Raw genomic sequence first — 107240 nt, 5'->3', positions numbered from 1 at the left:
AGGTTTTTGGACATCAGTCATTTTGTCTTCCAACTACTGAAAATATGCTCCCTCGCACATTAACTGCAATTCATTACTGTATATCACGACAGGTCCATTACAATATAGTCATTAAAAATCGTGGTATAGGACTTTACTTGACAGATACACATTTGCAGTATATGCCTACGTATATACATTGCCCGTGATGTAATAATTACACACCACTTGAAGATGTTTTGGACACCATTTTGTCTCCAAACTAGGCCTACTGACAATTTGCTCACTCGCTTCGCTCGCTCGCATATTGATATTAACTGCCAATCACTACTTCATAGTCATTAAAAAAAAATCGTTATAGGCCTTTAACTGAAAGATGCTAGTATTATGTACATGCATGCTTATATACCCCCGTATACATAGCCCCTTGGTGTGGGGGTGTCCCAAAATTTTTGAGTGTTCATGTCAATATATGAAGAGTTAAGTTGCAAAAGGGCTTAGGTCCACTTTGGACCATTCTGAGAAAAACCATGTTTTTTATTCTCACTTACTGCAATATTCTTATGAGAAACTAAATTGTCATGATGTACTACCCTATCATGTGAATATAAAATTGGGTATAAAAGAAATCTACCTGTCTTCAATTTTTTTCTATAAATTCTTTTAAAAATTATCATTGTGGACCTAAGCCCTTTTGCAAGTAAACTTAGATGAATCCAATCTATTTTGATTAAAAAAGTGATTTTTCTTTGCCACTTTTTTTCACGTTTTCATGTAAATTTCAAATTGTCTTTGTTCTCATCAAAGCGACTAAAAATTTAGAGGTTTTGAGACAGAAAACAATAAAATTTAAGAACAATGGACCTAACCCCTTTTGACAAATTAGCTCTTCAGAAGAGTTTGTTTGCAAAAGGGGTTAGGTTCACTCCAAGAAAATCATTTTTTTTTATTCTCCTATATTGCATATTCTTATGCGAAACTAAATTTTCAAGATTCCCTACCATGACAACATAAAATTGGGTATAAAAGAAATCTACCTTTATTCATATTTTTTATAATATTCTTTTCCAAAAAAAATTCGGTGTGGACCTAATCCCTTTTGCAACTATACTGAAATGGACCTAACCCCTTTTGAAAAAAAGTGATTTTTCTTTGCCATTTTTGATCACTTTTAAATAGGAATTTCAACTTTTCTTTTGTATCATCTCATAGAGCTACTAAAAATCTATACATTGAGACCAAAAAATCAAATTTGATGAAAAATTGACCTAACCCCTTTTGCAAGTGAGCTCTTCATATTGATATCACCCCCTCCCCCTGCTCGGACCGGATTTACGTCAGTGGATATATGCATCCACCATCTAGCGCATCATTTTTCTTTGATAATCAGACTTACAGCCTAGTTGATGGAAACTGAAGGCCGGGTGATAATCTAAAATAGATTGATTTCCATGAGCACTTGAATGTCATGAATTTGATGGTTAAAATGAACCGCCAATTATTACAAAATTCACTTCGTCCTCGAACGCCACAATGTTGCATTTATTGCTGATTAACGTACTTTTTGTTTCTATTTTGATTTAAAGTTCTCTGCTGATAATGAAGATGAATTAACTGTTTTGAAATAACCATTTAGAAAATTAATACGACAAAATGAAAGAACATGAAACCGACGTAGACATTCTCATTTTTTAAAGCACTACACTTACGTTGACAGTATTCAAACGCGACATTTTGTATGACCTGAAATGAATGTCAGTTTTCATTTCATTTCATTTAATACCGAACAAACAAATATATTTTAAGTAACATAGTATGCATTTCAGAATAATATTAAGCGTTCCAAGTACTAGTAATTAAACATTAAGTTCATAATGCTTAATGCGCAATTGCAGTCCCCTGTAACTTAGATTTGAAAATACATGAAGTGCTTTTGATATATTTTTTAAAAGTTTAAAGCAAAAGAAAAGGGTAACACACAACATGGAATAAACATGTAAGTTTATTAAATTTTGTGATCTATTTTAATTTATTATAATAAAAACTGAAAAAACAAGAAAAAAAAAACATGTAAGTTTATAAGCTCAAAACAACAATAAAAATTCCCAAGAGCTGCTCAAATTAAAATAATGTTGTAAGGCATTGTGTATATGTAAATGTGTGTGGTTAAACTCGGCAAGAACTATTTGAAAATTGTGAATTCTAAAGAACGATGCTTTAAAACTATCTGAAAAGTCACGTGGAATTGCCCAATTACAATATGATACACTGTAAAAACTGTGGTGTTAAAACTAACACCAGTTGGTGTTAATAGAGGACCACACCCTGAGGTGTTAAAATTACACCATCGAGATTTACTAGAACACCAAATAGCGTCAATGTAACAACCAATGGTGTTGCAATAACACCTATAGGTGTTAAAATAACACTGTCAATTTAACACCGGTGTAAAATAACTGGTGTGGTCCTCTATGTATACCGGTTAACACCACAGTTTTTGCTGTGTATATTTTTATGCATTTTTCAAAAAATCTGATTTAATAGGCTCCTGTGGAATAACGATCCTTTTTGTAAGACCTAATTGTTACCCAATAATCGCATTTATTCGGAAATGTATCTACAATTAACCTTATATGTATGTGTGTAACTTTGTACCATTGAGAGGAAAGGAAAGTTAGTACGACCAATAATGGCGCGCTGTACGAGTTATTGCTCGTTACTCTTGAACAGTTGAAGTACTCGTGATCGCTCGCAAAAAGCTAACGCTTCTGTACGTATTTGCCGAGGTGATCATTTCAAACTACTCACAAGACTTATCAGCTGATAATGATATGCTGTGAGAAATGTCATCCATTCAAAAGTCATTTTGTATTTGGTTGAAGTCGGCAAGGTGAAAAGTTTACCCATCGACCAAAACATACAAAAAGGAAAAATTTCGTCGAGAAATCACGAAATCGTTTATTTACACTGGACTCGGATTTCCACTTTTATATTTGCCATTATTGTATCGTTGTGTAAATTATTTTTCAAGTAGGAATAACTATATCTTAAAGAAACCTTTGTGGATCTTGCAGTCAACTCTTAATTCATTTGAAGTATGTCATGTAGGCTTAAATGTGGATTTGACAAAACGTGAAGTGAAAATTTCATATCATGTATCTCATATTATTTGCATTATTTCGTCCCCCGATCATTATTACGTTTGCTCTTGAGAAGTTATATATATTTATATCTTTATCTAGCGCCAATTTGAGGTTCTATCGCACCAAGCAGCATTTTGTAGACTATTCAATAATTCATGACGAGCGAAATAGTTTCGCCTTAAATAAGGCTTGATGTAGTAAGATAAATATCTATGTTAAAACGTTTTCAATTTAATCACTTAAATGTCAAGTCCACCCCTGAAAATGTTGATTTGAAAAAATAGAGAAAAATCAAACTAGAATAACGCTGAAAATTTCATCAAAATCGGATCCAAGATAAGAGAGTTATGACATTTTTAAAGTTTCGCTTATTTTTCCCAAAACAGTGATATGCACAACTGAGTCAGTCGATGATGTCCCTCACTCACTATTTCTTTTGGTTTTTATTGTCTGAATTATACAATATTTTAATTTTTTTTTACAGATTTGACAATAATGACCAACTTGACTGACCATATAGTATCAAAACAATGCTAATTCCAATGTTCAAGGATGAATTAATCATTGATTCATTTGGCAAAGTGAAGAAAATTCATTTGGCAAAGAGAAGGAATTTTTCATATTTCATATAATAAAATACAAAAGAAATAATGAGTGGATGACGTCATCAGTCTCCCCATTTGCATACAGACCAGGATGTGCATATAACTGTTTTACGAAATTAAGCAGAATTTTAAAATGTAATAACTTTCTTATCTTACATCCGATTTTGATGAAATTTTCAGTGTTATGCTTGTTGGATTTTTCTCTTTTTATTCACATAAACTTTTTGCTGGGGTGGACTTGTCCTTTAACTTAAACCTTGAAAACCTGCATGATTTTATATCATTCGTCAACCTTTTTTTCCCCTTTCTTTTTCTTGTTGTCCCTCCTCCTCCTCCTCTTCTTCTTCTTCTTTTTCCCCTCTTCTCCTTAACCTTCTTCTTGTACTACTGCTACTACTACTACTTCTACTACGACTACTACTACTACTACTACTACTACTACTACGACTACTACTCTACTACTACTACTCTACTACTACTACTACTACTACTACTTGTTCTTCTTCTTTTTTTTCTTCTTCTTCTTCATCGTCTTCTCCTTCTACTTGTTCTATTTTCCATTTCCACATATTCGTTCCAATTGTCCATTATTGTCTTATCATTCCATCTGATTCATAATTATGTTTCCTTTTCTGTACTTTCCTTTTAGTTCGTTTTTTTTTAATTCATTTTTAGTAAAGATTTAAATTGTAGTTCGCTTCATGGTTCCCTTTCATTTTCTTTCTTTTAATCTTATCAAAACCACGTAGATAGGAACGTGTAGAAGTAGAAAAATTTGAAGATTTTTCGCAGGATTCTCGTTAACTTCCTGCTCGATCGAATGGGAACTCGAGAGCAAACACACTCCTCAAGTTTTTGAGACCGTCCATATAGCTATTATAGGTACCGCGTCTCAGACAAGAGTATCATCCACTTGGGGTTTGCACCGCTACGCCACGGTCCATTACCACCTACGATCCTAGGTAAATATTCCACGCATTTGCACTCATCTCACCTGTACATATGTTCTTCGAAACAATATCAAGTTTTGTTTGCTGTCAGCGGCGTCATGAATATTTAAAAAAAATCAAGGGGCAGAGCGTGGCATCCCGGCATGGCATAATAGGAAAACTTTAGAAACTCACACATCTTCAAATAAATTTTTTTTTAAGAATTATATTTTATTGATTTCAGTCACATATTAAGGAATGTAAATATTTACAGATATCAGCAATGCTCAACAAAAAATGAGTAATACATGTGGTGAAAAAATGCTAGTAAAATAATTTAAAATTAAAATTCAATTTAGTGATAAGAAAAACATGTAGAGAACCATTGTAAAAGAGCCAGACTATAGTATTAATGTGTAAATTTGATAAACATGATTATATGCTGCATGCAGGGACCCTTAATTTATTTTCCTTCATTTCGTTCTTAAAATATAGGCTTACATTGCCTACGTGACATGAGAGTCCGTCATAAATATCTATAAAGATTTACAACTTCACACGAATCACCCATCAATATCGGGGCAACAGTCGGTGCCTGTTGCCCGTTTATAAAATCTTATTTCATACTTCTGTGTTGATGATATCATTTCGCAAACTCTTGGTTGAAAAAAAAATCAAGTTCAATCACGCGAAGACCTAACACAATAAACATGCTACTTTATGATCAATGAGCTTTCACCTAAGCGTGACAAAAACATTATCTTGGCTGAGGAAAACTGGGATGTATGCATATGCCACCCAAGTTATCGGATAACATTCAAAACTCACTTAAAAGAGATTGATACATTAGCTGAATTTGGAACTGCTCTGCTCATTCAAAATGTGACTTAATTTTAAAAGAGCAACACATCAACAAATCTTCGTTCTTCTCTTTCTCTCCCTTTTTTGCGCTGAAGACATTTTTTATAGTGACGTTATGCGATATGCGCTATATATATAAATAACTAAAACATATATTTATCATTCTTATTATTTTAAGCTGTGTTTTATAAATTATATATTTCCAGAATTATCTATTTTCTGCCCCCTTCTCAACCCATCACACCCCTCCCCCTCTTCCTCTCCTCGCCCCCCCCCCCTCTCTCATATCTTCTATTTCTATTTCTCTCTACTTCATCTACGCTCTATACTATGAAACGAGGTCATATTCAGACAAAACTCACCCAAAATCAATAGGGCGTATCAAGATGAACAAAGGGGACACCAAAACATTCATATTACTGTGTTTGCCATTGCATTCGTTCTACCAATGTTTACAAAAGCGAGCGGTGGGGGTACTTTTTATGCACAATATTGTTCCTACCAATATAACCCCATGTCTGTGTGGATAGATCATAGAGATGTGTATAGACGCATGCGACAAGTAATAGGATCAAATAATTTTGATGCTCTTAATTCATGTTCTTTAACGTGTGGAGCCACGCTTTGATCAGGGAATTATCAATGTTTAGACGATCTGCATGGTAAGCTTTACTGCTATCACCGGGGCACTCTCCGTATTCCATGGAACACAAAACGGCGCCGCAGTAAAGAATCTAGGATCCTTATGCCCGGCAAAGTGCCAGCCTTTCCCGGATAGTTGTGGTGCATACAGTAAACCCTGAATGGACGTCCACCCATATTGCAAATCATATTTGCTTTCAACTCAATGCATGGTACGTGATACGCGTGTGAAATGTCATGAATATATGCATAATAAAAGAAAACCAATGTTGTGTAATCTATTTGAAGCATTGACGACCCATGTCTAGCAGGTGATCTGATCTGTACCATCTATGCATAAAGCATTTTATACGCATGATTTAACCAGGGAATGGTAACAATTCCCCATCCCTGGATGAAATTTCCCGTAATAAAAGTGTAACATCTAAATATGTTAAATTAACATCAATGATTCAATTCAATTCAATTCAATTAGACACTGGCCAGTGTCAAAATGCTTGGTGTATTCCTCTTGACAAATCGACTGGTGTGGTATTGAAACCAAAGTTGTTGGTAATTTCTGACAGGAAATCCGTATACCATGTATACTCTGGTCAGTAACGTTAATGATATTGTCGTGATAACTGCACTTCCCTGACCCCTTGAACTGATAATTAATGTAAAGGCGAAGCATATAATGATTGAACAAATGAAATTAAAATGTAAATTTCATTCCATCACAAACCATGATTCTGCTCATTTCTTTATCAAATATTATTTCAACGTCTTTGCAATAAAACACCAATTATTACAATCACTATAATAATAATAATAATAATATAGGGTATTTATATTGCGCACATATCCACCTTGTTAGGTGCTCAAGGCGCTCCTATATTACCCGGCTAAGCTAGGCGTTCATAGCGCACACAGCTTTTTAAGGAATTACTTCCTACCGGTACCCATTTACCTCACCTGGGTTGAGTGCAGCACATTGTGGATCAGTTTCTTGCCGAAGGAAATTACGCCATGGCTGGGATCCACAGGCTCTATCCACTCAGTATTGTGATGGTGACTTTCATTTCTTACTTCAATTTGTTTGATGAAAGTTTGCAATATATCAATTAGAAATAACAAACATGTACTACGTTTGATACATCGTGAGACAACTGGTTATTTCTTCTACTCAATCCTCCACCACGATGGGCGATGAACCTCTTCCACATCAACAAACATATACTCTAGTACTTCCTCGATAACACTTTATGCCTAATTCAGTAAGTAATTTTGAGCATATTTCACTATTACAGTAGATCCAAACGTATAACTTCAGTTTGTTTTCGAATTATTTCCCCTCTTTCCAGAATCTGAAGTAGAAAAAAATAAATAATGGGTTGTTGCTGTTCGGCTAACGACGAGGAGCCTACTTTAGGAGAACATTCGACTCTACCGACCGATGTCATCCCGTATAAAGGACCCATCTTACAGTATGCCTTCGTTGATATGAGGGTGATAGGGACGACTTATATGGGTAAGCACCACGCCCCACTCCGACAGGGCCTACAGTTACATACTCAATAATATTAAACATCCCCATTCACACCCAACCCCAATCTTTCAAACCACCAAATTATTTTCTCACTTCAAGATACAACACCCCACCCACCTTACCGTACAACAAATCAATCAGAGATGTTATTACACCGCATCGGGAGACAGCACAATGCCCCCCCCCCGAAATTTTGAAAAATAAGGAAGAAGAAAAAAAAATCACCCCACAAGGACCCTTTAGAACAGTTCTAACGGCGAGGCATAGCCGAGGGCATTAGACTTTTTCGAAAGCCATTATTCTAAAGTAATGTGTATTAGACGATTTATAAGACCGCGATTATAGTGATATGTGTTTCCTTGTTATTTGCCATTCTTATCTCAAAACCCTGACCGGTCTGTATGAAATAATACCACATTCCTAGTAAATTTGAATTTATTTGGCTTATTTCATTTCTATATCCAATTTTGTCAAAATTTTCCTATTATCTAAAAAATAAATCAATGGCTGCTCACGTGATAAGTTTCAGCCAATCATTTGGATCCATATCACCGGTTTCATAACAAACATTATTGGTTGTCTGAATTCACTGTGGTAGGACGCAACTTGAAAACAGACCTAGTACCTCATTACACCGCCTTCCAGGAGCCCTATACCCAGGGGTTCCGGCTCGTCTTGCTGAAGACCGTACCGGGTGTCTTTGAGAAGCTACGGGTCCAGTACGGCATGGAAAGACGGTATTACATCCCTCTACAAGCATCGTTTGTACGACCAGTGGGCAGGTATGTATGGTCATCAAGCATTCGAGCCGGGGGGGGGGGGGGGGGTTCGCATGGCCCTGGGAAGCGGGGGTGCTTCGGCACCCCCAAGAATTTCCGGGGGGGGGGGGGGTGCTGCGTGTATTTTCTCCATAGGCAGCACCCCCTGGACTTCTGAAGGTGTGACAACATGGAGAAATGTAACCAATATCCCCTTCGATCATTATGCAGTGATAATCTTTTTTTTTTCTTCTCAAATTCACACCAGCAGCACCCCCAGTAAAAAAAAATCGTTCCAGGGCAATAAGGGTTGGCGCCCCCAAAATAAATGGCTATAACTTCAAGAAGTCATCGTAGCGAAGTTCGAGAACGCCCGAAGCGCGGCAAACAAAATTCCAAGGGGGCAATTCACACCCAACCTCATTGATCAGGACCCAATAGTCATTCATTTCAGTTATCATGACCCAACATAAAATGTTTATTCCATGTGTTCGATGAGATCGAGCCAGACCCGAACAGCATATGTATTAAGGCAACTTATCAAAAGTCTGTATACTGCGTCCCTTAGCAGGAATCTAGCTGCTGCCCGGGGTGGGGGGGGCACTTCCATTGACGAGTGGATACCATGCGCGACCATGGGGTCTCAAAAAGCACCCTAAACAAGTAATTTCCATTTTCTGAAAATGCACCCCTAACAAGTATTGGCGCGTGAAACCCTACCCTTAACAAGTATAGGAAACAAAACGATACCCTTGGCAAGTATTCCCTGAATTGATCCCCTAAACAAGTACAGCGATTATTGTTATATGTCACGGATGCAGGTTTTACCCTTACCATGCCTTTACCGACATGTACATCGGGTTTAGTACGACCCCACCTCCCGCAAATCAGACTCTAATTTAGTCTAAACGCGTGTTGACTGTTATGGGGCAAAAAGTACACCCTTAAAACATTTGTCTTTTTTATACCCTCGCAAATTTGACCCTAAACACGTAGCTTTCCTAGCGAAATAGATATCCCTTTTTCCTTATTTTAGTGTTTTTGACACGCCTATCACGTTACGTACGTAACGTCCCCTATCTTGAAAAAGACATCCATTTACGTGTTTTTTGGTCGCGCATGGTATCCACTCGTCAATGTAAGTGCCCCCCCCCCCGGGCACACATCCTCAGGTTCTTTTCTGATTCTTTTCATTCCTTTCAAACTTTAATCTTTTGCAAATTCAGCCCTGCAACTCCGACTGGTCAAGTGAAGATTGTTCAAACAGCCATCGAGTTCAACGAGTCGGTGCTGTCAACAAACCAGGAAAATGTCCAAGCTGCGAGTGAGGTGGCTCGTCTCAGGGAATTCGACACTGTGGTATAATATAAATATACATTTCATTATTTCTCCGAGTTTGGGGTGACATCGTAGGTGGCTACGGATTAAGATATTTGCGTTTATATTTTCTTACGACCATCCTACGATTTCTTGAATAAGACATCGTCGAGAGGAAAAGACAAAAACCATACAAATGCACTACGGAGATCCTAAAATGCCCCTGTGCTAATTCTACGTTTTTTACAATACATACATACGTAAGGTCGTCGTACTCCACCATAAGGAGATCGTACGATTAGCAGGATACGATCTCCCTGGATGATCAAAAACCATTTATAAACGGAGCACTATAACACTGTAATTGTGGCATTTCATGTTAATATTTTGAATAATTTGTAATGTTATGATCAGTAGTGAGGGGAAAACACATTGTCCAAAATCATCTTTTAAGCTTAAAAAGCTTTGATCCCCAATTAATAAGGTTTATAGTTTAGCCTAAAACCTTTTAAAAGATAAGATAAGATTGATAAGATCAATTTTATTAATACACGGTTAAAAAGCCCAAACAGTTCACAGACTGATTTCCATTGGGGCCGTGTGGAACATAATATACAATAGACATAGTAAACATTTTAAAACCAGTGTTTAACGAACAATATATATGAAAAGAATATGTTAACCTAAACAGAAGCATCAATGAAATATATCAATATCGTTATTTTAGATTGAGGAGAACGGCCGCGAGGGTTATCAGCTCGTCTCCTTTGAACCCAGTGGTTATACCAAGAAAACAACAAATGTTAAAGAAACAGGTAAGGCCACCGATCAGAAATTGCGATCAATTCTGTTATTTGATTTTCACAAAATGTTGGTATGGATCATGGTGGCCGAAATCCACCACGTAACCAATTATCTATTATAACTTACTAACTAACTAAACTAACTAACTAAATAACTAACTAACTAAATAACTAAATAACTAACTAACTAATTAACTAACTAACAGTTAAATTTGCTAATGACTGGTGCTTAATGCTAATGACAAGTTCTACAGACCATGGTAATGGTATTGACATAAAGATAATTAGGCCCAACTAATAACAAGGATCCGCATATTAATTATTATACAATTTGAACGATATATAGCTATATTAATTATTTCTTTAAATTATCTTATATTCAGTGTCGCTCTGTAAAAGTAGTCGTTTCCCATACAAAGTCGAAATGTATCGGTCATGTGTAATCCTTAATCTGATACTTGAGTGAAATCATTGATTTTGGTCAATTTTCTCACATAAAATACAGTTTTGCAAATGGATTTGCTATTTCATCGGTCAAACCAATCAACTTCCGGGTCATTCATATATCAATCGGTCATCATACCTGTCTCATACACTGCTATTGGCTCATCGCCGGTGTCTCGCCGTCAGATCTACGAACTATCGACCGATGTGACGTCACGACTGGTTGATATTCTCCAGCAGGGATGGAAGATAGTAGATACTAACTACCTGAGTTCGCATCTCCAAGGACGTAAGTAGATGAGCCAAGCAAACACTACGTCATGTGACAGTCACACCCACGAAACCGACTCCGGATCGACCGAATTATTAGGTTATTATCTAATACATACCATCGGTCGGTTTGGAGTCAGGTTCGTATGTGTGACTGCGACATTACTCTATAAATTTATATCCCTCCGGGTCACTGATGTGGCCCAGCTCTATATATGCAGCCTACTTTGAGAGTAGCGAATTTTGACGCCATCTATTTTATTTATTTGTGTCTTTTGCTCTTCTTTTGCATTTCAGCATTTTATTATACCATATTTATTTAGCGCAATAGGGCCTATAAAATACAGCCATGCCCAAATTCGGTGATAATCGGTCCATGGGAGCCCAGGTGGCTGTTTCATAAAGCTGTTCGTAAGTTAAGGGTGACTTTCAGAACGGTTGTTGATCCTTTCTTATGGTAAATTATTTTCACCATTAAATGTTCATTGGTGATAATTTAGAGCGTAAGAAATGTTCACCAGTCGTTCTTAAAGTCACTCTTAACTTACGAACAGCTTTATGATACACCCACCTGGATATGACCTCATGGAGACATGATTCACACCCACTGTGACTGAAATTAATTATTGGACTGGTTCAGTAATTTGCGTTGAACGCGCGCGAAGCTTTCGGTCTAGTCATATTTAAAAGGTCTTTGGTTTATATGTATTCAATTCAATTCTTTTATTCCATTTCCATTCAAAACATAATACAAAATAATATAAATCAGATACAATTTTACAGATTCTTACATTCTTACATCGTAAAAAGTATAAAATTGAGCATAAATGGAAATGAGGGGGTCCACTAAGAGCAAAGCTTGTAAATTGTGGATCCTCTTGGAAATGAACAAAACCCAGTAAATTGTTAACTTAATCATACATAAGAAAAGAAATAAAAGAGAAGGAACAAAAAGGTGGAAACAGATTGATGTAAACATATTTTAAATAAGTGACAAAATGCAAAGCTATAGTCACACAAAAAGGTCTCCGCTATGAAGGATATATTGCGCATTAGACAGCAGAAAAAGAAGAGAGACGGAATGACAAGACACATGTGTAAATTATATTTCCAGAATTTCGGCCAACTGCCCGAACCTTGATCTTCAATACGATGTGGGTCTTTGAAAAGCCTTCTACAGCAGTGAATGATCTTCAGCCTCGCTGGGAATGTACCGTTATCAAGTATAAACATGTGGTGAAGGTTCGTATAGTTTTATTTGTACCTTTTTTTGCGAGAATGCGAAACACGCTGCCTTAGTTGCAATGACAGAATTATTTTTTAGGGGTACTGGGGAGGGGGAGTAAGAAATGAGAATGCCCGCATTTAAGGATAACATTTTTGGATCATCCGATTAAAGGGGTGGTCCGGGCTGAAAATATTTATATTTTAATACATAGAGTAGAACTCACTGAGCAAAATACCGAAAATTTCATCAAAATCGGATAAAAAATAATAAAGTTATTGAAGTTTAAAGTTTAGCAATATTTTGTGAAAACAGTCGTAATGAATATTCATTAGGTGGGCTGATGATGTCACATCTCCACTTTCCGTTTTCTTATGTTATTACATCAAATCATATTTTTTTCATTATTTCATACTTGTGTGAATAATATGTCTCCCTTATAGTGAAATAAGTTGCAGCAATAAATATCTAACGCACTACATCAGTTGTCAATCCAATTTTTCTAGCTCTTGGAGGAAAAAATTTGAATAAACCTAATTTCATATAATAAAATACAAAAGAACAAGTGGGGATGTGACATCATCAGCCCACCTAATGAATATTCATGACAACTGTTTTCACAAAATATTGATAAACTTTAAAATTCAATAACTTAATTATTTGTTATCCGATTTTGATGAAATTTTCGGCATTTTTCTCAGTGAATTCTACTCTATTTATTAAGCTATAAATGCTTTCAGCCCGGACCATCCCTTTAATGCCAATATCATTAACCCGAAATTAACTGCATCTGCGTAAAGCACCTTCCGAACGGCATCCTAAACATAAACATGGATTGAAATAAAAAGTAATAGTATGCCACACAATATTAAGGCCGAGCCAAGAGCTACTTTCATTACATTATAGTCTTCTTTCTCAATATGCGCACTAAATCAAGCGTAATCAATACTTGAAAATAAACCATGATGGGTTCAAACTATTTGAGCCACTAGAGTCAGACATGCAACTCGGTGGTCGAATAGCCAAAATTAAATGACATTTCGTGACATTAAAGTTAAAACGCCAGAGACAGACATCTTTATGATCTGTCTTGAAAATGGCTTTTCTTAATTAAATCTGGCCAATGTGTTCTTCATGGCAAATAACAAGTATATACCTTATTCAATGCTATTAAAAATAACGTCTTCAAAAGAGAGAGATTACTGTTTATTACCAACTGCTAATCATTCGTACTTTATTTTCCACACTCTTATCAGTTCGCATGCAACCGGATGAAAGCAACCACCACCTGGCAGCCTTTGGTCGTTGAGATGGGTCACCATGGATGGGAGCTCGCATGTATCCTTGACACGGCCGAAGCAACAAGGGAAGGTCGACTGGGATCAAAGCAAACCTTACTCATCGTGTTTCAGCGCCCTCTACGATAGGAATGGGATCAGCTGAGCCTATGAAATTGTATCATCGCCAATAGATAAAGAGCATCAACACGCGTTTTTGAGGCCACGGATACACTCAAAAGTATTCAAAAGCGCACCACCGGAAACACTTAAAAATACTCCAAAAACGCGCACAAAATTCCACTCATCTTTCTCTTTCGTGTGCCTGTTTTTTCTTACGTGGTGGTATGGTCCCATATAGTGTTATTTGTGTCATGGAGTAGGCCTACTTTTCCTGGAGGGGGTATGAAAATGTGTCTGCATATAACTGTCCTATAATGAAATTGCTTGTATCTTTTTTTTCTTTCAGAAAATAACATTTTTTACAATTTGGAACACACGACACATGGAGGAGCTGCTCGTCTGTGACGTCAACAAATCTAAACTTTAAAACCTCAAATTCTTTGACGAATTTTCATTAAAAAATATTTTTATCCCACCTTTTTGTTTTACTAAAACCAACCTTTCTTTATGATGAACTTCCAATTTAGATTCGTCATTGGGATAAAGGAATGTAATGCAAGATTTGAATATATATAAATATATATATATATATATATATACATAATGATTATTTTAAGAATGACTAGAGTTGAATAGTAATCATCATAACAATTAAAGAAATAAAACAAAATCAAGAAATTGTGTTCATTTTCAACCATGACGCCAATCAGTAATTACAATAAACCTCGAAATCATGCAATAACAAGTAGTAGAATATCAAGACTATATTTTATCTTTAGACGATTCTCGTGATACGACCCAACCATTTATTTATTGCTTTGTCACGTATGTACTTAATGTGCTTCAACGGGAATGTTCTCATGTCAATAAAGACTAAAGCTATATTTACTAATTCCTGCTCATAATGATCGTATAAGTTGCATACAATTGTGTCTCTGTTAACGCGGGTATTATGATCAACGTCTTCTCTCAGAACTCTGTTTTGTCCACCTCTCTCTCTCTCTCTCTCTCATTCTCTTACACACCCTCACGCATGTTATACAAATGCTTATATCTCACTCACTTCATACATGTATATATATATGTATATATATATATATATATAAAAGAGGCAAAGAGGTAATGTATTGTACTTCCAACAGAGTTTATTTCGAAGTACAAATTTTCGACGTAAATTTCACGTATTCTTCAGGGATACAATAAAGCTCACAGTGAGCTTTATATATATACAATGAGCTTTATATATTATATATATATATATATATATATATATATATATATATATATTTATTATATAAATAGTGTACAATCTATTGTACAATATACTGGATTTTATGTACGACAAATATACAATTATCCCGAGTGCAGGTGTATTTCCCCGAGGCCGAAGGCCGAGGACAAAATAGACATGCACGAGGGATAATTTTATATTTGGAGTTCATATTGTCCAGTAATATCGTATAATGGAATGTTCACTATTCATTATAGTAAATTGTACAACACCTACTACGCGAGCAAATGTGAGTCTGAATGTCAAACATTCGTACCGTTGCACACGTACCACCAAGCCCCCGAAGCTACCGCCATTTTGTTTAATCCATTAGAAGCTAAAATAAGCCCTCATTAATATTAATTTCGTACGATGCTCCCTCGTCAACTGTGGTTTTGTACGTGTATTAGACAATACGCACATCAGCGCAATGACAAAGGTCAACTTGGCAAATTCATTAATGTATTCATTTTGTTACGCGCTCGTGACGCGAAAGATTCAGCGAATCAAGCAAGCGCAAATCTGAGACGATACGTTGCGCTCTATAAAGTATCGATATCACTTATAAACAAATCATTGTTTGTATTGCGTCTTATAGGCCTTTGCTAATTCCAAAAGGGAAGATGAAAAGGGTAGATCGAGTCGTGATTAGGTAAAGAGGTCTCTAGTGCTTTTGCCATCCCTAAATCGTAATTACCATACTTGTAACTCATGATGAAACGGGCCCCAATTTATCATGTTTAATACGTTTCCTGTCCCCTTTATTCTCCAGCATTTCTTACTCTAATTTTTTTTCCATTTAATAATTTTCCCACTCAAAATTCTTTTGTGCCGCCTTTCTCCTACATATGTAGAGCTCATTTTCAAAAGGGGTTAGGTCCATTTTTCATCAAACTTGATTCTTATGTCTTAATGTAAAGATTTTTAGTAGGTATATAAGATGATACCTTAGAAAAGTTGAAATTCCTATTAAAAAGTGAACTAATATGGCAAAGAAAAATCACCTTTTTTCAAAAGGGGTTAGGTCCATTTCAGTTTAGTTGCAAAAGGGGTTAGGTCCACACATACTTTTTTTGGAAAATAATATCTTTAAAAATATGAAGACAAGTAAATATCTTTTATACCCAATTTCATGTTCTCATGGTAGGGTATCATGAAAATTCAGTTTCGCATAAGAATATTGCAATATGGGAGAATTAAAAAATAATTATTTTCTTGGAGTGGACCTAACCCCTTTTGCAACCAAAATTTTCTGAAGAACTCATTTGTCAAAAGGGGTTAGGTCCATTTTTCATATATTTTATTGTTTTCTGTCTCTAAACCTCTAAATTTTCAGTCACTCTGATGATACCAAAGAAAATTTGAAATTCAAATGAAAACGTGAATGGAAGTGGCAAAAAAAAATCACTTTTTTAATCAAAAGAGATTGGATTCACTTAAATTTACTTGCAAAAGGGGTTAGGTACACAATGATATTTTTTTTAAAGTATATAGAAAAAAATTGAAGACGGGTAGATTTCTTTTATACCCAATTTTATGTTCACATGATAGAGTAGTTCATCATGACAATTTAGTTTCTCATAAGAATATTGCAATAAGTGAGAATAAAAACATAGTTTTTTTTCTCGGAATGGTCCAAAGTGGCCCTAACCCCTTTTGCAACTAAACTCTTCATATATTTCCTTCTTCTTTTCCCACTTGTTAACTGTCTCCTGGTTTCCATAAATCTCGTCTTATTTCTCTTCCACCCCTTTTGTTCCTACTTCCCACATTCTAGCTCTCTTACCACCCCCCCCCCCTCTAAATTATCTCTTCATATGCAGGGGCCGCGGAACGGTTTTCAAAGTGGGGGGGGGGGGCTGACCATGCTAAAAATCACAATCATATGGTAATTTTTACGTTTTTGTACACGGTTTTGGAAAAAAGTGGGGGGGCTGAAGCCCCCCCAGCCCCCGCGGCCCCTGATATGTGCCCCTTCATTTCTTTCTCATCTCTTTTCAATCCACTTCTCATCACTCTTTCCCTCTCTCGATCTTCATCTCATTTTGAATTTTGCAAATTCCAAATCCCTTTCATTTTAGCTCTGTACAAATACTATATGAACACAAATGAAAGACATAAAGGAATTCTCTGGTTAGTGGTGAATTTTATTAATTAGCCATAAAAAAATATCACATTATCAGAGGATTAAGCTTTACCTTTTTCTTAAGCGTATGTTAATACTTTGAACCAAAAGAATATTTTTTTTGTATGCTGGGGCAGCGATCCTGGGGAGGGGGGGGGGGGCACAGTTCCCCCTACTTCTTTAAGCACTGAAAAGTGCCTTTTTATGCAAGAAAAATGCCCCCTCACGAACGTGTACTGTGTCCCTTTCACCTGACGAGAACCTGTTTTAGGTGTTACCAAGTGCTCTTCCTTGTATGCAATTTTTTAACCCCAAAATGCCCCCCCCCCCCTCCTGGAACGTGTTCTGTGCCCTTTCATCTGAGGGCTCGTTTAATGTCTTAAAGAGTGCCTCCTCGCCTTCTTGTAAGTGCCCTTTCTCGAATCACTGCCCCCTTTTACCCAAGAAAAGTGCTCCTAAAGAACTTGTTCTGTGCCCCTTTCACCTGAGAAGGACCCGTTTTATGGCCACCATGACGATTGCCCTTTGAAACAAGAAAACAATATTCTCATTTCGATAATATACTTATGAAGGAAATCCTTTGTGCATTAAGTTTAATAATTCATGAGTGGGGGTATATAAGCAGTTTCGTACAGATGGAGGGGGGGGGGGCTTGAAGGACTCTTGCCCCCCCCCAGAAAAAAAAAAAATAAAAAAATCACGACCAAGAAAAAAAAGAGAAAAGGGTGAAATATATCATTCTGAATATTTTAGATTTTCTTATTTTAAATGTCACAATTTTGCTCGCTCGCAACTTCTTAAAAATTTCACGTAATACAGCATTTTCCCTATGCCCCCCCCCCCCCACTTTCAACTTCACTCCGCCGCTCCTATTTGTATGTTTATAGCTTCTCCTTTTGCAACCAGTTTTAATGAAAATCAACAAGAAATTTCATACGTCATGAATTTGGGGTTGTGATAATAATTTTTTTGTTGTTGAAAAATTGGACTTGGAAAAAAAAAACTTGTCCATCTTCATCAAGTGGTTCCTAAGTCAGACTCTTGAATTGTTGGATTTCTTGAATGAAAACATCTGTTTAATACACCAGTCCTGCAGATTGAAAAAATAGAGAAAGAAAATCAATGAATTTAAATTAAAATTGTCGTGATTTATAAAACATAAATGTTTTAAGAAAAGTGAGACTATACATATATATGATTCTTCAACACATAACAGAAAATCTTACTTCTACTAATTATAAACTTGTACTTCCATAAAGCATATCACTTAAACCTGTTCTATACAGTTTACATACCACTCTACATTATAACTACATGTACTCTATGAAAAAATGTCAGAGATTTCTCATAAATATGAATATATGAATCAACATATGTAAATTATATAAATAGTCAGAATTAAAGTTGATATGTTTTGTTGCACAGAATATTTTGATCTGTGATTAAAAACGACACAAACTATAATCTAAAAACAAAATTGAAATGGGTTTTTCAAAGGCAGGTCTATTTGTTGCCAAAAAAATGTGAACAACCTCCATTATCAACAATATTCACTAATTAACTCACTCATATAACTGCTGTAGTTTGTATTTCTCTTTGTGGTCTAGTCGCTGTTCTATTAGGCCTACTTCACCAATTATTTATCATCATCAATCACCTCCATGGAAATTGTAAAACTGCATCATCCTATTGGACAAAATGTAAAATAACAAGATTTAAAAAAAAATCGTAAATCTACAAATATGAAATATGAATATCACACTAAAGAATGAATAAAATGATTTTTTTTTAAATATGGAAAATAGATATTGCGTTGTCTAAAACAGATAGGAAATAAAAAGGCCATTTAATTACTAGTACCTTACCGGTATTTTATAAATTTGCCCAAGGTACATACCTTTTGGCATTGGTTCTATTTTAGACTCGAGAGCCTGTATATTTAAGAAGTGTCTATATTCATTACAGATCCTACCTCTTTGTGGCTCGGATTATTTTTATTTAATGTAAACATGGTTAACATTCAATGCATGTAATGTATCTGTAATTTTGTATGGGTTAGTTCAAGTTTTATACCTGGATGAGAATCTGCAAAATGATGCATGCACTTATGATCATCATCTTGAACCATATAGGTAGACCTCTACTGTTTTTCTTGTTCTTCAAACTCAACCTGTTTGTGAAAGAAAAGAAAACAATAATAAGAAGTGATCTTTTTCATGGCCGTACGTATAGGGGGAGGGGTTTGGGTAAGAGCTGAAATGTGAAACCTTCATCAAAAAGAGAATTGCATGACATCCTTCAATTTTACTTTAGAAAATGCACAAAACGGCCCTAGGACTAGGTAATATTGGTCGCTTCTGGTCCTCGCTTTCTGAATTTTAGGTTTCTCTAAATTTTTTCACATGTCTGCCCCCCCCCAAAAAAAAAAAAAAAAATCTGGATCTTTTTATTTCCGAATCTTATTTCATTTGATTTTAACATAATTTCATAATCTCATGCACTAGGCTAGTAGTTCAAAGTAGGCCTAGATCTATTTAGTCTAGATCTAGTCCAACAAGACTCAGTGCTGTGCGACAGCATTCATGTATCTAAATTAGGTCTAGATGTAGACTAACGATGGACTCTCGATCTATCTAGACCTGGAAAGTAAAGCTTCGGTTCTAAACCGAGATCTAGACCCTATATCGGTTTATAAATTTTTGATGTCTGACTCTGACTTTTATTCCTGGCTAAGACTTCATTACCATTATTGACCAAGAGTAGATCTAGATCTAGTCCTTGGTCCACTGACAGTCATACTCGTGCATTTAAATGGAGTCGTTTAGGCCCAGACCTAGATCATAAGCCCTGAGGGTAAGTGTCGAGGGTTGGGAAAGTATAAGTTAGACTAGATTTGAATTAGGTAGGCCTAGCTCTTGTCTTGATAGCATCGATGAATAAATAATAATAAAGTAGCCTAGATCTAAGTATAATTTAGTATTTAAAGTAAGTATGGCCTAGCCCTAGGATTAAGAAGATCTAGGGCAGCCATTCTCAATTACTTTTTTTGAAGCGCCACATTTCATGTTGAGAATCTGTAATGCTCCACTGTCCATTGCGCAAACCAGCAATGTATCAGCGGATGGGGGGCCCAGAGGCCCCTGGTGGCGTGGGGGTCGAGGGGGCAGAGCCCCAAGAAGTTTTGGAATATGAGGCCTTTTAAATTGCCCAGGGGGGCTCTAATTAATATCAACAGAAGAAATACAAATGCCAACAAACTACACAATATCAATATTAAAAGAAAAATGACCAGTGACTTTTTCACAACATACCAATGATACCACTAGTTCAGACTGTTCTGCCCCAGATATATTGGCTGAAGCAAGTGGCGTAATGAGTAAAAAAAAATGAGGGGGCTAGATATGGCAGCTGAAGCAAAAATATTGAACTTTGCAATACAAATATCTATATTTTGACATAATATTAATAAAATAATACAATATTCCACTCTTTCCCTTTCCTTTTCCTTCCCTTTCTCCTTTTTTTTCTTGGCCATGAAACACTTGGGCCCCCCAATCGCCAGTACGCCAGTGGTTGAAGCTACGTTCCCCGATTTTGCAAGGGCTGAAAATTAGGCGTTGCACTGCACCAACGCCCCAACTGCCCCTCTCTCTCTATAACTCACGTGCAGTATCATTAATTCAGTTCATGTTAAGCAAGAGTGCATGCAGGCAATCACGGCAGACAATGCATCTGAGCATACATTTATTTCACTTTTAAAACATCGGATTTTAATCGGCTTCGGAAACAAAGTTTCTGCTTGTTATGTCCCAAATTCATAATCTTTTATGATCAGGATGTTCTTTGAATATCATATCATTTGATGTTTAACTCTTAACCAAAACGTATACTCTGGAAATGCAAAATTTCTCGCCGTTGAAATAGAAATCCTACAAACGGGGTTTTCAAATCACTTGTACGGCACAAAAACTTTGTACAGCATAGAATAAATAAAAAGGAGAACACCATCGATCCTCCATAATAGGGGTTATCGAGTGCTAAATTGGACAAAATTTGAGGAAATCAATTAGCAATTAAGTGTCAAGTAAAGAGTTTTTGTTTTCTCTTTGTATTAAAATGATCACCAAAACCTTATTGCCAGGTTACTGGTAGATACATTTTTTCTCCCTTATTTTTCCTTTATCTTTTATACCGGCTCCCAAGCGCCACTCCGCAAGGCTCGGTGCGCCACAAGTGGCGCGCGCGCCACCTATTGAGAACCCCTGATCTAGGGCCTAGGCCCTAGATCTATTGATAATAAGACAAACATGCAGAGCAGCATGTTATTTCTAAGACCGAGTCTAACTATATTTATAAATAACAATAACATGGGTGGGGGCTAAATGCAGAAGCCTGAAGTTATGAAAAATAAATTTGATATCTGAAACAAAGTGAGGACTGAGGATTGACACAATGACAGGCGTATCTTCATCCATACTCCGCTTCACAGTTTATTCCTGACTGAGTCTCGATCTACTGAAGATAGATGCAGATCTCCCTCTAGATCTAACGTTACAGTGTACAAAAAGAAGCCTCATTCTTCTTGTTTTAATCAATCGTGGGTTGGTCCTTGTTGGAGGTGAACCAAACCAGCCCGATTATCTCTCGATTCCCAGCCGGCTAGGAGCCCGTACAAAATACATGTGGTCAACACAGCGGCATAACGGCATAACCACAACATTGCAAGCAACATACAGGCTGCACTGGGCGACGATGACAATCTGACTTCAATTTCAAAGACCAAATTCTGCTTTCCTTTAACAGAAGATTAATAGCAAACTCTCTAATTTGTTAAACAAATAACCTAAATCACAAAATACAGTGTGAAATGTGTAAATAGTCCACTGAATTCATGTGGTTATATCAATTAATACGTACTCACCGGAGTGTTCGTAGGTCCATTTTGTGTGTGGAAAGAAAAGTTTCAGAATGAATAAATTAGATGACGTAATGAGGTCAAATGAATAATTAATTCTGTAACACGATACCACTAGTATCGATGACAAAGAATCGGGGAAATCGCGTATTAATGACGCTCTTAGCCAATGAAAAGGCCGGATTATGAATATCTTCATGCTCATGAATGTCAATGAGGGCTTATTTTTGTCTTCAAATGATCGCGGTAGGCGGAGCCTAATCTCATTTGTTTTGTGCTGAACGCGCACGCAGCTTTCGGTCTAGTAATATATTATAAGGTCTTTGCGTACCACTGTTGCACGGGTCAGGAAAAGGTGACGTCACTATAAAAATTAAGATTCAACGCATTGTACGCGTGTAGTTAATGCTGACGCGCATGGCTTACTGTCTAAATACGCATTGCCATTATTTTCCACATTCATTTAAGGACGTTCCACAGTTAAAGTGAAATCCATGTCATTTTCACCAAACTTTGCACATAAATACTTTAGAACCTTAATATTTGAAATATGCAAAAATTAACATAGGTCCATGTGCTTAATTTTTTGCTATAGAACTTCAAAGTTCACCCAAATTGATGTTCTTAAGAATTGCGCATTCAAAATAATTTGGCATTTTTAGACCGCCCAAGATTACTACAATGAGTGTAAACCTCTATTACTCAGTCAAAATACATGAAAAAGTAATCAAATTTCGCAAGAGAGTTAATAATTGTATCGTTAGAATGGAGAATATATTTATAGTGCTATTTGTTTGCAATTTTAAGTTTAACAGCACTGTCAGTTCTTAAAAATGGCGTAAAAGATAACAAAATCCCAATCTAAAAAATGTGAAATTTCAGTAACAAACTACATAAGTACAATAAATGATGCACTTTATTCAAAATCCATGTCATTTTCACCAAAATGTGTAGAGTTGTAGAGGAAGGTATACCTAAGAGGAACAAACATTAAAAAATAGGGGTTCATGTGCTTGTTTTTAAACTATCAGTATTTTTATTAGAGCAAATGTGCTTTTTAAAACACCAAAAATGCGCCGAATGCTTTGTATATATGTGAAGAAAAAATCAAAACCACTCTACCATTTATTCAAACTCGGGGTAATATTCGTGATTCTTGGCAGCACTGCAGAGTAAAGTATTTTGAAATTGTAGATAATCTTTTTTTGAATGGTCCATGGAATAATTCAATTTTTTAGCTTCATGAAATAACGCATCGGATCTGCAGTTAAAGTGCAGAAGATGAGAAAAATCAGCACATACCCGCAGCTAATTAATCACCTGTTCATCCATTGTGACGTCAGCGCGCAGAGTGTAAACTATGCGCAGATCATAATGCGCACAAACATAACTGTGGAACGTCCTTAACACGGGCTTTACCCTCAAATAATCCAAAGTTATATTGTACATATGTACAATATAACTTTTTGAAGGGAGGTCACGTGGTACCAATTTAGCCAATCACAGCTCGTATTTTATTACCACTGTTTACTATATATATATATACATTATACCTCTCGCTCACTTTCTTATAAATCTGTTTATACCCTCTCACTCCCTCACAAACGCACGCACACATGCACATTCATCCCTTCTCAAGTCTCTTTCATCTCCTTTCTCTCCATTCTCTCCCCCTCTCTCTCTTTATCTATTTAACTATTACCGTGTTTACACTTAATCGGCAATTGAATCGGCTGGCGGTTCAGAACCGGCAATTTGCACCACCAAAGTAGTAGGTTCTGAACCGCGAGCCGATGCAGAATCGGCTTTTTTACTACGTGTAAACAGAAAGCCGATTCTGCACCGGCAATTTGTGCGCATTTCAATTACTTTACCATTGTGACGTAATTGTTAGCGCACTGATCCAGCGTTGTCTTTATTATGACGTATATTGTAGGTATGCGTATCATTTCAAGTTTTTGCATCGGCTCGCGGTTCTGAACCGCGAGCTGTAATAACGTGTAAACGCAATCCAAATGCCGATTCTGCATCGGCAATTGGTTCAGAACCAAATGCCGATCAAGTGTAAACACGGTATATATCGCATACGCCCACGCAATTACGCACCCGCACACACTTTCTCCCTCCCCCACCGTCTTTCACATAAACGCCCACAAACACAAACAAATCTCAATCGAAAGTGTTTGCAAAACCCCAGAGGGGGGGGGGGGGAGACGCATAAAACTTTTCGAAGAGACTTGAAAACGAGGAGCGAAGCGCCCGAGCTTATCATTGGGGGCGCTTTTGCGTTTTCTAAAGTGAAAATGAAGGATTCTGTGCACAATATTAATGATTTTTTTTAAATTTTCAGTAAAAAATGTAGGTTTTCAAATTTCGGGGGGGGGGGGGCAATTGTTGTAAGGTTGTAGCACCAATGACATTAGTGATGAGTAATTGTAATGAGTCGGATTACACAATGTCAAATTATCTCTCTGCGCAAAATTCAATCAGCAGATATTAGATATATCTAAAATACAACATAAAATTCGACGTACCATGGTATTGAATATATGTTATTGGTTTATTGATATACGAGTATTCACTCATATCAAATATCGAAATTGAAAATTGGTAAAAAGTAAGAACAGTCAATTATCAAATTTATGAATTAAATATTTGTGTTGCAAATAGCTGAATCAATCTGCTTTGGGTCTAGCATCCTTCTGTTGCCGACAAAAACACAGCCCACAGCATTTTAAAAGAATCCATCGTATTGTCAATAGAAACACAACGAAAAGAGCTGCGAGGAATGCTATGACGTCGATGGATTCTCGCTGGATGAAGTTGAGTTCTAGAGCTCGAGTTCTGAGATGGTCACCCCCAAATTTCAAGATATGTTCGATGTAGTAGACGACCTTGTCTCGGACAGGCACGATTTGATCTTTCATTATAGCAGCAGCCTTCTTTGCATTAGCAGTGTACCTAAGAATGATGATAAAAATATTGAACAAAAATCAAGGGAATAGATTTGATAAAGATTAGATGTGTTGATATATAGGCTTGGGGATGGCATGGTTAACGGCATGTCAGGGGTAGTTGAGGGATGCCAGTCTGGCCTCTTTGAGATGGAAGCTATACCTGTTGTAGGAGACCCAAAACAAGCGGGACCCCTCAAGCCCCAACTCCATCCCCCCAATAATGGTGAGCATCCTTGCTCATGCTTTTGGCGCTTGTTGAGTCTTGCAGAAACGGTAGCTTCCTTCTCAAACTTGTCGAAGCAGAGGACAGACAGAGTGGACTTGGGGAATCATCTACTGAAAAGGGTGCATTATTATTCGAAGCGTTAGTGCGACCTTCAAGGGTATAGGTAGATGCAAGGGAGAGAGACCTTGCCCTAACTCGCATTTGAAGCTGACATTGCAGTAGAACCTTGATTAGCAGAGATATGAGCCAACCGGCATAATTCTATTTGGTGCCGGGAGTATGTAGTTCTCTCTCCTCTATCCGGCGCTAAACGCGAAAGTTTTGACACTCCAATAATTGTGTACACTTATAAAATCTCTCATTATTTCACTCAATGTGAATCTTTGTTGAAAGTAGCAATAGTAAGTACGGTACGCCAAGTTAAACGAAAGCGTTAGAAAACTCCCTTCTTACTTTGTTCTGACCTAATTTGGAGTGACTTGAGCAGAGACAGCGGGAAAGTGGACATTACAATGAATGTGTATATATTATCTAAACATGCTTATCCTGTATAAAGATTTTTAAATAAATAAATAATAAATAAATGAATCGAGTGGGCTTTAAAATAAATGGGTGATAGGCCTGTTATGGGTTTGATGGGTGTATGGCGCTAATGTAACCTGTTAGATGACGCAGGGATCCTTGAAGAAGAGCTAGAAAGTTGTGAGAGGCTTGTCTGACATGGTATTTAGACGTGCATTGTTCTGTGGTTACAGGTTTCCAGGGGGAAACGTTCATAAGTATTGATAGATGTTCCCATATCTCGCTGTAATATATGGTATATTCATTTATTATAATTACTAACTTTGGGTTGTTGAGCATCTCGTGAACTGCCTCTCTGAAGCTTTCTTCAGTGAGTGTATTCTTATCGATAGCGAACCCCATTCCTTTGGCCTGCACCCTGACTGCATTACCCATCTGGTCGCCAGCTAGAGGCATGAGCAGAACAGGAACGCCATGGGTGACGATCTCATTGATACCGTTGGCTCCTCCATGATAGATCATCAACTTTGTCTTGGGGTGACCTGGTGGTTCGTTACGAAACGAAAAAACAAAATAAACATGTTAAAGTATAGATGATGATCATGAGCCTTTAATCTGTTAATAGACAGAAGTTCTGTCCATTCATTTAACGTGTTCGCCGGGCCCACGTCTTAATTTGTCTTGTAATTTCTTGGGTTAGGTATCAAGCATAATAAAGACAGAGGACACAGGTTAGCTGGAGATAATGAGGATTGAGATTGGACGATTTAGTAAACCCTATCAGGATTTTGGGATGAAATAATAAAACAAAGGTTGAGTGGAGGAGGGGTAAGAGCCAGTCCTCTGTTATGGTGCACTTCATTAAACATGAATCGATCTTATATTGCGATCAGTTTATAACCACCTTTCCACATTTACTGTCACATCACCTGGGTTGAGAGTAGAAAAATATATATCGTCGCTGAATCCACGAAGTAGCACAACGTCTCAAAATCACGTGAAAAGTCCATTTTATGTATCTTTCGGTTTTAGTTTTCTCTGGCTATGGTCTATCATTCCACCGAAATTTAGAACCCAATTTAAAATGAAAAAAAAAAACCCGACTCTAGCCTAAAAAACGTTCAGGTGTTAGGCCCACAATTTTTTTTTGGGAAAAGAATATTTTTAAAAATATGAAGACAGGAAGATTTCTTTTATATCCAATTTTATATTCACATGGTAGGGTATCATGAAAATTTAGTTTTGCATAAGAATATTGCAATATGGGAGAATAAAAAAAAATGATTTTCTTTGAGTGGACCTAACCCCTTTTCCAACCAAACTCTTCTGAAGAGCTCATTTGTCAAAAGTGGTTAGGTACATTTTTCATAAATTTTCTTGTTTTTTGTCTCAAAACCTAAAGATATTTAGTCGCTCTGATGAGACCAAAGAAAATTTGAAATTCATATTAAAACGTGAATAAAAGTGGCTAAGAAAAATCATTTTTTTTATTCAGAAGAGATTGGATTAAAAAAAATTGAAGACAGGTAGATTTCTTTTATACCCAATTTTATGTTCACATGATAGGGTAGTACATCATGACAATTCAGTTTCTCATAAAAATATTGCAATAAGTGAGAATATATATATAAATGTGTGAAGTTATACATGTACAACAGCTATGGCAACTATTTTTTATTTAAATTTTGTAAAGAAATTGATGAAGAGAACAATGGTAGGCGTAGCTTGAATCAAGGTTCCCCAGAGCTATCTACCCTTTGGAAAAATTGGTGATGCCGAAAAAATGTCTCTGCCGGGAATCTTGCAGATTGGAGACAAAAGATTCCTTAAGTTCCTAACTACAGACTTACTGGCAAGATACGATAGGAAATATGTTTTTGTAATGATAGTTACTTTTCGCTGCCTCTGGTAGGATATTATGAGCAGACACATTGTTAACTTTTACGGGGAAAGCAAAAATAACTATAATATAACTATGCACAAAACGACACTTGTCATGCTTGTGTTTAAATCACTACTATGTCAAGATTTGATGTTCATTCTATAAATTTTTAATATGGAAGGCAAGAGTAGATACCTGGCTCTTGGTCTGTGCATTCTTCATTCCGTTAAACTTCACAATCATAAAGCAACGGGCAGTTGAAAATGTAAAAATCTTGATTCGCGTTTATCTCGAAAAGTGATTTCGCGCATCAACGGTCGCGTATGCCACTTCGTGGATTCGGCGACGATATGTTGCATGCAGTGGAAATTATTGTATGTGTTAATGCATATTCATATATCACATGCATATATCTTTGATTTAACTCAAACTGGATCTGCTTCATTCTTTGTCGATTAATACATGGAGGTAAAAGGGAAGGAGTGCCATTCAAGCCACGTTTGATATGTCAGGCATGTGTTTCATTGGCTTTTTCTTGCAGATTGGAGACAAAAGATTCCGTCCTAACTACAGACTTACTGGCCAGACATACTTGAGAGGAAATATGCTTTTGTAATAATAGTTACTTTTTCGCTGCCTCTAGTCGGATATTATGAGCAGGCAATTGTTAGCTTTTACGGGGGAAAGCAGAAATAGATGTTGTAATATTTATTGAAATATGATTTGAAATCACTAGACTGGGCGCTTGTGGGCGCAACTGTAACACATAAACATCACAAATGGGTGCATTCCCTGAAACTAATCTTAACTTTGTATAATGAGGAAGTGTGCGGAAATTTGTAAAATGTTGATTTAAAAATTGTCAAATTCTGAGGATTTTTCACATTTTGAAACTTATCGTAAAATATTTCGCCCAATTTCAGTAAAGGTTTTGAGATACATTTCGTCATATGTATATTACCAACATTTTGTGATCAAATAAAATTGGGAATATTCGCAATTATCAATTTTTAACACAAATCAGTTTCCAGTTTTCCCATGGAACTGGCGGTATCTTAAGTCTTAAGGCTATAGTGCACCTGTGTATTCTTTATTTTGTACTTGTTTAGAAACTACATGAATTAATTTCCATTTCGTTGTCACTCCATCCTTTTTACCTTCATGATTAACACCGATAAATAAACCCAGATCACTGTGATAATTTCTGTGATCATGATATGTATAACAATGAATAACAAAACAATGATCAAGTATAAGTATAACAATTCATTATTAACCATTGCTATGACTGAATTATTCATTAATATCATGTGTATTCACCAAGGAGGTCATTCTGTGGTAGCCAGTCCGAAACAAGCGTGTTGTTTCCAAGGTTACGTGGGCGTGTCCCCTTCAATCTCCACAGCACCCTCTGCGGCAGCTCGCTGAAAACTGTGGCCAGATTTTCATTGAGTTCGTCGTTCATTAATGATGAGACGACAGAACCCTGAGAAATAAAGATAAAATCACAAATTAATTAAAAAATGCTTTGTTACATAAGGGAATACGGAGAGGCAGAAAGAGGATTCTAGAGAACGTTAAGGAGGAGAATTAGAGGAAGAGGGTGGGTCGAGGAAGAGAGGGGGTGTGGTGGGAACTGGAAAGAGAAAGATCGAACTGGGAGGTGACTATCGATGGGGGATATATAAGGTGGGAGAGAGAATGGAAGGATGGGGGAGAGGATGTGGGATGTGAGAGGGGGGGGGGGAAGAGAAAGACTGGGAGACAGAGATATGTGGGGAGGTGACGAAGGTGTGGAAAGGGAGGGGGGGGGGGTAGTAGATGGAGAGAAAGACATAGAGTGGGAGATTAGGTGAGTTCCAGGGAAAGAGTCTAAATAGAAGACGGTGAGGAGGAGAAGGAGGGTGGCAGGAAGAGAGGATGTGGGTGTAAGAAGGGGAAAGAGAAAGATGGGATAGAGAGATCTCTGGGGAGGTGGCGAAGGCGTGGAAAGGGAGGGGGTAGTAGAGGGAGAGAAAGAAACAATGAGTGGGGACGTCATGGTCTAGTGGTTACGAATCTCGTCTCTCAATGAGAGGGGCGTGAGTTCGAATCTCAGCCTAGGCGTGTTTTCCTTCAGCAAGAAATTTATCCACATTGTGCTGCACTCAACCCAGGTGAGGTGAATGGGTACCCGGCAGGATTAATTACTTGAATGCACCAAGCGCCTTTAGCAGCTGGAGCTACAGCCGGGGTAATATATAGTGCGCCATTGAATAGGAAACTCGATAAATCGGCGCCTCATAAGTGCTATATATTATGAATGAGAGATGGGTTGAGTTCCAGGGAAAGAGTCTAAATAGAAGACGGTGAGGAGGAGAAGGAGGGTGGCAGGAAGAAAGGATGTGGGGTGCGACAAGAATATATTCAATTTCGATATGAATTGAATGATAATCTCACCAAAGTGAAGATGACGATCCCATGATTCCCAGAACCTTCCACAAAGTCGTTCATTTCCTATAAAAAAAATAAATGATAAGAAACGTCACGTGCTCGGAACGATTTACATGAAATGAATGTAAGTCAAACCTTCATAAGCAAAATTCTAAAGGTGCTCCCTCTGAAATTGATATTAGAATGTATGAATAAAACGTAACACGAAACAACTGAACATGTTAACGTAGTGAGTTATGCCTTTTTAGTATTCGTGTTATTTTAGGAAGAAGTTTTAACCATGTCATCAAAATGAGCGAGCTGATAATGTCACATTTCTTTCCTTTTTACTTCATGTTTAATAGCATCTCTTGCTTAGATCTATAAGCCCATCACTCTTGTTTGTAACGAAGTAAGGGATCTCAATCATAAGATTACTCATTAAATAAAAAAGCATATCTTTTGAGTTTTTACCCGAAAATGGTAAAAAAGGAAGAAATATCATGGAACAAAAGAGGTGGGGAGATCGATGTACAACATCAGCTCACTCATTTTTTTTTGTTACGCTTGTTTATTCGATTAAGTAAAATATTCAAAGTTTAAGAAGGACCATCCCTTTACATATCATACTCTGACTTTCTTTGAATAAACATGACTAAGTCAATCCTAATATTCTCTTCTTTTTGTCAACGGTTGCTTTTTCAACATGAAATAATGTAATTAAGGAAATCTTATTACATATACTTTTGGCTCCCAAAATTAAATTTCACCCATCACTGTGCATCTCTTCGGTCAAAGACTCAGGAATTCGATGTTAATAAACATCACCACTGATTACGATGCATCACAAAAGGGTTAACAAAATTAGTAAACCCCATCAGGACTTAACCGACTGCGGGATCCATATACCTTTGGTAATGGTTTGGCCGGTTTGACAGTGATCCCACCAATGGTGATGTAGTTAGGTGTGATTGGTTGAGCGAACTCAAAAGACCAGTCACCTTGAGTAAGCCAAAGCTGTGCTTTCCCAACAATTTGATCAATTGTCAGATCGGGCCTGATGTTGTGGTCTTTCTGTATTTGACTGATCCCCTTCTGAGTGAAGTACTTCAGTATCGGTTCGGTAACGTAACGGATAAGTATATTCGCAATTCTTTGGGAGAATGTCATCTGGTCGGAGAAGGTGGTCATCGCGTTGAAAGGAATATAGGAGGATGGAGCGGGGATGCCGAAGATATCTTCATTAAAAGAGGGCCCCCTTCTGAGAGGAGTCACCACTATGAAAGGTATGCCAAGGTATTCCGCAAGCAAGGCATCACAGCCACAGATGGGTAAAGTGATGATCAGATCAAACTGTTCCTCCTTGAGGCGATTTAAAGTCTCCTTGTCTTCGAAAAGTCGGAAGCAACCCTCTTTGGTCATGGGGAAGATCTTGCTTATCCTGCCGAGGATTTCCACAAAGGATTCCTGACTAAAACCAAGAGAGATCGATTGGAGGTTTGAAGCTATCTCATCCATCTCTTCCTTTGTTCTGGTTGTCTTAAAGAAGATCTTCCCGGTGACAGCTCCCTCGGTGAGACCCTTGGTGACCTTATGCTGGGGTGCCAGGAGAATGACTTCATGCCCTCGTTCGACCAGGGGTTCCGTGACAGCTGAAAACAGAATGTGCTGACTAACGGTGTTCATGACCATAGTCATGGCGAGCATGATCTTCGCTGCTGATGCGGATGTGGCCAGTCCAACGCATGTCAAGGCAACACAAAATAATCCAGTGACTTTCGCCATCTCTCGTTTTTGCAGGTTCTTTAAAATGAATACTTGGGATTTCTTTCAATGAAATGAATATGTATCCCGCAGAGCTCAATAGCACACTGGACATAAACCCGACCACGTACAATACAAGCGTGGATCTTCGCCCATTCACCATGTTCACACATCCCCTCGACGTGCAGGTTACGTAATTTAATCGCATTCACACACTTACACGGGAATAGCCTATTGACTGAAGGTTCGATTTCATATTTACGATTGGAATTAGACTATAATGACCTTCGTTCGATCATGCTTTTTGGATCATTGGTGTATTTCATGGAATATATAGTGATTTTCACTGACAAATCTAGTCTCAACGAATTAGATACACTGCAAAAACTCTGGTGTTGATTTAACACGGCCAGCCCGGAATCTATTATGTCCACACCAGATAAGTGTTAAACAACACCATGTCCTTTTGGTCTAACACCAGATAGGTGTTTATACAACACCGACTAGTATTAAAACAGCATCGGTTTGATTCCAAACTGGTGTTGTTTCAATACTTCTCTGGTGTGGACATAATAGATTCCGAGCTGGTGTTAAATCAACGCCGGAGTTTTTGAAGTGTAAAGGGACCGCGGTAGCTTAATGAGAATTATAATTTGTTTCATGAAATGCTTGATCTCCTTGTGAACCCGCGTGTGTGTGTAGTCTGCAGGCACAGACGCTGATTGAAACTTTGATCAACAAGTTTTGTCGATATCTCCACGCAAAGACTAGAACATACAAAACTTGCTGTTTCCAATTCAGCGAGAGGGCCTTCAGTACACAAAGCATGAGTAGGCTGCAATTCAGACCCTTTACTCGAGTGAAGGGTTTGCACAGCAGACTAGTGTGTGTGTGTGTGTGTGTGTGTGTGTGTGTGTATCAATCAGATATTGTTTTTTTCTCTCTCTCTGCATGGGACCAACCATGGGACCAACGCCACCATCCGAAAGACGTGACCAGGGCTCGAACCTCTGCATCAGTTTGTAACTTCCCCAGGTTCATTTTTCAAATTCATTTCTTTTCTTACGTCTACATAAATCAGTTTAGGCCTATTACAATGATATTGATATCATAAACTTATTAGTGCATATGGGGTGGATATACGGGATTTACTTTCTATTTTTGTATACATCGAAGGTGTTGTTTCTTCTGTACTTGGAGGAGAGGGCGTGAGGCTTAATTTGTTATTATTAAATTCATTTTCAATATTACGCCTATGATCATTTTCCCGGCCCATGTACATCACCTCTGACCCACAGATTACGCACATAGTCCTTAACACACCCACACACACACTCACATATACACGCCTATATACCCGTACACGAGCGCACGCACCAAGGCAAACGCACCCATATTTATGAACAGACATACGCAGCCTCCTTCGAGGTCTACTTTCGATGAATAGACAAAAATAACCCCACACAATACGCAGGGATAACATAAAATTTCCCCTGCTTGATATTGGACTATTGTGTACAATTTTTGTTGTTCGTTTGATATTAAATACTGAGTCAAGCTATAAAACATAAATAATAGGGAAGAAGACGAATAAAAAGGGGGAAAGGTGAACAGAGATGAAAAAAAAGAGGAAGAATTAGAGAAGAATAGGAATAAAATGGTGGGAGAGTGGACGAAAAAGGAATTAACGAAAACCAAAGAATTAAGGGACAGAGTTAGACAGATTAAGAACACGGCAAAAAAGTAAATGGAAGAAGGTCGAGAATCTCAATGACTTTATTCGAAGGGTCATGCTCATTATGGGCCTAAAATGTATTCACTAGTCTACAATTGTAGACCCACATCTGCAGTGTGTGTACCACAGCTGATTCAATGAGTCTGCATAGCAGACTAGGTCTACTGTGGCTCGCTTCGCTTGCCCTTTGAGGCTGGTTTGCCTCGCAAACCAGCAGCAGTGCGCTTCGTGCACTGAGATCCAACCTCACGAGCCATTCAGAGTCTGCATAACAGACTATGTATTCACTACCTCGATCAAGACCACTTCCTATTAATAGTAGACTTGTTAAGAGGTTGAACGCTGCATTTTTGAGTACAAATGTCCCACTTGGCACAAATGTTCCTTGAGTCAAAAGAAAAAGATTCATCCAAAGAGACACGCTGTATCTATGCAAATAAGCAAGTAATTTGCATAAATTTGCATATTATGTCGATATAGTAAAAACAAGTATTTCAGAATATATATTTAACCAGAACTGCCCTAAAATTGGAAATAAAGACTTAGGGTAAGAAAGGGAAGAAAATTGTCATAAAATAATTGGGACATCCTTGTTTATTATTACCTAATTTACATAAATTATGCAAATTATAATTTAAAACAAAGTATTTTTTCATGAATCCTGAACTGTTTTATAAATAACAGCAATTAATACACAATGTCAACATTCTACATGAAAGATAATATATTAGCGAAAACATCGATATGCTTCATGACAGTATTAGTGTCTTAATTTGCTTAGAAAGAGGGCAAATATGTCAAAATGTATGACGTGATATTGCGCTAAAACGATACCAAAACAACCTCTATTTCACAGTCACACTCACGAATCGGACAATAAAGCGATCAATGGTATGTCATTCGAGATAACACAATCTCAACACAATAGCTTCCATCGGCTTCTCGTATCGCTTTTGTTGGTGTGTCTGCCACACCGTAATCTATGGTATATACGGGCAAAATGCATTTCGGTATCGGTAAAACACTATTAATTTTGTTTTATTTGTTTCTAATTTGTTTCTCTTGGAAAATTTACAGGAGACATTGCTTTGCAGGTTACTGCTTTAATGAAACTCTGGCACATGAATTATGACGAATGTATCCTACCTCAATCCATATTGTAACTTTATTAAAATATATATCTTTTGGAGACCCCGAAGTGGCAAAACTGCATCCCCCTGCATTCCCGCCACTTTACAAAACCAGTTTGACTTGTATAATCGACTTGGAAAAGACGTGTCCTGAAGAAAGTTTTTTTTGTTTATTTAAGCCTACGCCCACGGGAGCCCTCCGAATTTACCCCATCCACTCTCCGTATTTCGACTTTAAATTAAAAAAACCATCGGCAAGGCAAATTGCGTTTTTTGGTATAATAAAGCAACTTTTATATCTATATTTTTATATTTACATTCATCATTATTGATATTATTATAATTATTATTAATATTATTATTATTAGTATTATTATTATTACTGTTATTATTATTATTATTATTATTATTGTTCTGCCATTTGTAATAGTGCTCTAGCACAGTAAAGGCTATAACCCAACATGAGCATGCCTAGGATACCCTCTCCCTTTTTGGTTTTATGTATTAAAAAATAGTTTATTGTCTTTAGAACTCTTAAAAGATTACTTTTGTTTGTATTGATATCTTGGAATAGATTGAGGAGAAAATACTCTACAACTGACATGTAGAGGAGCTGTGTTACATTGAAGAACAGCCACACAGCCCTTTATTGATTCCACTCTATGTTAAATTTAAATATTTTTTGAGCCCAATCGGAAGAAAGATGCATTTCTACTACACAAAGTAAAGCCTCTTTGCATTCTCCTCTTAAAAAAAAAAAAAAAAAACATAGAAGGCATTGTTTTATATCTCATAAAATAAGTTCGTGTACGTGACGGTGGCCTGTCGAAGTTGCCCAACCCTTTATTTTGTTTCGACAATATATATTTAGAATATCGTCTAAATGAAACCCTCATCTGGAAAAGGGCACTTATTAAAGGCAGCATCTACATTATATAGAGGCCCTGGCACTGGGAAGAGGAGGCTGAAGCTTGTTAAATTTCTTCGGACCAATATGTTACATTGAAACTTTTTTGCTTTTCAAATTTACATCAAGAAATTTAACAAGCAAATAAACAAAATTGATTGCACTACAAAATGAAGGTTTTTTTTTGGTAACGTTTTTTTTTTTTTCGTTTTGTCACATCTGCCGGAATTCCAGGGGGTGCTGTCTATGGAGAATAACACACGCAGCACAGCCCCCCCCCCTTAGAAAAATCTTGTGGGTGCTTCAGCCTCCGCTTCCAAGTACCAGGGCCTCCTCTATATAATGTAGATGCTGCCTTTAATAAGTGCCCTTTTCCAGATGAGGGCTTCATTTAGACGATATTCTAAATATATATTGTCAAAACAAAATAAAGGGTTGGGCAACTTCGACAGGCCACCGTCATGTACACGAACTTATTTTATGCGATATAAAACAATGCCTTCTATGGTTTTTTTTTTCAAGAGGAGAAAGCAAAGAGGCTTTACTGTGTGTAGTAGAAATGTATCTTTCTTCCGAATGGACTCTAAAAATATTTAAATTTAATATAGAGTGGAATCAATAAAGGGGTATTTTAGAACTTACGTGTGGCTTTTCTTCAATGTACCACAGCTCTTTTACATGTCAATTGTAGAGTATTTTCACCTCAATCTATTCCAAGATATGAGTTCTAAAGACAATAAACTATTTTTGAATACATAAAACTAAAAGGGGAAAGGGTATCCTAGGCATGCTCCTGTTGGGTTATAGCCTTTACTGTGCTAGAGCATTATTACAAACTGCAAAACAACAACAATAATAATGATAATATCAATAATAATAATAATAATAATATTAATGATAATAATAATATTAATATAGATAAATATGAAATATAGATATAAAAGTTGCTTTATTATACCAAAAACGCAATTTGCCTTGCCGGTGGCTTTAAAACACGATATTTTTTTTTATTTAGTGTCGAAATACAGAGAGGGGATGGGGTAAATTCGGAGGGCTCCCATGGACGTAGGCTTAAATTAAAAAAAAAAAACTATCTTCTGGAAACATGTTAACTGATGTCTCATACATCTGTCTTTTCCAAGTCGATAATACAAGTCAAACTGGTTTTGTAAAGTAGCGGAAATGCCGCGGGGAATGCAGTTTTGCCACTTCGGGGTCTCCAAAAGATATATATTTTAACAAAGTTAAAATATGGATTGAGGTGGGGTACATTTGTCATGATTCATGTGCCAGAGCTTCATTAAAGCAGTAACCTGCAAAGCAATGTCTCCTGTAAATTTTCCAAGAGAAACAAATTAGAAACAAATAAAACAAAATTAATAGTGTTTTACCGATACCGAAATGCATTTTGCCCGTATATACCATAGATTACGGTGTGGCAGACACACCAACAAAAGCGATACGAGAAGCCGATGGAAGCTATTGTGTTGAGATTGTGTTATCTCGAATGACATACCATTGATCGCTTTATTGTCCGATTCGTGAGTGTGACTGTGACATAGAGGTTGTTTTGGTCTCGTTTTAGCGCAATATCACGTCATACATTTTGACATATTTGCCCTCTTTCTAAGCAAATTAAGACACTAATACTGTCATGAAGCATATCGATGTTTTCGCTAATATATTATCTTTCATGTAGAATGTTGACATTGTGTATTAATTGCTGTTATTTATAAAACAGTTCAGGATTCATGAAAAAATACTTTGTTTTAAATTATAATTTGCATAATTTATGTAAATTAGGTAATAATAAACAAGGATATCCCAATTATTTGATGACAATTTTCTTCCCTTTCCTACCCTAAGTCTTTATGTCCAATTTTAGGGCAGTTCTGGTTAAAAATATATTCTGAAATACTTGTTTTTACTATATCGACATAATATGCAAATTTATGCAAATTACTTGCTTATTTGCATAGATACAGCGTGTCTCTTTGGATGAATCTTTTTCTTTTGACTCAAGGAACATTTGTGCCAAGTGGGACATTTGTACTCAAAAATGCAGCGTTCACCCCTTTTTTTGCAGTTAACAAGTCTACTATAACCGTTAGTTTCCTTCCTGGACGTGCTATAACCCAGCACAATGGAAGCAAATGGTCGACTCATTTAAACTATTTAAAATGTTACGTCAAAGTCTGATATCAGCACAATTACAATTTAACATTGTTTCTGAGAGCATGTACATGAAGTGATGCAAGTTTTGAATGTACGTGATTTGAGAACTTAGATCACAAAGATACTACAGATCTATAGAAATGTGCTTAAGGGTGAATCGTTCTTAAACAAATTGAAAAGTTTATTACATCACAGTTATCACAGTTACAAACATATATAGTCGAGAAAAAAACTTGAGTGATACTAATTGCAATTTTATTACGATGGATGTAATACCTCATACGTCTTGGGGGCCCAGACCTCCCTTTCTACTCCGACTCTACCCTACACATGACAGATTAAAGGGATGGTCCGGGCTGACAATATTTATATCTCAATTAATAGAGTAAAATTCACAAAGCAAAATGCTGAAAATTTGATCAAAATCGGATGACAAATAACAAAGTTATTGAATTTTAAACTTGCATTATTCCGGTGAAACATAGGTATATGTCTTTATGTATATTCATTAGGTGGGCTGATGATGCCATATCCCCACTTGTTCTTTTGTATTTTATTATATGAAATTAGGTTTATTCAAAAAAATTCTACCAAGACATAAAGCAATTGGATTGACAACTGATTAAGTGCATTAGTTATTTATTGCCGCAACTTATTTCATCATAATGGAGACACATAATTTACACATGTATGAAAAATTTAAACATTCATGATTTCATGCATAACATACGAAAAAAGGAAAGTGGGGATGTGATCAGCCCACCTAATGAATATTCATTACGATATGCATATATCTGTTTTCACAAAAATATTTATAAACTTTAAAATTCAATAACTTTGTTATTTGTTATCCGATTTTAATGAAATTTTCAGCATTCATTTTGCTCTGTGAATTTTACTCAATTTATTTAGATATAAATATTTCCAGCCCGGGCCACCCCTTTAAAGTCATAAACATAACTAACTGCAAGTGAGACTGCCTAAGGATTCTACACCAATAATACACATGTGTAAATTAATAATTGTCTTTATTGAAACATTAAGAAAAATTATTCCTCCCATTCCGTGGGTGCATTACAAATGATTACACTTAAATAATACACACATAAAAATACATTGTAAAATTAATGATAAACACACGAAAAAGGACCTGAACAGTACTGTTCCGACTAAGTAGTTCTCACTTATCTCCAGGCGCTATACAGTGCGTATCAAAAAAGAGTTTACACTTAGAAAAATCCTGTAAAATTATACATTTGTAATATCCTGAACATTTTCCACATTTTAACATTGGTACAGATCCATTTAAGCAAATGACGATATAACTGTCGAAAAATATTTCCGCTTGAGTGAGCACCACTTACTTTTGAAAAGTTAGTGAAAAATGATTTGCGCAGAACTTTGAAATGGTTTTGCGAATAAAAGTAGACCTTAATCATGAAGAACATGTTGAATTTAGCTAGTAAAATTGATTTGAAGATATATTTTACCTTTTTTTAACTTGTTTCCTTGCCCAAAACATTCCGAAGAGTGCATCGCGCCCCACCCCACTCCCCCACACACCGAGGCCATCGTGACACTGAGCTGTGATTTACATGAAATGGCTTAGGCTTGACTTTCATAATTGTTAATCATTGTCAAGCTTGGGAAAAGTGTGGAGAAACAAGTATCAATGAAAAATGAAATGTAACCCTACTTTAAATTATAAAAACTTTAATAGTGAAAAAAAATGCTGGAGATGTCTGATATAAACTTTTGTTCAGATTCAATTATGTCTTCAGATCCAGCTGGTACAAAAAGGGTAAGGGTTGTGCTTACTAAGTGTTGAAATTTCAATTTGGGTGGCAAAATTGTTACAAAATGCTTGAATGTATCCGTTTTATTTCAATAGACTAAAAGTGCAAGGGAAATGTATGAGAAATGTTTCGCAGGGTAAGTTTGATTTCGCCCTTTCCCCTTGACACAGCGTGAAAACAAGCATTTCTGCGCAAACAGATTTCTGCGAGCTTTACAAAAATGGACAGTACTCACTTAAGTGTAACATTCTGTCAAAACTTTTTCTTTCATTGGATAGATGAGACCCAAACCCAAGATTATATGTGAAAAATTACCCACATGTTGTATATTTTTTGATTCCCAGGACTTTTTCAAAGTGTAAACTTTTTTGATACGCACTGTAGATCCAGAGGAATATCATAGGGGCGTGTCCCCCTTAGTACCCACATGATAAACAATGCCATCCTCTATCATTCTAGCGCCCCATTTTTCAGAATGAGGATAAAAAAGGTTCCTGGTATTTTATCAGTGAAGACTCTGATTCTATATCTTGTTTATTTCCCATTTTTCTGTTTCTGTTTGTGGTAACTCCCGTAGGAACTCGGCAGGACAGCATTTTTTGCTGGTGAATATGCCAAGCTGGTATATAACCAATTACCTTGGAAACATTTTACGTCTAGGTTAATCAGTCATAGTGGCTGACGTAATAGACGACAGATATCACTCTTGGGCCTTTTTATCGAAGTGGAGACAATGGCAGAGTTGGGATTCGAACTCACAACCTTGCGATTATGAGTCCAATGCTCTAACCACTGGACCACACGACTGCAAGTCAATTACCCCCTCCCACCCTTAAAATCATAAATCATAGTTCTATTATCAAAATATAATTATATTTAGATTAATCAGATTTTGACTTTCTCGTCTCTGTATGTTTTCGTCGACAAAGTCCGCAGCATTTACAAACCAGCCATTTGACCGCCAAGAAAAACGATATGAAAACTATTAAAAAAAATGCTATGACGTCGATGGATTCTCGCTGGATGAAGTTGAGTTCTAGAGCTCGAGTTCTGAGATGGTCACCCCCGAATTCCAAGATGTGTTCGATGTAGTAGACGACTTTCTCTCGGACAGGCACGATTTGATCTTTCATTATAGCAGAAGCCTTCTTTGCATTAACAGTGTATCTGTGAATGAGGTTGAAGCATGAATGGGGTTTGATGAGTGTTAAGAGGACTGGTCGAAGTCTATATTTATTTAAATGTATGCTATATCGGAATCTACAGAATTACTTATCTTTCGACATAGGGTGGCATCGGGTTATTTGACAGGGGGGGGGGTCTAAAAGTGACGTCATTTTTTCTCATTTGAATAATAGTTTAGGTAATCATGGGTAATCATATAGTAATATTACCCCAACATTTATATTACACTCTTCTTTCTCCTTTCTTCCTTTTTTGTTCAGAATTTTCCCTGTGTTGTTCCTTTTGAAAAAGCATGGGGGAAATCGAGCGTTGTCTTTTGCACACACTGGCTCGGCACTTGGGAAATGATCTGCCTCTTGCTATACGAGACTCCAGGTTTTTTCTTTTTTTATTTTGTAACAAATAAACTATACCCGAAGGCGTGCTCTTTTATTGTTTCCTACAATATTCATAATTTTCCTTGATGTTTTCTATTATTTCTAGCTGTAGGCATACATGTCTTTTTCTTCTTTTTCTTCTTCTTTTTCCTTTTCAACTTCTTCTTCTTCTTATCTTCTTCAACTTCTTCTTCTTCTCCTTCTTCTCCTTCTTCTTCTTCTTCTTTTTCTTCTTCTTCTTCTTCTACTTCTTCTTCTCCTTCTACTTCATTACACATAGAGTACTCTCCAAAGTGAATTTAGCTCATATCTATCATTTTCATCATGAACACATAAAAGGCTTGTCTGACATAGCAATATACTCTATACGCAGACTATATTCAATTTTTGTTCTTACTTGAAAGATGGAGAAATATTTATCGATTTAAATAGGTGTGTTTTTATACATGCGCTTCGCGCAAGAAGGGGTCGATCAGAAAAACACTTACTTTGGATTGTTTAGCATCTCATTAACTGCCTCTCTAAAGCTTTCTTCGGTGAGTGTATTCTTATCGATAGGGAACCCCATTCCCTTGGCTTGCATCCGGACTGCATTACCCATCTGATCCCCAGCTAGAGGCATGACGAGAACTGGAACACCGTGGGTGACGATCTCATTGATACCGTTCGCTCCTCCATGATAGATCATCAACTTCGTCTTGGGGTGACCTGGTGTTTTCAATGGAAGGAATGGAAAATAATGCTGGGAATAAATCGGAACTCATTTCCAAAGAGTGAAATCAGAATTGAGCAGTTCAATTTGATTTGTACATTAAATTTCTTCATCACTAAATATATTTAATTTCTATATAGTACACTTTCCATCTTAATTGAAATATCAAGTCCCTTTCAAACAAATATGATGAAACATTGATCAAGAAGGGAAACTAAACCTCGAAGATTGCCACAACTGTCAATGCACTTCAATACATAGAGGAAGCTGAAGATTGGCAAATTAATTTTTAAGCGTACTTCCAAGGTATGCTTTCCAAACAATTAGACGATATATTTAGCAATAAACTATTAAAGCGAGATGTTTAGAAATAACAGATCTTACACGCTTTATGATCTGAATTGGTACAAAATGATATCAATACCATCTCACATTCATGATTTTATTAAATTTTGACAAGGGCACGCCTAACCATGCTACCGTAACTTGTAAATCAAAGGATCAACAAAAATTACAACATCGTACCAAGGAGGTCGCTTTGAGGGAGCCAATCAGAAACGAGCGTGTTGTTTCCAAGGTTACGCGGGCGTGTCCCCTTCAATCTCCACAGCACCCTCTGCGGCAGCTCACTGAAAACTTTGGCCAGATTTTCATTGAGTTCGTCGTTCATCAACGAGGAGACGACGGATCCAAGAGTGAAGACTATTATCCCGTGGTCACCGGATCCTTCCACAAAATCGTTCATTTCCTGGACAAAAATCAGATGATAAATAAATAGATAGGAAAATGGTATTTATTGTACTGAAGGGGCCGGGGGGGGGGGGGGGGTCCATGACATCTGCTCCGTACCGACGACAAAGTTGCACCGATGGCATATCTGCAGGTTATGCCAAACATAAAAAGCTGACCTCCAAAACTAAATAAACCCTAACCCTTATATTTACATTGTTCTGAATCAAAAACCCTATTACATTCCTAACTGTACCCCTATGTCGTCTGAGACACCGGAGCAAATATTGTCGTGACACCGGCCGGGTACGAGACGTTGCGTCTCGTCAAGGGGAACCAACCCTTCGTCCAAAGCCCCCCCCCCCCCCACACACCCCTGGTTTGCCCGAAAGGTACGCGAACCGGGGAACCGATGCTCCCAACATACCCTTTCGGCAAAACCGGGGGAGTGGGAGGGGGGACGACGGGGTGGGTTCCCCTTAACGCGACGCGACGAGACGTCACCCACCCCTTCGGTACAATCCTTAACATGCTTCACAACTGAAATGTGTACTACACAAGCATACATTTTCATTCATTAATTTCTTAAGTACAAGGTCTACATGTAAATGCGTAAAATAAATAAAACACTCTAAACTCTATACCTTCGATCTTACGATAACATTAAAAGTATCAACTACACTAATACGTCTTTGCATATTGCCAGGATCTAGAGAGATATCTAAAGAGGGAAGATAAGTAAAAGAGGATAAGGAAGTAGATAAGGAAGGGGGTCAAAGTCAAAGAAGATAGATATAAAACATGAGTGAAATGGTAGAGAGAAGGTTGATCCTGGATGTGACATCTGAACGTTAAAATACATTGATAAATCATAAAAAAGGAACTACTACATACTTAAAAGAAAAGACAAGTTAATATCAGGTAAATGGTATACAAATAATATACTTTATCAAGGGCATCAGTAAGATTTACGCAGGCGAGGTACCATTACGCCCAAGGTTTAGTCGAGGGTAATGTTGGGACTGTTTAAAAGGTAACAAGTAGGTGTATGGGTAATGTTTCAATACCCGAGCAAAATGATGTGTATTATAAATTATATTTCACGAAAATGTTTTCTAAGATGTGTAATATATGTTTTATAGTGATCATGCAGCCCCTTGTAATTTGATAAACTATATATTCTCATCTCAAAACCACTCCCGGTCAATAGCACGAGTAATTAGTACCAGTCATTGGCAAATTTCCCTCTTACAGAGTCTTAGCTAAAATGAAAAAATTGAAATATGAAAAGCCTGAAAGAGGAAAATAAAATAAATTGAATGACTGGTCATAGGTCAATATTTTAGCCAACTATTTTGATGAGGATCCATACTGACCACCAATTTCTGAATATCACATTAACTGACATTGGTATATACTGATTAATCAAACAATGAGTCCTCAAGGAATTCGATTAGGGTACTTTTACCCTAATGTTAATGTAGTATGCGTAACAAGGGTTAATTTATGCACCGACATAGCAGCACAGAAAACCCATGAATTGCATAAACTATTAATCATGTTAATTACTTCTTCTTTGGAATCCCCAGTAATGACCTCCATTGGTTGCGGTGCATGCTCTGAATTCGGATACATCTTTATATTCGTTTCAAAATGTGGAAGAGGAGGAGATGAAGTAGAAGAAGAAAGGAAAGAAAGAAAGAAAGAAAGGAAGAAAGAAAAATGGAAAAACAATGAAAGAAATAAAAAAAGAATTAGGAAGAAGAGGCTAGATGGAAGGACAAAATAATGGGAAAGAAAGAAAGGAAATAAAGGAAAAATAATGAAAGAAATAAAAAAGGAAGGAAAAAATAAGAAGAAAAAGAAGAAGAAGGAAGGAAATAAAGAAAAAACGAAAGATAGAAAGAATAAGAACTAAGAAGAAAAACACTTAAGAAAAAAAGACAAAGAAAAGTATATTTCAAAGATATGTTCCACTTGAAAACTACTCCAGTTACCTTTGGTAATGGTTTGGGTGATTGGGTTGTGATTCCACCGATCGAGACAAAGTTTGGCGTGATTGGTTGAGCGAACTCAAAAGCCCAGTTACCCTGGGACAACCAAAGCTGAGCTTTGCCAAGAAGCTGATCAATCGACAGGTCAGGTCTGATGTTGTGGTCCTTCTGAATTTGATCGAGACCACTTCGCGTCAGGTACATGAAGAATGGCTCCGTTACATAACGCATTATAACATTGGTGATCCTCTGAGAAAATGTCATTTGGTCAGTGAACGTAGTCAAACCACTGAACGGTACGTAAGAGGACGGGGCGGGGATGCCGAAAGTATCTTCATTGAAAAAGGGCGCCCTTCGAAGTGGAGTCATCACGACGAAAGGAACGCCCAGGTATTCCGCAAGCAAGGAATCGCAGCCACAAGTCGGCATGGTGAGGATCAGGTCGAAACGTTCTTCCCTGAGCCGATCCAGTGTCTCCTGGTCCTTGAAGAGCTGGAAGCATCCTTCGGTGAACCATGGGAAGATGGTACGAACCCTGCCAATGATCTGGAAGACAGAATCCTGACTGAAACCAAGGGCGATTGACTGAAGCCCCGCAGCCATTTCCTCCATCTCCTCCTTCGTCTTAGAGTTCTTAAAGAAGATCTTCCCGGTGACAGCTTCCTCAGTGAGACCCTTGGTCACCTTATACTGAGGGGCCAGGAGAATAACCTCATGCCCGCGTTCAACCAGAGGTTCCGTGATAGCTGAAAACAGAATGTGCTGACTAACGCTGTTCATGACACCCGACATAGCGAGCATGATCTTAGCTCCTGAAACAACGGGAGGAGACATGAATCCGGAGCAAAGTACAGCCGCAACGAATATACAAAATTTAGGAAGTTTCGCCATCTCAAATTAAAAACCCTTTCCTACGATATAAATAGTCCAGTACCAGAAAATATATATCATTCGGCTCACAACTTAAGGAAGTCAGCTGTGTCTGCACCGTACAAAGCGAACACAATACGTCCGTTAATACTTTACAAATGGTAAGGTCACCTAGCTTGTGCGATCTACATTCACGTGGAGAGGGGAGTCTTGATCGATGTAAAATATACATGTGTACACTGTACGTCTGCACTCGTGAACATTGACAAAAGATTTCGTAATCGGTCACCCTATTTGCATTAGGTATTGCATCGAATTTCCGTACACAAACATGACAAAGAAAGATCGACCAGACAGACAGATCAAATATCCAATGACCCCTCACCCATGGTATTGCGCACGCCGCCATATATATACATGTATATATATATATAAATTATATACACGTAATGTGATCTGAAATGAGAGCAATTTTCCTATATTAGTCCAGGATAGGCCCCATAGAAACTTGACCAAACCTTGTTTTTTTATATATACAATATTTTTTTATGGTTTCTTGTCAATTCGAGGGTGCTGATTACGAATCTGGATGATGCCACTCGTGTAACCTTGAGCATTTTCTGCAAATTGGCAAAATCCAATATGGCCGCCAAAATATGCAAATTACCCATGAAAATCCTAAAATTGTCCGCACATTGGCTATGAAATGCATGAAATCGTGTGGCAGGAGTAAAATACTCTCTGAAAAAATAATTTTTCACAAAATATTTATTTTCCTGATATTCAAAATGGCCGCCATAGGCCATTGTATACTCTAGTATGTACAATATGAATAGGGAAAATTAATTTTCACAAAAAATTAACACTAAACCGCAAAAAATCGCGATGTATGAACGAAGTAATATATGCAAATCATCATTACTACCGAGATATATCATTTGTTATGTTATATTGGGATATCGCTGTATTTTGATATCTAAAATAGCCGCCACTGGCCCAAAGAGGATGTACAATGGCAATGGCCGGGGCCAACTGAAAAAAAAAATGACAAGAGTGAGCATTAAAATGCATATTATTAAGATAAAACGAGTGGAATGCTGACTAAAAAGATCATTGCCATCATTGCCATTAATATGCCATTTATGTGATAAATGCTGTATTTTGACATTCAAAATGGCCGCCAGCCATAGGCCCTATATTTATCATGTACAATGCGAATGGACAAACTAATTCTAACAAGAGTCAGAATCATAAAATGCATATAACTGTGATATATGAGTAAAAATATTGTCTTAAACTTGATTTCTAACTAAATACATCACATATTGGTCGTGGAGGTAATAAATGCTGTACTTTGAAATCCAACTAATGGCTGCCACCATAGGTCCCAAAGGTATTGTGTACATTGTAACATGGGACATATAACTTTGATAGAATTTGGCTTTGCTTGACTCTAAATATTGCATATAATTGTGAATTGTGAATTGTGAAAGGGTGAAATATTGTCTAAAACCATGGTTTCTACCGAGATATATCATATAATGTGTAATTTAATAAATGCTGCATTTTTAAATTGAAAATGGCCACCATAGGCCCTTATCGTATAATATACAATTTGAGTGGAGATAAACAATGTTCACAAAATGGGCATATGGCAGGCATATTGAATGTTGAAATACAGTTTTTATCACCTAAATTACATAAGATATGATATATTTTGTTATAAATCATGTTTTCAGACAATATTTCACACAAACATCACCATTTGGCCAAGCAAATCCAAATTCTGTTGAAATAATTTGTTCCCTTTCACATTGTGCATAATACCATAAGGGCCTGTAGCGGCCATTTTGACTTTCCAATAACAGTATATATAACAACTAACTGGCAGAATAAATGATATATCTCAATAGAAATTATGCTTTCAGACAAAATTTTACTCATTGATCACTATTACGTGCATTTATGGTGCTCACTCCTGTGAATATTGGTTTCCCACTTTGCATTGTACATAATACTGTTAATGTCTATGGCGGCCATTTTGAAAGTCAAAATACAGTATTTAACACAAACTTGAAACCTGAATGATATATTTCATTAGAAAATATGTTTTTAGACAGTATCCCATTAATTTATCACATATATATGCATTTTAGTGCTCTCTCTTGTGATTTCTGTGCTCCTCTTTCTCATTGTGCATAATACTTTTAGGGCCTTTGGCAGCCATTTTGAATATCAAAATATAACATTCATCACATACATGGCATATTAATAATAAATTTCGTTAACAATTATGTTTTTAGTCAGTATTCAACTCGTTTAATCTTAATAATATGTATTTTAGTGATCACTCTTGTGAATTTTTTGGCCCCCATTGCCATTTTACGCAATACTGTTTGGGCCAGTGGCGGCTATTTTAGATATCAAAATACAGAAATGTTCCCTTATATGATATAATAAATGATATATCTCGTTAGTAATGATGATTTGCATATATTACTTCGTTCATACATCGCGATTTTTTGCACTTTAGTGCTAATTTTTGTGAAAATTAGTTTTCCCTATTCATATTGTACATAATAAAGTATACAAGGGCCTTTGGCGGCCATTTTGAATATCAGGAAAATAAATATTTTGTCAAAAGTTATTTTTTCAGAGAGTATTTCACTCCTGCCACACAATTTCATGCATTTCATAGCCAATGTGTGGACAATTTTAGGATTTTCATGGGTAATTTGCATATTTTGGCGGCCATATTGGATTTTGCCAACTTGCGGGAAATGCTCAAGGTTACACGAGTGGCATCATTCAGATTCGGAATCAGCACCCTCGAACTGACAAGAAACCATCGAAAAGTATTGTATATATAAAAAAACAAGGTTATGCCTCTTCTATCCTGGACTATATGTATTACAGTATTATGTATGTACTTCGAAAAAAGGCCGAATCCTTTGCTTATAAACAAAACAAAATTGCTAAAATTACTCGGATTATATACACTGCAAAAACTCCGGTGTTGATTTACCTCCAGCCCGGAATGTATACATGTCCATGTACACCAAAGAAGTGTTAAATAGGTAAAGTCCACCCCAGACAAATGTTGATTTGATTCAATAGAGACAAATCTATCAAACATTACGCTGATAATTTCATCAAAATCGGAAGTAAAATAAGAAAGTTATGACATATTTCAAAGTTTCACTTATTTTTCTCAAAACACTTATACGCATAATTTAGTGATATGCAAATGAGAGAGTCGATTATATCAATCACTCAATATTTCTTTTTATTTGTTGTTTGAATTATACAATATTTCAATTCTTGCAGAATTGACATTAATGTAAAACTTGACTGAACCACATTGTTTAAATCCGGTGTGTTGGTTAAGTTGGTAGAGCGTCCGTCTCACAACAGGTCGGGAGTTCAAACCCCGGTAGCGTCAGTCCAAAAGACGTTAAAAGACGGGTGTTGCTGCTACCCTGTTTCCCGATAGAGCCTCGTCGATCTAACGCTACACAGCGTCTGCCGGGCCCACGATAAATTGGGCAAAACAATTAATTTTCGGAGAATTTAATTTCTTGTGTATATTTCGAACAATGATATGGATTTTCATTTTCATTAATTCCACATGTCCAGGGAGGAATAAACCTCGATTTCACATGACAAGGGGCAGTGGTGTACCTGGCATATTTCGTCGGGGGGGGGGGGGGCAAGCGACAAGGATGTACAAGGTGGGGGGGGGGGGTAGTAGGAATGGGCGTATAGGCACAATTTTTTTCAAGGGGGGCTGATAATCATTGCCCAAATATCAACTTCACAGTTTTTTTAATTTTCGAGCGAGCGAAGCGAGCTTAAATTTTTTCAATTATTATTCAGCCTTTTTACATGATTTGAAACGTGCAGAAATTATACATTCGGTCATAAAATTACCAATACACGAGGATATTTGGGCACCTCGCAGTCCTCGTTGCCCTGCATTTATATTAGCAGCCCCCCATGCACATTGGAAGTTGAACTGAAGGTGGGAAAGGTTATCCAGGGGTGACCAATAAAACAGTTGGGATCTTGCTACTACTGATATTTACTATCGGGCGATTGTACTTTATTGTCGAAATTAATTCTTTTTTTTTTGTATATCATTCCAGAAATTAAATGTATTGGATCTTGATTGATATATTTCTAATCAAGTGGTAATTGTCCGGCGTAATTGCAATGTTTATATTAAAATACTTCTTTTATTCTTCTTTGAAGGTGTTTACATTATGTTCCCAATTATGCTCATTTGGAGACGTTATAAAATAGGTATTTGACATTGAAATCAGTTGTATTCATGTATTGATTTGCATTTGTTTTATTTCCATATACACAGTTAAAACAAAAATAAATGCTTGCATTCACTCATAAAAAATAAATATAAACTTGAAAATATATGCGACAGTAATAATGATATTATCACTAGATATTGGGAAAATTACTCACTCACTTTCATGGCAGGAATGTCAGAAGGTTGAGGGAATTGAACTTGGAGAAAGATAGATAGGCGGACGAAGGGATCGGGTACATGGGATAGTAATAACCAAAGGAATGTGTAAGCAGGGGGTATATCAAGGCCTTTTCCAGGGGGGGGGGGGGTGGAGGCCCTTTATTACCGACAGATGTCAGTACCGATTACCGACGTCCGACGACCAATTATACTCATCTATATCCCCCCAGGGGCAGATTCAGGATTTTCAAGGGGGCATTTTTATTTACAAAAATTTTGACAAGCCCCACCCCCAAAAAGTCTTCACTTTCACTTGCACGTGCCAAAAAATTTACACTAAAATAATATTTAAAAAATAATAATTGCGAGCGCGAGCTGATTTTTTTCTTAAAATTTTGACCTAAAACGATACATTTTGTGTACTTTATTATGAATAGTATGGGTATCTTCCTTAATAAATTATGCGAGCGCGAAACGCGAGCTAAATCTTTTGATATTCCGACTTAAGAACTGGATATTCTAAGCACTTTTAGTAACCATGAACAAATCGGATTCTAACTGAATAATTAATTGATGCAAGCGCGAAGAGCGAGCTGGAAATTTGAGATATTCTTCCCTTAAAAGTGGACATTCTAAGCACCTTTTTTTTTAAAACTATGAACAAGATGGTAGTTAAAAACAATTAATTGGTGTGAGTGCGAAGCGCGAGCTGAAATTATTGATTAAATATATATTTCGACCTGAAAACTTTACATTCTAAACACTTCATTTAATTATGAACAGGATGGAATTTTATGCGAGTGCGAAGCTCGTGCTGAACTTGATATTTAAGCAATTTTTGTAACCGTGAACAAATTGGTTTCTAATGATATATTTTTGATTTTCTATATTCCGACCTGAAAACCGGACATTCTAAGCACTTCATGTAACTATGAACAGGATGGATATACTATAACAGTTGTATGTGAGCACGAGGCGCGAGCTGAAATTTTTTATATTCCGGCCTAAGAACTGGATATTACAAGCACTTTTTGTAAACATGAACAAATGGATTTCTAACAAACCAATTGACATGAGCGCGAAGTGCGAGCTGAAAATTTTTGATATTTTAACCTGAAATCTAGACATTTATCTCAGGTATCCTACTAAAAAATTGATGCGAGCGCGTAGCGCGAGCGAAATTTTTATTGTTATAATTATATTACCTAAAAGTTGTTCTCTACCTTTTTCCCAGTCCGTCCTCACTATTGGTACAGAGAGCTCTAAAAGTCGCATTGCGCAAAAATCACAATTTACCAATAAAAGTGTACAGTTTAATTGACATTTACCGACAATGATGGTGGAACTAAAAAAAACGAATCAGTTGGAACAGCCCCGTGTACCCGACAGTTTATCATTTTTTCCGACAGTCTGCAGTCCAGTTTTTGTTTTCCCCTTTCTCTTAAATTCTTTCTTCTTTTTACCCTTCCCCCTTTTTTCTCTCTTTTCTTTTTTCTTTCCCTTTTTTCGCTTCGCTTCGTTTTGTTTTTTGGCTGCCCCCCCCTTAGGTACGCTAATGAAAAGGGGAGAAAGTCAGAATATTTCAAATTTCTTAGCATAGAATAGAAAAGAAATAGTGAGTGGGTGGCGTCATCAGTTTCCACATTTTCATACCGACCAGGACTCGAGGTGCACATAACTTTTGTGTGAAATAAGGCCAAATTTTAAAAATGTCATAACTTTCTTATTTTTCACCGAATTTTGATGGAACTTTCAATGTTATTCTTGTTGGATTTTTCTCTTTTTATTCAATCATCTTTTTGTTAGGGTGGACTTGTACTTTTAACAACACCAGTTTGGTTTTGGTCTAACACTCGATATGTGTATTTATACAACACCAATTAGAATTAAACCAGCATCGTTTTGATTACAAACTGGTGTTTTTTCAATATTTTTGTGGTGTAGACATATATAGATTCCGGGGCGGCTGGTGTTAAATCAACACCGGAGTTGCAGTGTAAAGCATAGGGACTAAGTCAATCTAATTTTGATTATAAAGTGTTCATGTTGGGTGTCTTGAATTTTTGTGGCTACCCCACAATAATGTGCATTTTTTTTAAATAATATGTTTGAATCCTACTCGGTTCGTTTTCATTTTCTATTGTGTATCCTATTTTGTATAGATTAAGGAATATCCTTTAAAGTCAAACCAAATCTTCAAATACAAAGGCAAATAATCGCTTTATAATATTTCCCTTTTTAACGTGAATATTGATCAAGATAAAAACAATTGTCGTAAACAATTTTGCATCCCTTAATTTAATTTAAAAAAAAATTGTTTTTAAGTCACAAAGATTTAATCAGGGAAGTGGAAGTTGGTTCTACCTCCCTGCCACTTCCCTGATATAACCCCATTTGGTTTAATATACCCCACACTCGATCCCTAAAGCGTGCCGTATTTTTATTTTGCACTTTTATATTAACAAAATTTGAAATATCAGCCAGTATAGCCAGCAGAATCTCATACCACATCCGAAAAAACTGACAAAATACACATATACTCCAAAGCAAAAATGTTCAGTAAAATCCTAAAGTTTATGGTCTCCTGGAAACATAAACATCTGCATGTTTCAAATGCAAACTTAAATTGACAGATTTCTAACTTCTAGATTTTATTAACCATTATTCTTTTGAACTAAACAAAGAAATAAAACTACTTGTATTTACTGTGATGATTGGAGAACATATACTAGTACGCTGCTAGAATTACGGCGCCAGGGTTATTGTTAGGTGGGGTGAGATTGTCTAAATATGATGTCGTTCTGTATCTATTTCTAAGGTCCTTTCAGCCTGGACATCAGACGGTAGGGTAATTGCCCTACTGCCTGCGACTGGTGGTCGGACAGTTAAAAAAGTTATTACATGTACAGAAGACTTGGACATGATATGAACTCTTTGCCATGCATTAAATGCTCCAACGCATATTTGTATTGGAAAGCATAATTATGTAGGAACATTTCGTTGCTTTAAAAAAAACCTAGGATTTTACAGATAATGTTCTTATTATTCTTTATGAAATGGTTAATTCATTGTATACATTCCATTCCCGAGTGTATAACGGTTTTGGAAGACTCATTTACGAACATTTCATTACTTTAAGCATACATCTTACAGATTTTCATATCAAACTTCCCACTTTTTTTTTCCATTGTTCATTGAACATTGCATACAATTTACTGATTAAGAATTAAAGAAAAAAAAAGTTTGTTTACATACAGAACAAAAAGTACATTGGTATTATTGTTTATTATATTCATTTTTTAATTAAAATAATCAATCGAGATTATCATATTGTGATGCATTAAAAAATATTCCTTATAATCATTCCTAATTTATTTTTATGCATTCCAGACTTACCCTATGATTGTTGTTGTTTCCTTTTAATCATTTACTTTGTTTACATATATATATAAATTTATGTTTTTTGCCTGTTTTGTGTAACTTATGCATGATTTTTCTGTCAATGCAAATTATTGTTCTTGATTCACTTTACTCTACCATATTTATTACTAGTTTGGAAACTGTGTGTACTTAATGATATAATATGTCTAATAACAATGTCTTTGGAGAGACGTCATACTTCACAGTAGGAAAATATAATAAACTTAATTCAAATATTGACAGCACTAAACTTATATCAATAATGCATTTAAATTGTCGTAGCTTAACTAAGAATTTTGAAAGTCTATCTTTATATCTAGATAACTTCGAAAAACAGTTCAGTGTTATTGCTTTATCTGAAACATGGTTGAAAAAATCCCATCCAAATCTATGTAACCTCAATAATTATTCCTTTATAGGACAAGAGAGAGAAAATAAACGTGGTGGTGGCGTTGGGTTTTACATTTCAGATTCTTTAGAGTATGAAACAAAAAATGATTTTTATATCAGTAACGAAAACTGTGAGGCAATTTTTGTAGAAATAAATAAAAGTACTGTATAATAATTGGTTGCATATATAGACCACCTGGTCAACCCATTGATTATTTTCTGAATATTTTACAAAACACCCTTCTGCTTATTCCAAATTCTAAGCCATGTTACCTGCTCGGAGATTATAACATAAATCTTATATCATTAGACGGTAGTCTTCTTAGTAATAGCTTCACGGACACATATTCCTCATTTTCTTTTTATCCACTTATAAACAAGCCCACGCGCATCACTTCGCACTCGAGTACACTGATAGATAATATATTCACTAATAGATTCGAAACAGTTAGGGAATGTGGTATCCTCTATGGAGATGTCAGCGATCATTTACCTATTTTCTGTATCATCTCCTCTTCTTATTTGACTTCATATTCTCCTCCAGTTTATATAAGTAAACGATTAATTAATGAAGATAATATCTGTGAATTTTGCAGAGCTTTAATAGATTTTGACTGGGACTTTCATGAAACTAATGTAAATGATATGTTCAATAATTTTTTTGATAAGTTCTTAGAGTTATATAATAGTTGTTTCCCTCTCAAAAGTATAAAAATAAAACCTAAGTTAAAAAATAACTGGTTCACACAAGACCTTAAAAAAATGTGCAGAAAGAGACAAAATCTTTATAAAAAGTATATTGTTAACAGAACAGCAGTTAATGAAAGAAATTATAAAATTTTCCGTAATAAATGTACTAAGGCCATTAAAAAAACTAAACAGCAATATTTTTATTCTAAATTTACTTCTTTAAAAGGGAATACCAAAGCAACATGGAAAGAAATAAATTTTGTACTAAACAGAAAAAAGAATCATAATAAAATTTCAAAAATTGTCGACAATAATAACATTATTACGGATCAAAAAAAAATAGCCAACGAATTCAATAACTTTTTTACTTCTATTGGTCCAAATTTGCAGGAAGAAATAAAAAACACAAGTGATGTAACTAACGAACCTCCTTCAAAATACCTTTTAAATCGATGTCCTTTTTCAATATATTTTCAACCAATATCTGAAAGTGAAATCATATCTGTTGTAGATAAATTGAAACATAATACTTCTTCTGGGTTCGACAACGTAGACATAAAAGTTATTAAGAAAGTTATTCCATTTATTTGTAAACAACTATGCTACATTTTTAATGAATCAATTTCTACAGGAATCGTACCTGATAAACTTAAGATAGCAAAAGTGATACCTGTATTCAAGTCAGGATCAAAAGAAACTGTAACGAATTATAGACCAATATCTGTTCTTACTGTCTTCTCAAAAATAATTGAAAAATGTGTATATACCAGGGTATCCCATTTTTTATCGTCTCATAACATTCTCAATAGTACACAATATGGATTTAGGGAGGGTCTCTCAACGTCATTGGCTCTAAATAAATTTACTAAAGATATTACAAATTCCATTGAAAATAAAAAAACAACCGTAGGAATTTTCATCGACTTGTCCAAAGCATTCGACACCATAGATCATCATATTCTAAAACAAAAACTTCATCACTGTGGTATACGGGGAACGCCCTACCAGTGGATTGTGAATTATCTAACAAATAGAAAACAATTTGTCTCTGTTGATTCAATTAATTCAGTTATGTTAAATATTGTTTGTGGGATTCCACAAGGATCCATATTGGATCCATTATCATTTCTTATCTACATAAATGATATTCAATGCTCCTCAAATATTTTAAATTTTATACAATTTGCAGATGATACTAGTATTTTTTTTACTCATAATGATATTTCCTTTATAACCTATACTTTAAACAATGAACTTCAAAATTTAAGCAATTGGTTAAAATGTAATAAATTAGTTATAAATATGTCTAAAACAAATTTTATGGTATTTAGTAACATTAATTATGATATTAAGGATATTAAATTACACATGAATGGATCTGAATTATTACATACAAATCATTCAAAATTTCTAGGTATCCATATTGATGAACTCATGTCATGGAAATATCATATCGAAGATGTCTGTGTTAAAATATCTCAAGTTGTCGGTGTATTGTATCGCTTACGTCACGTTCTCCCGCCTAAAATACTTCTTTCCATTTATAATACCTTGTTTCTCCCACATATCTCATATTGTAACATTATCTGGGCTTGTTGTCCAAAATATCTATCTGATAGAGTATTCAAATTGCAAAAAAGAGCGGTTCGCCTTATTTCCAATTCTTCATATTATTCCCACTCTGCTCCATTATTTCATAAACTCAAACTATTAACTGTATATGATATCAAGAATTTACAAATCGGAATTTTTATGTATAAATGCAAACATCGTCTACACCCTCCTCATATCTCTGATTTATTTCCCCTTAATCTAGATTTACATTCTTATGAAACCCGTTCTGCCAATGACTTTCATTTTCCAAAGGTTCGAACATCATATGCTAAATCCACTCTTTTATTCACTGGCCCTAAACTGTGGAGTTCCTTACCAAAAGAAATAAAAAACTCAGTATCACTCCATTCCTTTAAACGTAATTTCAAAAAGTACCTGATTGATACAAATTTTAAAAATAACAGTAGAGCTTAAAAATCAAACTTATCCTTTCTTTTTTTGTATTGTTTATGTCATTATCAAAGTTATTATTCTAAATTCTTTTCCCATACGTAACGTTATTTGATTTTGTTTTATGAATGTGTTAATTTTTCTTAACTATTATCTTGAAAGTTATGAATGAGAGCCATATTTACATGCTACATATTGTTAAGAAATGTCTATTTTAATAGCACTTATCTGTTTATTTTATGTTGGGTGCCTGATTTTAAGACTTTATCTTGTCTTCTTTGGCTCCCCCACAGTAATATACATTTCTTTGTATTACTTTTAAACAACTCGGTTCACTTTCCTTTTTTCAGTTATGTTTGTTTTGTTTCCTATTTTTGTACATATTTGCAATGTTTTTATATTATTGTGGAAATAAATGATTTGATTTGATTTGATTTGATATTTAAAGTTTTGAATGAGCTTAGGTTACACGAACGGGGTCCTGTAACACAAAGGTTAGCGATTGATCGTAAGCTTGATTTTCACGATTAATTCTACACTGTACTCAGTACAATCAATTGTAAAGATATTCTCCAATGATGGTTGCTAAACTTGTGTTATGACCCCTGGAGCTCGAGATCTGTACTTATTTTCCCTCTTCTTCTGTTTTGGAACTTACAAAACCATCGCTACTCTGTCCTTTATCATGTTTATGATATAGCCTGTGCTTCATCGATCTGCTGATTCTTATGGTGATTTTACAGGACCCTTGGAACTATTTATTTTCGTGGGGGTGCTGAAGTTAATTTGACACAAGCAAAGAAAAAAGGTTTTCAACACAAAATATTTGTTTTTTTACATACATTTCTCAAACTTATTGTACACACCCACCAGAATTCCAGGGGCTGCTGCTTATGGAAAATAATACACGTAGCACCCCGCTTCCCAGCGGGGACAAGTTAAACGGAGTAATAATTATTATAATTAAGCAATATATTGTGACCAACTGAAATCTATAACTGAGTATAGTACCTTTGGTAATGCTTTTGGTGATTTGACTGTGATCCCGCCAATAGATACGAAGTTAGGTGTGATGGGCTGAGCGAACTCAAAAGCCCAGCTACCCTGGGACAACCAAAGCTGAGCTTTACCTAGAAGTTGGTCGATTGTGAGATCAGTTCTGATGTTGTGTATGGAACGCGGAAAGGCTAAAATTTGATCACTGTCACTTTTGATTTGATGGACCTCCGTACCAGCCATCATCAAATCAAGTGCAGCCATCAGTAAATCAAAAGTGGCCATCATCATATCAATTTTCAGCATCATATCCCTCTGTACCAGCCATCATCAAATCAGTTTCTAACATCAAATCAATGTTGTCCTTTCGGCGTTCCTGATGTGCGCGCCAAAAGGACACCTGTAAGTTGATGGCAGCCACTTTTTATTTGATGACGGTTACTTTTGACTTGATGACGGCCACTTTTTATTTGATGACGGTTACTTTTGACTTGATGACGGCCACTTTTTACTTGCTTTTTATTTGATGACGGTTACTTTTGACTTCATGACGGCCACTTTTGACTTGATGGCGGCTGCTTTTGATTCGATGATGGCTGCTTTTGATTTGATGATGGCTGCTTTTGATTCGATAGTGGCCACTTTTGATTTGATGATGGCTGCTTCTGATTTGATGATGGTTGCTTTTGATTCGATAGTGGCCACTTTTGAACTGATGATGGCCACTTTAGATTTGATGATGGTCACTTTCAATTTTTTTATCGCTTTTCATTTGATGGTCACTTTTTGTTTGATGGTCACTTTTTATTTGATCACTTAATTTGATGGTCACTTTTTATTTGATGGTCACTTTTCATTTGATGGTCACTTTTCATTTGATGGTCGCTTTTAATTTGATGGGCACCTTTTATTTGATGATCACTTATTTGATGGTCACTTTTAATTTGATGGTCACTTTTAATTTGATGGTCACTTTTAATTTGATCATCAATTCTTATTTGATGGTCACTTTTAATTTGATGGTCGCTTTTTATTTAATGGTCACTTTTTATTTGATGGTCACTTTAAATTTGATGGTCACTTTTTATTTGATGGTCATTTTTAATTTGATGCTCAGTTTTTATTTGATGGTCACTTTTAATTTGATGGTCGCTTTTTTGTTGCTCACTTTTTATTTGATGGTCACTTTTAATTTGATGGTCACTTTTTATTTGATCATCACTTTTTATCTGATCATCACTTCTTTGACGGTCACTTTTTATTTGATGGTCACTTTTAATTTGATGGTCACTTTTTATTTGATGGTCACTTTTAATTTGATCATCAATTCTTATTTGATGGTCACTTTTAATTTGATGGTCGCTTTTTATTTAATGGTCACTTTTTATTTGATGGTCACTTTAAATTTGATGGTCACTTTTTATTTGATGGTCATTTTTAATTTGATGCTCAGTTTTTATTTGATGGTCACTTTTAATTTGATGGTCGCTTTTTTGTTGCTCACTTTTTATTTGATGGTCACTTTTAATTTGATGGTCACTTTTTATTTGATCATCACTTTTTATCTGATCATCACTTCTTTGACGGTCACTTTTTATTTGATGGTCACTTTTTATTTGATGCTCACTTTTCATTTTATGCTCATTTTTCATTTGATGCTCACTTTTAATTTGATGATAGATTTTTATTTGATGGTCACTTTTTATTTGATGGTCACTTTTTTGTTGGTCACTTTTTATTTGATGGTCACTTTTTATTTGTTGGTCACTTTTTATTTGATGATCATTTTTTATTTGATGATCACTTTTTATTAGATGATCACTTTTTATTTGATCATCACTTCTTTGACGGTCACTTTTTATTTGATGGTCACTTTTTATTTGATGCTAACTTTTTATTTGATGCTCACTTTTAATTTGATGGTCGCTTTTTATTTGATGGTTATTTTTTATTTGATGGCTACTTTAAATTTGATGATCACTTTTTATTTGATGGTTACTTTTTATTTGATCGTCACTTCTTCTTTGATGGTCACTTTTCTTTTGATCGTCGCTTTTCATTTGATCATCACAATTTAAGTTGATGGTTTCGGCATTCCATACATGGTCGCTTTATATTTGATGGTCGCTTTTCATTTGATCGTCGCTTTTATTTGATCGGCACTTTTCATTTGGTCGTCGCTTTTCATTTGATCATCACTTTTTACAGTACGTGCGCATAAACGTGTCGCAGTGAGCATGCACTGAGCAAATCCTCATGTACGTATAGCTAGCGCGCTCTTTTTGCTTCCGAGAATTGAAGTGCAGGTGCATATATGAATCTATTGATCGTGAAAAAATAAATCTGGAAAATGGAGGGTATACTTAATAGTTTAGGGATGCCTCAATCAGTTATTAACAACTTTCAACGGGAAGGGGTAAGTTGAAGTTAGAATTTACTTAGATCTAGACCTACGCTTTAGATCTAACTTTGTTTGTCTATTTTGTTGGTGTGAAACGGTACTATAGGCCTTGGCCTAGGCCCTACTCCCTCACAACATTGTCACTGGGGCGTTGCACTGGGGCCTATGCTCTAGTATAGACCGGCTAGGCTAGGGCCCTATCTATAAGTGTCACTAGGCCTAGTCACTAATAATAAGCCTAGACCAACCTGACTCCATTGTTGAGAACTGTGCTAGTAACTTAGTGTTAGAGCCAGAGGCTACACACGAAACCCATGCAAATGCAGAAAAAATACAGTTAGTGTTCAGTTCTTAAATATTTTCAGATCTCTAGACCCTAATAATATTAATTTTAGCTGATGATTGGCATTGCCCATTTTGCAAATGCAGCGCGGCGGGGGCAGAGGGAGGGGGTAACACTAACGAGTAACGTTGAGTCTTATCCATTGTAGTTATACACTCAAGCCTAGCGCCTATAACATACAGTTCAATTGTTACTGTTAACCCCCTACCCTCTACTCCTGCCCCCGTTGTGTTGAAGAAAACCTTTTTTTTTTTTTGTTTTTTTTTTGCTATAGGCTATTCATATTTATATATATATATATAAACAAGGCCATAGATATGAATAACAACAAACCGAGTCGCCCTTTTCCAAAACTCCCAACCCCCCTCCCCCCAGAAAATTTGTTGCGTCTATTATTGGGCTTATTTTCTTTTTACCCAAAATTAAGGGGGGGGGGGCTGCGTGCGCAACCTCCCAACCCCCTTGGCGACGGTCATGCAGTTGACCCACAGAAATTTAGAAAATTTATATTTTTCTTGCAAAAATGCATAAAATTTACAAAAAATTGTGCAACAAATCCTTCAAGTTCTGCTCGATTGCTTCGCTCCCTCACTTTCGAATAGGGTCTATTTTTGAAAATTGCAAGAGTTTTTAACAATGATGGGATGAGGATGTTTTAAACACTCTATCAAAAGTAGGTTCAATTTTGCACCTTTACCAATGTCACACCTGGAACACATTTAATGATGCAAATTTGCACCTTTCAGAAAAATAGGTGCAATTAAGCTGTACCTTTTAAGGTGATTTCTTTTCTGAAAGGTGCAAATTTGCATCATTAAATGTGTTCCAGGTGTGACATTGGTAAAGGTGCAAAATTGAACCTACTTTTGATAGAGTGTTTAAAACATCCTCATCCCATCATTGTTAAAAACTCTTGCAATTTTCAAAAATAGACCCTATTCGAAAGTGAGGGAGCGAAGCAATCGAGCAGAACTTGAAGGATTTGTTGCACAATTTTTTGTAAATTTTATGCATTTTTGCAAGAAAAATATAAATTTTCTAAATTTCTGTGGGTCAACTGCATGACCGTCGCCAAGGGGGTTGGGAGGTTGCGCACGCAGCCCCCCCCTTAATTTTGGGTAAAAAAAAGAAAATAAGCCCAATAATAGACGCAACAAATTTTCTGGGGGGAGGGGGGTTGGGAGTTTTGGAAAAGGGCGACTCGGTTTGTTGTTATTCATATCTATGGCCTTGTTTATATATATATATATAAATATGAATAGCCTATAGCAAAAAAAAAAAAAAAAAAAAAGGTTTTCTTCAACACAACGGGGGCAGGAGTAGAGGGTAGGGGGTTAACAGTAACAATTGAACTGTATGTTATAGGCGCTAGGCTTGAGTGTATAACTACAATGGATAAGACTCAACGTTACTCGTTAGTGTTACCCCCTCCCTCTGCCCCCGCCGCGCTGCATTTGCAAAATGGGCAATATGCCAATCATCAGCTAAAATTAATATTATTAGGGTCTAGAGATCTGAAAATATTTAAGAACTGAACACTAACTGTATTTTTTCTGCATTTGCATGGGTTTCGTGTGTAGCCTCTGGCTCTAACACTAAGTTACTAGCACAGTTCTCAACAATGGAGTCAGGTTGGTCTAGGCTTATTAGTGACTAGGCCTAGTGACACTTATAGATAGGGCCCTAGCCTAGCCGGTCTATACTAGAGCATAGGCCCCAGTGCAACGCCCCAGTGACAATGTTGTGAGGGAGTAGGGCCTAGGCCAAGGCCTATAGTACCGTTTCACACCAACAAAATAGACAAACAAAGTTAGATCTAAAGCGTAGGTCTAGATCTAAGTAAATTCTAACTTCAACTTACCCCTTCCCGTTGAAAGTTGTTAATAACTGATTGAGGCATCCCTAAACTATTAAGTATACCCTCCATTTTCCAGATTTATTTTTTCACGATCAATAGATTCATATATATGCACCTGCACTTCAATTCTCGGAAGCAAAAAGAGCGCGCTAGCTATACGTACATGAGGATTTGCTCAGTGCATGCTCACTGCGACACGTTTAAATGCGCACGTACTGTAAAAAGTGATGATCAAATGAAAAGCGACGACCAAATGAAAAGTGCCGATCAAATAAAAGCGACGATCAAATGAAAAGCGACCATCAAATATAAAGCGACCATGTATGGAATGCCGAAACCATCAACTTAAGTTGTGATGATCAAATGAAAAGCGACGATCAAAAGAAAAGTGACCATCAAAGAAGAAGTGACGATCAAATAAAAAGTAACCATCAAATAAAAAGTGATCATCAAATTTAAAGTAGCCATCAAATAAAAAGTGATCATCAAATTTAAAGTAGCCATCAAATAAAAAATAACCATCAAATAAAAAGCGACCATCAAATTAAAAGTGAGCATCAAATAAAAAGTTAGCATCAAATAAAAAGTGACCATCAAATTTAAAGTGACCATCAAATAAAAAGTGACCATTAAATAAAAAGCGACCATCAAATTAAAAGTGACCATCAAATAAGAATTGATGATCAAATTAAAAGTGACCATCAAATTAAAAGTGACCATCAAATAAAAAGTGACCAACAAAAAAGTGACCATCAAATTAAAAGTGACCATCAAATAAAAAGTGACCATCAAATAAAAATCTATCATCAAATTAAAAGTGAGCATCAAATGAAAAATGAGCATAAAATGAAAAGTGAGCATCAAATAAAAAGTGACCATCAAATAAAAAGTGACCGTCAAAGAAGTGATGATCAGATAAAAAGTGATGATCAAATAAAAAGTGACCATCAAATTAAAAGTGACCATCAAATAAAAAGTGAGCAACAAAAAAGCGACCATCAAATTAAAAGTGACCATCAAATAAAAACTGAGCATCAAATTAAAAATGACCATCAAATAAAAAGTGACCATCAAATTTAAAGTGACCATCAAATAAAAAGTGACCATTAAATAAAAAGCGACCATCAAATTAAAAGTGACCATCAAATAAGAATTGATCAAATTAAAAGTGACCATCAAATTAAAAGTGACCATCAAATAAGTGATCATCAAATAAAAGGTGCCCATCAAATTAAAAGCGACCATCAAATGAAAAGTGACCATCAAATGAAAAGTGACCATCAAATAAAAAGTGACCATCAAATAAAAAGTGACCATCAAATTAAGTGATCAAATAAAAAGTGACCATCAAACAAAAAGTGACCATCAAATGAAAAGCGATAAAAAAATTGAAAGTGACCATCATCAAATCTAAAGTGGCCATCATCAGTTCAAAAGTGGCCACTATCGAATCAAAAGCAACCATCATCAAATCAGAAGCAGCCATCATCAAATCAAAAGTGGCCACTATCGAATCAAAAGCAGCCATCATCAAATCAAAAGCAGCCATCATCGAATCAAAAGCAGCCGCCATCAAGTCAAAAGTGGCCGTCATGAAGTCAAAAGTAACCGTCATCAAATAAAAAGCAAGTAAAAAGTGGCCGTCATCAAGTCAAAAGTAACCGTCATCAAATAAAAAGTGGCCGTCATCAAGTCAAAAGTAACCGTCATCAAATAAAAAGTGGCTGCCATCAACTTACAGGTGTCCTTTTGGCGCGCACATCAGGAACGCCGAAAGGACAACATTGATTTGATGTTAGAAACTGATTTGATGATGGCTGGTACAGAGGGATATGATGCTGAAAATTGATATGATGATGGCCACTTTTGATTTACTGATGGCTGCACTTGATTTGATGATGGCTGGTACGGAGGTCCATCAAATCAAAAGTGACAGTGATCAAATTTTAGCCTTTCCGCGTTCCATAGTTGTGGTCCTTTTGTATTTGCCTGAGTGGCCGCCTCATGAAGTATGTGGCAATTGGCTCTGTTATGAAACGCATCAGAATATTGGTAGTCCTTTGGAAGAATGTCATCTGGTCAGTGAAGGTTGTCATCACGCTGAAAGGAACGTAAGATGACGGAGCAGGAATGCCGAAGGTGTCTTCATTGAAGGTCGGTGCCCTGCGGAGAGGGGTCATCGCAACGAAAGGAACGTCGAGGTATTCCGCAAGCAAGGAATCACAACCCAACAGGGGCATGGTGATGATCAGATCAAACCGCTCTGCCTTGAGTCGATCAAGAACTTCCTGGTCTTCGAAAAGTCGAAGGCAACCTTCGGAGAACTTCTGAAAGTTCTCTTGCATCTTGCTAAGAATGTCTCTGAACGATCCTTGGCTTAAAAGAAGAAGGATCGCCTGCAGACCCGCGTTTATCTCCTCCATCTCTTCCTTTGATCTGGTTGTCTTAAAGAAGATCTTCCCGGTGACAGCTTCTTCAGTGAGACCCTTGGTCACCTTATACTGAGGGGCCAGGAGAATTACTTCATGCCCGCGTTCGACCAGGGGCTCCGTGATAGCTGAAAACAGAATATGCTGACTAACGCTGTTCATGACCATCGTCATAGCAAGCATTATCTTGGCCCCTGAAACAACGGGTGGAGAAATTAGTCCCGAGCAAAGGACAGTTGCAAATAGAATGGCAATTGTTGAAAGTTTCGCCATCTTAGTATATGTGCTTGCAATCGCTCAATAATTATATAGGCACGCTATACACGACATGAGAGAGAGGGAACAATTCAAGTAATAAATGCCTTCTATGCCGAGGTCAAGTTCCACGCATATTAGTCCGGGTTATAATTGAGCAAGGTGCCACACGAAAAAGGAGAAATTTTCATATAGTGCTTCTAGACCAGTTTTTCACGCTGAATATGAATATATGAGGTAACCAGGCTGTATCCTGAAAATTAACCCATGAGGGCGCTTTTTTCAAAATGGCCGCCAAATTTTCAGAACATTTGAATTTTCGTACATAGATTTTGACATAAACATTCCATTGCCACAAAATTAGTGTCATATGAAAGACAAATACATTTCCTACAATTTGGTACCTTTTATAGGGGATAAGTAGGTTATTTGGCTGAGATTTTAAGTAGAAAACTGCATTTTTTGTCATTTTTTTCCAAAAATTGAAAATTTTGCAAATACATGATTTTACATATTTCTAAGAAAAATCAATCAATTACCTTGAAATGTTCCAGAAAACTTTATTGATATACTACTATCATATGGATGAAATTCCAACTCTGTATCATTCTTCTTAGCAAATTTATAAGGTATCAAACTTGAATACTTCAATTTCAGATATGTCGCTTTTTGTATGCATTTCCATAGACTAATACGTATAACATGTATAATATGTATAATGTATAGTTACAAATTAAATGCAATTATCTCTGCTCGTTAATCACTTGGAGAGTTAAGGGTAGGCTTTTCTCTATCAGCTACATAAAACAAAATTTTGGCACATCAAGGCCTAACACTCTCATGGGGTGGGGTGTCGAAGCCCCCCCCCCCCCCCCTTGGCTATATCATGTTGTTGTATATTGCCTATTTGTTGGAAAAAAAAAACAGTTTTTTTGGAGCACCCATTGAGGCAAAAGGCATTTCTGCTATACAATACAGCCACTTTAATTACTTTCAAACCACTTGGAGAGGAAAAGAGTAGGCTTTGTTCTACCAGCTACATCAAAAGAAGTGGCACGTACATCGTAGCCAACCCCTCTCGGGAGGGGGGGGCGCTGGGGAAGTCACCCCTCCCCCTTTTGCTAATTGCCAATTTATTTGGAAATTCACCATTTTGGACCCAACATTGAGGTAAAAAAGTGTTTGTGCTTTATAGTATTTTATTGCTTTGAGAGAGTAGAATTAGTTCTACCAGCTACATAAATAAGCGCTAGCACATCGAACCCTAGCCCTCTCAGGGGCTGTCAAAGTCACCCCCTCCTCTATATCATGTATATTGCCTACTTATAGAAAATTTCACCATTTTGGATCACCCATTGAGGAATAAGGGCGTTTCTATATCATACAGCCAATTTTATTTTCTTGCAATTACTTGGAGAGAAAAGCTTAGACTTTGCTCTATCAGCTACATATTATTAAGAAGCGCTGGCACATCGAAACCTATTCCACTCAGGGGCTGTCTAAGTCAACCCCTCCCCCTCTATATCATGTATATTGCCTATTTATTGGAAATTACACCATTTTGAATCGCCCATTGAGGCAAAAGTGCGTTTCTACTATATAGTACAGCCAATTTCATTTTCTTGCAATGACTTGGAGAGGAAAGAGTAGGCTTTGCTCTATCAGCTACATATAAACAAGTGCTGGCAAAGAAAAGCCTACCCCCTCCGGGAAGCTGTTGAAACCACCCCATCCCTTTTGCATTATAGCATAATTATTGAAAAATTCACCATTTTGAAGCCCCCATTTACGCAAAAAGGGGTTTCTGATATATAGTTCTGAAAGAATAGGTTTGGCTTGATCAGCGTCATATAAAGAAGTGCAGGCAAATAAAAGCCTACTTCCTTCAGGGGTCTGTCGAAATTACCCCCCCCCCTTGAAATTCACCATTTTGGAGCCCGCATTGGGGCAAAAAGGCGTTTCTGATATACAGTTCTGCCACTTTTAATGCCTTGAAACCACTTAGGGAGGAAATAATAGGTTTTGCTTTATCAGCCACATATAAAGAAGTGCAGGCAAATAAAAGCCTACCACCTCCAGGAGGCTGTCGAAATCACCCATCCCTTTTGCATTGCCTATTTATTGAAAAAGTCACCACTTTGGAGCCCCCAGTGAGGCAGAAAGTCATTTCTGATTATGTTTCTGCCGTTTTTCACCCTTGAAAAAATTTAGAGAGAAAAAGAATAGGCTTTGCTTTAACAGCTACATATAAAGACATGCTCGCAAAAGAGGCCTATCCCCATCAGAGGGCTGTTGAATTCACCCCACCCCTATTTCATTATTGCTTATTTATTGGAAAATTGACCATTTTTGAGCCCCCATTTAGGCAAAAAGGCGGTTCTGATATACAGTTCTGCCACTATTACCGCCTTAAAACTACTTGGAGAGGAAAGAGTAGGCTTTCCTCTGACAGGTACAAATAAAGAAGTGGCTCTACTATATACCAGAAACACGTTTTTTTGCCTCAATGGGGGCTCTAAAATGGCGAGTTTTCCAATGAATTGGCAAAAATCGTAAAAAAGGTGGGGTAACATCTACATGTATCGTCCCCTGAAGTGGGTCAGGCTTCGATATGGCAGCAATTCGTTATATATATCTGTAAGAGGGGAACCTACTCTTTCCTCTCCAAGTGGTTTCAAGAAAGAGAAATTGGGTGTTTTATACAGCAGAAGTGCATATCGCCTCAATGGGGGCTCAAAAATTGTGAATTTTCAAATAATTAGGCAATAATGCAAGAGGGGTGGGGTGATTTGACAGCCGCCCAGATGGGTATGCTTCAATGTGCCAGCACTTCTTTATAGAGCAAAGCATATTCTTTCCTCCTTAATTGGTTTCAAGGCAGTAAAAGTGGCAGAACTATATATCAGTGATGCCTCTTTACCTCAATGGGGGCTCAAAAATTGTGAATTTCCAATAAATAGGCAATAACGCAAAGGGGTGAGGGGGCTGATTTCGACAACCCCCGGAAGGGGTAGGCTTTTATTTACCAGCACAAAATTATGCAGCTGATAGAGCAAAGCCTATTCTTTCCTCTCTAAATGGTTTCAAGGCAATAAAAGTGGCAGAACTATATATCAGAGACACCTTTTTGCTTCAATGGGGGCTCCAAAATGGTGACTTTTCAACAAATAGCCAAATACCGAAAATTAGTGGGGTAACTTCTAAAGCCGCCTGAAGGAGATAGGCTTCGATTTGCCAACACTTATGTAGCTGATAGAGCAAAGCCTACTCTTTCTTCTCAAAGTCATTGCAAGAAAATAAAATTGGCTGTACTATATAGTAGGAACGCGCTTTTGCCTCAATGGGTGATCTAAAATGGTGAAATATCCAATAAATCGGCAATATACTTGATATAGAGGGGGGTGACTTAGACAGCCCCTGAGAGGGCTAGGGTTCGATGTGCCAGTGCTTATTTATATGTAGCTGGTAGAACAAACTATACTCTTTCCTAAGTGGTTTCAAATCAATAAAATGGGGTGTCCAACAGAGCACAAGCGCTCTTTGGCCTCAATGTTGGGTCAAAAATTGTGAATTTTCAAATAAATATGCAATATTAAGCAAAAGCCCCCCCCCCCCCCGAGAGGGGTAGGCTTCGATGTTCCACTTCTTTGGATGTAGCTGGTAGAACAAAGCCTACTCTTTCCTATCCAAGTGGTTTCAAAGCAATCAAAGTGGCTGTACTGTATAGTAAATATGCCTGTTTTTGCTTCAATGGGTGCTCCAAAAAACAGTGATTTTTTTTTCAACAAATAGGCAATATACAACATGATATAGCCAAGGGGGGGGGGGGGGCTTCGACACCCCCACCCCATGAGAGTGTTAGGCCTTGATGTGCCAACATTTTGTTTTATGTAGCTGATAGAGAAAAGCCTACTTTTAACTATCCAAGTGATTAACGAGCAGAGATAATTGCATTTAATTTGTAACTATACATTATACATATTATACATGTTATACGTATTAGTCTATGAAAATGCATACAAAAAGCGACATTTCTGAAATTGAAGTATTCAAGTTTGATACCTTATAAATTTGCTAGGAAGAATGATACAGAGTTGGAATTTCATCCACATGATAATAATATATCAATAAAGTTTTTTGGAACATTTCAAGATAATTGATTAATTTTTCTTAGAATTATGTAAAATCATGTATTTGCAAAATTTTCAATTTTTGGAAAAAAATGACAAAAAATGCAGTTTTCTACTTAAAATCTCAGCCAAATGACTTACTTATCCCTTATAAATGGTACCAACTTGTAGGAAATTTATTTGTCTTTCATATGACACTAATTTTGTGGCAATGGAATGTTTATGTCAAAATCTATGTACGTAAATTCAAATGTTCTGAAAATTTGGCGGCCATTTTGAAAAAAGCGCCCTCACGGGTTAATTTTCAGGATACAGCCTGGTTACCTCATATATTCATATTCAGCGTAAGAAACTGGTCTAGAAGCACTAGATGAAAATTTCTCCTTTTCCGTGTGGCACCTTGCTCAATTATAACCCGGACTATATGAAAAGGTCGAGCTACACAACCTCTGACGCTCTGTTTTTGGCACGTGATCAATGCTTGTATTGCATGTTCAAAGGTGATATCTGGCTCGGAAAGTGTCAAGGCGAACTTAAAATGATCACACTGGGAAACGTGAACGGAAGGAAGTTAAAGGGATGGTCCGGGCTGAAAATATTTATAGCCTAATAAATAGAGTAGAAGTCACTAAGCAAAATGCCGAAAATTTCATCAAAATCGGATAACAAATAACAAAGTTATTGAATTTTAAAGTTTAGCAATATTTTGTGAAAAACAGTCGTCATGAATATTCATTAGGTGGGCTGATGATGTCACATCCCCACTTGTTCTTTTGTATTTTACTATATGAAATAAAGTTTATTCATTTTTTTTCCTCCAAGAACTAGGAAAATTGGATTGACAACTGATTTAGTGCATTAGATATTTATTGCTGTAACTTATTTAATTATAAGGGAGACATATTATTCACACAATTATGAAATAATGAAAAAAATAAGATTTTATGTAATAATATACTTATCTTTTTATGGTTAGAAACTTGTGATATCGTCCATTACGGTCGAGATTTTTCTCAAATTGCTCGCCCAAGCGTCATCGACGTCTTTTGGCAAACTATTTTCAGCACAATTCACCGGCAATCGCCACTTATATTGTCGTGCCATTTAAGGTTGCTTCGATGTGCCATTCAGTGGGCAATTAATTTTTGCTCAGAAACGTTCTTTATCAACCATCAAGCGTGTAAGTAAGCCACTTTTTTCAGCTGTGTCTTGAAAACGATAATTTAGATGAGAAAAACACTTACATAGGATATAAAATTACTTTGTTCCCGCAGGGGCCACTTACATTGACGAGTGGATACCATGCGCGACCAAAAAAATACGTAAAAAGGATGTCAAATAAGCTAGGGTGTCAAAAAACACTAAAATAATGAAAAAAATTAAGTATCTATTTCGCTAGGAAAGCTACGTGTTTAGGGTCAAATTTGCGAGGGTATTAAAAAAACTATTTTTTTATAAAGGATGTACTTTTTGCCCCAACCGTCAACACAACCTGTACGATTTGCGCGAGGTGTTGGAGGTGCATGGGGCTGTACTAAACCCAATTCAGAGGACACTTGAATGGGTAGCCTATCGTTTTGTTTCCAATACTTGTTGAGGGTAGGGTTTCACACGTCAATACTTGTTAAGGGGTGCATTTTCAGAATATGGAAAATTCTTGTTTAGGGTGCTTTTCGAGATACCGCGTGGTCGCGCATCAACTCGTCAATGGAGGCCCCCCCCCCCCGGACTTGGTTTCGTGCGGCACTGTTTTTGCCCCTTACCTAGGTCATGTAGGTTGTGCAAGAAGAAATATGCAATCAATTGCAAATATTATGTTGCAATAACAGTTAATAGATCAATTATAGCTGTAGCAAATCAGATTACACTCCTTGTTTCAAAGAAGCAGACAAGCAATCAATCGCAAATTTGCAGTTACATGGCAAGACATATGACTGATTTATAGGGACTGAAAATAGATTTGCAAATTGATCGCAAGTTTCTTGCGCCCCAGCATTCCCTTTTCCCGCCACTGAGGGTATTGTAAGAAGCAATGACAATTTCTTCGGTTCGCACTATTTAGGGGTTCAGCGTACTCTAACCTTTTTAGGGTGCGTGCATTTCTGAAGATGATGGCCATGTGACCCCCCCCCCCCCCTCTCCAGTCCCTGCACCTATGGGAAAAATAAATATATATAAGAGAGAAATATAAAGAAACATAGAAAAAGGAAGAAAAGTATGTTTAAAAAAAAGGGAGATAGGCCTAACAGGAAATAAGGCTTTTGTCGATTTATGGATAGGTCCTCGATGAATAATGAAAAATGTTCCGACGCGGTTCCGACAAGTTTGGTCATGGTCAGGACACTGACACAATAACGAAACTAACCCCAAACCGAGTGATCGAGTGTCAATGAAAATAGATAATAGCTTTGATCGGGCTGGGATTGGCTTTGTTGGTGTGAATGCGACCCCGAAGCCACACTAAGCGCCTCGTGTAATTTCGACCCAAGATAGGAGGAACTCAATTCAAAAGTTGTCCCTATAGTACGTATCGATTTATTGCAGGCCCCCTTCTTCACGAAGTATCGATTTGTTTTTTAACTTTTATTCCGCGGTTTATTGTACAGTATAACACACAGGTTATAGCATTTGATGTCTGTACATGCAGTGACAATGTTAACATGGATATGCTTGTGCTTCTTGTAAGATTACTAAATTTTAGCTGAGAATATTATCAACACAGCCCTAATTGGAAATACTTCGCAAGTTCAGAGTGAGGATATTAAGCATCTTGATTTAGTATGGTAAGTTTATTAATTATTAAAAACAAAACGTTGGCAGAATACTTGCACCTTCTAGCAGGGTGGCTGGCCTGAGTATTTGGTTATGTAGATTCGATGCAGGTAATATCCACTTCTCGTTCATATTTCAATTTTTACATCAGTAACTATTTTACTTCACTTTTGATTCTAGTAGTTTATGAAGGGTCTGAATGTATGCTGAAAGCTATTGCAATACAAATTCTAGTCTTGAAGGGTCTTTTTTGTTTTGTTTAGCGACTTTTCAGTCATATATGAGTATTTAAGCCGTTATCCCAATTATCCCAATGTAATCATTCTGTATATCTGTGTTATTTCGATTCTGATTGTGACCAGGCCCGCCTGGGCCCCCGGCCGTCTTACGATTGATCCAATCAACCTCAACTACATGGAAATCCATCGATGTCATGATTTTTTCTACAGGAAATTTGCACAACTTACTTTGAAAGCAAAAAAAAAAACACACTCAATTTTCAAAAAAAAAATCATTAATATTTGACTTTCACATCATAACTTTAGAAACATATTTTGAAACAAACATGCATTTTAGAAGTTGACGTTGGTGGATTTCCATATTGTGGTTGATCGGATTAAGGGGGTTAAGGGGGTTTAAACCCCCACCCTTCGGCTGCAAAGTATAAAATAATAATGACGTACATTTTGGAGCCAACACCAAATTACCTTCATTTTATAGTCAACCTTTTTTTTGCTTGTCAAGTTTCTCGGTACCGAAATGACATTCATTTTGTAGTGAAGCCCCTTTTGTTTTTGCTTGTCCGCGCCTGGAACCCTATTCAAATTGTTCCAAACACGGGACAAAGAAAAGTTCTATAGTCAGCTCTTGTTTTTTAAGAAGGTTTTCTGACCATTAATTTTAATCGTGTAAAGCGAAAAGGTTTCTCCTACTCTAGGGGTCTTTTCACACGTGAATCTTGAATCATCATTGTAATGATGATTGCAATTCGTCTTTAGAATCATCGGACCTTTCACACGGTAAATAATTCTTACCGTATTTTGAGTGAAACTTAACTGGAATTCACTCCGGAGTAGAATTTGAATTAGTGATTGTGATTAGGGTTCGTGATTCTAGTTTGGTTTCACGTCCACGTGCTAAAAAAATCGTCATTAGCCTTATTTTTCACTGGAATCATTTAAATTACGATTTTTTTTGGGGCGTGTGAAATCGCGTTAATAATAATTTTCATGACGAAAACCTTTCATTTGAAACCACTATACCCCAGTTTCCCTCAATCAATTCTCTTCTCCAAGTACGACAAACCATAACTGCCCCAAGCAAGCAATTTAAGTATCAAAACACCTGTTTCTTGACCTCGGTCCGGAGATAACACAACAGCCCGAGCAAAGCATGACGTCATTTTAATTCACTTACTTTCCTTATTTCGAGGTCGATTTTCTTCGTTCGAACTTGAAAATGGACTAACATTGGATTTCTGAATACAATATGCATTTGAAAACGTGATTAAATATCGAATACAATAATTTCATTCCGAAGGTCCTACTACAGGCAGAGAAGTCTTACGTAATAGCACAGCTGTTGTTTATCATTTCGTCCTTGGCTCAACACTCATAATCTGGCCTGTGGAGGTAAAATTGAGACAGCGGGGATTACCTGGCCTAGCGGGATTGATCAGGCGGGCGTTTCATAAAGCTGTTCGTAAATAAAGAGCGACTGGTGATCCTGTCTTGCGGTAAATGGTACACACCATTGGCGAAGATCTAGCGCGCGAGAAAGGATCACCAGTCGTTCTTAAAGTCGCTCTTAACTTACGAGCAGCTTTATGAAACGGCCCCCTGGGCTTGGAAATGATTTTGGGATTTACAAACGCAAAATGGGGTATAGAACCGCAGTTTGCAATCTGAACTGCGGTCTTTCTCCAAACGGGGGTTTGACGTAATGTAACAGACGTTGATAATGAATATGGGTTTCATTGTGCATTCTTCTAGCTCTCTAGTTTCCACATCAAGAGTAACTTTTTAATTGCTTGAGACTTTATGCACATTCACACCGATGAATGAGACCCGACGACATGCTGACCAAACCTATTACGTTATTACCAATGACATGTCATCGGTCGGTTTGGAGTCGGTTTCGGTTACAGTCACACCAACGAAACCGACTCCAGACCGATCAAAGCTATTACGTAATACCAATGATATGTCATCGGTCGGTTTGGAGTCGGTTTCGGTTACAGTCACACCAACGAAACCGACTCCAGACCGATCAAAGCTATTACGTTATTACCAATGACATACCATTGATCGGTTTGGAGTCGGTTTCGGTTACAGTCACACCAACGAAACCGACTCCAGACCGATGAAATCTATTACGTTCTTTCCAATGACATACCATCAGTCGGTTTGGAGACGGTTTCGTCGGTGTGACTGTAACATTAGAACCATTGATACAATTATGATTAGAACGCATTGACAAAGGTTTATTTTCATAATGATCCAATGCCAATTCGTCAAATTGCCAACTCGTCTACTTTCATTTGCATGGTCTACCATCGGTTCGTCCAATATCCACATGGTCTATCTGCCATTTCGTTCACTCACCATTTCGTCTAATAACCAGTTGGTCCAATGGCCATTTAGTTCACCATTTGGTCTAATCAGACTAAGGGGGTGTTGCAAGAAAATATTTGCAATCAATCGCAAATATTATGTTGCAATTTTACAGTTGATTGATCACTTCTAACTTTAGCAAATCAGATAACACTCCTTGTTTCAGGGAGCAGATATTAAAGCAATCAATCGCAAATTTGCTATTAATTGCACGGCAAATGCTTGATTTCGGGAACGAAAATAGACTTGCAATTGATCGCAAGTTTCTTGCAACGCCCCATAAGTGTTTGGGCAAAATGAATGAAAGTAAAACGAATATTAGACCAACTGGTTATGAGACGAAAGACGAACTGGTGACGAAGTGATGATTGGACCAAATAGTTATTGGACCAAACGTTTTTTAGACGAAATTTTGATGTACGGAATGGCTTTAGACTAAATGAAGGTAGACCATTTGGTGAGTGGACGAGTTGGCAGTGGACAAATTGGCGATTTACCATTGAAAATGACAATGGGTGATTTGAAATTCGATGATGGTGCTGGTGGTAGCGATGTGAGCACAATTCATATTGCCACCCCTTGCATTGAAACCTAACTTGAGTTTACAAAAAAAATATGATCTAAATCACTTTATGGATAGCTCCACCAAATAACATCTTTCTTCACAATCAATGCCATTTTTTTTCTAGTCTTTCTCTGCAAAACTCAAACTTTTATTGACAAAATTGGGATTATGTTATAAGTTTTTAACTTTTTAAATGATCCCCCACATTTACATATACTGTTTCTCTTCTTGTCTGATTTTGTTCAGATTTTGGTTTATTGTTTTGTATAGTGTATGTTTTCTTTATGCATTGGAATATATTGTAATGTATTCTGTAATAATCATCTTTACACTGTATTGTTCTTTTTATGAAGTGTGGAAATAAATGAATCAATCAAATCAATCAATCAACCATTTGAAGAAAAAAAATCCAACAAAATGGTGACAGGGTTCAGGATCACCCAACTGCCCAAATGGCAACACTATACAGACCGAGCGGCGCTACTTTGTAAGGGAGGGGGCAAGGGCGGGGTTTCCGTCCCTCAATGATTTTCTAAGTAGTGAAAAGGAGCTCATACTCTTGATGAAGTAATCCCTTTGGCAGCTCATAAAGGAAGCTATATACTGGGATGATGAAGCCAGTCACTGGAAGGAGTGCAGAAATAGTGGTGGATAGCAATTTGCAAATGTTGTCATTTTCATTATATATATATAAAAGTTATCTCGTAGTCGTTAGTTGTTGTTCCTTGTTAAATGTTGTTCTTTGTTTCTTATTAATCGTATTGCTTCGTTTTAAATTTAGTTCAGCAACTTATAATGCTACATTATGCATCATTCTCTTTGCTTTCATTTCCCTCTCCACAGAATACCCCAACCTTGTCATAAAGGACGTCAGAGGCAGTAGATGTGAATTTTGTCATCGGTGGAGAATCGCGCTACTCGGAGTGTCGAGTGTCAGGGTTCGCAACCGAACGCACTTGGAAACCAGAGACAAAAAAACATTGACTCACCGATACTTATACCACAGACTGGCCAGGATATTATTGTTTGAAAATGCTAAGAAACGGTCTCTCCACACTGAGGAGGGATAGAACAAACGCGCACAGAATCATTCCATTATGCGCAATCCTTTGCGCATGCGCAATATTACTCCTCATCCGCAGCGGGAAGGTACCGTCAGTGCTGACGATCGGTAAACGCGCTACCGCGTCGGAAAGTATTTTGCGGGATGCGCGCAATAAACGATACTTTTACAACCGCACCGCGATACGCTTCAAGAAAACATCGGAGGTGCGGCAATGCTACCATCTCTCGCGTTCTATGAGAAACCAACTCCTGGACGTTGAAAGTCGAGACGACATCGGATGCAAGCAACGGGTACCTGACGTCATCGTAGTTGGCGCGAAGGAAGGCGGAGAAGAAAGTCTTCGTTTTTTCCTTGATAGACATCCTTCTGTAATGTTCCATTCGACGGACACAATCCGTTACTTCGACAGACCAACTTTCCGCCGAGTTAAAGGAATGCCATGGTACATGGAGAAAATGCCATACACGTCCCCTGATCAGGTCACCGTCGAAATGGGCTCGGACTACTTCGCTAGCAGCACCGCACCCGACGGCATCCGAAATGACATCGTGCCAAAGCCGAAGTTGATCGTCATAATTCGGGATCCAGTGAAGCGCGCACTGTTGGAATACCACTCTGCCCATTCTGTTACAGGGGAAGTTAAAAACAAAGGGTGGGTGAAAAACACAAAACGGTATCCATATCTTGATAGTTTACATCAAATCGACGAGTCCTTCACAAAGACCGTCATGAGCGATGGGGGCGACATTCATACTTGGAACGGTGTCGTCAACGTCGGCATGTACGTGATTCATCTTCGGAGGTGGTTTGAATGGTTCGGTCGTTCGCAGATAATGACGGTCGATGGCGATCGGTTGGAAACCGATCCGATACCGGTACTCCAGGCTGTCGAAGACTTCATCGGTGTGCCGCGCTACTTCGAAAACTCCGCAGTTGCATTCGACAAGCGTTCTAAGTCATATTGTTTGGTAAGACCCTTTAGCCTGTGCCCTCCGTCGAAACCATCATACCCTTCGCCCGATCAGAACACGGTTAATGCATTACGATCTTTCTATCACCGGTACGACCGCCAGTTATACCAGATGTTGGGTAGTAACTTTACTTGGTTTAAAGACTCGTTATTCGTCAACAAAACCGCGTTCTCTCTTTCGGAGGTACAGCAGACAGCGGAGGAGGAAGATCCTATTCAAGAATCATCAGACCAGCTGGTTGAAGACGAGAATCAATGAATATAATTTTATCATAGTTGATTTTTATGAGACCTAGGCAATCTGGGTGTTTCATAAAGCTGTTCGTAAAGTTACGCACAACTTTACGCACGACTGGAACATGTTCTTAGGTCATAAATGAATTACATAGGGATATCATATAGCACAAGAAATGGTCACCAGTCGTGCGTAAAGTCATTCGTATCTTACGAACAGCTTTATGAAACACACACCAGGCATTTCAGTTGAAGACAATCATGAATTTACTAAACTTTTGATAACAATATAGGCCTACATGCAGGCATACGAACTCATAAAATAATGGTCGGTGGAATCTAACCCAAACAAAAACGTGTTTAAAGGCTTATAGTCAGAGACATGTTGGTAAAACGTACAAATCTGACAGATATTAAGAAAAGTGTGAATCTATAAGCTACAGGACTGTTGTAATCACTATTGGTCAATCATATTAGCCACTTAGTGTAATGTAATTTTGTTGCAAAGAAGAAAACAAACAGCACACTTAGCAATGCCACGCTATGTACACTTCGTACAGGTGCAGCATTGCAACTTTCTAGTATGAAAATTTAATATGTGAAGTTGCATCTCCATGGTAAAGGTACTCCAATACAAGACAGTGCAAAGGGGCACCTATTAAGGAACCCCAAGACCAGAAAGGTACAGATTTAATTGGACCTATCAAGGTATTTCAAAGTTCAGAAAGGTACAGACTTGCACCTATCAAGGAATTCCAGAGTCCAAAAGGTACAAACTTGCACCTATCTCAAGTTATTCAAAGTTCAAAAGGATACACTAATTTGCACCTATCTCAAGGTATTCAAAGTTCAAAACGATACAAATTTGCACCTATCAAGGTATTCAAAGTTCAGAAAGGTACAAATTTGCACATATCAATGAATTCCAAAGTCCAAAAAGTACAAACTTGCACCTATCAAGTTATTAAAAGTCCAAAAGGTACAAAATTGCACCTATCAAGGTATTCCAAAGTCCAGAAAGATACAAACTTGCACCTATCAAGGTATTCAGACTTCAGAAATATACAAATTGCACCTTTCAATGTATTCAAAGTTCAGAAAGGTAAGAATTTGCACCTATCAAGGTATTCCGAAGTCCAGAAATATACAGAATTAATGCCCCTATCGATGTATTCAAAGTTCAGAAAGATACAAATTTGCAGCTATCAAAGTATTCCAAACTCCAGAATCATATGGTACAAATTTGCACCTATCATGGTATTCCAAAATCCAGAAAGGTACATATTTGCAACTTTCAAGGTACTCCAAGACCAGATATAGGTGCAATTAAAATTGCACCTATCATGGTCCGGAAAAGTAGAAAGTTATCAAGGTACTCGAATTAGACCAGGAGGGTGCAAATTAAAGTTGCACTTATTTAAGGTAATCCAATACCAGAAAAGTGTCATGCTGCACCTATTTATGGGTACTCCAATTAGGAGCATGAAAAATACAAAGTTGCACCCAGTCTGACTTTGTGTGTATAGCTGGATGTATGTGCATATTAATATGTGCAGGCTAATCTACGATTATTATTTTTTTATACTTGTTCCCCCATCCAGTTTTCTGTTTTCAAAATTAAAGTAAAATTTATACCATGGTCATAAACTTAGATCAGTCTACTAACTCTTTATAACTGACAACTTATGTCATCGGGACCTGCATGCAGTTATAAAAGATTGCTTTTATACATGTGTATAGGTATAGTTCTCATCATATTTTTCTGACTCAAATATTTTTTTGTGACTAATTTAGGCTTGATCTATTTTCTATATGATTTATTTGTAATTTCATATTATGCATTATTTGTTTATATGAAACATAATATATATGAAGAAAAATCGAGAAATATGATAAAAATAAAACAAATGAAACTGCTGCACCTTTAAAAACAAACTTTTTACTTTTTAATATATTGGGTATATTTCAAGGACAGTCGCTCCATTTGCACTATTGAAAAAATGGCTAAAATTTATTTAAAAAAAGGAGCTTTGACTGATTTTAAATCATGCACTCATGAATATTTATTACATCAGTAAATGACAAAAATTTTAGGTAATATAGCTATAACAATTAACGTATTCATGTTTATTCAATATTTCCACCATGAAAAGTTTAAAAAAAGTATGTGGTTCGATTACCATATCATTTCAATCAAAACATGTTATTCTAAGTGAAATTTTCAAGGTTACATAATATGAAAATTGTTAGTAACCGTAGCCCGCCAAGTATAGCAAAGTTGTTCTATAAATAGGAGTCAATGACAGGACTCAGTGGATTGGTGTACGATGTTAGGATTAGGATGTACGATTAAATGATAGGATAAATAAGATAGAATGATTAGGGATCGAGTAAAGAGTTGTAAAGGTGAACTTCACCTTGAAATCAATAAATGTTAAACAGTTTCCATCACGTGCATTTTTGTTGATGCTGTACGTTGCATGGTCTTAAAGGGGTAGTCCAGGCTGGACATATTTATATCTCAATAAATAGAGTAAAATTCACAAAGCAAAATGTTGAAAATTTGATCAGAATCGGATAACAAATAACGAAGTTATTGAATTTTAAAGATTTGCATTATTCCGGTGAATCAGTTCGAGGCTTGTCTTAATGAATATTCATTAGGTGGGCTGATGATGTCATATCCCCACTTGTTCTCTTGTATTTTATAATATGACATTAGGTTTATTAAAAAAACTTTCTACCAAGAACTAAAACAATTGGATTGACAACTGATTAAGTAGGCCTACTGTTTAGTTATGTATTGCCGCAACTTATTTCACCATAATGAGGACACGTCATTTACACGTGTATGAAATAATGAAACATTTATGATTTCATGTATCAATAACATAAGAAAAAGGAAAGTGGGTATGTGACATCATTAGCCTACCTAATGAATATTCATGACGATGTGCATATAACTGTTTTCACAAAAATATTGATAAACTTTAAAATTCAATAACTTTGTTATTTGTTGTCTGATTTTGGTGAAATTTTCAGCCTTTTCCCTGTGGATTTTACTCTATTTACTTAGATATAAATATTTTTAGGACGGACCATCCCTTTAACTGGTACCAGTTGACAACTTATTGTGTTTCCAACTAGTTCTAACTGGCACCAGTCCAGTTGACAATGGGTGTTTTCGAACTGGTCCTAACTGGTACCATGCAGTTGGCAATCAGTGTTTCGAACTAGTCCTAACTGTATGGTACCAGTTGACAACTGGTGTTTCCAAGCCTCAACTGGTCCAAACTGGCACCAGTTGAAGGTGTTTCCAACCGGTACCAGTTGATAATTGGTATTCCAACTGGTATTTCTAACTGTCAACTGGAATCAACTACATGAACTAGATTCCAGTTGATTCCAGTATTCCAATTTCCATCAGTTCACTTAATGGAATCAATTGGTACCAGTACCAGTCGGATGATCTGGTCATTAACTTTTTTTTTCAGGGAATGAATGGGGAATGACGTACATGTATATTTCAAAATCTCGTCAGGATCGAGGGAAAAAGTTTTTGGCACAAAATGGGGGGGGGGGGGGTGTCAAACGTACGTCACTATAATCTCTGGTAGCACTTTCCGGCCAAAAATTTCGTGACAACTAAACAAAGAATGTCAAAGAGCAACACCATTTCTTAACAAATTAATGTAAAAAAACTCAAACAATCCCTTGGTTTTAGGGAGGGTGAATGCGCCCCCAAGAAATTAAATAGTTAAATATGTAAAAATAATTTAATTAATAGAAATGAAAATAGATGAATAAAAAATGAATAACAAAGAGAAATAAATCAATCAATATTATAAATAAAAGAAACAATAAAAAATGATAATAATAAAAATAACAACAATACCAATGATAATAGTAATAATAGTGATAATAATAATAATAATGATAATAACACTGATATGAATGATAAATAATAAATATATTATAGGCATATGCCCTAATTGTGAAAAAGTAAAAAGAGAAATTAAGGGAGAGGGAGGGAGGGGGTATGAAAAACAGATCGACTGATACATTTATTATTTCAGATTTTTTTTATATTCCAGGCATTTTAAGTGTCCATTGAAAAACGGATAAATCCAGCTCGGGGAGGGCTGCGGGCATAAAGCTCTTGAAGAAACGTAAGAACTGTGTTTTACTTAGAAAACCTGCAATTCATGGAACGGCTTCCTGAGCTTGTAGTAGAGTCAGGGGCGGCGATCCTGGGGGGTGGGGGCACAGTGCCCCCTGTTGCACCCACAAATGTAATAACACTTTACCCACAAATGTAATAATTTCACCCACAAATGTAATTGATTGGTGGGGATTTTCGGCCTGATTGCTAAGAAAGCATGAATGCTTGTAAGCAAGCAACCAGAGGACCGACGGCTTAAGGTCCTCTCCGAAGGACCTGGTAAAGAGGATTAATATAATGCCTTACCAAAGGGTACTAGCGCACCAAGTGTGAATCGAACCCGGGTCACCAGAATACGAATTCCCCGCTCCGATCTACCGACTGAGCTATCGCGCATCCTCACTTTACCCACAAATGTAATAATTTTTGATCGCCCACAAATGTAATAATGACTTTACCCACAAATGTAATAAATTTGAAGGGATTTTTGGCGAATCCGTTCTAAACTAAAATCCTATATAGTAATGCGTTCATATAGCACAAAAGTGCAAAGTCTTTTTCCAGACCCGGTTAATTAAAAAATCATAATATAAGTCCAAAGTCTTTTTTCCAGACCCAGTTGTTTAAAAAATTATAATATATCCAAAGTCTTTTTTCCAGACCCGGTTGTTTTGAAAAATCATAATATAAGTCAAAAGTCTTTTTTCCAGACCCGGTTATTAAAAAAATTATAATATAAGTCCAAACTAAGATACGATACTGATATTCCAGTGGTATAAAAATGAGAATCGAGCTTAGTCTTTTCTCCAGACCCAGTTAATCAAATTAAACTGGTGGAATTAACGTCTTTGTGGTTGTTACTTATACGGCGCATATTGTGAATATGCGCTAAGAGTATAAATTGAGAATCAAGCATAGTCTTTTCTCCAGACCCAGTAACTAAAAACTAAAACCCTATAGTAATGTGTTCATATAGCACAAAAGTGCAAAGTCTTTTTTCCAGACCCGGTTGTTTAAAACATTATTACATTTGTGGGTAAAGTGCATTATTACATTTGTGGGTGAAATTATTACATTTGTGGGTGAAATTATTACATTTGTGGGTTAAGTGTTATTACATTTGTGGGCGTTATTACATTTTTGGGCGATTATTACATTTGTGGGTGTAACACCCCCCATTTTTGAAGCACTGAAAAAGTGCCCTTTTTATACAAGAAAAATTCCCCCTGTACTGTGCCCCTTTCTCCTGAGGAGGACCCGTTTTATGTGTTACGATGCAAGTGCCCCCGCTATAGTACGTGTTTTGTACGTGTCCGTTATGAGAAGGACCCGTTTTATGCATGTGATTTCTTGTATGCCCCTTTTTACCCAAGAAAAGTGCCCCTCACGAACCTGTTCTGTATGTGCCCCGGATCGGATTTTGTTTTCCGTTAGGTGCCCCTTTCCCTTCTTATAGGTGCACTTTCTCGTATCAGCGCCCCTTAATTTTTACCAAGAAATCTCCCTCACCAATGTGCTCTGTGCTCCTTTGTTACAATTAAGAAAGCATTCTCATTTTTATATGTTGCTACTTATATTAGGTATACTCTATAGAGCTCAGTTGCAAAAGGGGTTAGGCCCATTTTTCACCAAATTTGTTTTTTTTTGGTCTCAATTAAATGTTTAGTAGCTCCATAACGTACCAAAAAAAGTTGAAATTCCCATTAAAAATTGAAATGAAATGGCAAAGAAAAATCACCCTTAGTTTTCAAAAGGGGTTAGGTCCATTTCAGTTTGGTTGCAAAAGGGGTTAGGTCCACACAAATTTTTTGGGGGGAAAAGAATATAAAAAAAAAATATGAAGACAGGTAGATTTAATTTTTTAATCAAAAGAGATTGGATTCATTTCAGTTTGCTTGCAAAAGGGGTTAGGTCCACAATGATAATTTTATTTTAGATATATAGAAAAAAAAATTGAAGACAGGTATAGGTCTCTTTTATACCCAATTTTATGTTCACATGATAGCTAGGTAGTACATCATGATGACAATTTAGTTTCTCATAAGAATATTGCAATAAGTGAGAATAAAAAAAAAACATGTAATTTTTTGGAATGGTCCAAAGTGGACCTCTCCCCTTTTGCAACCAAACTCTTCATAATTATAGAAGGTACGTGTAAATACCTATATATCGATATAGGCCTTTTATTTTATTGTCAAAATTTATCCAAAAATTCGATTTCGTTATATCAAAATTATTGCTCTCTCGCTTCGCTCACTCGCAACATTTTATAAATTTCAAGCGATACGACATATAGCTAGCCTCCTCAAAATTATATCATTATAAAGGGGAGAAGCACCGAGAAGCACCCCCCCCCCCCCCCCCCCTTCCTGAAATCACGAGCGCACCATACACGCAATTGGGCAAGTTGGGCATGCCCGCGCTGCATGCCTGCGCCTGAAATCTAGTCTAATTATCGGTCGGCGACGACACGTTTTACACATCTCGTGTGTTGCAACAGTTTGAATAATATTTGTTTTTCTCCACAATACGGTACGTATTGATTGTATAATTGACGTTATAATGTAGTTTAATGTTTCTGTATTTTGTATCGATTCGGGTAGATTTGGCCTATCTTGTTATTAATTACATTTCGTTGCAAGTGCAGTGCTACCTCGGCTCGGGCGAAGTTCGTGCAGGAGTGGACTCCACTTCACTACCGCTACACTCCGCGTAGTGTAGAGGTAGTGAAGTGGAGTGGAGCCTGCACGAACTTCGCCCGAGGTAGTGCAGTGCCTGCACAGACACAGTGCTGCAACTGCAAGTTGCATGTTTCGTCGAGACTTGAGTCCCACCCGTATATTACTATTAGGCGTAGGCCTAGTAAATAGTGTTTGGTCCTTTTTTTTTGGGGGGGGGGTTCTGGGGGATAATCCGGGAAACTCACCTTTTTTCTTATTAATATTATTTATTAATATTATTACCTTATTTTAGCAAGGCTCCACATTAACTTTTTTTGGTGGTGGCCCATTCGGGCCACCAAAACCATCAAATAATTTTTTTTGGTGGCCCGATATTAAAGTTTGGTGGCCCGAAAAATATAAAGAAACACAAACTTCTGAAATATTAATTCTGCAGCCACTACCACTAAGTTACTTTCACTTTATCATCTTGTATGTAAACCTTGTTTGGCAGTATTGTCTTTGTTTTCCCAAGGTTTTTAGCACACATGTACAAACTTCTGATAGTCCTTTCTCGTGTTAAGTACCGGTATATATATTTTGTTTTAATAACATGGATACTGTACTACCACCAGAGGAGATACTACGATCGATGAACAGGCACTCAACTCAAGCCTACAGCATCGTGGACTTAAAGTAAAGTAAAGTAAAGTAAGTTATTTTACTTTGCTAATTGGCTTGTAGTAAAATATAAATTGTTTCTATCGTTGTAAAAATGAAATGATTGAAAGAGAATAAATGAATTTTATTGTTCGCAGGTTGTGTGGACTTTTTTTTTAATCTCCGTATAGACACACACTCATATTGGTAAAGTAAATAAATAGTGCATAGCAAACTCAGATAGATGTACAAAACAATGGTTTTTCATTTCTTCCTCTTTGAATCCTAAAACCTAGATTATGCAGGCCCCAAATCCAGTTTATTTCTGTTTTCTCTTTTGCAGCATATTATAGCAGGAGAAAATCACAGAAAAATATGCTGCAAAATTAGAACAATGCATAAAAGGGGGAAACAAATGAAAATAATGTTCAAAAAGTATATTACAAAAAGAAAACAAAAATAATAAAAGAAATAAGTGAAATAAAACAAAAGAAAGAAAATGAAGAAAGAAAAAACAAAGAACAGGGAAAAAAAGAAAAGAAAAAATTTAGAGAGAAAAAAAAGAAAAGAAAGTGAAAGAAAAATGAATAAAACAAAATTAATATAAACATGGGGAAAAGGGGAAAATTAAAAAGCCATTATTACGAATATTTTTTAACAGCTGTGGCAACAGTCTATTCTGACTGGAATATAATTAAAAGCCAAGCAAATAATTTTCACCTACCTTCTGGGAATGGCACATTTCCTATTTTTATATCCTTTAGTTTATTTATTTTTTTTTCAGTAGAAACATATTTTTTAATCAGGCATATTCAATGGGAAGGGGTTTAACCACTGTAAAAAAAATGAAAGAAAAAAAAATAAGAAGAAAACGGCAAAAGTTATATCTGGAAAAAAAGTGTGAAAAAAGTCCTTCCCTATAATATTTGCCAAAATGTTGGAAAAATTCACATTTCATATCAATGAAATGCCTTCCCAAAGTATTTACTTTCTCAAGAGTGGTTTAAGAAGTCATTTATAAACAAGAAAGAAAGAAACTGTCTGTTTATTTTTGGCTAGAAAAGACACAGCTTCGAAAGAAACCAAGTATAAACATACATACAAATGCACACGTGGGACTGTGATGTACTTGCCTATGTGTTTTTATGTGTATTAATTCATTTGGAAATCGGTCTTTTGTAGTCAAAAGAGAGGTCATAATTCCTCTTCTTAATGCTTGCAAATAATCAGGGTACACCAAATTTTCGTAATATAGACTGTAGAATGTCATTTCATTGGTGTAAAATGTGACTTTGACTCAGATTTTCAAAGTTCTGTGGAAGATTTCTTAGCAGCAACATTTTTTTTTATCGCAGCTCCATCTAGAGCATAGCTGTATGCAGTGGCTTCATGCAAAGCTCACGCCAGCCGGCCGGTGCTGCTGGCTGGATAATAGCTACTGTATGCTATAGCTGTAGGCCTAATATGCAAACTTTGTGTGTGTGTATTTGTGTGTAGATCAACAAAAAGGGCGCATGACAAACTGGGTTGCAATTTGAACTGTAGAAAGTTGATAAATGCGTGCAAAATCGGGAGAAAAATTGCGCTACTTTGAAAATTATTGGTTGCCCGATTCGGGCCACCAAAACTTAACATTTAATCAATAATGGTTGCCCGAGGTGAATTTATGGTGGCCCCGGGCCACCGCTAATGTCGAGCCTTGCTTAGTTATATTACCGGATGTACTGGAAAAATGCAGAAAGCTGCAGCCAAGTTTCTTGCTTCAAAGTTCAAAAAGGTACCTCGAGCGATGTTCGTGCAGGCTCCACTCCACTTGGCACTTCACTACGCTCCACCTACCCGAACATTGAGACGGTGAACCAGTTCGGATATACCGAGTCACAAAGGTGGGATGGAAATCATGGGCGCTAGTGTAGTTTCGCACCTCCCCGTTTAATGGTTTTCAAACATGTACAATCTCACCCTAAATAATTCACAACCTAAAATACTTGCATCTGAGCCTCCAAAGTCCAGTAGAAGTTGAATATTTGCCGTTTTGACACTTTTTTACAAAGTTTTACACCTATTTCGGAATCACTCGGTCGCTTGATCAAGCTCAGCGCTGCACATAAGCAGTCGGTACGCGTACAGTACGTACCACCTAGTGAAGTGCAAGAAGAGCGAGTTTTTCTATGGTATCTTCAAAAAGATTTTTTCCCCTCTTTCAGCTTGCACCAAGTATTACGGTAGTGGTTGTGCAGAGTGGTTGATGTTTGTTGTGTGAAGGTATGTGTGTGGGGTGTGCGTGTGTGTGATTTTTTGAATGGAATGTAGTAAATTTGCCATGTACCTGTAGGCTGTAGTACCCTATATGTATTAGTATGTGTATTAGTCTATGTATTGATCTATGTTCATGTATATTAAGTCTGTGTGTGTGCTGTGTGTATGCGAGGAGCGCTCTGATTGGAGCAACCTTGATATATATGCTCCTACGCCTGCTACGTGTGTGCGTTGCACAGCACGTACACAAGCTGGTGCTAAGAGATGGGATCCAGACACCACACAGAGAAGACCCCGAGACGCCATCGAGTGAGGACATCCCAGTAGCTCCCCACTCGGCGCCATGGTCTGCACCTAGCTGTTATTAGAAGTCTGATATAGTATACCTGTTAGTGTTTATCTACCTTGTGGAACCGTCTGTGCAAGTGTCAGGTGAGTATAAGTTGTTGTCACTGTTCTTGTACCGTCGAAGTAACCCATATGTGTATTAGTGAGTCGTAACCCTTGTCAGTGTTGTAATTGTAAGTTTAACCCACTCGCCATCGTATAGTCTATCTCGTGCCATCACATCACATCTGTAACCCTCATTACACTTTAGTTTTCACAACAAATGTGAAAAATGTGAAAAATGTGAATACACATAGATTTAGCGATGAAATAAGAAATAATAATGTAGAGCCTTGTTTTGAACTCTAGGTCAGAGATCAAACTTTCCTTCAGTTTACAATTGTATGCTATGTTGATTGTATGCTATGTTGATTTCATGCTAGTAGATTACATTTTTCACATTTCTTATTTCATTCAAACGAGCACACACACACACACCCCACACACACCTTCACACAACAAACATCAACCACTCTGCACAACCACTACCGTAATACTTGGTGCAAGCTGAAAGAGGGGAAAAAAATCTTTTTGAAGATACCATAGAAAACCTCGCTCTTCTTGCACTTCACTAGGTGGTACGTACTGTACGCGTACCGACTGCTTATGTGCAGCGCTGAGCTTCAAGCGACCGAGTGATTCCGAAATAGGTGTAAAACTTTGTAAAAAAAGTGTCAAAACGGCAAATATTCAACTTCTACTGGACTTTGGAGGCTCAGATGCAAGTATTTTAGGTTGTGAATTATTTAGGGTGAGATTGTACATGTTTGAAAACCATTTAACAGGGAGGTGCGAAACTACACTAGCGCCGAAATCATGTTTATTGTAAAAATTAAAGAAAAAGAATATAATAATGCGAAAGATAAATAACTTAATAATAACGTCTTACTCTACACCCGTATTTCACTCCGTTTCTATCCTCCGGTTATCCTCAAAATTGGTGATTTTGGGCCAGTATCTTTTTCCTCACACGTATTATTCACGGCTGATTTCAAAACATCGCATGCGATCGCGATCGGTCGCAGGTCAAACAAATTTTGATGACAAACAGATCGGGATCAGCCAGGTCCTTCGATAGCTGTTAGCTACAGCTGAGGGTATGGACGTGCCAGCAGATTGGCTGGCAGGTTCGTTCGTGCTGACGACGAGAATACCTTTCATAATTAATATGAAATATAAGAAAGTGGAATTCTAGGTCGATTTTGGTACGAGGTGACAGAGTATTGCAGACTTGTTTTGATGGAATACTGCGTGGGGCACGGGAGGCTTGCACTGCGCATGTTTACTATATTTTCATTCATAAGTTTGCTTGCGGAGCAGTGGCTGGATGACGTCACCTATGGATTTTTCCACCAGTCATATTTCATGCGACATGAATTTTGGGTACCCGGGTACCCGCCCGAAAATTGCCATGGGTACCCGAAAACAAAAATACCAGAAAGTCCAAGGCCTACTGAATGTATTTAATATAAATTTATCTTATTATTTCTTCCCTTTTACCCCATTGAAAAGTAAATTTAAGGAGTACTCGAGGAGGGTGCAAAAGCGCACCCTTAGTTAAGCGGTAGTTAAGCAGTGATTGTTTGCTCCACCATTACGAGCCCAATGGCCGTCATCGGTCTATTGACGGAGGGGATGCCGAGGAGCCAGACGTAGTCTCAGCGGAGCATATCCCTGACAGAAATAGACCTATTTTTCGGTCTAGGCAAGTGGTTGTTTTGAAAATAAATGAAAAATAAAATGAGTATATCTTTTGGATAGAGGTCTAGATCTAAATCACAGTTATCTCTCATACAATTTCAAACCATCTTACGTTGAAAAATACGCTGTGTGCATGCGCTGTTATCTTGCACAATTTGCCGATGACCAACAAACGTAGAGAGCAGCGACACACGGCATGCTCCGTACATCGGAACTACATGAGCGAGGCAGCTGATTCTGGAGCTCACTGCAGCTACAGCCTCAATGGCCCAAATTCACAAAGGTGGTTTTGAAAACCCATGTTGAGTCCATAGTTTATGCAGATTTCCTTTATAAATTACGCTTATTTTACCGCGTATGTTAAAAAATGTCCAATGCTGATGCACGCTTTTATCACAGTGCGCCAAATTGACGCCTGTTGTCGTGGTTATCCACGCTATTTATTAGTCCACTGTTTTGAATTCATGAGTCCACTCTTCAAACAGTGGACACATTATAAAAAACCGTGGGTAACCACGGCAACAGGCGTCAATTTGGCGCACTGGCAAAAGCGTGCGTCAGCATTGGACATATTTTATACACGCGCCTGGTACACGCTAAATTAAGCGTAATTTACACAGGAAATCTGCATAAACCATGGACTCAACCGTGGGTTTTCAAAACCAGCATTGTGAGTTCGGGCCAATAAGTCTTACTCGTGATCTTTCCCAACCGTGTGTATTGTGTGAGTGCTGTGTACATGTAGGTTGAGTATTATTCATGTATTATAACATTTTACAGATGTTCATTTTACAGGAGATCCACACATCCGGTTGAACTTCATATTACAAGATGGACAGGACATCACCAAGAGATGGCCGCTTGGACGTGCTTCAGAGAGTCCGAAAAATGGTCGATGAGCTGGAGGAACCGCTTCAACCGCAGAAGCCATTTTCATCAAGAGAAGGAGAAGAGGAGAATACAAGATTTACAAGCAACCAGACAGATGTGTATGATGATGGGACCAACACGTTCTTCTGGTAAGTTTTGTGACAGCAGGGCCATTATACAGTACCTTAAGCTACACAATTTGTTTACAAACGATAAAACTATGCCAATTATATAATGTTTTAAAACAAATCATCTTTCACAAATTTGTGTTAAATATTCTAAAGATTCTTAACCAAGAAGAAAATATCACAAAACTCAGTATACGAAAATCCCGCCGTGTTTACCTAATACATCTTGATTTCGCTGTCCGATATAGGAAGGGTCCTAAAGCTATGCACTCAATTCATCATGCAAAGAAAAATTGTTTCCTGTGCCTAAATTTCTAGATAATGTTCATATTCTTATAGGAAAATATGAAATCAAAGTGAATATAACTCCAAAATTCCAAACAATTGTTGGTTTTCTCTGCATCTAGTGATTTATTGCAGCCTCTGTAGAAAAAAACTGAACAGGAATCGTTCATCACACTGCAGTCACAGCTCCACACACAGAGTGCGCATTTTGCAATGTAGATTGCATGCGCATTGGAGTGGTGCGTAGTTTTTAGGACCCGCAAAGCTTTAGGACCCCTACCATACATAATGGGTGCTGGTAAAAAGAAATGGGTTTGTCCCAGAGAACAAGGATATCCTCGTAATGAACCAAGATAAAACATGTTTTGATAAATTGAGATTATCTTTTTTATAAGCAATAATAATATGTTTGTTCACGTTCCAGGAGGGCCCACTCAATCACAGTATTGTTTGGAATGTTAGCAGCTCTGCTTTACGTTGCTGTGTTGGAAGACGTCAAGTTTGACACAGCCTTCAATACAAAGAGGTAGGGACCCGTTTCACCAAATCAGGAGTACTGTTATAAGCTGCTTAAATCATCAAATTTGATTGGCTGAGAATTCGTTTTGTGTAACTTGGTTGCAAGAAGAGTATATAGCCTTATGTGAGACATTTATATAAATTCTTCCAGTGTGTATTGATTTCTGTGCATTAAATAAAAACAAAATGGCTGCAAAACACTTCAAGTTTAACAAGAGATTTGCAAAGTAAGCGGAGATTTTTATTCATTTACCCTGAAAGTGAATACTTAATTGACAAATAGTATATTTCAGGGAGTGATGTATTTGATTTCTTCAATACTACTCTGTTTTATTTTGATCCGTAACCTGAAATGGTTATAAATTGAAAAGGAATGGATTTTTTTACATGTACATGTGATTCAACTCCAGACCACTATTTCTCCATACTTTGAAATTCATTCTTATTTCAGAGGCATGTTTGCGTGTGTGATAGCATTCTGTTCATTTGGAATGACTCAGGCCAAAGACGGACCTTTCAAACGACCTCATCCTGCAATCTGGCGATTCTTCCTGTGCCTTAGCGTCATCTACGAGCTCTTTCTTGTCTTTATATTATTCCAGGTATTCACTTCAGCTAATTCATTGTATGAATTTTTTTTCTGTCATTCTACTTTATATTTGTGACCAGCCACCTGAAGACCACAATAAATTGCCAGGGAAGGTTCTTTGTAAACAGGCAAAATAGTAGTTAGGTCTTCAAAGCAAAACTTTGAAAATGGGCTTATCTAAAAAAGAGTGATTCTTCTCCATTTTGTAAAAAATTCAAGTTGTACAGTTGAATAGAAAACAAGAAACAAGAGTTCCTTGAAGCAAGTTTTGGGCGGACGATTTGGAAGTTTCACCGAGCTTGCACAGTGAGCCTATCTCGTGCTTGAGTGCAGCCCAAGCTTCAACGTTTTCTCATTATTTTTAAGCTCTTGCGGACTTTCTTCTGCATTCAAACAAGTAAATGGGAGGGCTATAATGGTTAATCAACTTTGACAAGTTATATATCATCTTAAAGCTTAGGATGTACATGTACTTTCATATACCATACAAATCTATGAAATAATTTTGGGCGACTTAACATTGATTTCTGGGGTGGCTTGTCATAATTGATTATTCAAATTGTATTTTTATAATTACATTATTTAAAATGTATATTTTTTGTTGCCAAATAAATAATAATAAAAAATGAAAGTGGGGGCTTAGCATCCTCGCCCACCTACTGTATATTCATAATGGTGTGCATATTTCCTTTATCAGACCATGATGAAATCTTAAGCATTTTGGACAGTAAATTTTTCTCTTATTCATTCAGAATTATTTCCAGCACAGAGTACCCTTTTATTAAAGGAAAGTAAAAAGTTAAAGTAAGTGGGGGCTGGACAGACCAAAGGGTCCATTATCTTATGGAATTGCCCCATTGTTCATCACAATATGAAATTCATTGTGGGCCTTTTCGATAACATCAACCAGCAAAAATGAAATCTATTTTACAAAATCAAATGAACCCTGGCTCTGTTCAAACAGGCAAAGATAGCAGGAGCCTGTAATCGATTTTCCAAGAGGGATTGCTGATATTCATAAATTCGGAAAGCAAAAAAAAAAAAAAAAAAATCACTCCAGGTTATTTCTGTCAAGAAATATTTGACCAACCCCCCCCCCCCCCCCAAAAAAAAAAACATCAATCATTCAAAATGTATTTTTGTAATTACAGTGTAGGATTTGTAGTTTTTTTTTTTGGCCAAATAAGTAATGATAAAAAATAATAAAAATGAAAGTCGGGAACATGGCATCCTCAGCCTACCTTCATGCATATTCATAATGGTGTGCGTATGTCCTTCATTACCAGACCGTGATGAAATTTTCAGCATTTTGGACAGTAAATGTAAATTGAAAACTGGATAAGTATTCTTCTCTAAAATCATGAAAAGGATGTGTCTAATTGGTGTTACAAATTTGGAGCCAATTTGATGACCCCTCTTTGAAAAATTTAAATGATATTTAATCCTTTCTTTGCCACCTTTGCTCAATAGTGTATAGGGGAAGTTTGCTTCGACTTCTTACTTCAATCCCTGTTTTTTTTTTAAAGATAAATTTCTTTGGTAGTGATTGTTCTCTTTGTAATGAGGTTTCCATTTAAGATCACCCAGTAGTTGTGACATGTATTATAGCTGAGATTGTCCTCTTTCAGTAGGGATATTTACCTAAAAAAAAATCATTTTGGAAACTTTTTGGGGTTTTGCCATGCCTGGTCACATTTTATCTTTTGATGTTCGACCCTTCTATTTAGTCTGTAGATGATGCAAGACAGCTGATTAGTTACATTGATTCAGATCTCGGTAAGGAGCTCCCTGAGAAGACTTATGCCGAGGATTGCAGCTTTTACACACCAGGACACCCAGAGGGCGCTTTCCATAATTTCTGGGTAAGTTTGAGCAATACCCCAGCTTCAGAAGGCCTGAATGTGTGAATTACAAAAAAAAAAAAAAGATACTGTAATCATGGAATAAAAGTAAAATCCATCAATCTCTGTTTGACAGGGAAAATTTTTATTTATTTATTAGGAAATACTTGTCTCGACAAGCCACAGGAAAATTAGTTCACGCTTTAATTTCGTTCAATCTACCCCAGAATCAGTTAGTCAAAGTTCAGAAACTTCAAAATGCTGCCGCTCGCATCGTTTCTCTATCCACCAGGCGCACTCACATTACTCCTGTTTTAAGATCCTTACATTGGCTCCCTGTAAAACAACGTATTATGTTCAAGATTTTGTTGTTAACTTTCCACTGTGTCCATGGCTCTTCTCCCCAGTACCTCATTTCACTGATCAAAAGTTATACCCCTTCAAGATCCTTACATTCCTCCTCTTCCCATTCTCTCGTTAACCCCCAAAGTTTCCAAAACCTTTGGGGGAAAGATCATTTGTTCACTCATCTTCCAAGTTATGGAATAGCCTGCCTGAAAACATTAAACAGTGCTTGACCTCTGAAACTTTCAAACAATACCTTAAAACATTTCTCTTCAATTCTTCTTAATTTCTTTTATAATCCCCTAAAAAGCGCCTTGAGCACTCTACGAAGTGGATTTGGCACAATATAAGTCTAATTATTATTATTATAAATTGTGTTGGAAGGTGTATGGTAGAGTCTTGATTTAGTTTTCTAGAATGCAAGTTATATGTTATAGACCTTTTGCATAAACCTTGTAGCGCCCTCCCTCAGAGGATATAGGAATATGTATAAATGGAGTTGTCAGAGATTGCCAGCTGCAGATCACCAATTCATGCCCAGCAAGTGATCCAGCCTCTAAGATGGTGGCGTGATGAGTTCAATGCATAAGGTCTATGGATGACTTCACTTGTTCACTGGTTCTTTTATCTCTTTCCTTCTGCTTTTCTTCTCCAGGAAAAATGGGACATATTTGTTTTGGCTCATGTGCTTGGATGGTACATAAAGGTATGTAATAGAAGAGAAACTGATTATGGTAAAGATGGAAATAATATTGCAAGCAATGATAATGTACTGTCACACGTGTGCCTGTTGGTGGCGATCTTTAGTATGATGAATTTTGAGTATAGATTTCATTATTTTCCAAAGTTCAGTTTACCTAACTTTACCAGATTTTTATCCATGATGATATAGTAACAATTAACCATGGTTTTATAGACTTTTCTTGTGAAATAAGTTTTTACTGCAACTATCACTTATCTTTAAAGACTTTCTCATGATATTATTTTTTGCTCTAACTTTTGTCTGGCGCACAATACACATTTCGATCGATTCAGTTGTCAAAGAAATTGTAAAACCTTTTGATATGAGCATTCCAACCGAAAAAAAATCTTAACCATCAAAGTTCTGAATAGTGGTATGAATACTTGACTCTAAGGCTCGTATTCTGAAGTCGGGTTTAAGTTCAACTCGGGTTTAAAGTTGTGGTTTAAGTATGGATAGCCAATTGTTACATAAATCACTAACAGTAGAGATATCATATTTCAGCCCATTTGGCTCTCAAATAAGTCACAATTGTCTAGGAAGTATAAATAGATGATTGTCTTAACCATCAGTGAATCAGGAATGAGCACAGTCAACATAAGAAACATAAAGATTAATAAAAAACTTTTGGCTTCCCATAATTTTAGCACAGAGTTGGAGCATGGTCTAAGTTAAACCTGACTTCAGAATACGGGCAAATGTTTCAGTCTGTTTTGCGCCTCCCTGTGGAAATAAAAGGCAATTCAATGCCAATCATAATGACCTCATCATTGACTGTGACTTGAAGCAGATATTATAGATTATTCTGACCACAGGGCTTGCAGCAAAGCAGAGTGCCGATCTTAATATTCCTAAAAGTATGCCAAACTTCAATAAATAATTGAAACTTTCACATTTAATGCAAAATTCTCTTTGTTAAAAACTCATGTTGTAGTTTGATTGTGAAGTGTGCGACTGGTTAAAGGAACATACATGTAGTATTAAAACACTGTTTCATTTTTTTAGCTTGAATTTGTAATCAACAATTGTATTTTTGTTTTTGTTTGTGGTATAGATGCTTATGATAAGAGATTACTGGCTATGTACCATATTGAGTATATCGTTCGAGATCATGGAATACACCTTCGAACATCAACTAAATAACTTTGGGGAATGCTGGTGGGATCATGTAAGTACTTCTTCTACCTCTCTTTCTTCCTCTTCGTATTACTCTCCTTCCCCTTCTCCTTCTCGTTTTCCTTCTTGGTCTTTCTTTCATAATTGTTACCAATACTCGTCTTATAATAAATAATAATAATATAGGATTTGTATAGCGCACGTATCTACCTTGCTAGGTGCTCAAGGCGCTCCTATATTACCCCGGCTAAGCTAGTCAAACCGATTCTGGTGTGCACAGCTTTTTTGAGGAATTACTTCCTGCCGGTACCCATTTACCTCACCTGGGTCGAGTGCAGCACAGTGTGGATAAATTTCTTGCTGAAGGAAAACACGCCATGGCTAGGATTCGAACCCACGACCCTGTTTGAAAGGTGAGATTCAGAACCACTAGACCACGACGCGCCCACAATTATTTGATATGTTTGAGTTAAGGCAGATCATTACATATAGCCTAATGTCCATATATCAATTTCTGATGGTGCTGCTACAGGTTTTTAAATTCTCTTCTTTTCTCCCTCGCCTCTTTCTCTCCTGTTTCTCACTCATTCAATTTTATGTTTAGTGGATTTATGTATCTGCAAAGGCCTTTCACTCTTTCTCTCTTTATCTCTCTCCTATATCTCCCTTCTGAACATTTATATTGCACATAATACAAATGTTTCTAAGCGCTGCATACTATTACCCCGGCTTTAGCACAGCCACCCTGATCGGGCGCTCGAGTATCGAAGGAATTCCTTCCTACCGTGTGCCCATTTACTACACCTGGGTGAAGAGTTACAAATGTAGATATACGCTTTGCCAAAGGATGCTAGTGCTGTGGTGGGATTAGAATCCCGTACCTTGTGGTTCAAAGTCTGGAGACTTATCCACTGAGCCACAGCACTTTTCATCGCTTACTACCAATAAATATCTTGTGTTTATTTCTTTATAGTGGATCATGGACAGGGTGCTACATAACTTTTTAGAAGCACTTGCCCAGTCAGGCAAGTAAATTTTTAAATAGTTGGAATATATTTGCCCAAAAATCTATTTCACTTGCTCGAAAAAATCCTTGAAAAAAAAAGTTTTTCCTCTTCAAAAGAAAGTTCTGCGGTTTTATAAACCATTGACGTTTTTCTCTCTTTTGTCATGAACTGACCTACCTTGTTATTGCATTTCATTTTCCAAAGTGATTTTATTTTGCCTGCCATGATCAAAATTAGGGTCAATATCATATCATATCGACCCTAATTTTGGTCATTCTACTGTGAGAATTTTGCTTGCCCGATTCAGGCAAGTAGTTATGGTCTTTACTTCAAAACACTTTCCCGACTCTATAACTTGTACTTGCCCCGGGCAATCGGGCAAGTGCTTATGTAGCACCCTGATGGATATCTTTGCCTGCCATAGTCTCTCCCCCTCACTCCCCTTCTCCCTGTCCCATCTCTTACCCTCTCTCAATAATTTTCTTTTGCTTGTCATTTACCATAACATCTCTCACCATTGAACTTGTTTTGATTAGTGGATAATGGACTTCCTTGTCTGCAATGGCCTTGGTATCTGGCTAGGTATGGTGACACTCAACTATCTCAATATCAAGACATATAGCTGGAGAGGCCTGTATCACATTCCAACATACGGGTGAGTTCATTACAGAAGCTTCAAGGCCGAATTCTCAAAGGTGGTTTTGAAAACTTTCGGTTGAACCCATGGTTTATGCATATTTCTTGTATATATTATGCCTAATTTACCAGATATATTACAAAACTGTTCAATGCTTTTGTCAGAGTGTGCTAGATTGACGCTTGGCTACTGTTTTGAACAGTGGATTCATTCAAAACAGTAGACTCGTGAATAAAAAAGCATTCTCAGCCATGGCAACAAGCGTCAATTTTGCACACTTTGATGAAAGCGCGCATCAATATTCAATTTTTTATACTACATGTATATGCGGTAAAACAGGTGTAATTTATACAGGAAATCTGCATAAACCATGAGTTCCACCGACAGGTTTTCAAAACCACCTTTGTGAATTTGGGCCAGAGGCCAGAATGTTACAGATCATGGGGAAATGGAATCGTATAGAATGTACGAAAGGCTTTTTTATTGGCATATTATAATCTGTCTGTCTTGACAGCCCATCTGGCTTATGTGGTAAAAATTTGGAGAGCGTGAATTTGACCAATTTGCCCAAGCTACAGTTCCTCGGTCTGAAGTTTGAAGAAAGAAAAACCATCCAGAAAATTTGAATGTGTATCGCCAAACTATGATAGTAATACAATTTTCTCATTGTTTGTTTACCACAGGGGAAAGTTAAAACGGATGATCCTTCAGTTCACGCCATACAGTTGGACAAGATTTGAATGGAGACCAACGGAGAATCTCAACAGATGGCTTGCAGTATTAGCCATCTGTACTCTGGTACGAATCTCATTTACATATTTACATTAAATGAATATACATTTATGATAGGGGCCCCGTGTCTGCGCACCTAAAAATTTAAATTGAGACTAAACTTGAATTTCTTTTTATTCCACAAAAAATTCCACAAATATTTTCAGTTGATAATCTTATATTCTTATGATTAAGTGCAGCAAAAATCTCATTCATAAACAATTGAGAGAAACATGATTTTTCTTGGAAAAAACCTCGGCCGGTCATTTTTAGATTGAACAAAAAATGGTGCCCCATGTCTGCGCTCCCATTCACTTTCCACATGATTCAGGATTTTGATGAGAAATGCTGCATTTTGAGGCCATTTCATGACATGCCTGAATTCAATATTTTCCCACCATTTTAAGTATGATTTTTGGAAATGGACATCTGTATATGTATTGCAGGTGTAAAGCTTGTCATTGTGTGTCTTCTTTTGTTACTGCAATGGATCGATTACAACCAGAATACCTCGATCTGTAATTCTTGCGTAACATAAAGAACGGTTAAAATATACCAGGCATTTCTTTTGAATGTATAGTGAGGAATTAATTATCCGAGGTTGGCCTGGCAATTAATATTGTTTCTGACGGGTATGTTGCCGGTCCATCTGAGGATGAATTATTCCCACTATACTTTCAAAACAAGCCCTCCTTCATCAAAGTTTGAATGATGAATTTTGGTAATCTAGTCCTAGTCGATCCGCACCCCCCTTTCCTGACTGAATTTTTGCAGCCGTCACCCTCTGCGGAATCTGATAAGTGCCTGTGGGGAGGGGGGCTCACGTCACGAGGGTTGCCCAGTCGAGGTACCGGCTGTCCAGTGTGTCCACAAGATGCCATGATTTATGGCATCAATGATGGAATATAGAGGACTTCGTAGGAGGAGGAAGTTGAAGAGGAAGAGAAGGTCATATCACAAGGGTTGCCCAGTTGAGATACCATGCCATCTTGCATGTCCAAAAGATTGCATGATCTGTGACGTCAATGATGGAATAGTGCACTTTGTAGAGGAGGAAGAGAAGGCCACATCAGAAGGGTTTCCAAGTCGAGATACCGGCTGACCAGTGTATCCAAAAGATTGCATACTAGTAATTTGTGTCGTCAATGATGGAATAGTGCACTTTGTAGAGGAGGAATTTGAAGAGAAGGCCACATCATGATGGTTTCCAAGTCGAGATACCGGCTGACCAGTGTTTCCAAAAGATTGCATAACTTGTGGCATCAATGATAGAACAGTGCATTATTCCATCTATTCCATCATTCCGTCACTCCGTCACTGCATAGAAAATTTTTGTCATGGGCATTTTGTATTTTACACATTATTCAGACCTTCTTGTGTTTGGTTTATACATGATGGTATTTTGAACTAACCACTAAATTAGATTGTACATGTAACTGTGTACGATATCCTTAAATAAAATTTCCATCTGTAGTAGGAAGATAGCGAGGAAGGATAGGAGAGTGAGGAGGTGGATGAGATGGGAAAGGAAATGGGATGATAAAGAAGGAGGAAGAAGAGGAGGAATAGGGAGAAGAGCAAGAGGAAGAACAGAAGGAGGATGAAGAAAAAGAGAGGAGAAGAAAAAAAGAGGAAGAAGCATGTGGAGGTAGTAGAAGAAGAAGTAGGTCGTAATATTTTTTGTTCGGAGGATGACTTTTAATGATATTCCTCTTTTTTTCTCACAGTGGACACTGTCAGAGTTGAACACATTTTACCTAAAGACCGTTCTATGGATACCGCCACCTCACTTCATTAACTGGTCTCGTTTATTCATCCTCTGTCCTGTCGGCTGTGTGGCGTTGAGGGAGACATATCAGTACATCGAAGATCCGTAAGTTAAACATGTAGAGATCCAAAGTCAGCATTTTCATTGCATTGGTTGTGTCCACCTGGTCTTCAAGCAATTGTATGTTATTTTTATCAGTATCATAGATGTCTTATGTGTCTATGTTTTATTTGATTAGCTTAATGTTTATGTTGATATTTTTTTGTGTGCAGCTGTTTTCTGTAAGGGAGCACATCAGTGGAAAGCGTAAGCTTCTTGAGATGCTACCCATTTTAACCTTAGTTTTATACGTTTTTTATGGCAACATCTGAATATAAATGAATGAATTGAAAACAGGGTCCCCACAGTCATGGAAAATCCTAGAAAAATTTGTGGTCAGGGAATTTTGAAAAATTTGTGAAAAGTCATGGAATTGCATTTACCTCTTGGCTATAGCAGCTTTCCAGTTTGTCGTGTCTCGCAACTCTCATACTCTGTGATCATACTCTGCTATTATAATTGATGTTCATGATTTCAATTTTTCCCAGTTTTGTGACATCCCAAATTCTACCTAACTCCTGCGACATCACTGGAAGTCATGGAAAGCAGCAATTTAGTCATGGAAAAGTCATGGAATTCTGTTTTCAAATTTCTGTGGGACCCCTGTGAATATCACATAGGCTGAACCCATTTGGTTTATGCTCTCAGTTTAGTCTAACTACTACTAGGCCTAACCATCTCTTGGTTTAAAATGTACATGGGCTAAGTGTAATTATTTTGCGGATTCCAAAAAGCTGCTGAACCCACATTTATCATTATTCAAAAACATATCTGTTTACCTAACTTTTTATGGGAATTCAGGCCGACAATCGCTGGTTTTAATTGCTATCATAAACCATTCAGATTTGGGGATCCTTGTAAAGAAAATCTATTCTTTCTTGTTTCTTCAGGAACTGCAAGAAGTTTGGCCAGCAGTCCTGGGTGCTAGTTGCCATCATCTTCAGCGAGACACTCATCTCGGTCAAGTTCCAGTTTGACGTAATCACCAAGCCCTTCCCCCGTCCCGTTGCCATCGCCTGGTTGGTCTTCTTCCTAGCTCTGGTCCTCTGGACAGTCTGGCGATTCTGTATCTGGTCCCCGAGTCGATGGCGCAGCACCAGCAGCCCCACGGACCCCAAGGACACCGCCGAAGACAGCGGTCGAGCGGACGGACAAGAGAAGGCGGTCACTCGGACGGTCAAGACCACCAAGCTGGTCAGCTCGGTCACCAAAAGCAGCTCGGCTTCCTCCCGGACGGTCGGACCGGACGGGGACGGCGTCGACAACGGTGTGGAGAATCGAGGTAGCCCCTATGCAACCAGGTCGAAGAAACGGGTCATAAACGGGAAGTCATGAATAGCCATCTCAATCTGTACTACATGCACATCCAATTTTAATGTGTTGATATGAAATATGTTTTATAACGTTTTTATACATCTTTATGTCCACCTGAAATCTTTCCATCGTTCTGCAATCGATTTGGTGTTATATATTGTGATTTCTTTTCTCCTTGTGAAGGAGCTATGCCATTACAATTTAATATTGATATGTATATACTTGTGGTGACTCTACACAATTAATCGTATGAATTGTGGGGAAAAGAAAGCGTCTAACATTATTTTGAGACTGAGCAGAATATAATAATAATTTTTGTGGGCTATCTTTTTTTTCCACATTTGGGGGATTGCGGAAAATTGTGGGCTATTTCTTTCATTTTAAGGGCTACTTTTAGCAGCAAATATCATTATTCTTCCATAGTTAGAATGTTGATTTTGAACAATCTTTGAATATTTTTTGTGACGGATCTTGGGGTGACTCTAGAAAGAATGGTCACCCCAAAGCATGCATTTTGGGGGAATTTTAGGGGCTATTTGGGTAGTCATGAGGGCAAAATCATCCTGAGCCCTAATGTATTACACAGCATTGTGACTATCTCTTCCAGGATCCTGTTTCATAAAGACTTGTTATAATAACAAATATTAAATTTCTATAAATAGTTCACCATCACCCAATCAAATTGATGGATTTCAGTAGCTTTAAACTATTATTGCAAATTTGTTATAACATTTTTTTTTTCTGAAAATGGGCCCCCACTTGCTTATTGGAATCGAGTATTCTATTCGCTGTGTGAAACCTATGGGAGTTACATAATTCGGTATTCAATTGGTTGATATAGATTTTAAAGGCCCTAATGTGATGATTTTAAATATTTTGGGACTTTTTATATTGCCATTTTGCTACTAGTCAGAGCCACCTTTTGAGTCACAATCACATGAGTTATGTTTAGATAAAATTCACAGCAGCTTATGTCTTACTTGTATTTCAGTATCATAAACCAAAGATAATATAAGGATTTTGTGATGATTTGCCAAATATACCAAAAGTTGTCTAAAAGGTATTCGTAGTAAAGTGTAAACTAATACTAACAGTCCGTATTAACCCAAGGTAGCCACAAGCTGCAGGCTAATATGTGAGCAGGCTTTGGGTAATATATGTCATCACCCTTCTCCATTCATATACGCTGAGTAGCTGGCCAAAAAGCGCAGAAGTCTTTGGTATTACTCATCCATCATGGGCGGGAATTGAACCTTCAACCTCCTTTCATGATTTAGGCCTGTATTCTGAAGTCAGGTTTAACTTAGACCATGGTCTAACTCTGCTAAAATTATGGGAAGCAAAGAGTGTCAAAATTTTTATTAAGTTGTATGTTTATTATGTTTTTCATGCTCTTTCCTGATTCACCGATGGTGAAGGCAAACATCAATTTATACTTCCTAGACAATTATGAATGGCTTGAGAACCAAATGAGCTGAAATATGATATCTCTACCGTTAGTGATTTATAGAACAATTGGCTATCCATACTTAAACCACAACTTGAAACCTGAGTTTAAGTTAAACCCAACTTCAGAATACGGGCCATAGAGTTAGGGTGGCAGGTGGCAGTAGGCTTTTGTGTTAAATGGGTTTAGGATAGGGTATAGTTTTAAATCCAGGGGTGAAGTTGGTTGTCTTATTAGTGTGTGGAAATTACAGCAGACCAATTGTCACTGGAGCAAATGTCATAGAACCATATGTCCCCTAGGAAGGTATGATGAAAAAAATGGGGAAAAAATGGTAGATTTCTACGACAATTTACCTTTGGTGTTTTGTTATAATGTGGGATCTACATATCTTAGTCCATTCGTCCCCTTTGGGTTGTTTCATAAAGAATCAAAGCTGAACTCAAGTAGTGGAAGCAAAAGATAATTTCATAATGTAGTCTTTGTAGTCAAGGTCAATGATACCCAAATCCTAGTAGATCTAGATCTAGTACATTTGTGTAACACTTTGCTTTGTAACTTTATCAAACTTAAGCTGAAAAGTAAGCACACTGACTAATTGCTGTGTTATGATAAGCATCATTATATTCCATCCATGGATGCTGCTTTTACTTGGCATTTCATCTGCTTCAAGGTCAAGACTCCTGACTCAGACCTGCCAACCAGTACGTTTTAGCCGTATTTAGTACGTTTTTGCAACCAAAATACGGCAGTACGTTTTTTTTTTTTTTTTTTTTTTTTTTTTTTACTAAATCGTAATTTATTGAGAAAAATATTTTTTTTTCAATCATTTTGTTAAAACCAGTGTGAAGATATATTATACACATGTTTTAATGTTTTTTTTTTCATCTGCAAGAGCAGTGCGCATTTTAGCTTGCATGCAGCTTGAGCGCCGCGATGAGCGAGTGCGCCAAGCATTTTATTATGAAATACACTTTTTGGGGGAAAAATACAGTTTTTTTATTCACGGAATACAGTTTTTCATTCCTAGAGGTTGGCAGGTCTGCTGACTGGGTCAACCTGTCTAAGTAGTTTAGAAGCAAGAATACTTATTCAGAGAATTCTAATGAATAGACCCCACTACTATCTGGAGAGCAAACCTTTCTTTTCAGTGTCCATTTTGTGACAAAGTTTCTTCTATCTTTGTGGATTCATTATTTATTTTTACTTTTTTGCTTTCTCTTGGAGTTTTACAAGTTTCTTCTGGAACTGAGATGATTTGCCATCACAATATTATATATCGGTCATGTCGCACAACTTTCTTACATTATCCAGACAGCGTCTTTTCTGGTTTCCGAGATGGGGACATCCTATCTGTGTAAAATTACTAAGGGAACTACCTCATCGACCTAGATGGCGTGATGTCTCGCCTTGGACCTCGATATAAAGACATAGAATATTTCTTCTATAAAAACATATTAGTTTGCATCTTTTGAGGTCAGTATTGAAACAATAAGTCTGCATACATATACATACATATACATCTTACACTATGTCTTCATTTTTTCCCTCCATCCTTTGTCTTCCATCTCCGTCACCCTCTGTCCTCTGATTCGTCTTCTTCCAGACCCTTGTCAAATTCTCCTCCCTTATCTTTGTTTGCTCATTTGCACCATTTTCTTTCGCTTCACACTTGCAGTAAGATGTGCATGACACGCCAGCTCCCCGGCAGCTGCATTTGGTACTTGAACATGTTGGTACCGACAAGCAACCACTTGTAATGCTTCATTTGGAGCTGTCATTGTTCCATGGACAGGCTCAGCCATATCCTCTTCTATGCTCCATCCAAATGTTGACAAGTTGGTTTCAGGGGGGTCCAGACCTGCAAACCAGTACATTTTTGGTGTATTTATTACGTGTTTGCAACCAAAGTACGGCAGTACGTTTTTTCTTTAAAAAATATGTTTTTATACAAAATCATATTTTATTGAAAAAAATCATCTCTATATTTCTCTATTTCATAAAACTTACACAAATATGGTTATTAGATCAATGTAATTTCAGGTACATGTAACTTGTTTTCTTTTTCAATCATTTTGTTAAAACCAGGGTGAGATATACACATGTTTCAATGTTTTTTTTTCATCTGCAAGAGCAGTGCGCATTTTAGTCAATTCTGTCCTGTTGCACCAAAAGCATACTTTTCCACATTCAAAGGGTTATTTTCTTAAAAGGGACATAATCATAACTGGAAACTAATGTTTTCCTGTGCTACAAATTCCAAGCTTTTGTATCATATCGAAAGCTCACAACTGAATTCAATTTCAAATTTTAATTTATGGTTCCCTTCTTTTGCTCTGACCTTGCAGATGTATCGAAACACCTATGTTTCTTCACATTCTATCACTGGTCTTGGAAGTCAATGAATGCATACATCATGCCCTATGATGAATAATATAAAATTTATGAATAATTACCATAAGCCTTGTCTGTTTCTTCACAAAGCATCTTGCGAAATTTGTGTACGGAAGCTTTGTCCAATAGACTGTCTGGAAAAGAAGTAATAAGCAAACTTATTTGAATTATTTTGTTCTGTCAATATTTTCTATATCATAGGAAACTTTTGTTAGAAATACTGGTAGTTGGAATTCAGAGAGGTATAACATTTTTACCTATTGAATTTTTTTTCTGAATTTCATCCCAGCTCTTCGAGGAAGCAGCCAATCTCTGAAGAAGGTAAAGAGAGTGGGATTGATTGTAAAGAATCTCCAATCCGGGTAGGGATATTGATATGGGGGACAGGAACTCTACATTCCTGCTGTATTGAATTCATTAATTTAGTTATAATCTTATGTATATAGAAATTCAATACATAGGAACTGAGACGGATGCATAAAAAGTAGCAATTGCTTGCAACTGATTACTTTAAGGACATTCCACATTTTTTTGCGCCTCATGATCTGCATTTATTTTAGGTGATGCCCATTGACGTCACAATGAATATGTGATTATTCAGCTTTACTTAAAGTATGAACAGATTTTCCCCCAAATCTGCACTCTAATCTATCTTATGTGTTATTTTTATAAGCTTATTATCTTAAAAATAATTGATTGATCATTTAAAATGTCCCTATGGTTTTAAAAATAAATATGAAATTTTGCCTCCTGCAAGCATAATATTAGCTGTAAGAATAATAGAAAAGTCATTCTGGAACAAACATGACTTACCTAACAATAGGGACTGGCATTACATTAAACTTAACATGCCAATGCAAAATGTACTGCCTCACTAATGTTGGGAATTCACTATGGAATAGTTTTCTCTTGAATTAATTATATACATGTACATGTACTTTGGTTATGTTCTCTCGTATGCGTGAACATGCTGATAAAACTTTCACAAGCAAATGCACATGTTTCTTTTTAATCTCCATATAATATTTCTCTCCCAAAAAAAACTTTGGATTATTTGAAATATGGCAATTTGACCTTGGATTTGAAGTTTTGAAAATTTCATATAACTTTTATCTTGGAAAAATTACTTCAGCTAACCCGTATTACTAACTTTTGTGGGGGTAAATGTTGGCATCCACACAGACACAAAAAAGATACCTTCATTAGGTGTACACTGTTTGTTCATTGTCCAATCGTGAATCAATTGTTTGAAGGCTATTAGCAAGAACTTGAACATTTGTCCACTTTATGTACCTGATATTTTGCTCTTTAGTAGAGCTTCATGTTGTTTGATACTTCTTTTTAGGCCGGCCAGACATGCCTCAACCCTTCGGGACGTCTTGGTCAAATCAGATTCAGAGCCATTTTGCTTTCCATCGTACGCTGGCTCTGTCGGTAAAAAGCTGATGAATTTCTTTATTATGCCATAGTACTTATTTGCTGTTTTTGGAGCTTTTGTTCTTTTTATTTCATCAAGAATGACAAAATGACCTTGGCCTTCCCTTTGGAGAGCAGCCGTCACCCACACTCCAAACGTAGGCCAGAATGACCCCAAGACAGCCACCTCCTAATATCTTGAAGTAGCATAGATCAAATTCTTCCTCAGTGTAACATTTTTTTTTTAGATCTGACAGCATTTCACTGTATACCCATTTCATTTTGTTCAGTGAAGAACAATATATTCTTATTTCTACCAAAGACTTGTTTGCTGCCAAATCTGCAAGTACATGTATGTGGTTGATCATGCAAATGCTGTCAATTCTTTGCTTGACTGAAAGCTTTTGGTTTGGATTAGTTGTAACAAGTGCCGTTTTTTTCATTAGCAACACTTCTTTGATATTCTTCTGTGAGGGCAGGGTAGCTGTTGCAGTAAGAGCAAGAAAAGGGATGTCTGGAAATATGGAGCAAAGTCTGTTGAGTTTTAAGTATTCTGGTCTCTTAAGATTGTACGCTCACAACTTTACCCGATAACTTTTATTACCATAAACGTTGCAGTCTGTCTGATTGAAGTGGGCAGGAGACGTTTTTTGTTTCCTTTCTCCTTCCATCTTTTGTCAGCTATTGCTCCTATGTTTGTGACACCATTTCCATTTTTTCCTAGGAATACCTTTTCATTATCAATGTTATTTCTGAACATGACGTATCCATCTGTTTTGATATCAAGCGATCTGTCTTGTTCTGAATGTTGTGCTGAATGTTCTAGCGTTAAAAGCGTTTTTTCACATTCTATCACTGGTCTTGGAAGACAATGAATGCATACATCATGCCCTATGATGAATGATATAAAATTTATGA

General features: G+C 36.9%; 6 protein-coding genes and 1 long non-coding RNA gene across 12 annotated transcripts; 3 read left to right on the top strand and 4 right to left on the bottom strand.

Annotated features, from left to right (window-relative positions):
* The first annotated feature begins 5956 nt into the window (after positions 1-5956).
* LOC129268793 (uncharacterized) lies at positions 5957-14378 on the top strand. Of its 3 annotated transcripts, none has more exons than XM_064104312.1 (8): positions 5957-6371; positions 7503-7669; positions 8286-8469; positions 9672-9804; positions 10490-10577; positions 11071-11298; positions 12394-12521; positions 13761-14378. In XM_064104312.1, exons 2-8 carry the CDS (start codon positions 7528-7530, stop codon positions 13929-13931), a joined length of 1074 nt encoding a protein of 357 aa, XP_063960382.1. In that variant the 5' UTR covers positions 5957-6371; positions 7503-7527; the 3' UTR covers positions 13932-14378. The 3 variants fall into 3 exon arrangements, with proteins under 3 accessions (XP_063960382.1, XP_063960384.1, XP_063960383.1); XM_064104314.1 differs by having other exon boundaries at positions 6100-6179; positions 13761-14010; XM_064104313.1 differs by having other exon boundaries at positions 6256-6339; positions 13761-14010.
* A 4511-nt stretch (positions 14379-18889) lies between these two features.
* On the bottom strand, positions 18890-22498 carry LOC129278274 (uncharacterized). Of its 2 annotated transcripts, none has more exons than XR_010294596.1 (3): positions 22217-22498; positions 19373-19469; positions 18890-18985 (listed from the first exon to the last, which is right to left on the bottom strand). It is a non-coding gene; the product is annotated as an uncharacterized LOC129278274 (long non-coding RNA). The 2 variants fall into 2 exon arrangements; XR_010294597.1 differs by having other exon boundaries at positions 22221-22497.
* Positions 22499-24755: 2257 nt separating this feature from the next.
* LOC129268795 (UDP-glucuronosyltransferase 2C1-like) lies at positions 24756-32159 on the bottom strand. Its single transcript, XM_054906293.2, has 5 exons — positions 31123-32159; positions 30241-30297; positions 29122-29287; positions 26242-26461; positions 24756-25175 (listed from the first exon to the last, which is right to left on the bottom strand). Exons 1-5 carry the CDS (start codon positions 31996-31998, stop codon positions 24890-24892), a joined length of 1605 nt encoding a protein of 534 aa, XP_054762268.2. The 5' UTR covers positions 31999-32159; the 3' UTR covers positions 24756-24889.
* A 6776-nt stretch (positions 32160-38935) lies between these two features.
* Positions 38936-46010, bottom strand: LOC129268290 (UDP-glucuronosyltransferase 2C1-like). Its single transcript, XM_054905860.2, has 4 exons — positions 44721-46010; positions 42520-42742; positions 41771-41990; positions 38936-40887 (listed from the first exon to the last, which is right to left on the bottom strand). The coding sequence occupies exons 1-4, from the start codon at positions 45606-45608 to the stop codon at positions 40602-40604; spliced, it is 1617 nt and encodes a 538-aa protein (XP_054761835.2). The 5' UTR covers positions 45609-46010; the 3' UTR covers positions 38936-40601.
* An 18108-nt stretch (positions 46011-64118) lies between these two features.
* On the bottom strand, positions 64119-64947 carry LOC135155574 (UDP-glucuronosyltransferase 2C1-like). The gene has a single exon (XM_064105069.1). It carries the CDS (start codon positions 64872-64874, stop codon positions 64119-64121), a length of 756 nt encoding a protein of 251 aa, XP_063961139.1. The 5' UTR covers positions 64875-64947.
* A 6541-nt stretch (positions 64948-71488) lies between these two features.
* On the top strand, positions 71489-79656 carry LOC129268280 (heparan sulfate glucosamine 3-O-sulfotransferase 5-like). The gene is made up of 2 exons (XM_064104699.1): positions 71489-71769; positions 75779-79656. The coding sequence occupies exon 2, from the start codon at positions 75968-75970 to the stop codon at positions 77228-77230; it is 1263 nt and encodes a 420-aa protein (XP_063960769.1). The 5' UTR covers positions 71489-71769; positions 75779-75967; the 3' UTR covers positions 77231-79656.
* Positions 79657-83755: 4099 nt separating this feature from the next.
* On the top strand, positions 83756-103201 carry LOC129268282 (phosphatidylserine synthase 2-like). Of its 3 annotated transcripts, XM_064104689.1 has the most exons (12): positions 83825-83899; positions 84663-84738; positions 89830-90053; positions 90742-90843; positions 91288-91438; positions 93153-93287; positions 94267-94317; positions 95408-95521; positions 97013-97131; positions 97797-97911; positions 99612-99757; positions 100642-103201. In XM_064104689.1, the coding sequence occupies exons 3-12, from the start codon at positions 89866-89868 to the stop codon at positions 101084-101086; spliced, it is 1566 nt and encodes a 521-aa protein (XP_063960759.1). In that variant the 5' UTR covers positions 83825-83899; positions 84663-84738; positions 89830-89865; the 3' UTR covers positions 101087-103201. The 3 variants fall into 3 exon arrangements, with proteins under 3 accessions (XP_063960758.1, XP_063960759.1, XP_063960760.1); XM_064104688.1 differs by lacking the exon at positions 84663-84738 and having other exon boundaries at positions 83756-83899; XM_064104690.1 differs by lacking the exon at positions 83825-83899 and having other exon boundaries at positions 84662-84738; positions 89815-90053.
* The last annotated feature ends 4039 nt before the right edge of the window (positions 103202-107240 follow it).

This window comes from Lytechinus pictus, chromosome 9 (assembly GCF_037042905.1).
Source record: "Lytechinus pictus isolate F3 Inbred chromosome 9, Lp3.0, whole genome shotgun sequence".
In the NCBI taxonomy this organism is placed as follows: Eukaryota; Metazoa; Echinodermata; class Echinoidea; order Temnopleuroida; family Toxopneustidae; genus Lytechinus; species Lytechinus pictus.
Note: the sequence above shows the minus strand (reverse complement) of the source record. Positions and strands in the feature narration are given on the sequence as shown.

Coding starts and splice junctions, on each gene's coding strand:
- LOC129268793 (XM_064104312.1), top strand. CDS start 7,528: ATGGGTTGTTGCTGTTCGGCTAACGACGAGGAGCCTACTTTAGGAGAA. Junction 7,670..8,285: donor GATAGGGACGACTTATATGG/GTAAGCACCACG, acceptor TCACTGTGGTAG/GACGCAACTTGAAAACAGAC. Junction 12,522..13,760: donor AGTATAAACATGTGGTGAAG/GTTCGTATAGTT, acceptor CACTCTTATCAG/TTCGCATGCAACCGGATGAA.
- LOC129268795 (XM_054906293.2), bottom strand. CDS start 31,998: ATGGCGAAAGTCACTGGATTATTTTGTGTTGCCTTGACATGCGTTGGA. Junction 29,288..30,240: donor GGATCGTCATCTTCACTTTG/GTGAGATTATCA, acceptor TTTATTTCTCAG/GGTTCTGTCGTCTCATCATT. Junction 26,462..29,121: donor ACCACAGAATGACCTCCTTG/GTGAATACACAT, acceptor ACGAACCACCAG/GTCACCCCAAGACAAAGTTG.
- LOC129268290 (XM_054905860.2), bottom strand. CDS start 45,608: ATGGCGAAACTTCCTAAATTTTGTATATTCGTTGCGGCTGTACTTTGC. Junction 42,743..44,720: donor CACCCAAACCATTACCAAAG/GTAACTGGAGTA, acceptor ATTTTTGTCCAG/GAAATGAACGATTTTGTGGA. Junction 41,991..42,519: donor CCCTCAAAGCGACCTCCTTG/GTACGATGTTGT, acceptor TGAAAACACCAG/GTCACCCCAAGACGAAGTTG.
- LOC135155574 (XM_064105069.1), bottom strand. CDS start 64,874: ATGGCGAAACTTTCAACAATTGCCATTCTATTTGCAACTGTCCTTTGC.
- LOC129268280 (XM_064104699.1), top strand. CDS start 75,968: ATGCTAAGAAACGGTCTCTCCACACTGAGGAGGGATAGAACAAACGCG.
- LOC129268282 (XM_064104688.1), top strand. CDS start 89,866: ATGGACAGGACATCACCAAGAGATGGCCGCTTGGACGTGCTTCAGAGA. Junction 91,439..93,152: donor TTGTCTTTATATTATTCCAG/GTATTCACTTCA, acceptor CCTTCTATTTAG/TCTGTAGATGATGCAAGACA. Junction 94,318..95,407: donor TGCTTGGATGGTACATAAAG/GTATGTAATAGA, acceptor TTTGTGGTATAG/ATGCTTATGATAAGAGATTA.